The 131,457-nt window shown below is 41.4% G+C and overlaps 1 protein-coding gene and 2 long non-coding RNA genes across 3 annotated transcripts; 1 reads left to right on the top strand and 2 right to left on the bottom strand.

The window, feature by feature from the left end:
- Nucleotides 1-5,252: 5,252 nt before the first annotated feature.
- On the top strand, nt 5,253-27,093 carry LOC116039325. The gene is made up of 3 exons (XR_004102371.2): nt 5,253-5,263; nt 11,321-11,326; nt 26,968-27,093. It is a non-coding gene; the product is annotated as an uncharacterized LOC116039325 (long non-coding RNA).
- LOC116039324 lies at nt 21,228-29,019 on the bottom strand. The gene is made up of 3 exons (XR_004102370.2): nt 29,009-29,019; nt 27,821-27,823; nt 21,228-21,543 (listed from the first exon to the last, which is right to left on the bottom strand). It is a non-coding gene; the product is annotated as an uncharacterized LOC116039324 (long non-coding RNA).
- A 43,388-nt stretch (nt 29,020-72,407) lies between these two features.
- On the bottom strand, nt 72,408-130,687 carry wdr11 (WD repeat domain 11). Its single transcript, XM_031284114.2, has 29 exons — nt 130,452-130,687; nt 129,256-129,367; nt 127,771-127,924; nt 127,023-127,196; nt 125,831-126,032; nt 119,386-119,551; nt 115,978-116,080; nt 115,088-115,286; nt 113,844-113,944; nt 109,921-110,097; nt 100,176-100,260; nt 97,219-97,325; nt 92,373-92,448; nt 90,676-90,784; nt 89,674-89,795; nt 89,002-89,149; nt 87,405-87,511; nt 87,013-87,127; nt 85,550-85,721; nt 85,205-85,313; nt 82,779-82,841; nt 81,395-81,460; nt 79,710-79,899; nt 77,876-77,971; nt 76,655-76,820; nt 76,134-76,231; nt 75,602-75,747; nt 75,018-75,097; nt 72,408-72,725 (listed from the first exon to the last, which is right to left on the bottom strand). The coding sequence occupies exons 1-29, from the start codon at nt 130,535-130,537 to the stop codon at nt 72,523-72,525; spliced, it is 3,732 nt and encodes a 1,243-aa protein (XP_031139974.1). The 5' UTR covers nt 130,538-130,687; the 3' UTR covers nt 72,408-72,522.
- Between the last annotated feature and the right edge of the window lie 770 nt (nt 130,688-131,457).

Here is a 131,457-nt window from a genome sequence, read left to right as displayed (position 1 = left end):
TCTTGCCCTCCTCCGATAAACAGGACCCTCCACGCTCAGCCAAAGCCCTAAATGAGTTTTTCATTTGGAGGGGTTTTTGCTCCATGGTTTCCTAATGCCCTCAAGATTAACCCAGTGACCCTCAAATATTAGCTTTGACTGACTTTAGGGAGACGGGGCAGTAGCTGGAGGACACAAAGAGAACACCTTTTCTTAACTAGAGCATTAAACCCAATGTGACAGACGAATATCAGCTCAATAAATGTTTGACAGATTTGTCAGAGGATAGAAGGACATCTGGCAGTGTGACAGACCGAGATGAATTGCTAGGGTAGCATGACATTTTGTGGTAAAAGCAATTTTCTTTCTGCTCCTTCTGTTTCTTCCTGTCCTTCCTCGTCCTCCTCTGCGTCCTTCGTTCTATCCCTGTCCTCCCTCGCCTAGCCATCTGGTGGGGCCTGGTGTGTTTGCATAAGGCTTGGTCCTCTGGAATGTCAACATGAGGCTTTGTGTGAAGCCAGAGTAGCCCACATCAACTGGAGATAAGACCCCACCAACCCCAGGGGAAGAGGAGGGGTCAGGGCTGATGGGCGTAGTTAGTGGGTGACTTAAAGTTTAACAAAGCTGCCAAGTGACCGCTATACCCACGGCTTAATCCTTAATATAACTCTCTCCCCTCACCAAACATGTAATGAATTAGTGAGGCTGTTACAAGGATACCAAAATCTAATTTCTGGGTTTTTCATTTGTGCCTACCCAACCTCCCACCCCACATGTTAATCTTATTATTTTATTTCCTGCATTTCAAGCAGATATTTTCTTTTTTCCATTGACCAATGGGTCAGAGTATGCATCTGTCAAGGAAGCACTCCTCAACCTACCAGTTGCATTGAGAAGCAGATAATGAACGGTTCAGCGCTAGGTCAGTGCTCATGAGAGGGAGGGGTCTACTTGTGTTTGATTAAGGGCTTGCAAGGCACCGTGTCTGGTTTTGCATGGAAGGATAAACAAATCGAGTGTGCGTTTGTGTGCGGGACTGTTGTGCATGTGCGAGCGACGCTGTGTGTGGTTTGTTGCCCCGTGGGATCTTCTAAACATTCACTAATGGCGCAATTGTGTCTGAGCAATTGTAATTCACAGATTCCACTTGCAGTTAGTTTATATGCTGACTTTGCTATGTCTGAAGGTCTGAGGTAACAGCTCTTGGAGTGTAATCAGTGGAAAAAAGAAGAGCTGAAACTAAACTGTTTAGAGGAAGATAACAGGGTAGAATTGCCAGACATCAAGAACTAACATTTAAGCAGAGTTTAGATTACTTTTGTTTGTCGAAGCACAGAGACAGGGGAATAATGTGTCCCATTTAATTGTGTTTAGTCAGATTTAAGTAGGTTAAATATTGCACACTCAAACTAATGTTGATCTATGCATACATCATTTTTAAGTTGCAAAATTATGTTGCAATTTAAACTGGTGAGGTTTGTTACATTGGGCTAATGTTTTACAGCTCTGGGTGTGTTTTATAAATGAGCTTAGTCATTATGTTCCCTGCCCAGTTATGCCAATCACAACACTCACCCCATCGGTCAGCCCTATTCCCCCAAGTCTTGTCTTGCAGTGATGATGTCACTGGTGACATCAAAAGCCCTAAACCCTGACGCATGCTAATGATGTCCTGCCAAGGTGTCAAACATGGGTTTTCCAATGGCAAGATTTTTTTATTCTCTGTACAAACAAAATGCCTCATGTAATAAAGATTTATTTGGGCTTATGACTGAGCGTGGGATTGAGGCAAAGTTGTTTTTTATACGAAACTGAGCTTAAAAGAGAAATTTAGTTTTGTGTTTTCATGGAGACAGATTGAAAAAGAGGTTAACGTTAATGCAGCCGACGTCGTTAAACTCCCAAAACACAGGCTCTCACATTTCCTACAATGCAACTCAATAGCGTCTCTGCCTGGTAAACGCCAATGTCTTTAAATCCTCCACACTTTGTAACACAGGCTTTACATAAAAAATTGCAGTCTCCACAAGCCCTAAACAAGACACCCAGGTGATGTCACTTGAGTGCATTTCTCAGACTTTAGAAAGCTCCCTCGAAGCCACAGAACACATTATACAGCATAAATTAATTTTGACATGTTGAATTGGTGGAGTGTCCTTAAAAAATCTGTTAGTTGCAGTAGTGAAGTAAAAGTAAAGTAAGTAAATGTATTTATGCCTTAAAGATAGTGGTTTATTCTATGACACCATTTATATTCACATACAGTGGGCTTTATTTGATGATGAAAGTTATTTATTGATTGTGTTTTATCTGTTCTTCTCTCATGCTTCGCTGGCAGCTGTGTTTGCAGGGACACCTGTCCAAGCCAGAGTCACAGCAGAGAGTCTCTGCAGTTTATTTACAGTATAATGTTCTGTGGAGTTAAATGTGTCTGAAAAAAGTAGAACAAAATCAGAGGCCAAGTTTAGAGACAAACTGCACTTCTTCCCTCACACAAGTTCAAGTGAACTTGAAGTATATTACTGACAGGAGGACAGACAGGTGGCTGTTAGTTCGTTGTAGACAGTAAAGAGCCAGTTGCCTCCTCTGGCCTCCGTCAGGAGACAGACTGGATGGAGATATATGGCAATGTACATGCAGGACAGTTAACCACTCCGGCACTGTTACTGTCATGAGTAAACATAGGCCCAGGCAAATAAAAAACGCTTGTAAAAAAAAAAGGAGTGCCTATAAAATATGTTTAATTGAAATTGTGCAGGAGTGCAGTTTGTCAGAGCTATGGCTCCCAGCAGTCCACACAGATACACAGTGGTGCTGGAGCAGGAGGTGGAAGAGCAGGAAGTGGTAGAAGGCAGGTTAGGATTGATTGAAAAGGGAGGTTAGGATTGTTTTGGTCTCCAAAAGTGAAAGCAGAGGAGAGCATTGTCAAATGCATGATTCAGGGCCAAAACGGCTTCCTTAAGAGGCATTCATATTTTAATATTTAACTTCCAGTCATTCTGAATAAGATGGATAATTTCCTGGTTACATACCATAACGAGATGTTCTCCCAACATTTCTAGGTCTAAACAACGTTATATGCACTGAATAAAATTTCCCACCAGAGTTCAGGAGTGAAGTTTATGCATACTCAGCTGCAAATGTTGGCACCTACCTTTGTCAGGTGGACTGTTTTCAAAATCTAAGTGACAAATGATCACCATGACAATGCCATGGTGACAGACAAATCACCCCAAGACCCTCCTCCCTGTTTTTCACCTGCATCACTCTTTCCAGCTAACAAGAAGTCCACTGTTTCTCTGAATGCCAACACAGCTCATTTCCCTTCACCCCCCTCTACTCAATTTGTCAATTTCAAATATGCTTTCAAAGTTTTGTTGGTTCTTTCTCTGCCTATGTTTGCTTCTCCCTACTTTTCCCCACTCACTCTTTTTTTTCCTAGTCAATAACACACACCCCTCACCCCTCTCTGACTTGAATGGTTCAAGTGATTGTGTGCTGCTGAAAGTTTGGGGGCAGGTAAAGGGAAACTTTTCTCTCTCTTTATCATTCTGTACAGTAAGGAGGTCATTAAATAAAAGTGTGCAGTGAGTGACATGCCTCTATACCTGCCTGCCTGCAGAAACAACAAGAGCCAGCTCTGTCCTGCCTGGGCAAGAAGGGATAATTATAGCTCCTGACTTAATCACTTACCTCAAAGCCTTTTAGTTCTACAGCTTCTTGCCTCTTTGCCTCTCTTTCTCTTTTCAGGTTTGCCGCCACCTGCCAATAGTAAAGTATTGCAACATTATGGATTGTTAGGTTTTTCATTCAGAGACAATGAAGGGTGTGGGCAGAGTGTTGCGGTTGAGGTAGTTCATACATGCACACAGAGGGGCAAACAGTTCAGTGTGTGCTGCAGGCTTAAACTCAGACACACTGGGAATTTTGGGTTCACTTGCAGGTTAGCATCCATCTCCTCTAGGCTCGACACATTTGTCCATTTCTCACTTTTCCCAGGAATGAGTTTGTCTTCCTGAGTGAGTTAGAGCTGCTGCAGTTAGCCTCACTCTGTGTCCTCAATCAATAGGATGCTGATCAATAATACATTGCTGCTGTGCCTCTACCCCCTGTGCACACAAAACTTGTCTATGTTATGTATACAGGGTCTAGAATCTGTTTAAAGTCTGTCAGGTCTTCCCTGTCTGTCCCAGCTGGGAACATATGAATCTGTAGGTTGAACCTCAGCCCATTTCTGCTGTGAATACACTACCTCCCAGGCTCCATGATGTAGCTGGACCCTGGCTGATCAGTGAGAGGGGTGGGGGAGCAAAAGTGGAGAGAGGGCCCCTGAAAAGGTGCTTTGTGCTGGTTTAGAAGGGCCCGAGGCTTTAGCCTGTCAGAGGTTGTGGTTCTAGGCCAGCAGCCAGGCCTTCAGACCCTCTCGCTGGCAGGGACTGAACTACCATCTGGTGTGACGGGCCCTTCCTGAACTGCTCTGTGAGCCGCACAGAGCCAGGCTGGGCTGAGCTGATTCGGCTAGGCTGAGACACACCACAGAGGGCTGCAAAAATAAACCACTGGTGCTTCGCTGAAATTCCTTGGCTCCGGAGCCTTAACTCTGAAGATCATTCCCATGGGAGAGTAGCAGAGTGGCCTCACACTGAGCAGCAGAGTACAGGACAAACCTACTTTACTTGTAACCTCTTCTGGATACCTTTAAAACAAATCCATGAATGTGATCTGGCTTGTTGATGATTTTATGGGATGATTATGATGATGATAATGGCATTTGAATTGCACTCAGAAACATGCTCAGGTTGCATTTGGCTGCCCGTGCAGAATGTCTTGACAATTGATGAAAAGAAAGAAAGGAAAACAAGAATGAATGGTGCAAGATGAGTCATTATCATCAAAAGTGATTTATTATGTTTTTGGGGAGTCTGTGCCCTGGCTGTCATCAGCAGAGGCAAGTGGGAATGATCAGCGCACTATGTGGTGCTGCAAACACAATTAGGTAAAGAGGCAGAGACAGGCGAACTCCTGACTCACCCAGTTCTTTCATTGGGTTTGTTTACATTTCAGATCCAGACTTATATAGTGCAGGAGAAGTATGTCTGAAGACGGAGTGAAAAGTGTGTCAGAGTGAGTGGCCTGGCAGTTAGACTCATGTAGACTCAGATTTGGTCTGTGGAGTGCATATACTGTAGAGCTAAATGCTGCATTTCAGTCACACTGCTACACATGAGATGAAATCAAAGTTTTCCCCTTCAACTGGAAAGTGAGATAATTCATGGTACATTTAGTACGAGGGAGAAAAATGTGAACCATATTGTGTCGGGTGTGTTAGTGGGGCAAGTTTCTGTTCTTCCCCATCCCCCAATTCCTGCAACAGAATAAAATTCCTCTGCCTTTCTGGAGCTGGCCCAAGCCAAGCAAATTATGGACCAAAATCTTATTATATGAACCTCTGTCACGCAAAAAAACATCACTAAGCCCCATCTCTAGCTCTCCTTCTCCTGGAACAGGCCCTGTTTTATCCCATTCCTCCGAGCGAGGCGGTACGTTGAATCCTTGAGGCATCCCTAATCGAAAGGGAGAGAACACAAACAAAAGAGCAGTAACCCAGGGTCTGCAGAGACAGATGCAGAAGAAGAAGAAAAAGAGAATTTGATGCAACAACAAAAACAAGTCACATCGATAGGCAACCTGGACAATATAGCCCAATGATTGATCAATATATCAAAAAACTCATCATCTCCTCTCTGAGGCTTTGGAGTTGAGTCACAAACCTTGCAGCAATCACAGCTGGAACCATCATGGGGTCCAAAAAAATGTCCATTCTCATCCTTTGGAGCAGTGGTTCCCAACCTGGGGTCCGGGGACCCCTAAGGGGGGCGGCAAAGATCACAAGCGGCGCAAGTCTTTATCTGGTTTGAGGTTGAGGTAAAAAAAAAAAATATTTGCACGTTAAACAAATTATGATAATACACTAGAATATATAATGTATACAAAAGTCTGTATAAAAACTATATATTTTTGTTCTCGCTTAAACTTGTAGGCAGGCTACTTAGTAGGCCAAACCTCCGGGACCTCTTAACCTGTGACCCTTGCTGTCATCAGGTCAGCTGCTAGCTGCTATCATCCTCGTTTTTCCTGCCACCACGGCATCACTATTTTATGAACGAAACATGGCGGAGAAACGTAAAAGTGCTGATAACTCCTCTGTATCAAAAAAGAAAGTAAGGGACCTCACCTTCGGTTTCGGAGGGGGGGCTCAGGTTTTCTTAGACATAAGTAGGGGGGGCGCCAAGGAAAAAAGGTTGGGAACCACTGCTTTGGAGGGTCATACAAACCATTAATAAAGGACAATTACATTTCCTTTTATAACAACTTTGGCGTTGTTTTTGTAGTTATGGTTACTATAAATATGAACGATATTGTATTCTCTAAGTTAATTACTGAGCAAGAAACATGAGCAGTCAGACGATCAGATGGGTTTTAGATGAACCCTGTGGTTAGCCAAGTGTATTTGGAAGAGAAAATGAGGGTGAACAGAAAAATGAAACTCAAACTGTACATTGTAAATATCCATCACAGTTTGGAAGAATCTCTAATAACCGCCACAACTTGCAAGGTGAGGAATGAGATTCAGGAGCTGCTAGAACTGACCGTCCATACTAACAGTAGTTTTGCGATGCGGTTGAGGTACTCACCTGTGGTTTCACCTCCAAATAAAGTGGTTTACGAACCACATTTCAGCAATTACAATATTATCTGCACTTAGATACGAAAAATAAGACACAAGATGTAATAAACTGCAATAATCATTTAAAGGATACTCCTGTTCAACACCACGGTAATCTTCATACGACCACCACAGGCCCATATGCATTCAGATTTTGTCCCCCAGCTTTTACCTCCAAAGTTCAGCCTGGTGTGAACCACTCAAATGGCACTGTTGTTTACAGTAGCGTTAAGTGCGTGCCCCTCCAGGATTAGTCAGAGCCATAATCCCCTCTTCATTCCCACTGAGGCCCAGAGTATGTGTAAGTGGACATGGGTGATGGCAGACAAGGAACGGCTCACCAGCCCACCCATTCAAGCCAGCCACGCAGCTTCAAACACACTCACACACACACACAGAACAACACACATGTGAACACACAAATTCCGACGCATACACGCACGCACAAACGATGAGAGGACACAAGTGCAACAGAGAAAGAATGAGAGCAAATGAGAAAGGTTTTTGTCTTTTTTCCCAAGATATTCCCCCCTTCTTTCTCTGTTCTCCCTGCGTTTTTATGTCATCTCACCTTGTAAAAAGGCTTTATGGTCTTCCTAGGCCTCATGGCTATGAGTGTGGTGAGGTGGATTGTGGGAGCTTTTGAACTCCTCCAGGAACAGCACTTAGTGCGAGTGACAAGAGAGCATCTCCAGAGAGCTTTAGCTTGCAAACTGGGAAACTCTTTAATCAGACTTCCCCTCCTACTCCTGATCTTTTTTTACTTCTTTTTTCCCTTTCTACTAAGTCTTACAGAAAGTCAAAGAACTTTAGTGGCTGTTTAGCAAAAATTCAAAGTAGAGCTACTGGAGCATACAGTCCAGAAAGATACATTATGCACATAATATTTTGTATTTAACTGACATTAAATTTAATAATAAATACATTCATTTTTGACCTTTACCATCAACATCCAAATAAAACTGACCAATGACTTCCCAAAAATGCATGACTACCTTGAGGTTTTTGTCACAGCTGTACACTTGCCAAGCCAGACCAGAAGGAAGGAAACAGTCTTATCTGGTTTACACCATTAAATAGATTTCAGTGAATTCACCTGCGGCTCTCAATTGGTTTCTACTTGCCCTGCAGGTCACACAACACAGGACAGCATGTGCTGCTGCAGCCATTTATATGACGTGCAATATAATATAACTGTTAAAAGAAATCGACATATGGGACTAAATGGGAAATCCACATGACAGAAAGGAGAAAAAAAGAAAGGAGGGGCTTTGGTCGTATGTTAATCTAATCAGGCACCATTAGCACTGAGGTCTCATATCAGCAACTGTAACTTCTTCATACCCCCACCTTCATCTCCCCCCCTCTCACACTTTCTATCTTCCAGTCCCTGCGCAGGTCTGCCTGTATAATGTCCACACAAAGCCAATGTGGGGCCTCTCCGAGGTGTTCAACAGCTATGCTCTAAATCATGCAATTAGTGCTCAGCCGGGGATTTATACTTTCTGGCAACAGCACTCCTTTAGATTATATATGGCCATGGGGAGACGGCCCTATAACAGGAATGCAACAATAAAAACAATCTGAGAATCAGATTGATTCATATTACATCACATACAGTACATTGCTTAAATAATTAAGTATATATATATATATATAGTATAATGTACATTGTAGTTGCTAAATGAAACCCTTTTAGGTCCTATTTTAGTCATTTTTATGTTTAAACTTCAGTTGAAGGCTACCATGCATCTCTTTACTCGTCTTTCAAAAAGCTACAGGATAATCTTAAAATTGCAGGCAAGCTTAAAACAAGGCTGCTTTTTGAGTTCCTGAACGTTTTTTACGCAACAGCAGTAATATGGGAATATGTGCTTTAGTATACTGTACTTTATGTATAGTTCTGTGTTTTGTTTTTGACCCTCTCAGTTGAACCCAAAGATTTTCTTTTGTCTACCCCCTTCTCTGTGTCTCAGGCGTCAGTCTAACCAGTTTTATGTCTTTTCTCCGGATAAATAAACAAGCTAAAATGAACATAATGAACAGCAAGCAATGACACTGCCTTTCCCAACATGAGTGTCGTCACAAAAGCAAATAGTGTGTTGCTTGTCTTTGGACGGAAATCTTATTTTTTTCCCCTACCCCTTGTATTTGCCTTGGTGTGAGAAAGCACCGAAAACTTGCATGTGTACCAAAAGAGCTTACCACAAATTCCTGACAGTGTCCAGTTGTCAGCCGCTGCCTCGAGTCCAAAACCAAAAGCATGAAACATACTAGACCACAGAAAATGCAGCAAAGGAGTCCATTTCCTGAATGGCAAACACACAACACACATGATACTGCACACATATACACACTCCAATAACAACTAATAACTCCCTTTTTTGTCTGCACCAACACATACAGATATGTGAATTAATTCCCAGTGCAGAGCTGCAGAGGGAGAGACAGAGACCCTTTGTGAAGACAAAGATGGCTGTCATACGAACACATTTAGACCTAATTTAATCATCCTAATGATCCTCATCAATCACAGTTGAGGTAAATATGAGTTTGTGTTGGGAATGAATCACATCTGATAAATTGAATCCATTTAATTGGGCAGGCGTCCTGAAGATGAGCAATGAGCTAAAGACATTGCGCAGATTTGATTTCCCATTAGCCTGGTGAAGGGAAGAGGGGCAGTCACAAACCACGCCATCCACTGTGATTGATACGAAGTTTATTTATATGAGGGGTGATGGGCTGAAATGCTTTATCTGTTATGGAAAAAAAGGTAATCAATTGAGTTTGTTTTAAAAAATACGTTCATGATGGGAATCCTTTCATTTGAGTAGGTGCTAGTTAAAAGGTAAATATTCTCTGCTGAAATGAAAATCATTTGTGCTTAAGATATATGATGCTCTCTCTCCCCTCCTTTTCCATCACACCCTCTCTGTGTGTGTGTGCGTGTGTGTGTGTGTGTGTGTGTGTGTGTGTGTGTGTGTGCGTGTGTGTGTGTGTGTGTGTGTGTGTGTGCGTGTGCGTGTGTGCGCGCGTGCATGCGTGCGTGTGTGTGTATAGTTTCCTGTGTGGCATACTCTCCAAGTTGTGCTCTCGGAGAAAATTTACGATGGAGGATGTTTGGTCTTCCTCTGGCTCCAGGGCAGGAAAAGTTTTGAAATATGTGTAAGCAATAAAAGAGACCAGCATGTTGTGTTTAAACAACAGCAAATAGTAACATAGGCACACACCGTAATGCATACAGACACACAAACACACACACATGCATGCCTGTACGATTCTCAATGGTAAAACACAAAGTCGAGGACAAAGACTGATTGACTGATGAGGGAGAGAGTGGATACTGCACAGAAAGGTTAGAGAGAGAAAGAGGTATAGGGAGATTGAGTCTGTGTAATTCTTGGCGCTATTCACACCCTGTTACATTCCTTCCATGTAAGAATGCAGAGTATAACAGCCATTAACTGTAGAGGTTGTCTAACAACAGCCTAGCCCATTTACTATGGTATAATTTACTGCCTTGTTAATTATCTGGCTGCATTAAAATACACCATTCTGACCAATATTGGGACTGGTGTGCTTGAGTGTGGTTTTTGCAATGTCTGAAAGAGTTATTGTGCAAACTAGCTTGCTTTCCATTGGTCAGATACAAATTCCTCTTAAAGGCATCAGGTTGTGGGTTATTTAACTTGCCATCTGCCAGATTGAGGAATAGTTGGAGAAATAAACTAACATTGATAAGATATGACAAAATGGCATTGTTGTCACTGCGTGTGTGTATTTCAGTATAGACTGGTTTAATGTGGCCTGATATGTGAAAGTGTGAAAAGTATACGTGTGTGCAAACATTTATCACCCTGCTGCCCAAACGTTGACGAGGTAATGATTACACACTGGACACACTGTTTCTCCCAGTAATGAGCCAACTGGACGGGCTCCAGTGAAAATAGTATGAAGGACGAGATGGTAATCTATTTACCCATTTTCACATTCTTGAAGCGGTTAGGGCTCACCTCAGTGGGGGAAGCCATTAAGCACTTTCTGATGGAAAAAACATACTTTCAATTTACGAATTGCAGTTGTTGGGGTGCTGCTTTCTAGAAGCTATTGATCTAAAACCGCTGATTGTATTGAGGAATGCTGACTTGCACTAAAACAAAACATTTGTGGGTGAGTGATGTGAGCCCAGGAAAGCTGCTGAAATCCTTTAATGGGACTTTTGGAAACCTCTGTTCACCCCAACTCCCTCTCCCCACATGGCCGATATCTCCATACTGTGGCATACAGTAAAATTATGGCCTAATTAAGTCGGGGGGTGAGAGGAGGGGGTGCTGGTGGTTAGGTTTCAGGGTCTAACTGCTGCTCTTGGCACGATGCTATCTATTCAGGCTCAGGGGAGCACAGGGAACCAACATTTGGCCTTCACCCCCCACACTCTTAGAAGCTATGGGTGCAAACAGTTTGGTGCCAGTCCGGAACCAGTAATGGACCGAGTGTTGGCTAATGAGCCCCCTAACGCACAAAAGGGAGCATGTGGTGTGGGCCACATCCCCCTGCCTCTTCTGCAGAGCTCACTGAAGATCAGTCTGGGATCATTTTCACATGTTGCAGGAATTGGTGCTTGAAGTTGTCAAGACGCACAATCCCATTTTATTTATTTAACCAGTAATATTTGTTGCTACATTGTAATTTCTGCAGTATTTTGCACTGCACTAAATGAAGATTATCTATCAAACACTGGGCAAGTGATGTGACAACAGTTGCAAAATTGACATTTATTTATACAGTATAAAAATGTTGCACATAATTAGAAGAGAGAAATAATTTGCTTGCCAAATGCAAAGAAAAAAAATCCCCAATCCTCTGCTCCATCAGACCATCCACATGCGAATCGAAGGAGGGTCTGGCTACTCCACATAGCATTCCGGGATGGGAGAAAAATGTGCTCTGGTTTACTGGCATTTCTTTAAACCAATCACAATTGTCATGGGCGGTAAACTATTTTCCAGCAGCTCCGCAAAGAGCCACTGCAAAATAGTTGTGCGAGAGAAAACTCAGATTGGACAGATAGTCTAGCTAGCTGTCTCAATTTACCATGCAGAGATCTGAGGAGCAGTCAACAATAGTCCTCATAAATCCAGCGAATTTAAAATTCCAACACAAAGAAAGTGGAAGGAAACGGAAAATACATGCATCCGGCGGAATTTCCCGCGGCACTGGAGCAATCCCGGAAGTGGAACGTCAAGGATATAGACTAGGGCTGACATAGACCTAGTTATAAAGGGAGGTGGACGTCATTTTAGCGTGTGTGAGCCATTTGTTGTATCACTGACACCCACAACAAACCAATTGCTTCATCATCTCCCCTCTTCAATGGATGCTTTCCTCAACCCCAAACACATCAGTTCATTTCTGACACAGTCATGACAAATTACAAACCATTCCTGTGTTTGGAGTTTAGTGGGACGCCTTGGTGGGAGAGATGAGAGCCAAGCTGTTGTCAGAAACATACTGCACACACAACTAACAATGCAGTTCTGGGAACCACCATTGACCATATGGTGGCACTTAGTTGAACTCTTTAATTTCATATATGCCTGCTTAAGAAAGAAAGAAATATGTTTATGTTTATTCCACTAATGGAATTTGGATTTGTGCAATGGATAAATATTTACAGTCCAGATGAAAAGTCATTCATCAGGTTTATGATGGCTTTGTTGGATCAAAATAGTTGGTGGGATTTCTTAAACATGATAGTTTATGAAATGGAGTTTATCTAGAAGAAGTTGTCATTGTTTCAACATCTCTGTTTATTTTCAGGTGACATCACTTTGTCTTCATAGCTTTGGTGGGATGATCACCCAAAGTGCTGCCATGTAGCATAATGCTACACTACTGAACTCAGGACATGCATCACCGCAACTCAAATGAAATACCACATCTCATTTTATTTTCAGTTGAACCCGATCCACCAACAAGAGCACACCATCAAGTGGAGGTCTAGTGAACATGAAGCAGCAATATATGAGGTTAGTTTTAGGTTACCAAGTGGATGATTGTCCACTCAAATAACAGAGAGTTGATTTATTGAAAGGGTAAAAGGTGATCATGGTCCATTGCATCAGATAAGCACCTGGCTGGGTGGTTAGATGGATCCCATCTCAGGAGCTGAAGGTAAACAATGCAGTCCTAGAGTCACCTAAATGCACCTGAAAATGAAGGGACAATCAGAGCTTTTCAGAGCAGGCAGCGAGGTGAGTGGGCAGGTTTGTCAGGGTTGAGGAGGGCGGCCAAGGCAATAAAGGCTCTGTGATTAACATGAAAATAACTTAGTTGATGGATTTTGTGACAGTAATCAAGTCAATGTGTGTGTGTTCTGTGTATGTGCCGTAGTATTGAGAGGTTTGCATTACAAGGGAAAAGACAGACACTGTTTGGCGTTATCGTTGATCGTAGATGTGGTAATGGATAGAAGCTGGGTTACAGATTGAACTCCAGATAGAGAATGAGAGGGATGAAGGATGAGGAGTGTGGAAGAAAGACATCATCTTCACTACTCAGCGATGTAATGTTTCCCTCTCAAGCTATGATCTCACACACGTGAGCAGTATCACATGTTCAGAGCTGGCTGTTTCTGTGGCATATTGATATGTAGCTGCAGATAGAGACGAGCTAGAATAGTTGTACCAAACATCTGCTAAGCTGGACGCTGCTGAACAATAAAGCTCAGTGAAGTAAAAGAATGGAATCGATTAAACACATGAATGTGACTGAGCTGACAAGGCAAGTTGAGAGCGTGCGATACAATTAATTCAACATTTTTGGTTCATATTGTAAACTGAGATCAAGAGAAAGGGGGAGAAAAAAGGTCATTCCTCCATATGAAAGGCATACTAAAACGCTGTCTTTTGAGTATCAAATACTCACCACTTTTAAGCTTAAAAGGTGGCTCTAAAAGGTTTGCTGCTCTTGGGGATCCTAATAACCACATGGTTTGCAAGCTGGGGACCTGTGTTGCACGTCATTCCTCTTTCGTTTCTAGTCCCATCCGACAAAGAAAAAAAGTTTGGTTTGTTTATGCGATAGACAAGAGCTTAGTTAGCTTGGATTTACATTGCTAACATGATATAATGATAAAATGAGATGTGTTTTGATATATTTCACAGTCTTAGTTTAGCATGTTGCCTGCAAACTTTTGCTTATGTTTGCATGCCATTAGTTTTGCAGGTATTTGGTCACAAACCAAAGTATTGGACAAATTCAAATTTTGAGCTGATGATCTCAATGGAAACTCAATGGTGGCACGAGAGGAAAAGTCAGAGAATCACCAAAGTCAGTATGATTTATTCTCAGTTGATGCTAGAATGGATGGTCCATATGGACAACGAAGGCATGACCCACCTCTGATTGGTTGATCGGTTGGTTAGGTTTAGGCATGAGGAGTGAGATTGGTTAAGGTTTGGGTAAGAATATCAGGGTAAGCCAATCAGAAGCACAGAAGGGCGGGTCATGTCTTTGCCGTTCCTCCAGGCCATCCATTCTAGCATCAACCTTTATCCTCTGAGGATAAAAAAATATTGGTACAGAATTTCTAAAATGCTAAAATTTCATTTCACAACATATCGAAACAGCCAAGGAAACATTTCAAAATACTCCTAGTATGTTCCAGAAAATAATTGCTATCAATAAATCCTTAAATATAAATCAATAAATCCCTAATTATGCCACTTCAGTGGTGCAATGAGGAGGTCATAGCACAACTTAAAAGCAGTTGAGATCGTTTTACATTTATTTATATGATATACATGTGTACAAAGAAATCTATCCTATCTGTGTTTTTGCAATGTTTGCATTGGTATTCCTGTCTTTGTATATGGACCTGTAGTAAAGTGAAGTCTGTATAGTTTTTATAGTTATTCACCTACTCCACTTTTTGTGTTTTCGACTTACTTGCATTACTACACATGCTGTGAAATCACACACACGTCACACAGACACAGTATTTAAAGTCTGCAGCTAAAATGCTAACACCTACACTTTAGGCACTGCCACCCGTCTACTGTGTGAAACTATATAACTCTCCCTTGTCTTGTGCATGATACAAAAAATCATGCCTAGTTCCTCATGTGTTTGGATCGGCCAAGAGCTCTGTCACCAGTTTCACTGCAAGGTGTTGGCAGGGTGTTTGTGTGCACACCACCCTGGGCTGGCCAGAAGACAGTAGTGTGTGTCATGGTGTAAACTCACTTTGCATTCCTTTGTATTATGTCCTTTCAGGCCTAAGGCAAACATCTCTATGCTTAGTGACACACAAAAGCACAATAACACATCTCAAAGTGTCCCAGCTTGTGTTTTCAAGTGAACTTGAAATTGTGTGCCCTCGTGTGAGAATAAAAATCACAGAATCTAGGCTGTCGGCCATGTAGGAGTGGTCAGAGGAGGAGGAAGTTCTTGGGTAGATGAAGACGAAGAGGTCAAGCTGCCTGTGAACACGGAACCTTGATCTGTAATCTTGATAAAGGGGTGATGGCTGGATTGAGTTAAGTTAAACCAACAACGGCCTGATTGGAGGACAGCTTTATTTACTTCACTGCCTTCAGACGTTCCTGTAAAACCTGCATGTATTCCTTCCGTGCTGCTTCAATGAATGGCCTTTTACTTTCAGGACATGTTTTTGTTTTGTCTCCCAGAAGGCAGCCTCTCTGTGCCTCTTGTAGCTCTGACCAGATCCCTGATGTTTCCAGTTAACCCACAGTGGAAGTCTTTCATTTGAAAAACAGCAGTTTTGCTCCGGGAGCTCTGGTACACCAAGAAGAGAGCCTATCCACATGAAGGCTGATGCTGGCAAAAAAACTTTTACTGATCCCACAAAAACACATGCACTCTCTCATACATACTGTACGGGACTTGTGATTTACACTCTTCTGTTTAGTCAAGATGCTCCAAACCAGCTGCACTAATTGATAACAGTGTAGTTTATGAGTGCGGATCATCACTCATACTTCTGCAAGTGGTTTAGCAAATCTCAGCAGAGTTGTGTGCTTGAACACACAGGCCTGCGTGCGTTGTTTAATGCTATTGGGTTTTGTGTTATTTCATTTTTAGAATCCATAAATTTAAAGCTGATGGTGACTGAGGTCAGAGAGCCATTTTCCCAGCACTGTGCCAGTTCAAATTTACGAATATTTATACATCACCAAATCCTGTGACAGTTGTAGATATGTGGAAAATAGTTGATCCTGTTTCCTATCAGGATGCTGTTGCGTGAGATCAGAAAGCAGGTGATGTGAGTAGATTATAAAGCCAAGAAGGCAAACAAGAGAAAAACAGAGCTTAGAGAAGACAGCCAAGATGATTTGTTAAACTCTGTGGCTTTGCAGCACAGTGTGTTGCTACATGGTTGGTCTCAGCTGTGCTGCAGTGTCCTGGACTGCAGCGGTGGGTACCTTGGGTAGTCTTGTTAATACTAACTAGTACTAGTAACAAAGTTAGTCCTGAACATGCTAGGCAGACAGATGCCCAAGGTGCTTTAGCCAGGCTGTGGTTACATCCACACACTTCTGACACCAGACAGCCCTGTCTCCTAAAAATTATGTTTCCATAAAACTAAACTAAATTTCTCAATTATGTTTCGAGGGAAACGTATTAGGTCCCTGATTACGTTTGTTTTGTTTTTGACACATCACAAATACGTTTCTACTCAAAGTCCACATAGGAAGGAGGTCAGGGTAGATAGATGGGTCAAACAAAACACAGGACTTTCAGCCAGGAGACCGCTGTTTGTGTCCTGTGTAAAAGTCAAAGTTGACACTTACGTAACATACTTAACTTACGTAACACACTTAACCGTCATGTATGTAACATAGCCTAGGGTTAGGCTTTTTCCCTTTCATTTATTGTGTTATATATCTTTTTGTGCATGTTATAGATTTACAAAGTGAAAAAGCCCAAAGTCCACCCCAAAGGCACTTACCATCTTCCAGAGAAAACCCTGTTCACAAACTGCTCCAAACAGCTCTATTGTAGTCCAGCCTTTACTTCCGTGACAAACGTGCGTCACTTTGTAACACACGTTATAATGCTTGTCTAGCTGCTAGCGTGGCACAACCTCATACTCTGCAACTGACAAGCTAGCAGTGCTAACCTAGCTACTGCGTATGTGTGACTCCAAACAAAGATAGGAACAGAAGTGAGATGTCTCACTCTGTAGCTAAAACAGAGAGCTCAACACACAGGGTGAAAAGAGGAGCTGCAGCAATGTGCAGTACAACAAAGATATAGTGTTTTTTGAAAACTAAACAATGTAAACCTATTCTGGTACAACCTCTAAATACAATTATGAACCTGAAAAAGAGTATAATATGAGCACTTTAAGTAATGTATTTAACTTACCCATGCAACTCAAGTTACGTAACAAACATACTTATTTTAACCCAAACCATGATCTTTTTCTAACTAAGGAGTTTTGTTTTAATTCACAATGTTGACAACATTACTGTGACCGTTTCACAACGTGCGCTGGTATGAGGACATGTTGAAACAAACATAAACCAGGAGAAAATAAATTTTCCTTGAAACTTAATTGAGATCGTAATTTTTTAAGAGAAAAGGGTTGGACATCAGGATACAATGCACTGCATTAAACACCCTAATGCCAAGCGCTCTTGATGAAAGCATGTCGCTCTGTATGAGTCAAAGGTACCTGGCTGATGATAATAACAGACAAGAAGAGGTGAGGAATGGAGTGGGAGAAAAGTAGGGGGTAAAAGGGACAGAAAAAACATTTTTACTAGCTTGCACAGTAGATCACTCTCACCCAGGGGTGTAGTCAGGAAAGGATGGGCTGCTTTAACGACTTCTTGGCAGCTCTCTGTGAGAGGAGGGGAAGGATGGAAGATCAGATTTTCCTCTCACCTGAAACAGTTATAATCCAGCAAGAGTAGCCTACCTGCTCCTGTCGGCATCATAGGCACGAGTGGCAGGTCAACTAGAGTGATCACTGTGAGTCAGAGATTGGACGTTACTGAACCAGATTATTCAGATACAGAGACATATCAGACACTGATCATTCATGTAAGCAGGCTATGAAGATCAATTAGTTTAAACATCAAACTGGTTTGTAAATATTTTGTTGTTTTGATCATTTTTGCCACGGTTACGTTGTCAAGTGGTACTAAAAACTTTGCGTGTTGGTGCATTTATGAAAGCTCTGACATCTAAAATGATGTATGGGCAATGAATGCTGCATTCATGAGCAAGAAGATAAACCAGAACAACAAACAATGCAATGTACATTTAAAAGTGTGAGAACCTGTGCTTATGATCATACCTTAGATTGAAAAGGTTAGTGTTTGGCAGCCACTGTCAAGTGTTTATTGTCCGGGTGTCCTTGAATGCACCAACAAGTAGACTGCATTGCCAAGCGACAATTACACTCTATGACTTTGACAACACAAAGGAAAAAAAGATGTTTATTAGGTTGCAATAACCATCTAAAGCAAAAGTCTGCAAATGTATTCTCATGGATATAATGAACATAATAAATTGAAAGTAATAGCTAGAAAATGTCAGCAGTAATGTAAAGAACATTTTGTAGTTCATGGTTTAAGGTGTGTAAAACAAGCCATCATGGTCGAATGACTGTTTGAAAGTGCAGGTGTTGCATGTTTTTACTTTTTGTCTAACATCTGTCATGATGTGAACACTGAGATAAGCTGTCACTGAAAATACAGTTTAATACACTTTTACCCTGCTGAAAAAGTGCAGGGTATTACTTTCAAAATCATCTCATAACAGGTGTACTTGTTAAAGTTACAGGAACACTTACTTTAATGAAATTTTATTGCTTTTCCCTCTCACATTACCTCACAACTTTCATATTGTTTTTCAACAAGATGGCACATGATGGCTCACCTTCCCATCAGGAAGAGCAGCAGTAATAATAATACACTGCCACAAGACAGGAAATGTAGCAAGAAGCTGCATATTCCCTATTTTTAAATGTTGGAAAACTAATAAAAGGGGCAGCCTATGGCTTGGTTTTGAGCATGAGTCAAGACATTTTTGACACCTTCAGCTCAAAGATTACAGCGTTTCAAAACTAAAGGATTTATTTGCTTTTAGTTGCTTCTTCAGCCTCTGGGTAGAAAATAGGATTAAGCAAGGAGTCAGTGGGAAGTATTCAACTCCACACCTGCTCACTGCTGCTGGGGAGAAACTCTGTTACTCAACTCCTTGGAACAACCCTTAATACCCAAAAGACACACAGCACACTGAGGTGTTCCAACTTGTTGGAGGACAAACAGAAAAGATTACCGCTAAATAGTTGCTGCACACATCCACTGCAGGGTGGGATAATTACCCTGCCAGACTGCAACACTGCTAAAAAAAGAACAACTTGAATAAAGCTCCTCCAACTTGTGTATTTATTGTCTTGCCCTGCGGCGTGTGTGTCTTCCTGAGAGTGGAGCCCTGTCTCTCTGTGTATTTGGGACCTGCCAAAAAGTCCTAAAGCAGAGACAATCTGAAAAGCCTGCCAGGCTCGCCGGCACCCAGGCATTTTTAGAGCAGCCACTCATGGCATGAAGTCATCCTGCAAGACTACACATGCAGCCTCACCAGTACACTCACCAGACAAGGGAGAAGAGCAATACTTTCTCTTACCCACTGATTAAAAGTGCTCGAGGGGAAGAGGGAGACTTGGCAGGATTGGTGGGAGAACTATCATTGTATTGAATTGTCACTAAATTATTGTTTACTATGTTAAAGGTGCCCTGCCACACAAAAGCGTTTTTACTTGCATTTTTTGAAATATGTTAGGTCCATATGTGTTTGTGTTATGTCGTGATTGTGAAAATGAACTGTTAACCTCCTCTGTCAGCTCTAGCCACTGAAAAGAAATAAGCAGAGAAATCAGGCCAGTTAGAAAAGCTGGTCAGTCTGACGTGGTGTTGCCTGAGCTCATTACTATTCATGAGTTTGCCCAGTTGCGCTACGTAAAGGATGCTGACAGCCAGGCTCTCATTGGCTAGCTGTTAGCCAAATTAGTCAAGCAGCTTCGCTCGTTGAATATTAATGAGAACTGGCACAAGAGTCTTCCTGCAGGCTTTCTATACCACGCTAGAATGGCTTTTAACAAGGTAACCAAGGCATTTATTGCGTTGGAAAAAGTGGTTATGGTTGGTGATTTTAATATTCACGTTGATTACATTTCTTGCACCTTTGCTGTGGATTTTTTTTAATGTCACTGAGTCTTTTAATTGTATCCAACATGTGTCTGGTCATACTTTGGACCTTGTTTTTACACTTGGTCTTAATCTTGACTCTATTTGCTCTGAGGAGCTGCACGTTACTGACCATGACTGCATTTTATTCAGCCTGTCCTTTAATTTAGATTTACAGCCCAGTAAACGTATAAGCTGTTCTCGCATCTTAAATCGCTTCTCAGCTGAAAGGTTTTCTGCAGCTTTTCACCAAAGTACAGTGTTGTTTTCTAATGCTGACATTAATTGTCTGGTCCACTTCTTCAACACATATTGCTCATCAGTTTTGGATAAAGTGGCTCCAAGTAAAATGTGACTTGTTCCCTCTATCAACTCATCCCCATGGTTAAATGACTCCACTCGCTGTTTTCGATGTATATATGTCGGAGGGCTGAACGACACCAAGCTTCATGTTTACCGGATCCATCACAAAGACCTATTATCTGAATATAATAACATGGTTAAGGAGGCGAGGACATCTTACTTTTCTAACCTTATTTCTTCCAGCAAGCGTAACCCCAAAATCCTTTTTGACACCGTCAACAACATTGTCAATCCTGCCCCTCCCGAAGTGCTAGTGTTGCAACAGGGACGGACTGGGGCTAAAAAACAGCCCTGGACTTTCTCCCGAATAGGCCCATCATCCGGCCATTCGCCCCTAGCTGTGCGCGACAGACACTAGCCAGGATGTCCTGATGCTATGCCATAATACTGTAGCCTATCAGACAAGGTATTCACAGCTAGTAACATCTCAAAACCAATGATGATACTTGGGGTTGTTTTTATTAATGAAGCCTCAGCCTTCAAATAAAAACAAAAAATGTACAATGCCATTACATCTGCATTTAAAATAAAATACAAATAATGAAATGTCACTTGCTACAGAAACCCCCAAATTACACACTTATAATTATAAAACAGTACAGAGTATTACTGACAACACTTTCAGAGATAAAGTAGGCTACTTGCTGTACCTGAACATGGGGATTAGATTAAACTACTGAGAGTGTTAGTTACTATATACTATAACTTATAACTATATTTCAAATGTAATGTAAGCAAATTTAATGTTGGGGAAGTAAAAGTTTCTCTGTTTCTCTTTCACAAACAACCACCAGGTCTTTGCCAGTTCCACAATAGTAAAAACCAATATGAAAGACAAGAAAAAAAACTGCACTCTGATGGAAGACAGACAGAAAGTGCAAGCTAGGATTTTTTTTGGTTAAACTTTTGGATTAAATTTGGTGAATTATTTAGCCCCCTTCCCTATTTGTTAGCACGTTTAGAGTGGTACGCATGCCTGATGTTTTCCCGTTTAATTCAATACCATAGTCTTCATCCTAGCAGCAAAAGTGAGCTCACTACAACCTCTCATATACAACGAAGTGAAATCGCGGTCAACCCACGATTAATTTCTAATGTGTTTAATGTTTTAAATTAACCTAACAGAAATTATTAAACACGTTAAGTTTGACAGTACTAAATGGCACGATCATTTTCATAATGTTGATAGCTGACTATGCAATTCGCTAAGATAGGGATAAAGGCAGCCTATTATAATGTGTCCTGCTCCTGGCACTTACCAGTACCTCTTACTGATGTGAAATTAACTCTGCTGTCTGTCCCTTATCATGTCACTCTGTGAGCTTTTTGCATTTTGCTGCATCAGTCTCGAGAGACTTGGCCCTCTTTTCTTTGAAGTTTTCCCATCCACCTTTCTCCTTACGTTTTCTACTAGCCATTGTCACGTCTAATGACGTAGGCCTAATGACGTAGACCTACTCTTCTTCTTCAGTTTTTTTTTTTTACACGTAGCATATAAGTCATTGTATTAGCGCCCACTGCTGTTGGCTGTTAATATCACTTTATTAGACTTTTTTGTGCCGACTGTTCTGGACTTTTCCCGAACGCACAGATTGTCAGTCCGTCCCTGGTTTTCAAATAAGGACTGCAGTGACTTTCTATTTTTCTTTGAAAATAAGATGTCAGGAATAGCATCATCTCTTCTGCTACTGCATGTTCTGTTCATTCCGCTCGGCCATCAGTTTTTAATCGTTTTGCTCCTATTTCACTGCAAGAACTCAACTCACTGACTTGGTGAGAAGTATGAAATCTTCCTCGAGCCCGGTAGATGTTATACCAACTTCCTTATTTAAAAATGTCCTTGGGTCTGTGAGTACTTGTGTGCTCTCTATAATCAACTGCTCTCTGCAAACTGGTTGTGTCCCATTGTATTTTCAAAATGCAGTTGTTCAGCCACTATTAAAGAAAACCAATCTGGATCCATCAACTCCCGCAAACTATAGGCCTATCTCCAAGATGCCTTTTCATCATTGCTAGCAACAGACGGGGGGTGTCCTGAACAAACCTGTCATTTTTAAATAGTTTAGCCAGCAGTGTTTTTTTTGCTGCCTCCAGCTTCTTTTGAAACAAATTTTTTCTTCTGGCTGTGGCAACAGCCACATGCCAAGAGTCAAAAACAACACACCTTCGACGTTCTGTGTGTGTGTGACCAGCCACGCTCGCCTCAGGCATGAGACGGTACTAAATTTGCAATGGAAAATGGAGGATGGGTTGAGTCGAGCTGAGTAGAGTAGAGTCGAGCAGGTACCATGTAATGGAAAAAAGCCATTAGACAGTCCCTCCAGGATTTCGCGGCCTTTTTTTGAGATTGTTGCGGCCCAAAATGCCTGATTTCGCGGGAACTTTTGTAAAAAATTGCGATAAAAGTTGCGATGTCTTTGTATGTTTGTTGCAATGAAGTTGCGGGAGACAGTGAAAGTTGCAAAAAAGTTGCGATTTTATTTTTTGTATAGTTCTTTAAAAATAAAAAGGAAACTTGTTTTGGGGAGAATAAAACTACTCTGGGCTGAGATTTCCTAGTAACCTTACCAAAAAAGCTCAGGATGCTACAAATGTTGGTATAATATGAAAATGGCTGGTGGATTTAAGACAAAAAATAATAATTCATTGAATGAATCAAATTTGAACATATGTATCAGTGGCTTGTTGATCTTTACATTGTTAGTTAATTTCCTAACCTGGCCTGGGACACACATTCATACGGTTTGATAAAGTATTGACTTGAACTTATCATTAACTTACAATAATGAACGCAGCTGTCCTCAATTTGGGTCATCGTGTCGTCTCATCTCCTTTTTTTCCTGCATCCACCGTGTGTGTTGTTTGTGTGTGTGTGCAAGCGGTAGTCGCGGGGGGAATGGAGCAGCAGCCCCACCCACTGCAGAGAGCCGACAGCCAGGATTGAAACGGCAGCAACTTCAGCAACTTTTAAATCGTTACAGTCTACACTGATGTTAAAATGTATACAGGTTGGCAGGACGGTCTGAAATGTTTTGCACGGTCTTTCGCTGTACGTTTTGTTGGTAAATGTGAGATGTTCGAGTCACACACACGTCTCGTCTTCATATCACAAACAAGGAAATGATCAACCCGTTCTCACTCCCGCTTGGTCATTGGCTCTCAGAGTGCACGTGGGACTGCTGTGATTGGTTGAAGTCGCGGGAAACTTCAGGTTATTGGTCAAATTTGCGGAAAAGTTGCGGTGATTGGTCAAAATTGTGAGTCGCACCAAATTCGCGGTGATTGGTCGAATTCGTGTGACCGCGTTGGACCTTAGCGCAGCCTTCGATACTGTAGATCACGCCATCTTGCTTGAAAGGCATAAGCACTGGGTTGGTCTCTCTGGGAGCACCCTGAACTGGTTCTCCTCTTATCTTTCAGATTTTTTTTCAGTTTTTCTGTGTCACTTGGAGTCCCTTTCTTCAGCGGTACAGTCCAAACTCCGAAATCTTGGTGTTATATTTGATCATAATATGTTTCTTGACCAACATATCAAATCACTAACCCGCACGTTTCTCACCGACATCATTTTGTTCAACAAAGTTCAAAAATGGTCCCCAAACCTGTTTGAAAGTAACTTGTCTGTCTTTAACCATATAAGTTATTCTTTCCATTGTTAGGTAAGAAGACATTTCTCTAAGCCACCGACCAATACTAGGCCTATTCACATCCTTCCAAGCAAGAGAAATCAACCGTTTGGCTTGCAGTAAACACATATCTATAAGTACTTTTATCTCTTTTTTTAAGTTTGGATCAGATGGATACAATCCCAGGATAAATACTTTGGGGTGGAGAGGCAGCCTAACCGACACTATTTGAAATATAATTTGTGCTACCACCTTCCAGAAGTCTTTAATTTTATTACAGTCCCACAAACAATGAAGTGGAGTGATTGCACTTGTAGCATAGATCTGGGTTTACCCTATTAAACTTATGCAACTTCGCTGGCGTAACATATGTTCGCATTAGCCAATTATATTGTAATAACTTGAGCCTGGTATTCACGGTCTGTTTCTGAGCCTTACTACAAATATTACTCCAATCCTCCAATGTTATGTCCTCCTGAATGTCTTCCTTCCACGAGTTCAATTTATGCTCAGAAGATTCGGTTGAGTTAGATATTAGCATAGCATATAGAACTGAGATTCTACCCTTGCTGTTGCAATTGGTTGATAAAATATTTTCTAACACTGACAAAGGGGGTTCCGTAATTTTTTGATTGTGGGCAGCCATTATATAGCTCCTTATTTGTAAGTATTTAAAAAAGTGTTTTCTAGGAACATTGTGTTTTACCATGAGTTCTTCAAATGACATAATACTTTTATCCTTATACAAGTCGAGAATTTTCCTCAAACCTCTGCTGGCCCATAGTTGGAAACCCGGGTCAGCTCTCCCAGGAGCAAACTTCTGGTTTCCCCAAATAGGACTGAAGGCTGAGAGAGTTTTTGTTTCACCCAGAAATTTCCGCGCCTCATACCAGACATTTATTGTATTTAAAAGAAAAGGGTTCTTTGTTTGTTTTCTTAGTTTCTTGATATCAGCTGAATATAAATACAGATTAAGGGGTAACTTGGAAATTACAGAGGCCGTCTCAATCTCCATCCACGCAGGGATAGTGTCTAAGGAGAAATACATTGCAGTGCGAAGCTGAGCTGCCCAGTAGTACCACTGGATATTAGGCACATTGAGCCCCCTCCGTCATATGGCAAAAATAACAAAGACAAGCGGACCCTGGGGCGTCTGTTATTCCAGATAAAAGCAAAAAACATCTTTTTTAGTTTTGTAAAAAGAGATGGTGGTGGTGGGAATGTTCTGAAATAGATACAAAAGCTTTGGGAAAATATTCATTTTAAGGACGTTAATCCGTCCAATTAAAGATATAGGTAAGGATGACCATCTATCTAACGATTTAGTTATTGAGTCCACGATGGGGTCATAGTTATTTGAAACTATCTTATCGATCTCTGGCACAATGCAAATGCTGAGATATGTAAAACACTCAACACATTGAAAGAGGCGATCAGATCAGATCGTTTTTCCTCCTCCTTTAGCATCATGATTTGGAATTTTGCATTGTTTATTTTGTAACCCGAAAATATTCCATACTCTTTTATCAAATCTAGAAGTGCTGGTATCGAGCTTTGCAAATGTGTGAGAAACAATATTATATCATCGGCAAATAGAGCTATTCTATGGTCTAGTTGGTCTATTTTAATACCTGAAATTTCAGGGTGTGATCTTATAGCTATAGCTGGAGGCTCGATAGCGAGAATAAATAGGAGGGGAGAAAGAGGGCAACCCTGCCGAAAGCCTCTGTGGATGTCAAAGGGCTCAGATACCATATTATTAGTAAGAATCTCTGCAGAAGGATTTGTATATAGAATCTTAATCCATTTAAGTTTGCACCACACCCAAAGCGAGTTAGCACTTCAAAGAGGTAAGGCCACTCCACTCTGTCAAAGGCCTTCTCTGCATCCAAAGACAGGATTGCAGTGTCCGATGACCCTTTTCTAGAATGTAAAACATTAAGCACTCTCCTGACATTATGGAATCTCTGACGCCCCTGTATAAAGCCATTTTGATCTCCATCTACCAAGACCGGGAGAAGACCCTCCAACCTCCCAGCCAGTATTTTAGAAAGCACCTTAGTGTCGGAGTTCAGAAGCGAAATAGCACAATATGAATCACATTTAGTATGCAGCTTGCCAGGTTTTAGTAGCAGAGTAATGAGGGCACCTCTCAGGGTAGAGGGGAGATTACCATTTTCAAAAGACTCCAAAAACATCTCCAGGAGAGGAGCGCAAAGCTTATTTTTGAATTTCTTGTAAAAGTCACTTGGTAGCCCATCAGGACCGGGTGCCCTCCCCACCCTCATACTATCTATGGTGCTGGATATTTCCTCCACATTTAGCTTAGCATTAAGAGTACACCTAGATTCCTCTGACAACTTCGGGAATTCCAAGCTGTCTAAAAACCTAGCCTGGGTACCAGATTCAGGAGGAGAGTTTGATGAATATAACTTTTTATAGAAGGATTTAAAATTATTGTTAATCTCCCGAGGGTCTACTGTAATGTTTCCATCTTCATCTTCAATTTAATTAATTGCTCTCTCGGTTTGCTGTTTTTTAATTCGCCAAGCCAGGAGTTTCCCCGGTTTTTCTCCTTGGTCATAGTATGTTTGATGTAGTCTCATTAAGTTAGCTGCAGCCTTGCCAGCGGAGATGCTGCTGTATTGAGCCCTAAGTAACAGTAACTCCTTGTGCGCACCTGTGGAATTATTATGAGCTGTTTCTTTCTCCAGAGTTTTGATTTTAGTTTCGAGTAATTTAGTTTTTTGATTCGTGTTTTTTGATTTTGAGCTGGTGAAGTTTATTATTTGGCCTCTTATGAAAGCGCACGGCTCTTTTTTTTTCAGCAATGCGCGACAAAGCGGAAACGGGAGGGCTGAACGAGTTCGCCGACAACCGGATGCCAGGACTCTCAGAGTGACTGTCTTGTAAACTTACTAGGTTAAGAGGAGTTCTTTTATGGTGAAAGAAAGGCTTGATCCGACGAAGTAGATCATTGAATCAAATCGAAGCATTTAGTCTTTATTGGTATTGTATTTGTTTTTGCTTTTTTATTTGGGTGAAGCTATTTGCACCCCTGGTACAATTAGCAGTGTATGCTATTCGTACACTGGTGCAATTAGAAATTAATGCTATTCGTACCCTGCCGGTGCACACAGCAATGTGTTCTATTAATACCCCGTCTGGTACAAATATCAATGTATGCTATTCGTACCCTGGTGCAATTAGAAATTAATGCTATTCGTACCCCGCCGGTGCACACAGCAATGTGTTCTATTAATACCCCTTCTGGTACAAATATCAATGTATGCTATTTGCACCCCTGTGCATTTACAGTACCTTGGCATATATTTACACACAGTTATCCATATTACTCATGTATTACACCTTTTTGGAATATTATAGTATATATATATATATATATATATATATATATATATATATATATATATATATATATATATATATATATATATATATGTACGGGAAGATTGATGAATATTCATTAGGGAACTCATCACTGATTGGCTTGCCCTGACATTCTTACCCTAACCATAACCAATCCCACTCCTCTTGCCTAAACCTAACCAACCCAACCAGAGCAGGCAATGAGTAGCCATTCAGGGATGAGTCCCCTAATGAATATTCATGAGTCTTCCCCTACCACCCTGCAAAGAAAATGTTGCATGCGCGGGCCCTGACTTGCGCAATGGCATGCAAATTATCCAATCCAAAATGAAAAAAACAAGATCACCTTACCAGGGAACCAAACTTCAGACTCCCTGACCAAAGCTCAGTGTTCTAACCACTCACCTAGCAGTTCTTACAGAATGTTGTACAACTGTTTACCACTTGGTGTCTTCAAGCCTCGGTTGCTAGGCAACCATACTGTATACAAAAAATAGTTACTAACTAACAAACTAACGGTTGTATGCTTTCACTGAAGACAGAAAGCGCAACTGTAGTATCCATTTCCCGCTAGAAATTCAATTGTTATAAACTTTAGAGACAAAACTTTCCTAATACGCCAGCTTCTGCTGTCATGGAAGATGAACGTCCGCCATGACTTCGGTGCACGCGAGCAACGTGTTTTTGTTGTTACGTCACAGGGTGTGAATAGCTCAGCTGTGTGGCCGAGGCTATTTGTACCGGGGGTGCAAATAGACACTTCGTTTTAATTTTCTGTTTTGGATCCTACTGTATTTTATCAAAATCTATTGTGTGAAGCACTTTGTGACTCTGTCTGTAAAAGGTGCTATATCAAATAAATTATCATTATTATTATTATTTTTTTTTCCACAAAAAATGTTACAGAGTCCATGTTAGAACTTCAGACATTACCACAAAGTAATGAAATACGTGTGGCAGGGCACCTTTAAAGGTTCCCTTTTCCCTAATCAGGAAGACATATATTCTTAGCTAGTATTTTCAGCTTTATGTGCCCTGGTTCCATAAAAAATAGTTGCTATAAGCTGTACTTGATATTCAGTGCTTTAATATAGCAGCAAACAAATATTTGCAATGTAAAGATATAGTTCAGTAATGGCGTTCTGAGCAGAGAATCAAATTACAACACACACAGAGGGAGTGTGTTGTAATCAGAGTTTCTCTGTTCTTTGTTTTGATAGCCGGTCTGGCCGTGCATGCATGCTAGTGCATGTGGCAAGATTTTTAAATATTTCAAATATTGGTGAACAGTCTGAGAGAGCACTGTGGAGGCAATCCCAGACCGCTGTTTTCTTCAGTATTTCGAGTAAAGTCCCTTTAAATTTTTGGTAAATACGCTAATTTTCTTTTTTGCCAAGATGAGAAGAATAATACCACTCTGATGTCCTTTGCTTTGTCCGAAGTGAAAGGTCTCATATTGTAAAAAGTGAGATTTCCATGTCTTTATTGATTCTAAAGCAGGTTGAGGTGCTAATTATTATCAAAACGCTCAATCCACAGAGAAATGCACACAGCCAATTCTGACACTGTGCCTTTAAACGAGCCGTCAGGACTTCCGTATGGTTATGATGTCACGACTATATTATGTATAGTCATTCCTTGGCTGCAATGATGGTGCAAAGACTCAGAGGCAGACTTAGCTTTTTCGAGAGGGGGACTTAAAGAGACAGGTGCTAAAACGAATTGTTTCAGACAGAGGGTGAATACAAGTATATTCAGACAGACAGTATGAGAAAATGAATGTGTTTTAACATTAAACCAAGTTAACGTGCTTTTTTGAAATTTTGTAGGGGGTGCTATCGAGCCAATTTGCCACGCCCAAGCCCTAGAGCCCCATTTGATGTAAATATACACCAGTTATGATACATGTGCAAAGTTTCATAACTTTCTGAAATTGTATGCCACTCAAAAATGTGATTTATTTGGTGGAATAATAAGAATTCTATCAATTTCAATAGGGCCTTCGCCGACCGACAGTATGAAAAAATGAATGTTTTAACATTAAAACAGGTAAACATGTTCTAGTAGAAACCCATAATACAAGTAAGAACCTGAAAGTGAGCATGATACGGGACCTTTAACAAAATAAGCATATAATCACAATCTGCACACACTGTACCAATCCGTGCAAAAACCCAAGTGTCGTTTCTGTAAGCTAAGCTAAGCTAACCTGCTGCTGGATGTAGCTTCATATTTAGCTTCCCCAGTCCATCTGGCCCATCAATTTTGTTAAAGTAATCGGAGTACTCTATATATGCATTCCATACAATTATCCACTCTATCAGACCCCTGACATGGCCAAGTTTCACATATTTAGTTGCTTTTTAGATAGCAGATAATGGCATGTCACAGGAATACTATACTGTTCCTCACAAGCCAACCTGACAAGATATCAGACACACCACAGAATGTAATGCAATGCCACATAAAATATTACACTATGTCATAACTACCTGCGTGCTGCAAAGCTATTTATGTACCACTTCAAACTATGTTTTGTTTTCATCTCTCTTCACACACTTCCTATTATCTTGTAATAATCCGACAATACTTAAAAGCAATCTCATTCTACCAAAATGACAATGTCGAGTAAATTCAGGGTGTGACGCCAGTGTGTGTGACAGTGTGTTGATCAGTATAGAAGGTGACCCGGGGATAATCACCTTGGTGGGTCTGTTTGTGTCACATGGGGGCAACAGGCGTCTGCTTTATGGCTGGGTGATGACAGTTTTTCTAGACTATGGAGTCGCAGGGGAAAAACTCCACACAAAACACAAGGATACACACCCGCTCAGATACTGTATAAGCAGCACACACGCACCCACACTAACAAACAGTACACTCAAGGAAACTCATTTCACACTAATCTAGCACCCTGAAATTGTGAGATACTGTGACAAGGCAGAGGAGAAGAGGAAAAGAGGACAGAGAGTGAGCGATGAACAGAAAAAGACAGACACTTTGATTTTCACTGTCCTTAAATTAAAGAGGTCACGGCAAACACTAAAACATGCACAATGCACAACACAAACCGCACACTTGAACACACACCTCCGTTACATCCAACTGCAGCCCCTCACTGCAATAACAGAAGAAGAGAGAAACCCCAGCAGGGCCAGTCTGCAGACATAACAGTAACAGAATACCAATACCAATATACACCAGTGAAAGTCTGATTCTAACCCAAAGGCCCACACTAGTGGGTGTGTGGAGAATTTAGCCCATTTACCCTGCTGCAGATCATTTTTCAAGGCATGTGTTTTTAGGTTGATAACCTACTTTGCTTTTCATTCATTCCACGTAAATCAACATGCTATGTCAAATTATCTTAGCGGGATAGTTCTTTGCAAGCAACCATTAGTGGTGCATATCAGCAGCTAAAACTCCTGTCTCTGGCAAGGTATGTTTTTGGAAAATCTGAACCCAAAAACACAATAAATAAGCAAACATTGACAAGGCTCATTTATAATTTGAATGTTTTTTTTGCATTAACAAGGTTGCTGTTCCACAACTAGCATCCAGCAATGAGTAGACTTGAACAAACCAAAGGTGGGAACTCTTTAAACAGTCCCTGTTGACAACTGCATGACAATACCATAATAATGTAACTCTAAAAAGTAACTAATGCTCTAATGCAGGGGTCTTTAAACCAAGGACCCCTTAACTGAAAGAGAGACGGAACACGGACCCCCTATACATATATTGTATAAAATGAAGTTGCATACAATAAAGCCTTTATACATTTTTTGCATAGAATACTAAGTTAATAAAATAGCCTAGTAATTGTTGGCATGGTTTTATAAATCATGTTTTAATGTTAAACATGTGTGGCACAGTGAATCCTTAGGATATACAGTATCTGTGGATGGCTACCTTAGTGCCTACCTTACCTATAGACCAGTTAGCAGTGGCGATTTATATTTGCTAATAATATGTTGGATCCATGCTAAGACTTTTTTAATTTTGGAAAAAACTTTCAAAAATGAACAATAATTTGGAAGCCCCCCTGCCTTGACTCTGAGGCAGACTGTTAATATTAAAGGTGCTCTAAGCGATGTTGGGTGACGTTACTTCTTGTTGACGTTCAAAGTATTTTCAAACAAAACTAGGCTAGCTCACCCCTCCCTCCTCCTCATCCCGTTCCCTCTCCCTCCCTTCCGTGCTTCCGTGCACTAACCCCCTCAACCCCCACCACCAAATCCTTCTTGTCGGTTATTGGCTGGAATGCTGGAACACTGTTTGTTGCTTTGTGGTGCAGGTTGGCACAGATTGTTGTTGTTGGTGTTTGTGAAGCCTGGGCTGTCTACAGAGACTGCGTTTTTTTTAGTGTGTTGAGGGGACAGGCAGCTCGCGGATAGTGAGGAGATGTTTGCTGGATGTAACAAAAAATGTTGTAGCCTAAAAAACGCGTGACATCGCTTAGAGCACCTTTAATGGACCAAGCATCCGGTTCGGCAAAGTGCTGCAAAAAAGGCGACGTGCGGTTGCAAAAGGAGTTCGGTTTCTGTAGAAGTCTATGAGAAAGTGACCCACTTCTCACTTGATTTATTACCTCAGTAAACATTTTCATAAAGAGTTTATGGTCTCAATCGCTAGTTGTAAGTCTTCTGCAATACAGAATGATGTTAATTTTTTGAATTATGGTCTCATTGATTTTAAAATCGGCGATAAAGCAGGGGGTGTTTTAGGGCGTGGCTATGATGTGATTGCCAGTGAAAGTGTGTAACGTAACGTGGCTTCTCCCTCACTCCTCCCTCTCGTCTAAAATCATCACATCCGCAACCAGGATGGCTACGCCCGTAACGGCAAACTTGACGAGTCATAACTCACAGATCTCCACAAATCAATGGATAACGTCACACATGCACTGTCCATTAATATTAACAGTCTATAGTCTGAGGACCCCCTAGGGGTCTCAGACCCCCTGCTAAAGATCCCTGCTCTAATGTAATATAATTTAATTGTGATAATGCAACCAACTGCTGTGTAACAGTCCTAATATCAATGTAACTTTAAACGTGTGCAACAATTGCAACAAGCTGTAACAATAAGCATTTTCGGGCCAACAGAAAGTAGACAATGTGCAGACTAATACTGAGCAAAGTAAGGAGAGGTGACGTGGTTACATTAATCAAACACATGATCACCAGTCTCAGTTAATTTCCAACCCAACCCCACGTTTGAGTCCACTTGAGGCAGAAAAATGTCTTTTTCCCTGCACTGATCTTTTGGGTGGAGACAGCTAATAGAAAAGACAGAGACATAGAAGAAGGGAGATGGACAAATGGCATGTCTGGCATGTATAGTGTTTCTGTAGTGTGCTCCAGCCAACTCACTGATGAGAAATCTCTCTCTGCTCAGCCACAAAGGGAGCTTAAGTTACCCTGTGACTAATGCACTGTCCCTCTTGTTTCCTCCACCTTTTCCAACCTCCTTCACTTCCTCTCATCTCATCTATTTTCCTGCTGATTAAATCTTCTTTTTGCTTTTGGATCCTCACTTCCAATCTTCTATCTATGTCTTGTAGAGCTCTCTTACTTATCTCTGTCCACCTTCTGGCTGGAATCAGGTACACACCAAACTTTTACGTCATCGGCCACGACCCCACACTTACAGATGGAAATAAGCGGAGATTTGCACTTGGTTGGCAAATGGGCCACTGTGAGGTTCTCAGGAGTCACTGAGTGGGGTTCTCTGGAGTTCAAAGGTGAATGATATCTTGGCGCTGTGAGACAGAGTGATGAGGTGATTTGGAGTGCTGAAACAGACTCCAGGCAGAATCAAGTATCAGTCCAAATCCCTGCTTGTTCAGATCCATCAACTCCAGAGTGTCTGTGACGTTTAGAAATAGTAAATCTTACTGATGTTGTGCAATCTCTCTTTTTCCTCTCTCTTCAGTTTTGTCTGTCTCTTTGACACATACACACATGCATACACACATTTTTCTAAACATGTGAGGACCTTTGTCTTCATTCAGTTGCTAAAAACATAACAGCTATGCATTTTGTTTAATTGCAGGAGGAGTTTGATAAAGTCTAAGAACAAGCCCTTGAATGAAAGTCGTGAGTGGGCACCGTGATCTGTCACTGAATTTGTCTTTCTTTGTTTTGCGATGTTTTTGATACTTATTGGAGCACAGCAGTACTCCACTGCATGCAATTCGAATTGCCAATTGCAAAATGCATAGCCATTTGAATAAAGAGGCCAAAAAACATTCCATAATGGCACAATTTATTGTTAGAACCAATGGTAACTTTTCATCTATCCTTGTGGATGTTATTGTAATTCTACAATAAATGAAATCATAAACCTCAGCTAAAACGACATTTGTTGAAATATCCCCTTTCCGAAGCGGTAAAAGTTTAAACTGTTTCTCATAAGCACAGCAGCATGTGCACATATAGTACACAAACTTGCTTTTATTGAATTTAGACAGACACACAGATATCAGCAGCAATTTGATTCATTACACTGTCTTTTGGTTTTAATGCCAGTTCAGACTGCTAGTATATCAGTTCTGTTGGATGCTGTGTGCAGGACTTTAAAACAAATCCCCTCGTTTTCTTTAAACTGGTCCACATGGTGGGGTATCTGGACTGTAATACCCCTGAGCCCTCTCCTTCTATTGGTATGTCTTACCAGTTGGATCCACTTTCACACACTGGACCTTTTTCTTCAGCTATACATTAAAACATATTATGACACATGATATTAATTATACATTTTACATAAATGTGCACTCATAATCCCCCCCCCCCTTCCACATAATCTCTTACTACAGTACCTCTATCTATGTACAAACCTACTCCACTATCTCTGCCCACTGCACACACTTTGACTAAAATTGAAAAAATGTCACAGCAAGCAGTAAATCACAATATTTCAAAAACCTCTATTTTACAAGTGATTTTGAATGAGTGCCACAATTGTGTGTTCTTAAATCAATGTAAAATGCTGGAGAGAGATTTTATTCCAATACAAACCAACTTGTTTCAAGAGACCTACCTGCTTGAGAATAAAAAGCAACACCAAAGCAGCAGCAGCAGCAGCAGCTTGGGTGACAGTGTACAGTTTCCCCTGGACACAGCTGAATGCACTGCTTCCATCCACTGAAAGTGTGCTGCTAATGTCTCATAATTGCAAGCATGTGTGTGAATGTATTAAAGAATGGCAGCTCAAACACTATTTTATATGCAGGGTATTTGTGCAATCACGTTCAACTTGAGAATGTGTCTGACCAGGCAGGAAGCTCCACAGCTGAGGGGCCTAAACCAAGCCTCAGCCTTGGGTAATAGAGCAAGCTGTATGAACAACAGAGCTAACAGTCTGATGAAGTTAAAAGCTAACCAAATCAGTGTCATCTTCTAAGTCCCTCCTTGAAGGAATAATTGAACATTTTGAGAACTAATCTTATTTGCTTTCTTGTAGAAAATTAGATGATAAGATTGACACGCACCGCTCTCCTTTTTGTCCGTTTAATATGAAGCTACAGCCAGCAGCCACTTAGCTTAGCATGAAGAATGGAAGCGAGGGGAAATAGCCAGCATTGCATCTGCTTAATCTGTGGAAGAACCAAAGTGTGAAAATGTCAATTTATGGTTTTACAGGGGGAAAGCTAGAGGCTGTTTCCCCTTATTTCCATATGCTAAGCTAAGCTATCCATCTTCTGGCTGATGTTAATGGACAGCTTTGAGAGTGGTATTAATCTTATCATCTAATTCTCAGCAAGAAAGCGAATAAGCTTTCCAAAATGTTGACATGTTCTTCAGAGGCTCACGTTTATGGAGAGTTTTTCTTTTTTATTGGTTTGCTTTTTAATGGCAACCTTTGCTCTGGTTGCTCTTGTTATTATGTTTTTATTTGAATGCATCCTGATTACTGCTCTGTTATTCTGTTATTTGTTGTGAAGCACTGACTTTGTTTGGAAAAAAGTAAATGTATGAGTATCAGAATTTTGCTTCACTTTCTTTCTTCTAGTGTAGTAATCTGCCATACCATTTTTTTGTTCCAAGAGACAGCTTCCTGGCATATTTAGAAAAAAACAAAGAAATGGTAAAAATTTACATTTTCTCATTGAATTTTCAAAATGTTTCTTGTTTTAAGAGAAAAATGTCCTGACAGCCACATATGAGACATAATGTGTAGTAATATGATACAATAGAATAATAAAACAAAATAATAATAGTAAAATAGAACAATATAATATAAAGTATTATTGCCAGAATACATTCGATCATTGACTTAAAACATACTCAGACCCTCCACAGTGACACTTCTTTTATCCCTTTCATTTCTATACATCTCTGTTCCTGGATGCCAGAGTGAGCAGTAAATCCCAGCTGGCAGAGACTCTGACAGTTCAGCTCATGTGGATCTGTGGATAATTATGTGTGCCTGTACACGAGTAAGACGTCTCTGAGCTGTAAAGAACTGAGGTGAAACAGGCCAAAATAGGCATCCCGACCTAATAAAAGCCCCTTACAATTAATGTGTGGAGGGTACAAGTCTGCACTTCTTCCCTGGTCCTGATGTTAAACCAACAAAGGTGAGGGGAAGGCTAAGTGCTTGAACGGGCATGCCGACTGCCGGAGTCAAGAATAATTACTGCAAACGATGATGAAAAGCAGCACTTCTTGTATCGAATATATTCCACTGCCAGTGAGTGAAAAGGCCACATACCCATCTAATTGTTAAGAAACACAACGTCTGAGTGTGCATGTGTGTTTGTGCTTTCACATATAGGTGTTTGGTGTTGCGGCCGTTTGCAGAAACCAGTGGCGTAACTTGACAACGAGTCTCGAGGTGTGTGTAGTGTTGGGTTGCCTTGTTGTCTAGGGAAAGCGTCGTGTTTCAATCTTCTTCAGGAATCCGAGAGTTCAGCACGTGGACAGTCAGCCGGGAGGGAAAGCTTGCGATTGGCTTGGAGAGTGAAAAGCATCTCTGCAGCAGCAGCTTGGGTGACGGTGTACAGTTCTCCCTTGACACAGTTGAATGCACTGCTCATGCACTGAAAGTGTGCTGCTAATGTCTCATAATTGCTAGCATGTGTATGCATGTATTAAAGAATGGGGGTTTTCCAGTTATAGCAGCTTAAACACCCCTTTAGAGGGGATTGTGAAGTCACTCTCAGGTGTTTTGTGCTTGTGTTTATGAACACGTATCTATGCATCTGGGTCTATGTTTGTAACTGTAACCATCTCCGTGTGACTGGAGCAGGTTGAAGCTGCTGGGCCGGTCCTTAGGTGAGCCACCGAGGCAGTATGGGTAAAATGATCCACCTGAGAACTGCCCAGGGAATTGTGGGCCATTGTGCTGAGGAAAAAGGCAGAGCCCTCCAGCGTGTGTCTACTGAATAAGAGCCACTTGTGCCATTTTACACAACATACAATAACACCACCACAGAATGAACCAATCGAATCAACAAGCTATTCTTTTCCCTCTTTGCTGTGCCCTTGTGTACAAATACCTGCAATTATCACTTCCCAACCCTCCTTAACCGCACTATTAAACAATACCACGACAGCATATAAGCACCACATACCTTTGTTGGCCTTGAAAATCTATATTCTAGCTCAGTGTATATTTTGTGAAGCAATGTAAGTGATGCTTTTTAGACAAACTGTCTGTCTTGAAACACAAAGCAAAAGAGAAGATGCTGCAACCTCAGATTAGGGTGAAGAAGCTATTAGAGATGCAATTAAGTCGTTTTCTTCAATTTACCTCTTTACCATAGAGACTACTTTTAATTTGTCTCATTTTCAGCTTTGCAAACTTAATGACCTGTTGCTGTGGGTGGCCCTGTTCGGTCCTCACAATGGCTTTAATTAAACTAATGTTTACCCTCACAGAAATACAAAAGACAAGAATGTGAGAAACAGAGAATGAGAGATGCCTTGTGTGAGGTAGAGAATTTCTATATAGCTACAGCTGGTTCTTCTCATGGTGTCTCTTTGGGAAATAAGACTGAGAGAAGCAGGGAGGGTGGGAGGCTGTACAGCCATAGGCAAGCAGATTCTCTGCTATTGAATTTCACATGTAGCTATTTCACATTCATGCATACTCAGAAGTGATTTAGATGCATTTTTGGTCCGTCTTGTCGAGACACTTTCAGGTGTCAGGAGGAATGCCTGCTGCGGTGATTTACAATCGGCTTATAAATGACAGATAGGATCTATGATGGGCTTCGGTAAGAGTGGAGGGGCGTGGGGTCTGAGGGTAAGACCAGACAGATGTGGGCGGAGGTGGAGAAGGAGTCTTGGTAAAATACATCTTTGTTTGGGTGCCAAACACCCTATTGACGCCACCATCACACATCTCATGATGCTCTTGAGATCCTCTGTGCTCCTTTCTGCCTGCCTCTACAGCTACAGGGTAGAGTTAGTGGAGGGGACACGCCTTCTACATAGCTACACACTGACCTTTGTTTTCAGGCTCCTACCTGCGCAAAGTGCCTGTCGCTCACATAAACACACAGCAGAAAGGGTAAGATGGAGGGATAAAGAGGAGGGGGCGCCGTTAATACATGCTGTCAATCTCCCCTCTGACCTTTCCTGCACATTCCTCCCCTTCTTTGCTTATTAGTCGTGTATTAGCTTTTCGTTTTGTCTCTGCTCACCCCTGACAGGCTGTGTGTTGTCATACGGGCGTTGCAGACGGCCACATGAAACCATTTGAGAGGTGGGCACAAAGGTAGCTCTGTTTTTCCTGACGCGGGACAGCCGTGCAAGTTGAAGCGTCGGTTCAGACTGTGACAGCAGAAATGGGCTGAGAGCAGGATGTGTGTGTGTGTGTGTGTGTGTGTGTGCGTGTGTGTGTGTGTGTGTGTGTGTGTGTGTGTGTGTGTGTGTGTGTGTGTGTGTGTGTGTGTGTCTGTGTGAGTGAATGTAAATGCATGTGTGAAATAGTTCCCCCCCCCCTTTTGCCCTCCCCAGCCCAAACCCAAGCCAGCCAACACCTGAAGCTTATTAAACATAAATCTCCACAGCGCCATAGATGTAACTTGAAACCCATATTTACTTTTAGGGGGAGCTTCATAAATCTTTTTGCTTCTTTCCTTCCTCTCTCAACATTCCTTATATATCCCACAGAATGTTGTTTCAAAATTTAAAAAAATTGCCACTCTGCTGTTGACAGAGTATTTAAACTTTAGAAGCATGCTAAACAAACGGAGCACATTCAGAGAAATGGAAAAATGCCTAAATCATGATTCTGTCGTGAAATTGAATCTATATTCATTAAAAGTGGAAGGGAAATATGTCATGAGTGCTTTCATATGGAGAAAATATTGTTCATTTTGAAGGAATGTGTGAACTCTTCTTATCGTAGTGATGAAAGGGACCAGTGTTTTAAAGGGGAATTACACCAAAACTACCACATGTTGTTAATCTGCAGGAGATTTTCTTGGCTGTAGGTATCAACTGACAAAAAAGTATTGTCAAAAACAAAAAGGAATATTAACTTAAACCTTCAATAATTCATTTTTTTTGGCCCGGAATTTGTTTAAGTTAACATTACTTAGAAATATTGAGTTTTATGAAGGCATCATTGTTTAATTGCATCTTTGACTTGAACAGGCCTAAACACATTTAACCTGTCACACTTCTCTGATCATCACTGCAGCACTTTGCCAGCTTCTAATTGGCTAATTCACCCAGTTTGTCGGGCCATAATCAGTGCTTGTTCAATAGCGAAGAGAACAACCGCCATGTTTTCTTCACATCGGCAGTGGATAACTCGGCTGGACTAACCGAGTTATCTGCTCAGACAATGTGCCTCCTGTCTGGCCCAGTTTGAACTGAATCATGCTATGAGATGGGTGAGAGTGAACCAAAAAAGACCAAAGTAAGGTTTGAAACTCTGGGAAGCTGAGGGGAGCTGCAGATTCAGGTGATAATTCTCTGTAGGTTCATCATTATGAACAACCCCTAAGTGATGATAAAGCAAGGCAAGGTAATTTTTAAAGAATTATAAATTGGATAGAAATATAATTTTTTATTTTGTTTTATTAAATATTTTTTAAATTACTTTGAGAGACCCTGGTGGATAATCGTTAACTTATTAATCTTTCAATTTTTCTCTTCAACTTCTATTACCACAAGCATTTTATGAGCTGAACTTGTCGCAGATCACCTTGATTAAAAACAAGGTGTCTTATTGCTCTAGGAAATGCAAGAGTTTCTGTGTAGGGACATAAAATAATGGGTGAAAAATTTCAGTTCAAATGAATGTGCTCTAAATATTTTCTAAGGTTAGGGAAATGTTTATTTTTTTTTAGAAGTGTTACAGTAGCTATACAGTGCTGTAGGTCCTGTTGTTACCTACTCACATCTGCTCAGATATACAAGTGTGAAAGCAGTAAGATCGAAGTGAATATACTGTATGTATTTGTGGATGGAAGAAACATGGAGAGAGAAATGAAGACAGACCATGGCGCTATTAAGAAAACTGAATACCACTTTATAATATGTTTACCCATTCATAAGCTTTTCAGGCTTTCATGTTTCTGGGCCAATGGAGCATGCAAGTCTTTCTCTAGTCGAGTCAGTTGAGAGCATGCATGTTCGATACTTCCTCCTCCTGATCCTGCTGGCACCCACACAAATGGCATAAAAAATATTTAATGATATAGATTATTTCCAAATCTTATTGGAGTGAATGATACATTGTGCAAACACAAAGAGTCATTTTGGGGTGTTTGTGATGCTTAGGAAAATGTATTCTTTGTCTCACAGCCCTTTCTAATGATTGTGTATGGGAATGATTCTGTTTGGGCCAGTGTACATGTCCTGGGGCTTGAGACAGAAAAATAGACACAGTAATCACTTCTATGCACTACAGTAACATAATATGTCTACGGTGTAAACCCCTTTGGCAACATTATCATTTCACACCAATCAAGCATTTTTGCATTGAGTTGAAGTGAAAAAGGGGAACAGAAGTATGAAAGTAGTAGCAGGAAATACAGGAAGTGATGATTGGTGGGGGCCTGAAGGTGCATTTAGGTTACCTTTGAGATGAATATATCAGCAGGGAAAGGAAGAAAATCGATACCATGATTTTCAAGAACACCAAAGCATTATAATATAACATCTGGGTGCTATTCCCATCTTAGCAAGAGACACAGCGGCAGGTTCCAGACTGGGGGGGGACCCGGTTTGAATTTGTGGCTGCATCACAGGCCGCAATTGCCAGAGCCCTGGGCTTAGAGCCGCAGAGTTCATGACACGCTTTCCTCCCTGGAAAGAATGAGCGATCTCTGCCTACAATAAAAACCGGGCAGCAGTTTGATGTGTGTTATAATGTGTGTGTGTGTGTGTGTGTGTACATGAAAGTGTCAGTGGGCAGGATTGGCAGCGGCTGCAGAGAAAGGGAATGGCGTAAAAGGAGAGCGGAGTAGAGAAGAGTAGAGGTGTTATAAACCGGGGACGTGCACAAAGGGCCCTCTGTGCAGGGGTGGCCGGTGGGTCACACACACGCACGCACGCACACACGCACACGCACACGCACACGCACACGCACACACACACACACACACACACACACACACACACACACACACCTTCCTCACCCTGCCACCACTACCTCCCCCAGGGGAACCTTCCATTCTGAAGCTGCCCAGCGTGAGCGGGGTGAGCTCATATAAATAACACGACAAATAAGGAAAAAGTGAGTGCAGAAGAAAGAAAGATGGAGAGAGTGGAGGAAAGACATGAGAGGGAAAGAGGGGAAAAATGCAGCGACAGCAGCAGCCTGTTGAATAGGGATTTCTTCTCTCTAGCGTCAATGTCTCATTGTTTTTCACAGGAGGGGTGAGCGGGGAAAACCACTGGAATTGTGGAATGTATGAGCCTCATTCATTAGCCTACCCCTATTTTCTCCTGTTTAAAACATCCCCTGTAATAACAGTTGTGCTCACATCCATAAATACAACAGTGATTTCCTTTGGCAAGCGGAGCACTTATGACATCTACCCCCAACAGGGAAAAGAGACACTGAGACTGTGTATGTCTGTGCGAGAGAGAGATGTGTGTGTGTTTATAGACTCTGGCATGCATTTGTGTATTTGTGTGTCTGTGGAGCTCTGATGGTTTACACAAGAAACTGTACTCTTTACCCCCTGCAGAGCACAGACCATCTGACAAGCTGGTTGGCACTCCATGCTCCCTTAGCTGCTTCTTGCCAGAGCTGCTGCCCCACAGTGCTGCTTATAATGCTAATAAAAAAATCTGAAGAACTAAACAAAAAATTTTCAGGAGAACATTGTACTGAAAAAAAAGAAGAATCCAATGGAAAGAATAATTTGTAGCCATTTGCTTGTTTGTTGTTTTCTTCTTATTCTTGTGGAACGGGCAGTGTCAGAATCCCTATAGCTGTTTTTTAGTGGCTTTGTTGTTTAGAGCGGAGCCCCCTCCAAAAACCACACCAAAGTGAGATTCAAAATCCAAACATTATGGCTAATGTCACACACCAAAGAGGACAATTGTCCAGAAAGCGGTGATGGCCAACTACACAAACAAACAAAACACAGGATGAACCGCAACAGAGTGGGAGGCGGATGTCAAGTTAAAATGTCTTCTAACTCTGCCTGTCAGGACAAGCCGAGCTGGGCCTTTTACTCTGCCAGACAATTTTCCATATGGAGCTCCGGTAACCCATAAAGATTAACTATCTGATTATCTCATGAGAATCCAGACAGAATGCTTTGTGATGGGAAATACACATGAGAGGTGAGATTAATGGAGCATTATCCAAAGACTGCTACAATCCAAATAGTGCTCCATTTACGGGGCTCCTCTCGTTCCCCCCCGCCTCATTTTCCTCTCTTCCGATACAGTAGGCCTCTATTCAAAAGAGGCGGACATAAATATTTACAGTATTTTGATGCATGCATGTAAGGACAAGACTTTCACCCGCAAAACTCAAAAACACCCACCATTAGGGGATAATGTACTGAGTTGGCAGGACAGTAATCACTCTGGAAACTAACCCTGCTTTGTTGTGATGTGACAAGGGTGTGACCCAAAGGCAGGACACTGACACAGGGGTAGGTGAAGTTTAAGGAGGTTTAGTGAACTTCAAAAAGGAATTGTGTGTGAGTGGAGAGGAGAAGATGGCTGGCTGAGGCACAGGGCAGAGGGGCGATGATTAGTCTATATCCACGACGTTCCACTTCTGGGATTGCTCCGGTGCCGCAGGAAATTCTGCCGGATGCATGTCTTTTCGCCGATGTCCATTTCCTTCCGCTTTCTTTGTGTTGGAATTTTAAACTCCAATCAATTTATGAGGACTATGGTTAACTGCCCCTCAAATCTCTGCAGGGTAAATCCAGACAGCTAGCTGGACTATCTGTCCAATCTGAGTTTTCTCTCGCACGACTAAAACAACTTTGGAACGTACATACAGAGAGAGAAAGTGCGCACGCAGGCAGGCAGGCAGGCAGGCAGGCACGCACGCACGCACGCGCACACACACACACACACACACACACACACACACACACACACACACACACACACACACAAAGACAAAGACAGGCAGGGGAGCACAGAAGAAAAGTATGAAAGTATGAAAACTCAAGGGGAAAACACTGGAGCACTACCATGGCTATGACACCCATGTCTCCTTCTATCACTTTAACCTAAAATATGTGTATATCAATTGAATAAATTCATGTTCTTCACATCCCCCTTTGTTGTGATATGTATTTTTAGTGAAGGTTTTATTTTGTTCAGGAGTTAACATAGGCGCAGGTGTAAAGTCCTCGCTTTGCGAGAGTCTTACGGGTAAAAACATGTGTTTGCTTTGGTTTAATCAGTTATTTTTCTGGATGAATACACCGTAGACTTGCTGGGTATGTCTCTCTCCAGGGCTCCAAGAGGCGAATTGCTTCATTGAACTCTTAAATGAAGCTTGATCTTTGACCTTCTACCAAGATGTTGCCACACGTTCCCCCGCGGTGGATTCAGATTGTTCAAAGCAAAATCTGGTGGAGCATGTAGAACTAAGAGCCTTGGCTTGATAAAAGGGCTGACATGTTATGAAACAGAGTGGTAAGAGAAGATGTCTTACTCTCTGATGTCTCACTTGATATGTAGCGCCAAAAGTGTCAATTAAAACTCTTTGGCTATGAATCAATCCTACATCACATCACAGGGGTCCCTGGTGGCTACAGCTAGGACCCACAAAGGTTGACATGAGCAGAGGAGACAGAGGGTATGTAGTTTGCCTCTCGGGGAATGTTTCTCAGAGCTCCTGAATAGGCCAAAACACACTCAGCTGTGGTGGCTAAGCAGATGGCTGCCCGGGTCGATGATTGCTGTTATGCCTCCATCGATTTCCTGTTGCCAGCGTTGACAGGAAGTGATCTGGTGATGCAGCCCTAGGACAGAGGGGTTTCGGGTTTTGGGGCCTCAAACTGATTCTGACAATTCTGGGAGAAGGATGGAGGATAGTTCTGAAAATAAGAACTGAGACGGGGCAACACTGTGTTTAAACTGTGAAACCATTCACATAAACCAAGTTCAAAACCAAAGTTATATATATATATATATATAATATATAACCCCAAGTTACAGTAATTGGGAACACTGTGACATCGCTAGAACAAAGCCTTGAGCTAAAGTGGGAATGAGGGTAGTGCAAAGGGAGCGGTAATAAGATGCATATAGAATAATTTGCAATCTAGAGCATGTAGAGCTGAAGATGTCTGTCTTTATTCTATCTAATTCGGTGAGTACAATGTTATCTTTACTGATAGGAATGATGGTCAAACCTACAACATTAAGAAAAAGTATGAGGCTTAAACTTATTCGGTATTTTTGTGAATGTCAAAAAACCATCTGACTTCCCTACTCTGTCTGTTGCATTCAAACCAAAATCCTATTTGTTCCTTCTGAAGACCTAAATCTTAAAAAAAAGGTTTAATTATTTTGTAAAACAGTTTGTAAATAAGTAATTGTTCCCATTGTTGCGTCCCCCAGAGCAGCTCAGTGTCATGGCAGTTCGTGAAATGGTAACGTTCGAAAATCGTGACCTGTACACGAAATAAACGAGAAAATCGTGACCTGTACACGAAATAAACGAAAAAATTGTGACCTGTACACAAATTAATAAATCAAAATAATGTGACTATTTCGCGAACTGCCGTGAGACCGGGTTGGACTATTTTCAACTGTAAATTTGTTGCAACAGGACAATAAATGTGCGATTGATTTAAAATAAACTACATTCAACATATTAAGCAACAGTGTGACTTATTAAGGTGGTTTTAATAGTTTTTGAACAACAATGAAGTTCTATGGCACAGATAAATAAGGCTTTGGATACACAGACAATACTTTTTACATCAAGTAATTGTTGTTTTTGGTCTTTTTTATAGGATTCATTGACAATAACATAAATATAAAATATCACCAAACTTATCCTTAAATAATGTTTATGTCTTTCTGATTACTCTACTACTCTTACTCTACTACATCTATAGAAACCCGTCAATTGCACTGCTAAAGCAAAGAGAACTCTCTCTAAGCTAAGAAATCAAATCAAATCTCTCTGCAGACAAATATGTCTATGTGTCTGCAGATACATGTCATACTTAAGTCATAAGTCATTCCAATAAACCTGACTGGGCTGCTTAAAGAAGAAGCTCCTAATCAGGCTCTGTGTGCTAAAGCTCAGCCTCTCTCTCACACCTGGACCAGCTCCAGGGCCTGTGCTTTAAAGAGCTGTCAGTCAAAAGCTTAAGCTCCTGTGTGTTGGCTTGGGGCACCACTTAACCCGCCCTCCAACAACTGCACCTGACTGAGCTTGTGCTGGGACGTCACATCACCTCAGGGGGAAACAACACTGCACCAGCTCACCCTGTACCTGCTGGCATATGTGTGCCAGCCACAGTGTCAGAGAGAGAGACGGGAACATTGAGCTTGCTGTTTGTCATTCTTGATGATTTATGAGAGAATGAGTTGGATGTTAGAGTGGGAAAGTTCTTGGATATAGCAATGCCTCGCAGATATCTCCATGCACTCCCATTGCCCTCGTAGATCTTGGCAGTCCATGGTGAAGTAAGATACTGAAAGAAAATAAAATACAGAGCCTTACAGTGCTGGACCCAAGCCCCTCTCACACAGGCTGTACGCTGTGTGCGCTGCCAGAGCAAACATGGTGGCTGTTATTGTAGAGGACAATTACATATAGTTAAAAAGTATACTCCTCAGCCAGCGCTGGCCTGTTTTAAAACCCACTGTGAATAGAAGAACAAACACTGGGAGGAGCGCTCTCTCGCGCGCACACACACACACACACACACACACACACACACACACACACACACACACACACACACACACACACACACACACACACACACACACACACATTACACACCAAGTTAAAACATACGGCCACACATACACACGTGTATCCGTGCATTTAGCTTCAGCCAACCGTGAACTCCCAAGCATCCACTTTCACCCAGCCTGACTGTTCGTCTAGCGACCCCGCTGTCCGGAGTCCAAATGGCACAATTATCTGCAATTTATGCTCAGACAAAACGGATCACTTCCCGTGCAAATGAAATTCCCCCCATTAGGAAGAGCAACAAGGGGGAGGGGATAAGGTTAGTATTACTTTCTCTGGTATGGGACAAGAGAGGGCACAGTGCATGCCCAGAGCCACCCCATTCCCAGAAATGTAGCCATATGGATGCATCATGGATCTAGTGTTTGATTTTTAAATTCCTTAAAAAGAAAAGTAAAGGCAAATACCTCATGAGGATGAAAGTAGAGTTGGGTCATCGATGAGGCTCATTAAGAAAACCTTTAACTTGCTCTCCCTCTAGCCATTACACTCAAGCTAATATCTCAGTGAGAGACTTGAATGGCTTTCTCTTTATGAGTGATGATAAATTAAAAAGCTGTGGATATTCAATGCTATGCTTGGATCTGACTGCATTTTCATTAGATTCTCAGATATCCATTAATCATGTTAACGAGCCTGGAGACAGTGGTAAAAACAAGAGATCACTGAGACAATGTTTAGCAAATGTTGTTGCGGGTTATAAAGAGCTCTGGCTCCTCTCCAGCTCCGCTCTGACCAGGAAACAATAACAAGTGTATCTGGTTGACTCAGTCTGTTTCATGTTGACATTGCAAACTCTGCTAAGGGGATTGTTTCGAAAGACTACAATTGAATTTATTGGATTTCTTCCTAATGTGAATGCCTTGTTAAAGTGTTATTTATGATAGATAAAATAGTTACAGCTTAAAAAAAGATAATTTGTCACAGGGCATAGCTAAGTTGCTTAAGTCTCCCAAATGTGTAACTGAATTCAAAGACTCTTGATTTGCTCAATCTGTGCTTGTTGGGACACGTAGGCTTTCAGTATATTCCTGGATGTATGAAAATGTACACAAACATGCAGAGAGAAACACACCTAATAGGAAAATTCCATCCTTGGACTCTCTTGAAGCACCGTAAGTAATCCATCTTTTGCTCAGCGCAATTTAGGACATGTTGCAATTTACTTTTCAAGTGTTCCCACTTCTTCACCCCTGCCTCATCTACAGTGCCTCTGCTGCTGGTTGTTATTTCCAACATTTCCAAGAATGACAAACTTTGTATGTTTCTGTATAGTTTGAATTTTTAAGTGTAGGCGGTTTTCATTCATTTTACTTCTGATTTTGGTCTCCATATATGGCCCTTTAGCTGCTAAATGCTCCGATATGTTCATTAGCCAGTCACTAACTTTGTATGTCTGCCGTGTGGTAGACAGGTAGCATACAGTAGGTTTTTAGAACTTTTTCAGTTGGAAATGACACACACACACACACACACACACACACACACACACACACACACACACACACACACACTTTAAAGTTGTGGGCCAGAAAACCAAAACAATGAGCTGAAAGACTCAAAAACTCTCAGTAGACCCGAGGGGAACTCAGAGTCAGGTGATTATTTCTTTGTCGGTTTGTCACTACAAGTGACCACTTTTAAATTCGTAGTCATTGGATCCATTGTTATTAAAAAATATATTGATTATAGCTGTTTTAAAGTCCCCTAAAGTTGTAGCTGATTTTTACCTGCATGACATGTTGTCTGTGTTCGGTGCGTCACCATCAAAATAAGAACTACATGGCATCAATCAAACATTCAACATACCATGTAGTTTTTTGTGTAATAGTTTTAGGATGGATTTCTATTTTGTAATGCAACACCAGTGTGAACAAGGAACACACCTGTTTACCTCAAATAATAATATAAATGCACATATGCATGTGTATGCCATCAACAGTTAACAGACCTGAAAGGGCACAATCATGCATACACACATACACTTGGTTCCCAAGGTCACCTGTGTATGACAGATTAAGAGTATAAATGGCTGCTGTGTGTAGCTCTAATGACTGATCTGTCATCAGTTTTCATTAAGTGCCCAGGGTTTACCAAGGTGAGACCGCTCTGTCTGTACAGTCTGGATGGAGACGCCGAGCTGTGGACTGTGGACGAGAACAGAGAAAGTTGGAAAGGCAGAGTGAGTGACCTGAACTTCCAGTAAAATACTGGAGCAGCAAAGAAACTGGTGTTGCTAGTTTGGCATGTGCATACAGAGCCGGTGACTCGGGTCGCTGGCCCTGTGTCCTCAAAGGCAAATTCCAGCAAAGTCATCATTTGGAAGAAACATAAAACGCTTCATGAATTCCAGAGTAGTCTACAAGATGTGTGGCTTGGGCAATCATATCAGCAAAACATGATCGCAGATACGAACCAAGGTTGTGCATACCAAAGAAAAAAATGAAGAACACATTTCTTTTTTTCCCAAATGAGCCGCTTATTAATTAGAAACTGGCTTGCTGCCTGTGGGACATCAGCAGGGATGGTGCAAAGCCAGAGCCAGGATCCAGGACAGGAACCAGAGCCTCCAGCGTGTCACCTCAGACAGAACACACAGCAACACGAGAAGAGCTTTCTCTAAAGCCCAGGAACACTGTTGACAGTGTTTAGACAACTGCTTAAGTCTCTATTTCCCGCTATAACTCACCCTGCCTCCTCTTTCCTCCATCCTGCACCTCTAGGAACACGGAAGGAAGATGCTCAGATGAGTGTCAGAGACAGAGAAGAAGCAGTAAACACGGAAAATAGATGCATACATAGATTTGATTCTGTCATTCATTTTAAAAATAAATAAATATAAATATAATTTCAACTGACTGAGAGGAATGTTTCCTATCACTTCCTGTGCTTTTAAAAGATGCAATAAGTCAAGGACATCTACAGATTATCTCTCTGAACAGAGGCAGAGATTTGTTTTTCTCCCAGCAGTGCAAGATAACATTAGTTTCGGTGAGATTAACGGAGATTTGAGGAGAGCCATTTCCTTTTTAATTAAACATTAATATCACGGGCAAATATTCAACATAAATGATTGATCTGGTTTATCAACAGTTAAACAAACAGCACAGATAGCTATCTGGAGCAGAGACTATCCTAAAATGCCCTTTCATAACTGCACGTATAAATAGCTTTGAATCAAATCCCTGAAAGAGACAAAAAAAAAGAAGGAAAAACAACCAGAGAGTTAACATACTCCCAGTTCCAAGAATAGGCTGTACCACAAGGTCCGGGATTGGATTTTGTGATAAGCCAGCCATATGAGCTGCATTCTCTATCTGCTCTGACCCGGCTGCATGTGAGCCGCAATAACAAAGGCACTCAGCAGTGGGCCCCAGGGTCCGTTTACTCAGTGGTGTAATGTTTGTGCTCTCATGGCCCTCGCAGCAGCCCAGCGCGCCCTTATCAGGGGCCCCGGCCTAGCTCGCCATGGCCCTCTGGAAGGCTGCGGCTAAACCGCACTGTGTATTTTACCACTGCAAACAAGCCTCGCACAAAGGAGAGAAAAAAGCAAGCAAAGGGTGAGGAGGTAAAGAGAAGGGTGAAAAAAACAGAGGGATCTGATGCCTGGGGTCTTGGTTGCTTTCCATAAAGGGGCCTCCATCCCTGCTCCTCTGGAGGGAGAGAGGAGAGGAGGGTGGAGGGTAGGAGTGCATTCCTCTCTCCTCATGCCCTGGAGGGGTGTCGGCTTTGGCTGCAGAACGGGTAATGGGAATGAAGACAGGCCTAAGCCCCTGCAGACACGCAGGCCTCGGCTGGCTAATGCTCTGTTGGCCTAACAGCGAGCAGGACAGGAGGGGTCCCTGGGTCCATCACTTTCTCCCAGACCAAAGCTATGACCGACCAGAAGGCCTCTCTGGTCTATCTCTCTCATTATGCACTGCATCAAATGCACTGTACAAAGCCAATCTTGATTGTGTGAATACAAGTGCTGTAAGAAAAGCAAGAAAACAACAAGGGGAAAGAGTTTACACAAAAAAATGTCCTGCTGCGAACTCAGCTGAACTCATTTCAGTTGTTTGGTGAGTCACATTGCCAGTCCAGCCAGGGGAGAAAAGGGCTGTTCTATATTTTCCATCCTCATTGCTGCTTTTTGGGCTTTTCTCCTTGACTGGCACGTAGACAGGCAGCAGGCTGGCATGGCCATTGTAATTTCCAGCTCTGTCCTTTCTCAAAATGCCTCAGAAAATAGTGCTTAATGTCACTTATAGGCCAATTCAGTATAATTGGAAATATAACATCTATAAATACCTTCCAACCATAACAGAAAGAAGAAAAAATAACAAATAGTAAAATAATAATAAAATAGTCCCGGTAGACATGGGGAGAAATCAATCATTTTGAAGTGGCGATGATGGCACTTTAAAAAAGACTTTCAGATCCAAAACGAAATCAAAATTTCCTCTGTAGAATTAGCTTCAGCTATGCGATGCCAGGGATTGATGCGGAAATCTTCCCAAAACCCACCAAAAAACCTGTTCCAGCTTAGTAGAAACCATCCCACACTGTGACCAAAAGAGGCCTTCCTTTTATTAAACAGCCAACCCACAGCTCTCTTTCTGGTTTTCCCTCAAATCCAACAGCGAAATAGGATGCAGGCCTGCAGACTGTTTGGAATTGCACCCATAAAGAGGACAGACGGAGAGATGGAGCGCTCTCTTGGTCCCCGAAAGTAGAGGAATGTTTAGCATATTCCTAAGAAGATTAGGGGTCTCCTTGGTATAGCACACAGCTTTCCCTCGATGTGTCAAAGGACCCGTGTAGATCAAAGCCACCTCGGACTTCCTCGTCATTAGCCATGGCTTATCCCCAAATGCTTTCACCCTCTGATACTGACCCTCCTCATTATCCCAGCACACCCATCACTTCTGCTGGCTTTGGAAACAGAGTGCAGGGCTCTGGCACAGGATGTGATCCCCCTCTTAAAGACCCCCTTCCTCTCTTATTGAAAAAGTTACACTCACTCTGTCAAATTCAGATGTAAACAGCCCAGGCACAGAGGGCATATGTGTCAGTATCTGAGGGAACTGACACGTAGACGCAACTATTTGAGTGTTTTACAGTTACGTTTGTGTGCTGTTTCCACACATTTTATGAGCAATATCTATTTTCTTGAAATCAATAATTAATACATAGCATAAAAATGACTGATACCAAACTGACTTTTGGAAAAGATGTTATGTGCATAACCAAACCAAAGCGTAAAAGAGAAACTATTGAAGAATCGTTTGTTTTGATATTAAATGCTTATTTCCTATTTCTCTTCCTCTGTTTACAATACTAAATGTGAATTTGTTAACATTCCTCCATTGGTCCTTTGCCGTCTGGAAGCCATTAATGTCAGGGGTTTGCTTGCCAAGAAGGTTATAGGCATATTTATACACTTGTGGCTCCTAATCAAAACAAAGACTGGCCATCAGAGCCAAACATTTACAGTATATATTGTTTGTGAAATAAAATATACTTGCTTCAGAGGCTATGCGGGTAGAAGGGATTTGTAATTAGTATTCGGAGCAGTCACAGGAAAGAAGAAAGTACCATTCAATAGCTGTCACTTTGTGATCCATTAAAAAAAATGAAGCATTAGTACTGTACATTGCACTGCACTCGGTTCAACCCGCCAAACATCCGTCTTACCAGCCCCCTATCACTAAAGTCAATACCGCTCGATTAGGTGTGAAGGAAACAGGTTAAGAGTCTCTTTGTTCCAAAGTTTATGAATACATTCCTCCATACTGTAGATTATCCAGCTATAACATGGGAACAAGTCTGTCACACAGAGATGGATTTTCTCCTCAAAGTATAAAAGCATATAGTGTAAAGCAATCCAAGCATTCAGTGTGTTTGCTCAGGGTGTGTGAGGCCCGTCGTGGCGGAGCTTGCTCTGGGTTGCTGGGAAGGCCATCTGAGCGGTAGAGAGCTTGCACACCTGTTCTCTGTTTGGTCAACATCGCAATCGTAGCCCGGTCACACAGCACAATGCTATCGCTGCCGATCTGGCGAGCAATCCAGCGCTTATCTCTTATTGGCTCTGATTGCAGCCATTCAGGCCAATTAGGAGCTCTCCCTCCTGTTCAGTGAGTTCCTGCCCTCCAGCAGCGTGGCCCCGCTGCACGGCTGCTGCAGTTCCTGGAGCGGGCCAAGAATTAAGATGTAAGCCAACATCACAGGACGTCAATTCCCACATATGGATGTGTTTGTAGAAAAGAAAAAGAAGGTGGAGCAGCTGCTGTCGTGACAGTGCAAACCTTGTCACAGCAATTAAGTAAAACTGTTTTCACAAAAATAAAGTTCCTGCTGAGTGGTTTGCACTTTTTCATGAATGGTTGGTTTCAATTCACTGTAAGGCCCAGAGGCATAATAAAAAGGATTCTGGATCTTGTTTGGACTGAACTTGCAACCTTTCAGTCATAAAATTGTCCAGCAGGCAACCCTGTCTCGACAACATTGTACTGTCTGTGAAATGTGTGTTGAGCCCACACAGCACCAGTCACACGATTAAATTAAGCGCTCCCATTGCCCTGGTAAGGATCAGTCCTGCTAAATGAGACTGTGCCAGTAAGATTGAAAGAAGGCAGGGTGCTGGACTCTACAAGAGCTGCGAGGTGTCAAAGCTTTCCCCACCAAAGCCCTCCAGTGTGGATGAAGAAAGCAGAATCTGGCACCCTCCGATCACACTGCTGCCCACTTCTCAGGAACCAGAAAGAAAAGAGGAGAGAGAGGACTTTGAACACACCTCAAAATACACACACACACACACACACACACACACGCGCACACACACACACACACACACACACACACACACACACACACACACACACACACACACACACACACACACACACAGACACACACACTTGCTATTTCCCTTGGGTGGACTCACCGGTGTACGTCACCAGCCTGGCCACTTTTGATCATTGCCGTGGTGACGATTCACAGCCCAGCCATTAACACTGCGGGAGCACTGGAAATCTTGACACAAACCTGGCAACATGTGCATATTGCCCACGCACATATCCCGCCTGAAAATCCCAAATTAGATGTAGAAAATTAAATCATGCCTGAGAACTGAGACTGTGCCAGTGTGTGACGCCGGCAACATGCCTGCTCACTGTGTGTGTGTGTGTGTGTGTGTGTGTGTGTGTGTGTGTGTGCGTGTGTGCGTGTGTGCGTGCGTGCGTGCGTGCGTGCGTGCGTGCGTGCGTGCGTGCGTGCGTGCGTGTGTGTAGGTGAGAATGTGTAAATCAGACCAATATCTGAAAATGTGATCTGAAAAATGATTATTTTTTGTCAAATAGTGTAAAATAATTATAATGCTCTTTTATGCGGCTATAATGTTCTTAAAAGAAAATGGAAAAATAAGATTGCTTTTATGTATCAGACTGTACCCAGCAATAACCTGCAATAAAAATATTCTTTACAATGTTTTTACTTCTTTGACACCACTGTACTCTGCTGACACGTCCAGTACACTAGTTGGCTAAACATAACATAAATATTCACCAATAAAACGATAAAAAAAAGAAAAGAAAAATCAATATAACAGATGTTGTGTTATAGGACAGACGAGATAAAGTGTCAGTAAGTAGAGCAGTGGCCATACACAGGATGGAGCCGTATAGCACCACATATATCACAGAGGTGTAGAGGAAGAGGATGAAGATTCATCTCACTTCTCGATCCTCACCTCTGGCTGGCAGAGCTGTGCAGCATCATTTCTTGACAGCTCAGAGTGCTAACGGAGGGCTCTGGAAAAAACAAGACGCTAGCCAGAGACAGAGGACACTGGATATGAAGAGGGGATTTAAAGAGAAAGGAGACAGACATGATGATCTCTATCTAACTCCTAATAATGACTGTGTGTGCAAAGGGTATGAGTATTTGAAAACATGCACAGCAGAACAAATGGTTGAGCTCAATGGGCAGAAAAATCCCTATTATTGCCTAAAACAGTACTTTTCCTTGGCATGATTCTTCCTAATATGTAGCGATTAGCCTAGCTTAGCATAAAGACAGGAAGCACTGTCTACTTTTTTACCAACAACAACAGGTTGACCTGTTGTTATTGGTAAAAGCAGCGCACCTGCTTGTAATACAGCACAAATTCCCACTGGGACTTGCGATTGTGTCATTAACAGGTCATTAAATACAGAGACTTATGACTTTGTTGGACCTCTGTATGACATTTTGTAATCATCATTGATCATCATCAACAACAGATAGCACAAGCAACAAAGACAAATATACAGTTTGTTAGCTGCTACAGATGCCTCATGAGTGTGACCTGGATGCCATTTCCACAACAAATCCTCCAAAACCATACCATACCAACGATATCTGTCAGGGCAGGACAGTCTCCAATTCAAAGTAAATCTAAGGTGGTTTAAAAAAACAAAAAAGCAATAGTGCCAAACATTTCTTTTTTTTTTTTTTTTACCTATGACTATAGTTTCACTTCGTTTATTTTTATTTTTAGGGTATTTTCAGTGTTTGAGATTTAAACAAGAATGCTAAAACATTGAGTGTTCAAACTGTTTTGACTGACAGGGTTCTATATAGGTCAATTACAGCCACGATACTGAACCTTTCACGGAAACACTCAAATGACAGGGAAGAAAAGTCTGAATCAATGAGATACATATGACTAATAGAGTGCTATGATCTGTAGAGTCATATATCTACTCCTCTATTCGTGGAAATGATTCTTGGATTGCCTTGAGAGGCAGCCAAACCATGCCGCACTCACTGAAAATCAAACATGCAAGACACGGGACATATGAAAGTCTTTATGGGACCCTTGAGTGTGCCTCATTCTTTGCTTCGCTCACCCATTCCTTTTTGTTCTCCCTGTCTTGTCATCCTCAGGGCTGTGTAAGCTCTGTGGTTTTGGCAAGCCGGTGCAGAGATCCCAGTAGTTCCTGTTGTGGGGAGAGCAACTATTACAACCCCACGCTGCTACAGTTCACAGAACAATTATCATAATTATCATTTCACCAAATAGAGCCATGATATCCAGTGATGCGGCTGCCGTGGGTATTGAATGTCAGCTTGATATGCCGTATATGTTTCTATTTTGCAGTCTGTCTTTAATTTTGTGTCTTTCGTGTATTCAGTCGTGGGAAGTAGTGACACGACCGAATACTGTGTGTCATTGGATGTGGCCACTGTGAGAAATGTATGAACCAACCACTTTCTAACGTGATTGAAAAAAAAACAATTATGAAAAACATAATACAGACAATTAGTGCATTTTGAGCTGTCAAATTCCAATTCTTTTTATCCTTCCCTTTCCCTCTACACATCTGGCAGTACACAGGCTGACCAAAGCCAGTCCATGCAAAGAGAAAAATAAAGAACAGGAGAGTAAAGCGAAGAAAGCAGAAAGAGATGAGGCGTCTGCTAGTCTCCCCTGCTAAGGAAGGACAGGGGAAAATAAAGTCAATAATAGTTTACATTCAGCCAAGACAATGCTTGCATCCGTTCTCCATCTCCATCTCCATCCAGCTTCTCTTTTCTCTTAGCCAAAGTGACTGATGGAAACGACCACGACTTAACCGATATGTGGAGCGGTGAGCATTAGAACCAGCATGTCTGCCGCCAGGGGGGAAAGGTTACATCTGAGCATAGGGATGGGAAACCACTACAGCCAAAAGATGGGGCATAACAGAAAGACCAATGCAGGGTGGTTATGGATTCCCGGGCAAAATGAAACGAGAAGCAGTGGTTAGAGAGAGAAAATGGGATGAGGTTGTAAGTAGAGTTTTTATACTGTGTACCTTCATATTTCCTCTATGATTTGTGGCCTGCAATCTGAGCCCAATGACACTTAATTCCTGTTCACTTTTCATGGGATTTCTCTATGATGATTAGTTGAAAACAAGTGATGCAGTCTGAGGCAAAGGGGTACAACACAGGAGCTTTGTATGGAGTCAAATTAAGCCCAGTGGAATGTAAACATAAAAAACATCATATAGTATATTACAAATCTGTAAAAATGATATCTGAACCTTAAACATCAACCCAAAACTATATTAAGCAGGAAACTGCAGTCATGTAATCAGTTATCCTCCCACTATCGCATAAAATAACTGATTTCCATTCTCTGATCTTGTGCCTGCTTTTACGTGTCTTTTTACAAATCTTTTCTCGCTGCTGAGCTTTTTGATGAGGTGCCCATAGACCACCTAGCTAGTGATTGACATTTGATAGACCCATCTCAATTAGTGATGGCCGAAAATGAAAAAACTAATTTTAGTGTCCAGTATGTACCAGATCAGCCTGGCAAATGTACTGAGTGTTCATTAATACCCACTCATGCTGCGCACACACTCACTGTTATCGTAGGGTAAGTCTACTGCTCAAGCTGCCTGCTACAATGGTGCAGTCACTCAAAACATAGAAAGCGGGACCAGCAATGTATGAGCGGGAATCATTGTGTCGAACAAGGATGTCAATGAGTGACTGGAGTTGAGACAGCCTGGCAGCTTCTCGCTGAACGAGATCAAATGAACCGCTCTCTTGAATCGATGCAGTAAAATCACATTTCCGTAACACTGTATTGAGCTCACATAGCCTACCTACATACTAGTGGGAAGCTGAATCAATGCATTAAAATGACTTCATGTGTTCATCATGCTGTCTTTTGTCATGGTTTAGATTTGTTTATATATAAATATACACTTTTTACATTTAAAGTTGTGTGAGCTTAATGTGTCACCATAGCCGTTTCACACCACTTTAGAAAAATAAAAAGTGCAGAAGAATACCACAGTCAAGGAAGATTTATACAGAGAAGCACACACACACACACACACACACACGTTATTTAACATTAACCCAAATCTAACGTGACGTTCATTCTAAACTCTTCCACTCACTCACACTACATTTAACAGCGCACTCTTGCATACTTGTGGCAGCTGTAAGTCCCAGTGAAGCCACATTTCCTTCATTAAAAAATATTTCGCTTGCACACAGTTCTGGGTTCAGCCTGTTTCAATAAGACCCCAACAGACTCAACCTGGCTCGTTTATCACCATTAAGGAAGTGCAAGGAGCACGGGACAGGTGCTGAAACCGGCTTGCAGAAAATTCCCTGTATTTTGACACAAAACACCATCACTATTAGTATGTTGCACAGTGACTGAAGTATTTACGCCGCTTTGAGAAATTAATAATGAAGTGCACAGCATCACCATGGAGCAGGAGGATCTCTTAGCCTGTTTCAGACCTTTAAACTGTACAAAATTACCAGTGGAAAATATTTGAATATCATCTTAAAGTGGCCTAAATAACTCTACTATAATTATGTTGCTAAATCCCACACATCTAATACTCTAAACATTATGAATTATGTGTAAACATTGTTTGACTAAGATCTTTACTTGATTAAGCATTGTTTACCGATCTCTTCCCTCAAATCTTTCAAAAACGACTGGCAACCTGGTCTCCATTTAACCACTTAATTTAACTACATAATGGTTCCTCAATGCCTTAATGACCGCAGATACGTTTCTCAGTTGCTCCCCAAGAAAACAAACCTCTTACTGACATATGTTGCCAGGCGTCAAACATAAATCCAACTGCAGAACAATCGGCTCTGGCTTTATTATTTAGAGGTGTGGTGCAGTTTGAGGAGCAGTCTGAAACATCTAATGGGAAGAGCTCATGTCACGACTTGTGTCTTGTCTCGATTCTCATTTCTCAAGCTTGGAAAAGTAATTTCACTGTGTGTTCTGTTTTCCTTTGGCTGAGTAGACCTGTTGAAAAGTTAAACTTGCTTTAATATGCTTGGCAGACAGTGTGTGAATGTGCATGTGTGGATATATGTATGTGCATGTCAGTGTATTGTGTGTGCATGTGTGTGTGAAGCAGTGCCTCGGGGTTACATCATGGGCTGAATGTGAGGAATCCGCCCCCGCTGTCTCGGTAGATCTGCACCCAGCGCCCTTCTTTATGGCAAAGCTCACCTAGCCCAGGTGTGCTTTCCATCCCAGGGGCCATCAGTGAACGTGAAGCTGCAGGCCTGCTGGGGTCGCCCAGCCAGCCAGTCCTGCTTTATAGCTCATCTCATGGGCCTCTCTCCTCCTCCTGTCCAAGCAGCCATGTAATGAAGCCCTAATGAGCCTGTCACTCCAACTGTCACTTATTCTGACCTGAGAGACACAGAAACAGAAGGGGGGAAACCAGGGGAGAGAGGGGAGACAGGTTGGCAGGAAATATTAATAAAGTGAAGACAAGAAATTAACAATGTAGAGCAAGCCAAATTAGTTAAAGATGACATTTGCAAAATGATTATTACAAATGAATCACTTTACAGAAATACCAGAACACATTCACACACTTGTTGCATTGGAAGGCGATTGTCCATTCCAGTCTCTATCTGTAGTGGCCCAAACTGTTTACTTGCAACTTTTTCCAAGATAAACAACAAGTCCAAATGCATTTTTAGGTCATGCATTTGAACCAACTTAAATTATAGAAAGAAAGTAGAGACAATATATATCAAGACTTCAGTACACATGAACAATGGTGGAGGAGGTACTCTGTTTGTTTTTTTACATTAAGTAAAAGTACCAATGCCACAACTGATTCAATTTTCCTCCTTTACAAGTTAAAGTCCTGTATTTAAAATCCCACTTACTCAAAGGTAGCACGTCTGTCTGTCTGTCTGTCTGTCTGTCTGTCTGTCTGTCTGTCTGTCTATATCTCTATAAGTATCAAAAGTAAAAGTACTCATTCTGCTGACAAATGGACCCTGTGACTGACATTTAATCATATATGACGTTATTAGATTGTTAATACTGATGCATCAAGGAATGAGAAGCATTTCGTTGTTGTGGTCAAGAAGTAGCTACTTTTACAGTAAGTACTTTATAGTTGGTCTAGTGGTTCCCAGCCTGTGGGTCAGCCCCGCTCCAAAGGGTCACAACATAAATCTGAGTGGTCATGGGATAAAAGAAGAAAAAACGAATTCCTGGACACAAATGTGAATATATATTTTTTGGAATATTCTTTAATTTTGCTTTTTTATGTGAAATATTGGACAGTTTGACCTATTTGAGCCTCAAACAGTTCTTTACTCTAAATGAAACCATCTGAGAAGTTTAGAGGGAAGATCACTCTGGTGGACCTACGGACAACTCATCATAGGCATCTAAAATGTGTCATTGACCCTAACCACGCTGCCTTTTTTGTAAAGGGTTACAAGACAAAATGTTGCGAACCATTGGTTTAATCTTTAACAAATACCTCTGAATTAAAAAAAAAAAAAAAAAGTAGTTCTACAATTGTCAAATAAATGTCGTGGAGTAAAAAGTACAATATGCCCCCATGAACTGAAGTGGAGTGAAAGTATAAAGTAGCACGAAGTAGAAATAATCAAGTCAAGTAAAAGTACCTTAAGATTGTACATAGGTAATTGAGTAAAACTGCTTAGATACATTCCACCAAAGCAAATGAAGATACAGTAAGTTCTGTGGCTTGTATGAGCTACATCTCTACCACTGTGTGGAGCCAGTGAGCCATTTCCCCTGCAGCAATGAGAGCAAATGTTACAGAGAATGGTAGGGAAGGGAAGGACTGAGGAAGAAAGAGAGTATGGGGGAACAGTGTACAGTTGTCTGGCAAAGCCAGAGATTGCCTGATTAAAAACATGTGCTCACCCCCGATTCAAGAGCTATGACAGACAGACCGCAGCAGATACACAGACATGAACAAAGAAGTAAAGACCTCCACAGTCATGCTATAGATGCACACGCTTGCTGAAACACATATGGCAATGATATAGGTGATGGTGGGGGACATTCACTCAAATGTACTACCATAATGTTACACACAAACAAACAATTAACAAGGTATGAAACACAGCTACGTGTTTTAAGTGACTGTAAAAAGTCCCACACTGAGAAGTTAAGACCTTCATTGTTTTCCTCTTACACACTGATTACACAGGTTTTCAGAGAGGAGCATGTCCTCCTGTTTGGAAGGTTAGTTAATGATAACAAACACACTTGAGAATCACTCTTGAGAGAAGAGAGGAGTTAAGAAGACGAAAGGTGGCTGTGTGTCCACGTGAGAGCATCACTGGGCCATGACGCGAAGAAGTGAAGCGAGCCAGGAGAAAGCAAACAGGAGCAGAGAACAGAAGGGCGGCTCAGGACCCAGAAAGAGCAGTAAAGTTCAAACCCAAAGAGAAAATATACACTGCACAGGCCTTTAAATAAAATAATAATATGTCTAAAAACACAAGAGTTGGGCAGCGAACTCAGCTCCAAAATGACAACATGCAGAGGCTCTTTTGTTCTCCAAGTGGTTGGCTGGGACGCCAAGGCTTTGAAGCTGACAACTGGTGAATAAAGACTCAAGAAACAAATTTGAAAAAAAAAAAATCATGACCATAATAAAATAAATTTATATATTTTTCTTTATTTAGACTTTGCGTGCATTTTCTGTTTCATTGTGATCTTTCACCATGCTCTTGGTGTGGCCTGGCTTCAGAATATTAAATATGTATTCAGTCCTTGGAACACATCATTCATCTTTTCTCACTGGTGTAGGTTTCAAAAACACACATGCTGACTAGTTTACCTCTAACAAAACATTTTCAGGAGAGGTTTTGGGGGGTGGTATATGGGTGTAAAAAATACATCAATCTTTGTATGTCAGCGCTGCTTTGGCACAATGGGGATTTCAAATGGTGCGAAGCAATAGCCATCAGCAAAAAGCAAGAGCTGTGTTCATATAGGAGATGTTGGTTGGTCTGCACCCAGAAGAAGTGGTCACGTCTGGGGCTGCCATGTTTGTCTGGTTCCCCTTCTTATCTTTTGTTTATCTAGCTCTCAGAACCCGCCTGCCAGCAGTCACGGAGACCATTACTCGTCCCCCATCACAATGTATTTATGTTAACTTTGATTAATAGTCCCTACATTTACAATGAGATACACACATTGATTGAGAAGTGGAAAAAGGGTGTTTCACTTGAAAAGGAGCTTAATCTACTCCTCTTGTGACATTTCAGTCGTGCACTGCATGAACACGAGAGGAGGCCAAGGAGTGCAGCCTGCCTGCTACATCTGCAAATAAGCCCAACCAGCTTTGTAGTGTATAGATCTTAAAACTACTATATTTAAACCCTCAACGTCTCTTTTCATTTGTCAAAATTTACATGGAAACAGATTAGACATGCATTTCTGAGAGCGGATTTCCAAGATGAGGGAGGATGTTCTTTTTTTTTCCAAAACCTTATATTTTTTCCAGAGCAAAATACTGTGGGTCTCTGGTTGTTTTGAGCACACAGTAAAATTTAAATGTTTCTCAGAAATTAAAATGATGGATTAAGACAAATATTTTCTCTCTGTAATAAAATATCTATTTATGGTTCTTTTTTTCCTTTTTCTTGTCCCGTAAAGGCTTAAAAACAAACCAGACCGACATCTGTAAAAAATGATTTTATTGGCATCTTAAGCAAAGTGTGAAATCACAACAGTCCATTTCCAACAGAAGCCTTGCTCAATCCCTTATGTAAACCCAACGTTCCTACAATTATGTTGCCCGGTGATGGATGGGCTTACCTGTTCCCGCATGAATTGTGCTGAGAACAGCATTTGCCTCTAAACAATGTGCTACTTTTATCTAGCTTTGGGGTTGCTTAAATATTTTACCAATGCACGGCGTTACTGTGGCTTTGAACAAGTAGCAACCTAGAAGTACAGTAAAATGAATTGCCAGGTAAAGCTCTTACTGTAGAGCATACCATGCTGCAGCATGCCAGTTGATGCACACTGTTGCATGCATTAGATAATTCTCAGTTATCGTTTCTGCTGCTGCAGAGTCAGAGCAGCAGTGGTTGTGTGTTTGTAATGCTGGGACTGTATGGTCAGTGCAGCTGCACACATCCCCCCCATGACTGCTTCACATTATGGTATTCCCTCATTCCCCATTGTGAAATTTGTTATCTATCATGTGACTGCCTTGGTTCCATTAAAGCTCACACCTCCCTCCATCCTTCCTCCGTTCCCTTCCTCTCTACTACCTCCTCTGACTGGGCCGATGCAGCGTGGTGACAGATGGTGTTTCTCCCCACGTTTACAGATCTGGACTGATGTTTATTTGTGCAGCAGCGTGCTCAGCGGGCATCTGGCATTTCCCTGTTTGCGCTCACATATATAAGAGTAGCTGCATGTGTGTTACCCAGGCATCCATCCCTGTGTTTGCACTGTATGTCATATCTATCAACAGTGAGTGAAAAGCTGATTGACATTAACACGACATCAGCATATAGCCCAGCCTTATCTGTGGAGCTCAGTGGAGTCATACAGTAGGTATGTAGTAATGCACATTTAGCATAACCCAAATGTGCACAAACCTATCGGCCTCTGTGGGCCTGATAACAAGTTGGCGCCACAGCAAAACTGATATCACTTGACAGGGTGAATGATTGTGAGACACAGAAAGAGTCTGTCAAACATATTACCAAACAGATAACTCTCAGCTAGACCGCCATCATTCACTCTCTTTATCAATCGACCCCACCCACTGTTGCCCTCCTTTTGCTGCCCTTGCTCTCCATCTCCCTCCTCCTCCATCTCTGAGCTGGGCCTCACTCTGCTGGGCCACAGCTCTATCCAGAGACTACACTGCTCTGTTCCCAGTGTCAGGGTGATGGAGAGGGGTTATCAACCCAAACACCTCCCTTTTCCCCCCTTCCTCCAGAGAAAAGGCGTGCAAGAATTGGCTGGAGGGATTGAGCTGTTACCCTGGTTTGAATAAAATGGAGCTGTTACCTGATGGTGAACGGGCTGTTTCGCTGTGAACGCGGCTGTCAAAGTGTTTGACTGAGACGGGGTGTGAACATTGATATCAGTCCAGTGAATACTGTGCAAGAGGCGCTTTTATAGTGACGTATTGTGCTTGTTTTAACAGTAGCTTTAAAGCACACCCATCTGATGACAGTTAGATCTCTCACACTCGCAGTGACAAATGTTGAGATTATAGCATTTCAAGATAAAATACTGTTTTCGCACAGATTCTAAGGCAAGACTCTTCCCGGAGCATAAAAGAAGACAAATAGCAAGACAAATGTTGCGACCTCAGAGAAAAAGTGAAATACTGCATCAATAACCTTTCACAATGACAGCATATACTTTTCTGTTGAGAAAAAGATGGAAAGAACAATGTGTCAGTGTTTCTAAACCTGACAATTTACTTCTTTTTTTGTCAGATTGCTCAACACATAGGGGGTCAGGGCTCTATCCAAGAACAACCACCTCTTCGTTATTTAAATTTACAAATACACATACGCACGCACACACACACACACACACACACACACAGATCGCCCAGCTGTGAAAAGAAGCCAAAATACACTTAACTAATCTGCTTGATCTAGCAATTTATTGACGATGAAAATTTCAAAGAGGTTGAAACTTGAGCCACATGCGTCTCCTAAACCATGGCCAATGCAATTTCCACTGGCAGGCAGGGGGTGGTGGGTGTTATGGTGGGAATGGCCTGACCAGTGGATGGAGCTTTATTGGTTGCATTCGCCTCAGCATAAAACTAATTCACCCTCGATGACAACCCACAGCGAAGGGGCGAAAGACGAGATGCATTCTTTTTACCCCCTCCCTCAACTACCTACTTTATTAGCTGGCCTTTCTCTGACAGAGCTATTCATTCTCTGCCCTGCACTACCCTTTTCTCTCAGACACACACTACGCACATGCCCTCTTTCCTCCTCTCTCTCACACACACACACACACACACACACACACACACACACACACACACACACACACACACACACACACACACACACACACACACTAACCCAAACATGTTATATTACCGGCTGGGAATTTATATCGCTTTCAGAATGAAAAAGCAACTACGCCGCAGTCTGGGCAGCAGGGCTCCATCGCTTATGTGCACAGGCTGCCCTTTATCGCTGCAGTAGTGAGGCCCCTCATATACACTGGGCTCAGAATAGACGCAAAGCTGTGACACACACAGGGAATTACAAAAGGGCAGTTAAGTCAAAAAAGGCAAAAAAAAAGCTCTCTGTATGCCCCCCCTGTCTGTTAATAAATGAACAGACAGGGGGAATGAGGATTCCGAGTATGAAGACAGCAGGATATTTGTCTTGGTTAAATCATTTATTTATCCTGTCTGGAGCCATAACTTATCACAGATCAAAGCTAAACAGCCTGTCATTAGTTAGCTCTACCTCTTGATAGGACCATAACTCTTCGTGGAAGCCTGAAGAATAAAAATAAAGAGATAGCATGGCTAGTAGAAGCCACGTTAAGAATTTCACTTTCAGTAACATCTTGTCTGACACGCAGTCCTACCATCTCTCCCAGGGTTGCTCTGAAAGCCAAGAATGTGATCCTTCTCAGATCTCCCAGGGCTCCAATGATCTCCACATTGTACAGAGGTTAGGTACCCGCGCGTCCAGCTGGGCTTTACTAGCAGTCCTTCCTCCAGCAGCTCTGTAGGACTATCAAGTTACCCTGATTTTGGGTCAGTGAAGCCCTCCTGGTTCCACTTAGAGCCCTGTTTCATTATTTCAGATTTATCACTGCCATGTTTGCCAGTTGCCATGTTTTCCCTCCATACATCCCAAAGTGTAATTCATAGCATCTAATAATGCACAATCCAAGACATTTTAAGGGACTGCAAGTTGGAGTTGTTCCCAGGCTGGAGGGATTAGAGGCTCTCTAGGGGCTGCTGGGTAGAGCAGTTAACTGTTGCACAAGGGGGAGAGAAGCCAGTCCCAGTGGAGTGAACATCACTGGATATTTACAGAGTCATTGCATGGCCTAAGCATCCGGCCTGACAGCCACCACGCTCTCCTCCCAGCATGGCATCGTGCAAGGCAGACCCAGAAGTCCCAGAGGATGGCACAATGGCAAAGTCGTGTCATGGATCATTTACAGATCTTTTTTTGAAAGCTGTCATGCTAATTCTCCCTATTGTTTACCTTACCGAGGCAGAACATCATCATTGTTTCATCTGCTGTTGATTTTCAAGCAATGACCTATTGATAAATGTGAAGAATAGAAACTCACAAGACTGTCATGAAAAATCCAAACTGCTTGGGACACAGATAAATATCAGTGACAGAGGGAAAAAATGAGCTATTTCACCACTCACTACATCAATGTAACAGTTGGACTTTGCATCTAATCCCTCAGGGGCCTCTAGGGGCCATTTAACTGTTGTGTTCTTGTGCCGGAAGCTCTCTGGGGTGGGGGGGTGGGGGGGGTGGGGGGGGTGGGGGGGGGGTGGGGGGGGGGACAGGAGACTTGGAACTGGGATGGAGCAAGAAGGGCAAAAGAAAAAGCTGGGATTCATCCCCCATAATAGAATTACCGTGGCGAACAAAGCAGGCATTAGTGCGCCCACGGTGGCATTTGGAGAAGATCCATCTCTCTTTCCTCTGAGGGCCAGCCCTCGCCGCTTAAAGAAAAAGAAAATCTAGCCTTTCTCCCCCCCACCCACTTTCATGAGCCTTGCCAGATTGCAACAAGGGGCAATCTTGCACTTGCACGCACTTTCACACACACACACACACACACACACACACACACACACACACACACACACACACACACAGCATTTGTCTTGCACTTGTGTGTGTGTAATGTGCGACTGCATGTGCACACTCACGGCTGGCCGGTGCCTCAGCATTCGGAAGGCAGCTTGACCTGCCCCATCAGAAGGGATTACATCTACATAACTCCAACAGAACACTGTCAGCGCCCTACCCCTCCCTCATCCAGCCTTCCTTCCACTTCTTCTGTCATCCTGCTATTCTCCCCACTCTGTCTCCTCGTCACTTTAACCTTTCAATCCTTCCCTCTTGCCTCTCTTCTTTCTCCCTGTCTATTACACTTCTGTCTAGTCTGATGTAATACATTTCCAGTGTGCCAGCATTTCTCCCAGCTGTGTTGCATCAAATATATCACTCAAAGAGATCAAGAGACTCCCTCTTGTCAGTGTCAGGTGACCTCCAAATATTTATCACAAGTGTTAGCTTGGCACATCTGAGAGGAGGTTTCCCTGCACTGCATGAGCAGTGGCTATAAGGAATAAATGCTACACTGATTCCCAGATTAGGAAACAGGCAGCAATGCTGGTGTCAGATTGTCTCGGTGATAGAGGGAACATGGCGCCGTCACGCACAAACACAGTGAGCTGTTATGAAATGGACCTGCGACTTCTGGTTGGCTCTCTCACTGCATGACCCACTAACACACACCTCAGCCAACGAGAAACATGCAGCAGACGCACTGAAATGTGACTCTTTTCAGTGGGATGCAGACAGCGATTCTGCGGCCTGGTTCTTGTCCTGGGGGGAAAAAAGAAATCACATGTTGAACTGATTGAATTATTGAGGTGAATAAACAGTTTACTGAAATGCATGCAGTTTTTAATAATAGGGATGATGCTTTTAAGTAGTGTGCCACTAAACAGCGGAATAGATAACAAGTAGTTGGAATAGGATCATTAAGTAGATACATGTTTTCATCTTAATGAGTTGCATCTACAGAACAAGTCATTCTTATTAATATTCTACATACAGTAGGCTACATCTGTAAACTTAAATTAGGAGTTGGACTTGAATGGGAAGATACTCACACACATCTGTTCGCCAGACCTCTACCGCCCCCTACTGGAATCTTATTAAAGATATCAGTCCATTACCAATACCAGGTAGTGTACACTTTGTACTAATGTTGACAGTGCAATACTTTGACCATTAGTGTACAAAACATGAATGAACTGTTCCATTTTTTTCACTGACAAACGTTAATGCAACTATAAGTTTAAAATAATGCATTGGCAATTTCAAATTTCATTTAAATTAGCTGTTAAATGTGTTTTTCCATGGGTTAACTTCTTCATTTCTTTGAGTCTTGTGCTGTCACTGAAATTGTGACACCTGTGTCCAAATTTATCTCCCAGCAGCTGTAAACAACCCTCCATTTCTGTGGTTTGTTGCATTGTGGGACATCAGTGTCCATTAATGTCACACTCCTTCCTTCCTTTAGTCTGAACATACTTTATACTCAAGACATTGTAAGAATTTGTAGAATACAATTGGGACCCAGTGCTTGTATCACCTGAACAAAGCGTATAGCTTTGCACCCCATACTGTAGCTTTGACTATTCTGTGATTGATTGTCATCTCAACTTAACAGTGCAGCGGATGTTTTCCCTTGAAAACCACCGGAGAAAGACTGAGTCTGGACCCGGTTCTCTCTTGGCAGCGCAGCACGTGCTTATCCCCAGGAGTGAGGGGCTGCACGGGCCGCAGCAAAACAGCCCACCGCTGCTGAGCCTCCAGCGTCCCCCACGGCCCCGCTCTCACACACAGGCCCAATGTGTCCGGTCGGACTACACAGAGAGGAAACGCACGTACTCCGCTTGAGTAGAAACAAAAACACTCAGCTCCGTGAGAGACCCAAACACAGCAGGATGGTCTCTCTGCGCTCACAGGAAAGAGGCCAGGGCAGTTAAACTGAGATCACTCTGTACGCTCAGACAACCGAGCACATATTCATGGATACACAGGCACATATACAGCTTCAGATAAACACGCATACATGCACATATACACAACCAACAATACAGGAAATAGGTCGGCTGCAGCACAGGTATCCTTTACATCCTTTACTGGCTCCCACTGTCCGCCGATGAAAGGGAATACCCCTCGTCTATGCAGCCCTGGGCCCGGCTGGCCGAGCGTACAGCGGCTTATAAGAGGCCATTTCCTTAATAAAAATCCCTGCCTTCCCCTGTGCTAATCTCCCAAAGGACAGCGGCAATTAGCCCGGGGAAGCCTCACTGTAGTAGGGGCATCTGTGGCATCTCTATTACCTCGTGGCCTGCCATTGAACACATAAAACACACACACACATTGGGATCAACCAGAGGTATAGTGTGGATTTCTGGGTCCCTTTGAGTCCCCTCGTGTCTGCATGTAATAGACCTGGCTTAACTTTTTCTCCTCCCTAAAAGCCTACTGTAGTTAAGTATTTAGTGTTTATTAGTGTTCATTAGGCTTCTTCTTTCTTCATCTCTCGCCACCTTATTGTTGCTATTAATTAACATCACAGTGATTAATAGGATCTTTCTGCAGCGTCTATTTACACATACAAAGACACCAGAGGGTCTGGATGTGGTTTAAGCTTTGTCAACAATAGTTGGGGAAGAGATCTTTCAGCAGTGTCTTTATGGCTTGTTGACATAGCAGTGATGATTTCCTATTATACGTGGCATTAATATCATCAGATAAACCTTCGGCTCCCATTTTGGAAATGTCCCCCAGTGCAATAGGTCTGTCAATCTAAAAAAAAAAAAAAAGTCTGCACATGCCACTGTCTGTGCAAGTCTTAAACTTTAAGCAAATCATTTGTCTTCTTTCTCACTAACGTAACCCTGATCATTCTGTGAGGATTAGTAGTGTAGAATCATGTTAAAGCCTGTGCAGGAGCTGCAGACCACACTGCAGTAATTGACAGAGGCAGCCCCACGCTTCTGACACAATGCACTCATTGATTCCTCTTCGCTTTTGTAAATAACATCCTTGGCCGCAACATGCACGCGTGGAAGCCACAAAAGAGCTGTTTTAGAGATAGCAGGAGCTTTTTAAAAGATTATCCTGTCCGCAAGTCATTACCGGGGGCTCGATAAGAGTTTGTCATCGTGTGGTAATGTTCCATGGATCCTGTTGTTCCCCTATGCTGCCCCCCCACCATCCCCACTTCACTCTCTCTTGCTCATGCTTCTCTCAAATGGCAGCAGTGTGGTGTTGTGGCGAGGTGAGGCCATGGTCTGCTGAACACTGTGACATTCATCTAAATGGAATCAGATAAAGCTGAGAGGCCTGAATACTTTCCACATAAACATCACCTGGAGCCCCCAGCAGGGGCCCCCTGGCGGCACTGCCTGGCCAACCAGAGTCTGCAAACATCAGGAACAGGGAGATCAACCAATGGCAGAGGCTGAAAGGAGGGAGGAAAATAATTTCTAACCAATCTGAGGAGCGGCTGGCTGCGGATATCAGATGAGATCAGGCCTGCGGGTTCCTTCCACGCCAGGCGATACCCCCAGATGTGGGCGAGAGGAGGTGATGTGGGGGTGAGAGGGATTGTGTGAGAGAAACATATGACCTTTACACGTGTAGATCAGGTTCCCTATGGAGCAGACTGGGAGTAAGAAAGTGTTGATAACAGAGAAAACAAGGTGAGAAAACATGGTGAGCCACAACTACAGTGATATGGAAAAGATACTCTGGATATAAGCGTGAGAAACATCAAACAGGATGCAGGTCAACACAAACGAAAGCATGTTAATGAAATGCTATTCTACCCATTTTTCAAAACAGGTCAAAAGGACAAGAGTGAAACAGCAATCAACATACCTCGACAAATAATTATCCTCATAAATGCAGCAGCGACCCAACCCAAAAATATTTCCACTACCTGGGGTGTGAGCTTCCTAAAGAATGCTCCAAAATGTCTGGGGGAGGGTGTTGAGAAAACAATAGAAGATGGGATAATTACAGAGAAAATGAGTAATGAACTCAGTGGTAACCCTCAGAGAGGAGGAGGAAAACAAAGTGGAAAACACACAAACGCAGAAGAAGACACGATGGGTTTTCAGTAAGAAGTGCAAGCAGGCATGGACCTGCCCATCCTGGATAAAGCTATCTGTCAGCACCAGGGGAGAACATGCTCATGGGAACTGGATGACCTGCTGTACTTCACTGTCTATACCTCCACAGACTGTGCAGTGTTTGGCTCTGCCTCTGCTTGCTGCACATGAAGGCCTGGTTCGATGGCTGCTTATACAGATGATTGAGAATGTGTAGCAGCGAGACGACCGTATACGATTGATTTGGAGCCGGCTGTTAGTTCTTGACCGTATGCAGCGTGAAACAGGGAAGGCCAGGCATTTCCATCTGTTAAATGAACAGCAGTGCTCCTCACAGCTCTGGATCCAAACACTTAATCGTGTGTTTCTGATACTACTTTATATCTTTATTTAGGAGTAAGGGGGTGGGGGTTGGGGTAGGGCTACAGCAAAGCAGCAGATGGAAACAAAGCTTCCAGGAAATCAGTGGAGGTGGGGTCCAGAAAGAACATGAGCTGGCATAGACTCTGCCTGGTTTCTTTAGGTGGAAGAAAAGCAAGGACAGATAGAAAAAAGAGGGACAAAGTACATATAATGTGAAGAAGGGGAGTGACAAGTGAGGATGGCTGGATGGGAGTTGTTATCAGAGCCATTTGGCTATCTGGGTGGTTGCCTAAAGAATAAGCAGTGGGGCAGAATAGAAATCCTGTAGTGCGGCCCCGCATACTGATGACCTGGCTGTAACGGCTGGATTGGCTCTCCGGCAGTTATTCATTAAGCCATTAAAGGAACACAATCAACTCATTTGTGTGGCCTTCTGTTTCAGACTGTTTTTTCTTCCCTTTGTGCTCTGCTTTCTTGCAGGAGAGAGAGAAGAAACAGAATACACGTCAATGAATAAATCTGAGGCAAAGTAAAGAGTGAGAACGGTTGGACCTGGGCGGCGAGCCGAAGCCAGCTGTTGGCTCTCCTTCTGAGCAGAAAAGAAGTCATTGCTGGCGGAAGAGACTCATGCAAGAACCAATTCACTTTTAAGAAAGTTTGATAAATGAACGAATGTTCAAATTCAATCTACCTGGGTTGAAATGAAAGCAGGCTAATTGCAAAGAGCACTTGGATAATAACAGTTTTTTGTTCTCACAAAGTGACTGCCATTAAACACAAGAGCCACAGCCACTTTGCCTCCTGTTGAGGGGTGAGAGCGCCCTCTTGTGTCAACATCTTTAGAGAGGAAACGGCACACTGAAAACATAACGTTGATTTTATTGCCATCAATATATACATATATCTTATTTTTTCTCTTGTAATATTTATATAGCATAAAGCATTAGGATCACTGTACAAACAATGAACACAGAACAATGAAAAAAGGCTTACAGTTTCTTTTGTTCATCTAAGTACAAAGAAAAGCAGCAAGTTTTAATCACACTAGTGCCTAATCATAAGAGGCAGTGCAATACATGTTGCTTCCACAACACTGCATGACATGATTGGAGGAAGATACACAGCACCAGGTAAACTACAGCTGATTATCTGCTGGGTTGTGGGACTCTATGAGATCCTACAGTATGTTGGTGGAGCTATGTGAAATGGATCTACAGGAACATGTAGTCCCCCACTGAAATAGGCCTGGGTTGCCATAGCGACACTGCCTGGGGTTAACTGTAACACAAGAGAAACAGCACTGACGTGTTTATGAAACACAATAACACACTTAAAAAGGTCCTGTGGATGGAATTACGGTCTCGATTCAGGACCACTAAACACGTTACAAGGTAATTAAACACACAATCACTAAAGTCTTTGTATTGTCATGCAGATGATTTTGATGATCAGTAGATAGTTCACTATGACAACATGAGGCAAAAGCAGAGCAGGGGAGATGTGGCAGCAAGTCTAAACCGTTTGCTAAACTGTGTGTGTCAGGCTTTGTGATCGTGATGGGCAACAGTGGGAGCAGCACAGATTATTGTTTGTGTGTAAGTGATCCTTCAGAGTTACAACACATTTTGACAGCTCTTCTTGTAATACGCACACACCAGAGAACAACCTCATCATACAAACTTCAAAGAATATAGAGAGAAAAATATCCTCTCCAAGTCTTACTAAAAGTAGAAAATTAAAAATTCCATTTGGATGGAATGGATTACCCAGCGTCTATTCAACTGGACTCTACACAAGCTAATTAAATGGTATCACTCAGGTGGCAGCAGTCAGATTCCTCTCCCCTCTGTGCTCTGGGAGATGAGATAATATACTAATACGTGTCTAATAAGCGCAGAGTGACCTGGCTAATTTTACTGCCATCCAACAGTTACAGCTGTAGAGGCTGGTGCAGCAGCAGGCTTTGGTGAGTCAATTACACAGCACCACCTGCTGTGTATATACAACGGCCAGTCTGTTATGTGTCTGTCTAGAGCAATATTGTGTCTCTGTTACAAGGAGGGTAAAAAAAGAATCAAAGTTATCATTCAAATGATGCAGTGTTTTTGGTTAAATCAAGAGTGCAACAAAAATAATGTTGGAATTCAGTTAGTAGACATGGATTAATAGTGTGTGTGTGTGTGGGGGGGGGGGGGATGGGGGGGGGACACGACATTATTTTGGGATAAATCCATTCTGCCACATTTAATCTCAGCAGCAAAAAGGCTAATTAAACCCGTAGAGCTACAATACTTTGAAGTTATTATTACAGGCACACAAAATAAAGCTTAACAAGCAACCATTAAAGAAATCTAATGAGTTAAATTCATTAATCAACAAAAACACAGACTTTTATCAACTATGCCAACTTCACTTGTTGGGGGGGAATCAGGACAAGTGTGTTTTCTTTTGGGGATGTTACATGCATACACATATGTGCACAAACACACACTGGTCATACCAAACATTAAGAAATGTCAAACTCGCTACAGACACAGACTTCAGTGACGGACTGGCAACTTCACATGGAGGAATCTCCTCATATCTCCTCTCTTCTCAGGATGTGGAGATGATGATCATGATTCCCCTGTGATGCCGACACAGTTAATACACGATGGTCACGTTATTGAAGTTAGAATGAATGGCCGTCCCTTGATTTGTACCAAAGAGTGTGTCATTTGTTCTCTTCCAAACTTCCCGTCTTTCCGGGGTCACTCGGTGCTATCCTGGCTCAGCTCGACTCCCTCTTCGCCAGGAATGGCTTCTGGCACGCTTCCCTCTCCCTGGAACAGCTCCTCCATCAGCTGCTGCCCAGCGCTGCCGGCCCGTGATGCCCACAGAGCAGCGCCCTCCCGCAGGCCCAGTGAGCGCAGCATCCGTGCATACTCCAAAAATACAGATTTGATAAGTTTATGTGCAAACGCAGGTCAAGGAGAACTGATAACATTTTATGGGACAAAAAAACCCACCGTGAGCCAATGAAAGCTGTCATCACTCATATATAATACTCACATATTAAGTCATGACTTGAAACTACCACACTAGATTATCACATCCTCAAAATTAAATTAAAAAGTGTAACACATAGCCACTATAGAAAGTGGTAACCAGTGTTGATCCAATGAAGCTGATTAGAGGCGCATTATAACATATTTAACATCAAAATGTCCACATAAAAACACCTAGATAACTGAGTTTGAAAATATAATGAATGCAGGTGCTTCCATACAGAATTAAAGGGATCACTGAATGGTTTAGGGACAAACATAATATGGATTAGATATGGTGACATTTGCAGTCACCAGTTCTTAGATACTCTAAACCCTATTTCCCTGTCTGTTCAATATCAGCAGTACCATACATTTAGATGCAATACAAGTTTTGGCAGTTGTCTATTTTTCTGTGCTTGGCATTGAGTGGCATTTTCTTGGCTCCAAATGGAGCTGTGTGCAGCGAGCTAAGAGGAGGTGCTAAATACTGGCTAACTATTAGATAAAATACAAACTACAGCCTCCAAAATGTATATAACATTGAACATTCAACACCTCTCTAAAACAGCTTTGACATAAAAAGATTATCACCTTTATGAAGGGAGGATTTGTTGCATGGCTGTGGACTGCATTAGTTAGTTTTAGCTCGGGCAACTGAATGTATCCAGCCTCTTATCCACATTGCACTGAACCTTGTTTTCCCTACTGTCAATAACAGATTAGTTGGGACACACACACTAGCACTTGTGCCTAGGGAGTGCAGTGTCTGGGCCCAGTTTATGTTTGTATTATAAATAAATCTGTCACTCACCGCCATTTCTAAAAAAGCACAAAAGCGGATATTAAAGGTATAATATGTTTCTTTTGTCGGTTGGTGTTTGTAAACACAGCATTCAAAGCCGGCCCCTCCTCTCCGGCTCAAAGAGCCAGAGAGAGTAAAAAAAGAAACGGTGGTCGAGCGAGCTAGAGTGTGAATGAAGAGAGTGAGCAGCGATACGAGAACAACGCCGTGAATCAGAGGAATAAAAAAAGTTATTTTTGATTGTTTTACTGCGGCTGTGTTTCAAAGCACAAATAAACACATCCAGACCTCTGTGGGAAGGGGACACATTGACCGGATGTTGCGTGAATGCAGAGCTTTGTCCTGTCGCTGCGCGCGTGTGTGTGTGTGTGTTGGTTCAACAGACACACCGACTGACAGAACAGAGCAGAGGTCACCTCTGGGTGCCTTCTGCGTCGGTATCAGACACAGAGGGGCGTGACAAAATGGCAGTATTGAGAATGAGAACGGGCTGTACGTGCGTTATTGGCTAGGGGTTACACACCCGCGTGAGGGGCCCAAAGGCTCTTTGCTGACAGCCATAAATGACCAGCACTCAGCAAAATAAGAAGAACAGAGAAAACACAGGGAGAGGGCAGGGTTTCTGCAGATCCAGACACCACCACGCACATGTGATGATTGAGAGGGATTACTTTTGTCTTAGTCTATACATAGTTTTTTTTAGGAAAATCCTACATATTATACCTTTAAGTCATATGCTCACTAACTCTGAAAATGAGATATTTTTAGCTCTTGGAAGACAGCTTGGCCCTGTGCAGGCTCAATCTGCTCCTGGTCTGGACTTCATCAATCATAATTCACTCATTGACAAATGAGCAAACCAAAAGGGGATGTCTTCATTTCAGTGTACGCACAGTAATTACACATTTCTAGATGAAATATTGTTTTAGGGTGAGTTTTTTTCTTCTTCTGTTAATTGCTACATGTGGCGATACACACAAGGAAAAAATGAATATATAATTAAAACACATTTTCTACAAGTTCTTTACATTATAAATGTTGCGTATATAAAAAGGACTGGCTGGTAAAGCTGATGTATCCAGTAGCCATAAAGTTAACTCCTCACCCTGTTGAGTTAACAAGCTCATCTCAATTGTGTCATGTGACAATATGCTCTATCCTTTACATGCATAAAATATGTTTTTAAAGTCTAGGTTCTAAAAGTTTAACTCTTATGAGTCTGGGGCATAACTGAGCTCTGTGATCAAAGTGTCATAGGATGTGCTTCGTGGAGCATTTAAATTGTCCTTCATTGTGAAAAAGCTCTCTGCAATCGAGTGCACGTCTGTAGCAGAGATGGATAGAGTAACCAGGGGAGCCAACTCTGATTATAAATGATGTTAGAGTGCAGTAATGGGTTTTCAAAAAAGGATATTGGAAGAGTCATTGGCCTCCATCACCCCGTACTTCAGACAGGCTTCAATGAAGAGGGCGGCGCGATCAAAGTGCCTCATACTGCCCAGGAGAGAGAAGGGAAAGAAAAAGGCAGAAGGAGGTGAGAGCTATTGTCAGAAACCAGCATCACCCCTGCCTCGATGCCGTGATCCTAAAGCATACAACAACCCTGTCGTCCTGATGCTGCTCTAATTCTCTGCGAGAGCTTTTACTGCTAGAACACGAGCTGTCAGGGAGAAGAACAAGTAGTCCAACAGAAAATTGATGCTGAGGTAAAAGATACAGGGTCATACCATACCATACTCTGTATACCACACAGCATACACAAAAGAGAGGAAGGTCAGGCAGAAAAAAAATACAGCGTAAATACATTTTATAAAAGGGAATATTAAAGAGTTCAAAGTAAAAGGGAATCTTGATTGTGAAATTAGTTATTTGCATGTATGTATTGTAAGACAGGACTTTTCAAGACCTCAGTCTTAGACAATGCCAAATTCGCAATTTTTTTTTTGAATGTCTGAATATATACAGTAGGCTCATAACAGCATCAATCATGGCACTTACCTTTGTAGCATCTCTCCTACTTTGTAAAAGCATCCCAGGGAAAGCAGCACCATGATGGCTTTGGACTTCTGGTTGACCTGCGGGGAGCAGAGGTGCTCCGCCCAGCGCTTCAGCACATCTGAGCTCTCCGCCGGGTTCAGACGCACCTGGAAACACACACACACACACACACACACACACACACACACACACACACACACACACACACACACACACACACACACACACACACACACACACACACACACACACACACACAACATGCAGGCACTTGGCTGTGTTTCCCACATAATAACACTCATAAGAAATACTTATTAAAATATAGTTGCAAGGAAGAAAAAATGATAAGTGCATTACACACTGCATATATGTTTAAGTGCATTTTTATAATATTCTTACAATTACCAGTAGAACATATATAAACAGTATGTACACACTTAACACCAACCCACCACCCACATGCCCACACACTATCCAAACATTACACAGTATCTGATGTTTCCTGCTGACGGATGCCGCCATGCTGCGTTACCTTAGCCAGCCAGGCGGCCCGGTTCCACTCCCCGTAGGTCTGCAAGTAGCGGCAAGCATCCGCTGCCTTGTCAATCAAACACAGCAGCTGTACTCCCTCTGACAGAAAGCAAAAGGGGAGAATTTGTACACGAATGAGAGTTGGAGAGATGATGACTTTTCGCTACCAAGGTGGCAAACTCTGCCTGGACATTTCTTTACAAACTGCAAATCTGCTGGCAGAAACCACACTCATTATGCAATACGTGGATCGAGGCCAATCCAAAATGTTAATCTATAAAGAATTTTTTCATTTAGAAATTTTTTTTTCAGGTGGATTAATAGCTTTTTAAAACCTTTATAAAATCTATATTTGTATGGTGTCTGGTTCATTTAAAAGGCCTAAAGAATAGATGAATTATTTAAAGATTTTTTTAAGACCCTTTCAAGGCTGCATACACCCACACAGAGAATGCTGCTGATACTCCTTAAAATAAGAGTGGAGAAGGTTGTTCACTGCTTTCAGACATACAGTAACACTACCTGCTAGCTTGCCGTTGGCAATCATGTTAGTGGCCACTAGTTTGATGGTGGACTGTGAGGGGCCTGAAGAGGTGATGGTGGTCACTAGGCAGGCCTTGAGTGAATCACAGTAGTAGCTGGTGTTGTCTGCGCTCGTCTCCAACAGTAACTGCACCGCTCGGTCCGTCTGAGAGCGACAACAAAGAGATGAGGATGTAATGACTGAGGTAGCGAAGAGAAACAAGGCATCAGCAGCTCAGACAGGTAACCAGTGTGTGAGCTGAACAAGACGAGAGTAACAAGGGGATATTATGTTTATTATCGTGCTTTTCATCTGGTGTAGATGAAGGCTTCAGCTGATGCACGGGTCAGCACAAGCTGGCCTCTCCCTGTCTGCCTATTGGAGGACTGCAGCTCTAACACACAGCCTGCTGATTGCATCCTGTGATTAAAGGAAGAGTGGTGACACTGAGAGGGAAGGGAGGTTGCAATCCCCCACAGGCTGAGATGCCAGGGAGGACAGTGGCAGCACTTATTGTCCATCTTGCTTCATTAGACTCCACAGCACCGATATGATCTATTTACTATTATGGCAATATGTATACCCAGTTATGGAGTGTGTGTGTGTGTGTGTGTGTGAGGGAGAGAGAGACATGACTATAATATATAGTATATAGTCTAAAACTGGGACACGTGAGCAGGAACTCTTATCTAATGTTATTCTCATTTGATATTGATATGAATGTAGTCTCATTTTGCCAGACCATCCTCCACACCACTGCGGAGGAGGGTCTGGCGAGTCCACACAGCATTCTGGGATGTGAGAAAAACGTGCTCTGGTTTATTGGCATTTCTTTAAACCAAACACAATCGTCATGGGCATCGCCAAGGTGCCGCTGCAAAATAGCCTCGGGGAAGGAACTTGTTTTGGTGGAACATGTGTACGTTCAAAAGCTGTTTTAGTCGTGCGACAGAAAACTCAGATTGGACAGATAGTCTAGCTAGCTGTCTGGATTCACCCTGCAGAGATCTGAGGGGCAGTTAACCATAGTCGTCAGAAATCCACTGGAGTTTAACATTTCCAACACAAAGAAAGCCCAAGGTACCGGACATCTGGCCGAAAAGAGTGAAATCCGGTGGAATTTCCAGCGGCAATGGAGTAGGATATAGACTAATATGAATGCAACATGTATGTATCTGTAGCTAGCCACCCTACAAGATATGATTGTGTGCAATACGTACCTGACCCAGCAGGAGCAGCTGGTCAGCACATTTCTTTGTGTGGTCATAACTGGAGCGCTTCACCTCCTGCAGGTGAACTCGATCCAACTGGAACTTCTGTTGAGCCACAAAGTAAAGGTTGAGCCACAAGTTACATTTTTTTTTTTTTACATACTGCTTCCAAAGATCCATGGTCAAACTGTGTACATGTGTGTGGGTGAGAGGCAGTAATGGATGGATTATTGGACATTAGTAAGTAGAGTAATGATGAGCAAAAGAGATATGGAGGACAATTATAGAAATACAGATCGCAGAGATGGAGAGTGTAATTATAAAGTCTTTAAAATATTCAGGAGTTTTCACAGCGTTTCTGGTGCCACCGCCTACCACACTCACTATTGGTGCCTTTTTTCTCTCATTATTTCATTACATGCTCCCTGATGGGAGACCAGATTTATTTTTTGGAGTGAGCAAATGATAGGCATGAAAATGAAAACAGCAATAGATACAGTATATTCTAAGTATGAGTTTTAAATGAGATTTTGAGGGGTGGGTTACACAATAAGAGGAAAGATAACAGCATAGAAGAAAATTTGTTGCGTGTCTGTGTGTGTATCTATATCCGACAGAGTAGCTTTACTTTTGCTGCACTTTATTATGATGAATCCTTCTGTGAGTCACAGCCGTGGGCTTGGATATTAGTAATTACAGTCAGACTGCTACCACTGATGCTGTTTTATGACTACAGGATTCAAATGTAGCTGCAGACTGTCAGGGTAGCACTTTGAAAGTCTTAACTATGTGATCACTGCGTGTCCCCTCATTAACTGGGAGTAGAACTTTCACAACAACATAGTACATAATCCATTAAAACATTTTTTCAATAGGACATCTACTTAAGGAAATTAGAAGGCCATCTACATTCTGCTACTTCTATCCTTAATGCTAGCTAAAAGATACTTGACATTTTTCTTAACTGGCTAATTGTCTTTCATCAGAAAAGCTACACCTTTCCTCTCCTCTGCTTCCTTGGGTATATTGATGTAGCCTTGTGGTGGAAAAAAACCTACCAAAGAACTCTCTTTACTTGCACCGTGTGCCAACTTTTTAAGTGCTACCAACAGTTTTTTCTGCAACCTGGACATAAAAAACATGCTTGGGTTCATTACAACTTCAAAAACAAAAGAATTCACCTTTCACAAAAAACATTTGCATTCACTATGGCAACATAAAAGGTGGATGTCTATTTTCAAATGGGCTGTGGCTGCCATGTTGACCAGGAGAGTGATGTGGGGAGACACAGCAGAGGAGGACCAATTAATGGGCATCTTCTGAAGCAACTTTTTCTAACACCCTTGAGGCGACAATTTAAGTTGGAAAAAAAACAGGAGATTCAAGGTATTGTTTATAAGAGCCATCAGCAAGACGCATTGATCCAATTGAGCTTTTAATTGAGCGTGTCCCGGCGTGGGCTAGAATCATTGGAGGAAATGTTGGGGGAATTAAATGTAGTGAGGGCTAAGTGAAAAATAGGTTTGACCTCAAAGGCTTAAAGATGTCAGATGCTTCCCTTAAAGGCTTAGTGAGACAACAGAGGAAACACAATGTCATTGATAATAGATGTACTGTGTGACCAGGGCGATGTTGTTGACACTGTGGATGACAAGGGACAGCCTTGTGTGGGTTTGTTTGAGCGTGGTCTTGAATTGAGGATAGTAATTGTCTCTGCATGACCCCCACGGGAATTTTGAAATGCTGACTTCAGGGCATTTGTCTCCATTGTCTTGGTGTATTAAAGACAGAAAAGGCAACACAAATAAGCAAACACTTTATCTTCGTTTGTTGTTTCACTAACCTGGAAGTAAGAGCTCTCACACAGAACGTCGTGGCAGATGTCCAGGTGGTTCGGAGGCGACGTCTGGGTTCCTTCACTTTTGGCCTGACCCTCTGCAGTGGACACACCTAGCTGACGAGCCTGGGCAAACGACTGGAGGTAGTGGGACGCCACTGTCCAGAAGTGAAGGTCCGACTCATCCCCGAACAACCTGCGATTTACCACAACAACGCATCAGCTGGGCCCAGAGTGGATACTGTTCTTTTTGGAGAAGTTAGTCAAGTTCTGCAGTCTGAACCTGGTTCTTCTAGTAGTTTTCTCACTAATGACCATAGTTCCTGTATCTTCCCGCCCACGCCTCGCTCTTTCAGCTCCCCTCCACCCCCTCTACATCCTTCTGTCTTTTCTTCCCTTTACTTCCCTCAGCCTCCTTAAAACATATCTGCACAGGCCCACAGTTGTTGCTAGGTTACCTTGCCACATTAACAATGGCATGAAAACTTGGCAAATGTGCCGGATGGAGAGACATCATGAGCCCTCGTGGTGAGCACTGTCATAGTATTCGGCGTACCAAAAGGGTCTTCCTAGGTAAATCATTGCTTTAATAACAGGAAACAAAAGAGGGGGAGATATTGCATTTCCACTCAGACTGGCTGTTAGATTTGGCAGATGCTCGAGGGAAATGAGAACTGGAGCAGAGATGAGATCAGAGATGCTGACACCAGCTCTCAAGTCGTGTTTTTTGGTGGAAATATAGAATCACAGCTTGTACAGTTACAGCAAAAATGTATCCTGTTATTTAGGCAGATCATTTGACAGTTTTAAAAAACGAATGCCTCGTAATATTGCATCATCTTGTTTATCTTTCCCAATTACATTACATATTCTGAATGAAGTAAAACGTAAAATAAATAAATAAGTAAATGTTACAATTTTATACTGATATTCCAAAAATAACAGGTATAAAAACTTAAATGATGATATTGAAGTATACCATTATGTACAGATTTCTGCAGGGTTATCACTTCTGATCCATTTAATTATGTCTTGCTCGGTTTAATTATATCCCAGTCAATCAGTAGTAGCTTGATGACAAACCCAGTTCCGCTTAAGATCATTACAAATAGAACCACTCTGCTGTCTAAACTTAACATTCATACAAACAGTCAGGAAGACATTAGCAGAAGCAAAGACATGGAGTCAAAGACTAGTTTAACAAGTGTTTTGTGCTTACAGTTACATTATTATGATAGAGGAAAAAGGTGTTTGCATCCTGAAAGAGTGTCATCCCACTTCCAGGATAGCAGCTGTTTGTCTGCTATTTATTACTTTACTGCTTATAGAAACTATACATCTGTTCAAACTCAGTGACTCAGTACTTCATGAGTCTTTGACCTAGGTGCACTGTCTGAATGTTAACAACATAATTAGGGTCCAAAATTCACTTTTTTGTCCACCAGCCAAATGGCTAGTGAATGTTCAAATTTGACCAGCCACTCAATAGATTACCATTGTTTTTTGGCTGGTGAGTGAAGCAAATCTACCAGCCACTTTAATATTTTACCAGCATTTGGCTAGTAGATGGTGCTAATTTTGGACCCTGAACATAATCAGGCTGGGGTACCAGTAAACCCCCATGTACACAGAGTACAATCAGTGCAGACAACCAACAGCAGTAACTCTGAGAATGCTGAGTTGTAACTCACCGTGAGACCAGGAGGCAGCGCTGCAGCAGGCTGAGCTCCGGGTCCTGCAGCACACTCTTCATATCGCTGGGGAGCCAATCAGAGACAGACAATCAGAACACAGCGAGAGCCAATTACACTTCTCAAACACAACAGGCCCAGCACGGCTGTTACAGGAGATTCCTCTTATCGGTCATCCCACAGACGACATGCTCTTTGGGCCTGCTGTTTAAACACAAAGGACCCTGGGCCTCATACACACAGAGACATACACGTCTTATTGTTGCCATTTGCGTCATGGCACTAATATAAATATTTTATTTTGAGCTACAGTGTATAAAAATCATCAGTGGAGGGAAGTTCAGTTGTTAGCTTTGGTTCAATAGTGCTGTCATATCCTGATCACTATATATATCTTGGCTTGACACTGGACGAGAAGCTGTCAGTGTTCTAGCTCAGTCAGAGGGTAGAGCACTGGGATCGGAACATACTTATATTATACAACTCTATAATTTGTGTGTGTGTCCTGTGTCTGACTATGCTTCTGGTGTTTGGGGTTTTAGTGAACATACAAGTTTTAACACTGTGCCTTATGGAGCTATTCAATCTTTTTTGGGAATCCATAAATTTACTTCACTTTTGACCATTAGTGGAGATATGGGATGGGAATCTCCAACCATAAAACGTTGCATTTGACATAAACGTCAAATGCAAATCAGAGACTCACTAAAAGGATATTTAATTGGGACATTTCCCAAGCAAAATGTTTCTCATGTATAAAGAACATTGGTCTGTTGATATATAGTATAAACAAAAATGATGAACGTATTGTCTCAAAGAGAATAGCTACAGTGTGGAAATTTATGTGAAGTATAATTTTAACAAAAGACAAAGATCCCTTTGTGTGCAATAACGCTCAGTAACATTACCGTTAGCACTAGAGAGCGGCAGGTGAGGACAGACTTTGTTTGTTGTGCGAGCTAGCTGAAATTGAGGTTCATTTTTTGTTTAACTTTCCTGTCTATGAGGACATAAGGGATGTACTTTTTTAAGTTAAATGACATTCAGTTATGTTGATTACTTTTGAGTGAATAACTATGAAAAACTTGAGCTGTGCTTCAGGAAAGGAACCTTTTTTTATTAGCTAAGCTTGGGAGAGAAGGCAGAATGTTTAGTTTAAGACCGAGCTGTAAAATAACTTTACTTTTGTAATGAAATGAAATGTTTGACCACTGCAACTGTACTTTTGCTGTCTTGTAAACCCATGAGGGTTAGGCACTTTGTGTGCGTGACATGGAAAATAAAGAAAATCAATATAAAAAAACAAAATCATCAATCAATGTAACCATCACCATTAAAAAGTGTAATAACTGTTAATCACAAAACAGAAGGTGTAATAACTCACTTAGACAAGGAGTTGAGCTGCTCCTGGATCAGGCCTTTTATCTCGTCTTTCTCATTGTAGTCTCTGAAACAGAGGGATCAAACTCAGTCAAGTGTCTCCTCTCACATCTCCCTAAAATAAAACCTGACCTGATATTACATGGGAAGCCAAGAAACCTGCTTGTTAAGAAAAGTCCATCTATGGTGTCGTGCAATAACAGATGATTTGATTCTAACATTTATGCTGAGGTCAGGTAGCACCCTGCGAGTGCTGCTAATATAGCTGCCTCTTATGATCAGGCAACTGTGTGTGTTTAATGACAGAAAGCAATGTTGCACTGAGGGCTCAGTTAAATGGGGCATAATTACATCAGGCTATAGTAAAACAGAGATGTAGCCGTCTGAAAAAACTAAAATAAAACTCCTCTCTAAGGGCAGCCTTTATTGGCTCCCATGTGACAAAGATTAGTGGCTTACTCTGGTGAATTGGTTAATTTTTTTTATAAAGGTAATAAACTAAATGCTTGGCTGGTTGGCAGATGGTGTGATGGTATAGGAGAATACAGTCTTTCAAATCATGTAACTTACAAATAAGTTTCTATTTCATATATTACTTAACACAATTACCTGAGACCTTTAGTCCTGCTCACAACTAATGTAAGCAATGACAACAAAACTGTCGGCGCGTCCACATGATACAGGCACCCTCCCCCCCTCCCCCACACAGTTGCTAGTAGCCAAGGAGGACACGGAGGATAAAAAAAACATAATGGACTCTTCAGAAGAGGTAATTATCTTCACTCGATTCTGAGTCGAGAAGAGAAATCTCAATCATTCCCAATCTTGCAGAGATGGAGAGCGTAGGTATATGTAAGGAGATAACATAGGCACAGGCTAATTATTGCTAACTAAAATGCTAGTTAACATTATTTATTAAACTTAAACAGCTAATGTAAGTCCAAACTGCCTGTGACTTCTCCTGCCTGTGCGGTAATTTGTCTACTATGTGACAGTAAGTCGCGTGGTTATGACACAATCGTTAGCCTATTTTTACAAAAACGTCTGCTACGGAGCCATAACATGAGATACAAGGTAATGGAGCCTTTTATACATTGACGTGTTTCTTTAGAAATAAACAATGGACAAACAGAGTCTTTAAACACTTCAGATGTAAAGTTATTCACTGTCAAAGTGGCGCCAAAATGAATGGCAGTCAATGGGACGCTAACGGCGGGTGATGGCTTGATAGCAACAAAATGGCTCCATAGGAGCTATGCTTCGTGGACGATCGCTTACCCCCTTGGGTTAGGCAGCCGAGAGAGAGAAAGAGGAAGTGATTTGTTGCTGTTGTTGCTATTTTCGGGATTCTGATTGGCTAACGTGGGCTCGAGCTTCTCGTTACACTGCCACCTACAGGTTTGGCATACACAGGTACATGTAAACAAACACTTTTCTGAAAACTGACAGCTGTGCACAATGATATTTTTTTAAACGGAGAGGTTGAAATGTCCGTTTATGAAAATAGCCGGCCACGTGTAAACGTAGCATTAGAAATACAGAGAGAGTTGTGTGGAGCTGATAGTCTTGATTAGCTTTGTAGCAACTCATTTGGCAATGGCTTTTCATGTAACGGATGTCATTAATATAAAAAAAATACGTGCTAAAGCTTTAAATAAGGATGGTACTATCATGTTTTGACCAAGATCCCATTTCAAGTGATTCATCTTTGTAGTGAAACTGAGACTAATCAGCATGAAAATAGGTCTACATTAAAATCTTTAATAATTGGCAGCTAAAAACCTCTTTATATACCAATCGTCATGCTCATTTTATTGTGTGAATGACATACTGTATGTGGTGAGAGGAGGTTAGTCTGTAGTTTGTTGTTGCATACTCGAATGCAGTTTAACCCAAAGCTGCTGTGTCCAATCACTGACACATGATTTGTGGATATCAATAAATGACACTAGTGGCCCCTATGAATGTGCTGCTCTGCGTACTTGCTCGCAACAGCTTTGCTATTTATTTTTCAGCTGGTGTACGCAACTACAATTCACTACAATAAACTGAGGATCAGAATTGGATCAGACTTTACGTAGCTTTTTACAAATAATAAAAAATGCATTGGTCAGCACTGATATTGATTTTGAAGACTGGCTCAGGGCATCTTGAGCAGTAAAAAAAAGTTTGCTTACGCAGTGCTGTTTATAAAAGATTTTAATTGGGTCATGACTTGAATTTCGACTCCAGTCCTTTCAGCGTGGTGTTGCATATTCTCCACGTTTTTTTTCTCGGAGTTCTTGGGCTCATCTCACAGTCTGAAGACATGCAGGTCAGGTGAAGTTGAAAAAACCTAGAAATTGACTCTAGTAACACTCGTGACATGATAAGAGGGGATGATTTTAGAGTGGACACATTCATGGTGACTTACTCAGAGTTGAGACTTACACTTGGGTGATGTCCATGGTGAAGGTTCCTGACCAGGGCTGCAGCAGGAGGAAAGCCTTGAGAGTGAGGGCCGCTCGGGGCACCAGCAGGTAAGGACACCACACTGGATCTGAACATATTCCCCACAGATCAGATAGAACACAATATTAGGCCATGGCTGTTAATGCCACCACGAGTAGTATTACATCAGCTGCCATTATGTACTGCAATGTGTAATTGGATAGATATTTAAAAAGCATGTCATTTCTTAAGCATTGGGCCTTGATCCAATCAATTTCCCTCCTTAAACCTCTACGTGCAATTTGTCTTTCATTCCATTCACACTCTCTCGTTCCCCTGGCTCACCAGTCAGGTCTTGTTCATCCATGCGGTAGCTGGCGGACTTCATTGCCATTTCCAGCACTCGGACACAGCCGTCGTCAGAGGCCAGCACAACCTTGTCTGACGTGCACCAGTCGATGTCTAGGATGCGGTAGTTCACGTTGCGCCCGATCCGCATGCTGCTCACCATTTGGACCTGCAAGAGGAGAAGGGCCAAGGTAGTTTATCTCAAACTGGCACCTAAAAGCTTCTTTTAAAGCATCTGCAACAACTCAGGGGAGATGGTGGGAAACCTAGCTATTTCTCTGCAAAATTCAAAGGGAGAAAGACACAATACGAGATGATTTTTGTATCAACAAAAGCCTGTTGGATCGAAAAAAACAGAGGATGGATGCAGTTGTAAACTAATTTATGTGGCGTATAGCATGACAGAATGGAAGACTCAGTGGACAAACAGGCTTTTCGGAAGGTGTTCTACAAAACCCCTCTCTCTCTGGCTTTTCCCAGGGCTATATGGGAGTCAGTGTAACCCAGCTGTCAGCAGAGCACTGAAGCATTTCAGAGATATCTCCTGCTCTTCATCTCCTCCCTCATTCTCTCCTGCTCCTCCCTCTTTTTCCAACCCTGTAGCTGTTGCTCGTTTCCCTCTGCAGCATGATCCATCTGTTGTCTGGCTTTTATGACTGGGGACTGAAAACTGTGTCTTATCTTAGCTCCCCTCATGAAAACCCATCCCTCCACCCAGACAATAGAGCTCCAGTGGGACCCTCTCCCTCCACCTCACGCTGCCTAACGCACCAAAGCACCTATCGGTGTCCACATCAATCTGCTTTTCAATTTTTAACTCATTGCTGCTGGGTAAGCTAACAAATATTGTGGCTTGGATACAGATACACAAAATAAGTCCAGTCAGTGACATTAGATCAAATGATAAAGGGGAGTGCAAGACAAGGTGAAATGAAGACTGTGCAGAGAGAGGACTTTCTGGATGATGATGTTGATGACTTCGGTAAACAAAGTTAAAGTGGAAGCGAGGATGCATGTCGCTTACAGTAATCAGGATCATCCATCCTGCTATGGTTGAGCTTATACATGTCAGTGACAGCTTTTAGGGCTTGCTTATGTGTGCAGCGCACTGTAATGATTCTTTATTACAACAGGACAATTACAGCGGATATACTATTACCACAGCGTTAGTTTGAGAGAGGACATTAGTTAAATATACCCACCACAATATTGTAGTGCTTCAGTGACTACAGTGCTATGCAAACCCATTCATTCTGCCACAGTAAATCTGTTAAAATGTAAACCACTGCCATGAACTTGCAGAGTGCTGCAGATTTTGTATTTTCATACAAGTTTATGAAGTGCAGTCAGGTGATGCATGCTGGGAGTTTATAATGTGTTACAGTATAACGAACCAATCAATTTTGTCACAATGGCATGTCACCGGCAACTGCCAAAGGCTGGTGTGTGTAGAGCCTCACCTCTTTGGTGTCCCAGACCTCGGCTCCATCTGTGTACATGACCAGCAGCTTTTGGTTGCCCTTCCCCGGGGCGAAGCGGATCTTCTTCACCCAGCCACGATGTGTTGGTATTCCCCTGAAAGCATCAGCAGCATTGCTTAGTGTTTTTTTCCTTCCTAGCCAACACACATTTCTTTCCCGTTGGTTTAAAAAAAAAAAGTAAGAACAATTAGAATATACAATGCATGAACATTCTTAGCAGGTTTATTTTTTGTATCAAAATGAAAGGAAAATATAAAAACAAAGCACAGATAAATGCCTTGGAGAATTGTAGGTAGTAATGTAATGTACTGTAGGCACAGTGTAGTAAGTGGCTTAAAACTTGCATAAAATGTTAAGAGTTTAGCTTTTACCGGGACAAACGAGCTTTGAGGTCCCAGAAGTTGAGATTGCCGTCAACGTCCCCGAGCACCAGGGTGTCGCCTTTCCAGGCAATGCAGGCGATGCTGCCCATACTGCCCTGCAACACAGGAGGAACGCACACAGTCAGTGAGAGGAGCGAAAGGAAAAATAAGGAAGGACAGCTACACATTTGACCCCTGCTCAAAGATTTTCCCAATTCATTCTTGCACTGAAAACCGCTAGTTAAGTAAACCTAAACATGTAATGACCACTTTTAACAGCAGGGCTTGATTTAAGCATCGTCACTGTGTGGATTATTTCTATTATTTACAGACGCAAAATTATAGAGTAAAAATGTTACAATCTATTAGCTTACTTTGTTTTTATCCTTCAAGTACAGAGATAACCTGTGTCAATCTTTAAACATCATCACAAGTCCATGATCATCCTCCACATAATTAGAGGATAGACATAAAAACAATGATGTTATGATGTTAACATGTCTCCTCTTTAATACGGCCGACCAACGGGTCGTTAAAAAGTGCAAGCCCAACAGCATAAAAAACGCCTTTTCCCTCTACTATAAAAACATCCTACTCTGTGGGCGAGTGGTAAACATGCACAACATCTGAGTTTAAGTGAGGCTGTGCCACAAGACAGTGTGCTGATGTGAAGCTCACCTTCAGTGTGTATGCAGTGCAAGATAGGACTAAAACTTTTTAGGAGAGTTTCCGTCAGTTTCCTGACAGAGATATGAAGATCTTCTACCATCCTGAAAGGACTGTAAAACCTTTGGGGTATGCAAGTCTTTGAGCAATGAATCCGTAGCAGTCACACAAATAAGGCTTTAAAAATCCCCAGGTAAACCTCCAGCGTCTGCCTGTGTGGTGTGAATAGATGCAGTGAGCGGGTAAAACACAGGCTGTCTAACAATCTCATCTGCTGCTCAGTAATCAACTTGAGAATTTGATATACTATGGTGGCTTTCCTTTAGAAATACTGTATGGAGTAAAAATGAATGCAATCTCGAATGAAAAGAAATGGGGAAGTGTTCGTGATGACAAGGTATGAAATTGTGCTGTGTTTATTGACAAAAGATGTTGGCAATCAACAACAAACAACAGAAGGGGCTATCTACTCGATAGCATGATTCAGCTTGACAGCATTACAAGTCACAACTAGATAATGAGTCTATGAAAGATCCTGAAGACAAAGTCTAAAAGACTAAAAGACTTCTAAAAGACTTCTCAAACAATAGCTTTTCTGGGGAAAATAGATGCTTGGGCAACCAAACACATTTCTTTAATCAACAACCAAAGGGCTCTTTGTTAGTGGTGACACATCGACTTGTAAAGTCATCAAAACCTCCTGCCGCTATGATATTACCGCTGCATCCTGTAGTCATCCAGGTGAAAAGAAATCCTGTGATCAGTAATAGTTTGTTCCTGTTTACCAGCGGGGCCATTTTGCTCGTGCAAAACATTATGGGGCAAACTGTCACACACATTCAATTGTTCTCAAGCAAAAAAAAAAGGGTTTAATCTGGCAAAAACATAAAGCTGTAAAAGCTGTAGCACATTAGGTTGAACACTTTTTGTCTGGACTCACATCAGGTGGAATTCGTGCGCCGTCTTTGACTGTGTTGCCCTCTACGGTGATGTGGTAGACCTGCCCGTCAGTGTCGGTGAATACAAAATGCTCCCTGGCTGAGATGGCCTGGCTGGTCTCTGACTTGCTCTCCGCATCCTGTAGGAGACTGTAGTGGAGAAATATGTCAGGTTTTTGCACTCTTTCAGTGGGATGTATTTTGGCTGGACATGGATGTCTTGGCATTCTGCAGCTGACATTGGCAAGGCATTACCACGATCTTCTAGGCCAGGAAGATTGAAAGATGTAGAGAAGCTCAAGTAATTTGAAAAAGTATAAATGATGATTTAATTAAAAAATAAATACATCCACATATGAGTCAGCTTCACTTGAACATTATGTGATGTGATAAAGAACTAGTTTCTGTGGATGGAGAGTAGTACTAGATTTGTTGACTTTTGCAATCAGATAATCAATCAATTAAACATGATAAGGGGTGAATAAAGAGCTTTTAAATTGGAATGATTAACTGCTTAATTAAAAAACATTCCAATTGTTAGTGGCACACATTTCTGTCTGCCACAGTGTCTTCTGATTTAAATTCCTCACATAGCAGCTTTAACTCTGCCTTTAGCCTTTCAATCTTGACAGAAGGCTCCCAAGAACACATTTCTGAAGCTTTATAACGCTGACCTGATGACTGAGGATTCAACGCTAGTCTGCTCGGCGTCTGACACCGTCTGCCGAGCTATGGCCTCCCTCGCTGCCATCTGCTTCTTCTTCAGACTCTTCAGGTTGTGGGACGGGGACCACTCCTGTTGATACACACAAACACATAGGGCTGCAGTTACTGCAACAAACCCAGACAAAGACCCAGACACAAACACATTTGCTGGCATAACAGCAAACCATTACAGTGCAAAAAGCACATACAGAGACAAGGAAGAGGATTTGCACGTACGGTAGATGCTCACATACATGAAAGTGGTACTGTCTAACTGCTGTAGCACTGTGGCTGCAGTCTGTTTGACATAAAAATTGTAATCAATATGGAAATTAGACAGCAATATGGGGCTGGGGGAGGCCAGCATGTATTATTAAGGTTACTGGCGTTTTTTATTTGCGCTATGGAAGATTTTACAGCCCCACTGTAAAGTTTGTCCAGCATAACTCTTCTTTTATGAGCATCTCTCTGGCCTAATCAAGCCACCGTTCTTTGCTGAGCTTGGGGAAAATTTTCAGACTAATCTTTTAAATGGCCCACACAAACACAAGAAGAGAAAGGAGTCAAACAGCATAGGAGACTATCAACATAGGGAAGAGTCAACAATAGGTGTTCCTACAGCACCAACTGTGTGTTTTGTGACAGTAAATATTTAAACTGGAGATGTTCAGATATGCAGCTGTGAATTTAATTGAGCATGAAAATAAAGATGTTGTATATTTATGTATGCATGTATGTTTCTATGTATGTATGTATGTGCGTTATGTTGTATTTATAAAAAAAATTGAGCATACCTTAACATGTCATTACTGTTATATTTTAGTTTCTACAGTAATTGTGGTTTTTTCCTTGTGTTTCAGGAGCATCTCAGAAGTAATTGTTGTGGGTTTTTTTCCTTGTGTTTGACGAGCATCTCAGAATTAAGGATCGGTAAAGGCCGTGTTTTTATTAGTGTATAGATTTGTTAGTACCAATGCAGTAACAGTGGGGAAGTTCTTCGCCATCTCCCGGAGAAGCGTCCCCGTCCTGGTGTCCCACAGCTCCAGGGGTTTGTCTCTGAACACCACAACCAGGTACTGTCTGAGGATGGACATCACATACACACACATTCAATCGCAAAACATACACTGCTCACCCGTGACCCCACTATAAGATTTCTTGTGGTGGTTGTTTTCAAAAAGGGTCTCACAGTCTGGTTGATGTGTGACTTGGACTTGATCTTAACATGGAATGCTGAGTCTGCCACCTAATTAGCAATAGGGCTGCACAATTAATTGCAATTTTATCGAAACCGCAATAGGGCAGTGGTGGCCTAAAGGTTAGAGACGCAAGCTTATGACCGGGCAGTCATAGGTTCAATCCCCAGACCGACAGGATAAAATCTGGGTGGGAAAAGTAAAAGAGCAGCGCTTGTCCCTCCCTCATTACCACCACTGAGGTGCCCTTGAGCAAGACCCTTAACCTCCAACCGCTCCAGTGGAGCTGCTCAGTGGCCAGCAGATCAGACTGCGGTTGTACCGGGCAGCTTCCGTGTGTGTATGTGTGTAACTGTGTGAATGTAATCAGGGAGTTCCTGCAAAGAGAGGCTGCCTCTCAGTGAACCTTCCCTGAATAAATAAAAAAGGTTAATATGGACTAATGAAATATCCAAATCACAGGGGGGCACAACATTTTTTTATTTTGATATTTTTCAATTAAAATGAGAGGAATGATACAAAATTATCATTCTCTCCAATATCATTAATCATATCGCAATCACAATATCAGTCAAAATAATATTTTCCTCATATCGTGCAGCCTTAATTAGCAACGTGTCAGAATAGCAGTAATAAAATTGACATCATGAATTCAAGTTTATATGTTTCAGAAAGTGTGTTTTGTTTTTTATATTGTGCAATGAAGTTTTAGATTGATGAATGCTCTCAAGCAAGTACTCAAAGAAGCTAAATGCAACAAGGATGAGTTTTCAAAACCGCCCCCGCTTTGTGTTTAACTCTTAAACCATACTGTAGGATCACAGCTGCTTACAGCAAGAAATAAATGAGCAGCGGGAACAAGCATTTTCTTGCAAATATGAATTAAATATTCAGACTAGTGATCTCAAATCTGACCAAGTAACAAGCTCCCCCTTCTTAAAAAGCTACCATGCAGTTTGCTCAAGAGCAAACATCCTAACCTTCAGCTGCTGTAGAGGAGAAACTGCAACGCTAGGCAGCTCCTCAGTGAGCCACAGTGTATGAAAGTATGTTACCCTCTCTCTCCCTGTCACTACTGGACAACCCCTCCGGCCTATGTTTTTTTTCTGAATATGGCAGTAAAAAAGATGCAGCAATGATGAATGCTTGAATGAAAAATGTACGATCCAAAACACTGCACAACATGAATTCCTGCAGACCTGTGTTCAAATTTAAGTCTGGTTATCACAACACCTCGATAAAAGGCAAGTGAGAGCAATCCACCCTTAAAAATAAGGAATTATACAGTATGTTCAGAGACAGAAGGAGATAGAAAGACAGACATGTGAGATAGTGTGTGGGTGTAAATTGTTTATATGTAAATGTACAGTTTGTGTTTAAGTGCGTGTGTGTGTCTCTCAGGTAAAAGCATTAAAAACTGTGATGTTGTTGGTATTTGGTTTTGTTGGTTGTGGGGAGAGCAGGCGACTCACTTGAGATGAGACACTTTAATCATCTCAATGGGTGGCTCATCGTTTCCTCGCTCGCCTCTGAATGCAAAGCATCTGCCTGGAAAACACAACAAACAGAGAGAGAGAGAGAGAAAGTGAGCGTGTGAGGGAGAGGAGGAGATGATGGAAGGCACAAGACACTGGTATCTCTACTTACACCTGTGAAGAGACTGATTGATCTCATTTCACTTTAGTGCTGGTTGCGTCCTGGTTTCAATGTCGCTGGAGCAGGAAGAGCCAACTGCCACCTGCTCTTATCCCTGCTAGTCATTTGCAAACTTTCCACCCAAGGGCAGACATTATGCAGAGCATCAAGGTGCCCCTTTAATGAAACAGCAATACCCTTCAGGTGTATCCTATCACATTTGGGGAAGTGCTGGTGTGGTGGTTTGGGATGGGGGGGGGAACGACCTCCAACAGTTTTGTTAAGACGGCAGTTGGTGTGTGTACCAGAGGGGATGAAATAGCTAAGCATATGGTGTTGAGAAAACTTAGGAGACCTGTGGTGCACTAGAGACTATACAGCCCTTCTTCATCATTTCCTCTTTTGTTTCAACAGAGTGTCAATTATCTCACTCTCCAAATCATCAGGCTCCTATCACGTGTCAAATGTGCCTTCACAAAAACACACACGACGTCCTGAATACAGCAATAAACACGCAAATGGGGTCACATTTTCTTCATCTGCAGTATGCAAAGGGACGAGGGTGTGCGTTTTCACGAACCGCCAGAACTCCCTGCTCTTCCACTACTGTGGATGATTACTGGAAAGACATCTCAAAGTGCTGAGCTGCAGAGGTGTGGACTCGAGTCATGTGACTTGGACTCGAGTCAGACTCGAGTCATGAATTTGATGACTTCAGACTCGACTCAACAAAATGTACAAAGACTTGCAACTCGACTTGGACTTTAACATCAATGACTCGTGACTTCACTTGGACTTTTGACTCGAGAAGACTTGCTACTTCCCATGAAAACTGGGGAAGAAAATGTTCACACGGCCGCGCCGCTCTCAGTTTATCTGCATCTGTGAAAAAAATGTGCACCACCTGTATGCATGCAGAGAGCACGCGCGCTGCCTGCACGACATCCAATCACTGTAGTCCCACGTTGTTTTGATTCGACAGCATCTAAGCAGGCACATTGCAAGACAGCCAATGAAGCACAAGCAACAACGCGCCAGTTGGCAAAATGATACCGAAGATAGTTTCGTTTGGTTATAACAATTACGAGGTAGTCGACAAAAAAAGAGTTGCAATTTGCAAAACATGCGGGTCGAAGATTACAGACGGAGCTGCCACAACGTCCAACTTTGTTCGACACCTGAAGTTGCACAAAGAAAGGTAAGTTTTGAATGAATGCTAAGCACCTTATCGGATGTATGTACCGTAACATACTAGCTGCTGCATATTTACTGTCTCAACGACACAGTAAACGCACGTCTCCCTTGCTGGTTCATGCTTACAAAAATAGGGATTTTTGAACCCTGATTATATGAGGTACATGAGTGTAGCACACTCAGATGGAAAACCTCGCCAACATCATGTCAACGTCCGTTTTAAAGTAACGTTACCATAACACAGTCACAGTAGATCCACCATTAGCCTTCCCTTTTCATATCAGGGGTTGTATTCGCTATAACTACCGCCTCGCTATACATTATCCCGCTTATTACATGACTACCTATCAAATAAATCATTACTTTGACACAAAATATTGATTTAAAAAGGAGTTTATTGATTTAAAAGCGATTGTATTGCTTCCGCTAAACCGAACTGCGTCCATAGCAACGCTCTGTTTTTCATGGCAACGGTCTGTTATCAAGAAATAACAGACCGCATTCTACATTGGAATTCAACCAAGCCATGTAATAAAATAAAATAATAACGATTACAGTAGTAATGTTCAGAGATGCAATAGATTATTATAGTGCAGTTCTTAACTAATGGGAATATTGTTTAGCTTATTTTTGGTTTAATTTGGTTTACTTTAGTTATTTAATTTATTCAATTATTTTGTTTTGCTATACTTTTCATGCCAACTTGCCATGGCCCCCCTAGCACCCCCTCGCAGCACCCAGGGGTCCCCGTCCCCACTTTGAAAACCACTGCTATAAAGCATATGACTTCAGTTTCTTGAGAGAAAGGGCTTTCTTATGACTTTTGAAGCAGTGAAAATATTCTTAATATTGCATACACTGAAACTGAAATGACTTGAAATGACTCGAAACGAAAATGGTAGGACTTTGGACTCGACTTGAGACTTGTTGGCTTTGACTTGTGACTCGACTCGGGACTTGCCTCATCTTTGACTCGACTTGACTCGGGACTCGAGGGCAAAGACTTGAGACTTACTTGTGACTTGCATAACAATGACTTTGTCCCACCTCTGCTGAGCTGATAACACCATGATCCGGCCATGATCATGCATGTATAAATAATGTAATTATAATACATGATTATTATCTGTACACATCCAACATATTTATACTGTGTGTGAGGCAGTGAAAACTGAGTTCACTACCACATCTCCAACACCAACTTCCCCCGGTTATTGCAGCGAACAGAAAATCTTTTTATAGATTAAGAATATATCCTTTTTAAAGCAGCTGCTATCATTTGCTGCAGGGACCAGGTATCGCCATATTTGAGAAAGATGAGCGAGGAAGATGATTTTCCATCCTAGAGTCTCAAATCTTATCAGAAAATGCTCCAGCTGTAAAGGGCCCAAGGTGTCCGTCTTAGTGGATTAGTTTTACAGGTGAAGTACGGAATCTCTTTTGTACAGTTTTGAGTACTTGTTTATGCAAAACAATATGCTCACTTTCGCTAAATAAATAACAATAACGAACATAAGCTCAAGTAACAGTAACAAAATTGAGCAAATGTGCCTGGAGTCAACAAAGCTGGACCAGGCTGTCCAGGTGCAGTAGTAATTTAAATGCTGCATGGTATACTTGTCATTGTAACATCTAACATTAATACAATGGGCCCTTTTTTAACGATCTAAGCGCATGGCGCAGGTGCGTTTAGGGCGTGTCCAAATCCACTTTTGCTAGTTTGACGGCGAAGAAAAGGGTCAGTGCGCCGGGCGCATGGTTGAAAAGGGTTGTACTTAGTGTCTTCATTTATTCATAGGTGTGTTTTGGGTGTAACATGCAATAAACCAATCAGTGTCATCTCCCATTCCCTTTGAAAGCCAGGCGCGTTTGGACCTTGGCGCATTGCTATTATGATATTATTATATGATATTATTATTGCACCGTAATATTGTTATTTGTAATCTTTTGCATGTTTGTGTGCTGCTGCGCTTCCCTGTGTGTGTGTAACAAGCATAGTGTGCGCGCGCTGTGCATGAGCCTAGGCGCATTTTACTAATTTGCTGTTAAAATAACAATGAAATGCTGCGCTATTGACCTTAGTCCAGGTTTGTGTTGGTCAATGGCGCGATCACTTCCCGCTGCCTCAAGATAGCAATACGCCAAGAATGCACCTGAACACACCTCCCTGTGAGACCAGCACGCCCATGGGCACAAAGATGGGCGCAGGTGCATTTGCTATTTAAACGATGTAGGCGCTGGATGGGAAATTGACAACTGCGTTGGTCTTAAACTAGCAAAGACACTTGCGTCGGGCTTTGAGCTGCGCCGGGTGCAAGATAGGGCCCATTGTATGTAACATACTGTGAGAACATATCTGCAACTCAAGTTAGTAGACTGACAAACTATACTGCACAAGTGATTTAAAAAAAAAAAAATCTTTTCTCTCTACATGTAGAATGAGTTGTAACCTGTAAATAAGATATCTTGAGAGTTATTGAAAGGTGTATTTTTCAGTTTTGATGGAGCTTAGCGAGCTATTTCCCCTTGCGTTCCTTGTCATCTTGGTGCTATGCTAGGCTAAACACGTCCCAGACCTATTGTATCTCTGTCCTGAACGTGCACAGATTAAATTGATATTGATCTTTTCCATCTAGCTCTTAGTAAGACAGCAAAGCGTATTGCTGTGAAGAGGCAAACACACAGAAGTGTGTGTGCATCAGGGATGTGAGACATGACACTGAGATCCCCACAGTCTGTGTGCACTACCAGCAATCAAGGACACCTTGGAGGATCTTAGTCACTTCAACTTATTTGAAGTATGTGTGTGTTGGAAAAGTGTGTGAGCCTGTAACCAAAGCTAATGTCGTGGGCTGGTAACTTTGACGACTCTGGTGCTTTAGAGAGACTCATTAAAGAAGTGACTTACCCTCGCCCTTTGTTTTTAATGAATCAGGGATAAAGGCTCTGTGACCCAACCATTATAGTGCCCATATTATTTAGTGTGCCCAAGCTAATTTCTAGAGCCAAAAGTGTGAAAATTATAAAAGTGCACATCAATTATTTGTATCCAAGATTGCATATTAATTATCATATATATAAACTAATTTATCAATACTTCACCCTTAAGTTACTTTTCCAGTTCTGCTGGTGCAGTGCAGTGATTCTATAGACCTGCCGCGCTGCAGGAACCCATGATAGGATCTCATTTTCAGAGCTAGGCATCCCTTAGAAGTCCCTAATCCCTAACACTGTTTAGTTTGGACCTAATTTGGAGGAGTGTGTAAGTATCCCCTAAAGGAGAACAAGAAGAGTCTCTTAGAGAACCACATAGACACAGAAAGACAATAAAAAGAGAGTCTCAGAGTGAGAGACTGAAGTGTCTATTTTCTTTGTTGAGGCTGCAGAAACCTCGAGAACAAAATAAAAGTGTGAGTTGGAAGCCTTAGGTACAGGTGATAATGTGTGTGTGTGTGTGTGTGTGTGTGTGTGTGTGTGTACGCCTCTTACCAGTAGGCAGGTTGACATGCTGCAGTTCATTTCGCACCAGGCCCATGTTGTTGGGAGCAGAAGTGGCAAAAGATAGGAAACTGGTAAGACTCACCCATTCAATCCCCCTGCAGAAAACAAACACACACACACACACAAACACACAGGCTTTTATTTAAATGAATAATATTGCTGTCTAATAGTTGCAGTGTAGCTGTCAAATATTCCTCCACTACATCCAAGCAAGCAGTGAGGTAAATGACACACCTAAAACGTCTACAAAATCCACTGTGAAGGTGTAAGAAATGTAGAGCAAATCAAGCCAGCTAGTGGGAGATATGAATATATTTGAGAAGTGGGCCAGCTAAAGGAGCACCAACTCTACGGTAATGAGATGGTAAATAGCCACATGATTAATTAGTCGATTTCCCCACTAAATGTAAATGAGATGCTAGGGAGCAGGGCGTCGTTTGGCATGGCTGTGCTAGAGCAAGGGCTGCTGGGCTCCTGGAGCTACAGAAATTTCAAGAAATTGATGCTTGTGTTGCATAGCTCATTAAAGTTCGTTGGAGTTTTGCATTTGTGGATACAAACTTCTCTCATTAAGGAGAGCCTGGCTTTGCTTGAACGGATGGTGTTTGCTCCCAATCAATCTCTTAACAGCACTAATTGATTCAATCTCGTGCTTAATTAATCCTGGTAAAATAGTTTTGCTGCTCATTAGAGAATACTAACTAATGAAGCTCGGCCTGCTCTTTGTTGATGTTTGGCTGTTGCATTGTGGGTCACTCAAAGGGCGGTGCAGCGTTCTGATTTTGCCGCTTTTTGGTGTGGCCCGACTATAATTAACTAATACATTGTGCAGAAGCACAGCAGGACAAAAGGGTTTAATGTATAACAAAACCACACTGAAACAAAGCTTGATTTATATCGAGCACATTGCTACAATTGAGCTGTTGTCCTAATTAGAATGAAAAGCCTGTTAGTTGATTTTAATTTTGAATGCTAAATCAGCTTAATATGTGATGTTAAGTAAGTGCTACTGTATGAGTAATGTGTAACCAATTATACAGCTCTGAAACCAAATGAATCGATAATTGTAGAAGACAAAAAACAAATTAAATAAACTAGTGTCTTTTTAATTCATTTTTGAGCACATATATAGACATATGAGACTGCATACCATAGGGCTGGGCGATATGGAGAAAATCAAATATCACAATATTCTTGACCAAATACCTCAATGTCGATATTGTGACGATATTGTAGGGTTGACAATTGGTGCTTTAACAAAATGTTACTTACACGCTGGGATTTTTGATAAATAATCAGAAATGACTGGTAGAGTGGGTAGAGGCATATAATAGAACAACTAGAACAGTCTGGTAAGTTCAGAAAATGGCATCACTACTGTAATGCAGCCTTTAAAACCAGAAAAAGAACACTTATGCCATATCACGATATCCAAAATCTAAGACAATATCTAGTCTCATATCACGATATCAATATAATATTGATATGTTGCTCAGCCCATGGCATACCATGTACTTTGATGCATGACTGACGGGTTAATTCATTAGCTACGGAAATTATGAATTGGCCAGAGGTGAAAGGAACATTATGGGAGAAGCCTGAACATTTGGCTCGATTTCCACCATTAAAAAAAGTAATTTATTCCAAGTGAGTGGAAAATGATATTTATATGCAGCATGCGCTTCACCCAGAAATCAACAGACCTTTCTCCCCGCAGACATTCTGACTCATCACAGCAGGAAAAGGGTTAAGGTGTAACTAATTACATTTATGATGGTGCTGTTCTGCTTAGGTGTTCCAGTGAGCCAGCATTCACAATACCAGAGGCCTACATTAATGTTATTAGACAAGTCAAAATGTCTACTGTGAGAAAGTTGTATAGAGTTAATATGAACTGAGATTGTTAAACAAGTTCTAAAAGTTCTGTTACGCTCAGTAACAAGTCCTTTTTTCTATTTGTTACAGTTAACTGGAACACTTCTTTTCGTCCCTTACTGTGTCTAAGTGTTACATCAGCAGCTTTGGGTAGATATGCAACATTATATTAGATATTGCACTAATTTAACGCACCATCTCCTTCTCTCTACCCAAAATAAACACAAACGCGCACATATACAGAGTAAAACATAGGTATTTAATGCCATTTATTGGGTTGTTGTGATTAATTGATTTGCACGGTATGCAAAGCTGGCCCCATTTTTTCAAGTGCATTCACACACACTTCAGGAAACAAACTGACCATTCAGTTACTTGTTGGGATAAACATATCAAGGCAGCTCTGCAGTATTTTTGTCAGCTCCTTTGAGACTGTGTAGTTTTTAAAAAGAAATACGCTCTGGCTTGATAACATAGTCTGTGGTGCCAGGATCTTTCTGTTATCCTTCACCACTGTAAATCATAGGTAACTATATTGTCACTTAGCAACATGAAGCATTATTACATGTGGCCTTCATGAGTTGATTTGCATATAATAGCAATGTTACTACCATCTTGAAGTCTGCACTAAAATCATGATTGTGATATTTTTAACTTTAGTTACTTTGTACAGTATGCATACCATGTAAAAATCTAGAGCATATACACTATATATTTAACCACTATCTCTATGTCTGGATTCTTTCCATTTTGCTCGTGGTTGTCGTCTTAATTTCTTCGAGTCAGGACGACCATACACAGCCGAGGTTCAGATGAAACCCCCATTAAGCAAGCTAAGAAACACAATAGCTGAAAAGGCACTCAAATTATGTATTTGCCAATTGCCTCTGCAAATTCTAATGAGCAATCAACACAAAATCAATCCACCTCGAGCTGACTGACTGGCCACTGGGGTTCATTTTACTGATATTTCATCTGATGTGCATAGTCTCGTTCACCAATGGGAACGAAACCACTGACCCTGGAAATGTTCTGTTTGTACATTTAATCCACAGAAACAAGAATCTTACCTGACTTCACAAGAGTGGACACTGAGATCTTTGTGGAGAAGACCACTGGTCAGGTTATAGACCAGTACAGACCCATTACTGGTGCCTGAGAAGAAGAAACAGAGACAAAGAGCGGTGCATGAGAAATGTGAGACAGACACAGAAAGATGAGAGGTCACAAGGCATAACATTACTTATCGTAGTAGCATCTACCCTCCGGCAGGATCAGAGAGACAATATCAGTGTGCGTCAGTGTGACACCCCTGTGTGTTCCCTGTCACTGCAGTACAGTAGGTGTGGATTGACGCGGCACATTAAACCCTGTGTCACTCAGCTCATAGCCTGGGAACATTGCACTGTTTCATCTGCTGCTGGGGAAATAGCACAACAGTTCCATCCCTCCCCAAACTGCACCTGATTAGATACTGCAGGTGGCATTTTACCCTCTGATCACAAACTCTGAGGAGCTTTGACTAAGTGACATTGTTTCCACATTTCTTCATACTGTAACAGAGAAAATCACACCAAATTCTACTTAAAAGTTCTTTTTGATGTTTACCAATCAGGTAAAAGTGTCTAACTATACCTATATACCAAGTTAATATGAACTCAAAATCTACTTAAATCTACTATTATCACCTTAAAAATATATCAAGGGTTAAAGGACTTATGTGTCAACAGGATTTGGAAAAACTTGTCCATGCTTTTATCTTCAGTAGACTTGACTACTGTATCGGTGTCTTTACAGGTCTCCCTAAAAAATCTATTAGACAGCTCCAGCTGATTCAAAACGCCGCTGCTCAAGTCCTCACTAAGACCAATAAAGTGGATCACATCACTCCAGTTCTGAAGTCTTTACACTGGCTTCCTGTGCCTCAAAGAATTGATTTCAAAGTACTTCTGCTGGTTTATAAATCACTAAACGGTTTAGGGCCAAAATACATTTCGGATCTGCTTGTAAACTATGAACCACCCAGACCTCTCAGATCATCTGGGACAGGTCTGCTTGCTGTCCCCAGAATCAGAACCAAAAAGGGGGAAGCAACGTTCAGATTTTATGCTCCACATATCTGGAACAAACTTCCAGATAACTGTAGGTCCGCAACAACTCTCAGCTCTTTTAAATCAAGGCTGAAGACCTATCTTTTTGACGTTGCGTTTTTTTAATTCATTGTACTGCACTGTGAAATGTATTCCTGTATTCTATGTGTTTTTAATTTTGTTTTCATTTCTAACTGCGTTTTAATGTTTTATGTAAAGCACTTTGAATTGCACTGTTGCTGAAATGTGCTATATAAATAAAATTGCCTTGCCTGGCCTTAAAACTTCTTTAGCATGAATGTAGATGTAGGGAAAGTTCTCAGTGACGGCCTGGTTCAAATTCAGAGTTGAAACAAATTAATCTTGTGCTTTGCTCAAGAGTATCCTGGTAGTGATGATTTTGAGTACATTTGCATCTTCTGCGGATTTAAACAAGTGATGTTACATTTTCGCTCTGGGCTTTAAGAGTGCATTTTGCTTTTTACAGCTAATTATTTAATGTTTATTTGTACTATGAGTATTGTGCACTGATTTGTATTGGCGATTATATATATTTTAACAGCTTTTTCATGGTTTTATAGAATGCAATGGGCTAATTTTACATTAGTGGGGAAATCAAGTAGTTGTAACACGCACAAAACAATTGAGGTTATAACCTAGGCAAGGAAGCTGAAAGACGCAGCAATTAAAATAATTACTCAATTCTGGAGCATTGGGAAAAAACAAACAACTGCAGCAGAAGTGAAAGCAAATTAAAAGTTCATACTCATGATGCTTGGAAAGTGTGTGTGGGGGGTGGGGTGGGGGTGTGTGTTATTTTTTATGTTTGTGGGGAACATCGGCATGGTGTGCAGGAGCACATTTACTTGTATAATTATCCTGAGTGTGATGGAGCTTGGCTGATGTGCCCAGTCCCTCTGCAAAGGACTGCTCAGTCTGCACTGGGCTTCAGCGAGACGACTACATGCTAACACAACATCTGGAGGTGGTGATAGGCAGTGCCGCATAGGCATTTGGGTGTGCGTGTGTCTTGCCGTCCTGCTCCCTGTGCAGCTGATAGATGGAATGTACAGCAGTGTGGGACTGTAGGATGTTTCAGCAGGGAGTCAGGCAAACAGGAAGTGAGAGGATGGAGTTAAACATGCATACTCCTGTCACTGATATGCCTCAGAGCCAACGTTTGTTTACTTTAATCAAGATGATCAAAAAGTTGCTGCCCCTCCATATGGTTTGGGGAGAAATGAAAATTGTTGAAAACACTTGACTCTGGGACAAATACTTTAAATATGACAGCAAATAAAAAATGGCCTCTTTACTCACAACATAGGACGTAAGAATCAAAATCCAAATTCAGGTGTCTTTAGACAGACCACTCAAAAAGATGCAATCTACATTTTTTTGCTCAAATGTGAATTAGATTTGGGTTTTTACACATCAGTGTGAACAGCACATATCACATGGAACGTGATCTTTTAACTTACACTGAACAGACCAGAACAGCTCATGTTTGCCAATGTGTTTACCATATTACTATTTTCTTTTTTTTGGTATTTGGAAAAAGAAGTAGTGCTGTCAAACAATTAAAATATTTAATCGCGATTAATCGCATTATGTCATAGTTAACTCGCAATTAATCGCACATTTTTAACTATCCTAAATGTCCCTAGATTTCTTTTTGTCCAATTATTTTTTCTCATTTTAATGCTCTTATCAACATGGAAAAGTGGATCGGCTTGCTTTGTGCAAATGCGCTTCTGTCTGAAGTCATCCATTGTCGCCTGGCTTTGACGAGGGGGCAGAGAATTGGCATCAGCTGTGTGCTTGGCCATCAAGTGGTATTTCAGACTGGACGTGCTGCGATGATAGCTCAGTTCACAACGACAAAACACACAGATCACTTTGGTCTTGTCAATGGAACCATTTGGCAACTTTTTAAAAGTAAACTTTCCATTCAGAATCTTATTGGCATCCATTTCGGCGTCTCACGCTCGCCATCCACTCAAAACGTAACGCCTACTACTCTTTGGTCGGCTCGCAAGCCCAAACAAGTGTGTGCGGTGTGCCTGTTGTTTTGTTTCCGGTCTAGCTAGATCCGGTGTGGTGTTGTAGTTTCTCTAACATTACTAGTTGTTGCAACAGCATGTGAAAAAAACTACAAAGTTTGCTATGCCAAAAAGAACGTTAATCTCACGCTAAAAAAATTTACGCCGTTAAAATGGGTTTGCGTTAACGCCGGTAATAACGCACTAAAAATAAGTGAGACATTTTTTGCCCAATGGTAGCTTATTTGCTGTACCAATGACCACATTTTAGAAAATGGGGAAGTTTGGGGTCCCCTGCTGGAGCTGCTGCCCCCGCGACCCGACCCCGGATAAGCGGACGAAGATGGATGGATGGTGATCTTTTCAATTCTGATTTGGGCAACTTCTATAAGTGGTCCTAAATCAGATACAGGTCTGAATTCTTACGTCACTCTGGATCGACATTTGTCACAATTCTGCGCTGGCAGGAGTCCCTCACTTCACAATCCCACCGCTCCTGGCTCCGATTTCACATCCACACACACCTCCATACAGAAGTAGCAGCTCCACAAAAAAAAATAATTAAAAATGTGGCTCTGTTTCTCATCATCCTCGTTATCATCTGCTCATGAATTCACTGGCTTCCACTGCACATCAACTTACAAATGAAACTGTAAAGTCTGACTTCAGTAGCTTCCATGTAGGGCTGCTCGATTATGGAAAATAAACATAATCACGATTATTTCGGTCAATATTGAAATCACGATAATTTAACACGATTACTCACTGACTTCTGGAAAGATGTTGCAATTATTGAACTTAAAAAACAGTGGAAAAAGTTAAATAAATCAACAGTAAAAAAACACAAATGTGAAATTTGCCTTAATACTTTTCCTATTTAAACTTTATTTTTTCATTCAGAACACAAGAGAAAATAAGAGTTTACTTGCAAAACGTAATGAGCTAAATATTTGTTTTTCTCGATGATTCTGTTTTTGTGATCATTGGGAGCCGAAATCATAATCACGATTAAATTTCGATTAATTGCACAGCTCTACCTCCATACGACCACATGCTTCGTGTGATATCTTTGTTATTGTTCTTTTGCGCATGCGGTTCAGTTCAGGACTCTGAGCAGTTCACACTGGAATCTGATATGGGCCACATTTAAAAATGATATGAACAGCCAAACAAAGAAATTGGATCTGAGCAATAAGGCCGGCTACACACTGGATGCGTGGCGTGAGCGTGTCAGCTGTGTGGCGTGTTCGTTTTTATTTCAGCTCCCATGTTAACAGGTTAGAGCTTGCACACTGCCTGTGTGACACGCACGTCTCAGGCGCGGCCGAAAACGCGTTAATGCTAGAAATAGGACCGACGCCTATTTTTCACACGACACGCAAGCGTGTTGGAAGCGTTTCCAGGCAAAATAGAATGATGTTTATATGTCATTTTGACACAAATACATTTCATAAATGACATTTTGATGTTTGAAAGTCACTAGCTTTTGACATAAATGCAGATATAAATGTAATTTAAAAAAATAATAATAAATAATTATCGATTTTCAAATATTGCACCTGTCAATACAGAATTGTACAGAATACAATATTGACGGCCTATTTTGCCGTCAATAGTGCCGATGTTTAACATGAAGTATACTACTAATTGAGTGCAGTTTATCAGTGGGAAACATACATGTGTACAGACAAGGCTAGCAGCAGCAGCGTCAGACACGTTTCTGGTGTGCAGACATAGAAAACGCCACGCAGCAGCCACGCAACTGACACGCAACAGAAACGCCACGCTCACGCCACGCAGGCAGTGTGTAGCCGGCGTAAGTCCAAAATGAGCACTAAAGCTTGCACGTGAACCTAGCTTAAGTATGGTATTGTGGATGCTGCTCAGTGTTCGGCAGTTGTTCATTTGTAACAGTGCTGTACCGGTTTGCACTATTTCTTGGCCCGTCACTAAGGACTCTGGAGTTTCTGCTGGTTGTTTGGCAAAGTCACGGTAATGACAACATGGAAGGAAGTCACTGCTCTAAGCCAAGAAATGTATCAGTGAGCATACTGTATAGGTGCTGGTAGGGGAATTTTGTGACCTTTGGACAGAGACAGGCTTGCCGTTTCCCTCTGTTTCTAGCTTCCAGGCTAAGCTAAGCTAAGCTAACAGGCTGCTGGCTCTAGCTTCATATTTACCATATTTACAGACATGAGAGTGGTTTCGATCTTCTCATCTAACTCTTGGCAAGAAAGCGAGTAAGTATATTTGCAAAAATGTCAAACTAGTTTGGCCGATGTTAACAACACAGCAAATATGCTTAAAACTGGGTCACGGCTAACCTTCTACACTATAGTAAAATTCAATATCTGCTTCATCATAAGGAGCAAATGATTTGATCCTTGTCCTGATGATAGGAATCTTTGTCTTGTCTTGTCTAAATCTAAAAGTTCCAACACCAAGCACAGCTGATGACAGAGCTGGACTATCCTCAATTGAACTTTAAAAAAAAAAAAAAAAAAAAAAAGGTGTGTGGTGGCAGAGTATAATGTGTACTCTAAACTGGAGGCTTTGAATAGACTCTTTTGTGGACTGCAAATGAAACTCATATTCCCTTTGACAGACCACTGGAGCTTAGAATGAGAATCAGTCCATATCAGAATTGTGCTGCTTTTTGAGGTGCATGCCTCAGTAGCTGCCTTCATATCAGTACATCAGTGTTTATTTCTCACATTTGACCAATGTATATATTTCTTTATGTTGATACATTATTCTACTCTTAATGCAACTTCATTTTGCAGATCCAAACAATGCAGCAAAGAACAGCTGCCGGGCAAGCATGGATTGATTAATTAGGCACGCCACCCTCAGACGATTAAGAATGGATGTCGTTTTTTTCCAGTGTGTACATGTCACTGAAGAGGAAGGATCTCTTGATGGAGCTGTCGGGTCTCACAAAGATTACAGCTTTTTAGACAGGAGACCAGACAGCATTGCTTCTGGGTAGCTGGTTTGGCTGCACAGCTTCTGTTACCTTGTCTCTGGGGGCAAGGAGCACGGAAGACTGACAGAGGAGCAAAGTGAGAGACAGAAATAGAGATAACAGAGACGGGAAACCATGCCTTCTGTCTAAGTAACTGGCAATTTTCCCTATTGCTTTTCACACCATCAGCAGTGGGAAGGTGTAAAAACTTGGTTTCCTTGGCTGTTCCTCCGACTGGTGTCACATTACTTTGACTCAATGAGTCCCCTCTTTTAACTCAACTACACATTAGGGAGAACCCTGATGCAGACAGGAACAGAGGCCAAGCACTCATCCATGGATCGCTCTGGATTTAGTGATCAGGTGTATTGTCTGGCTCTTGGTAAACAAGAGAGGTGACAGATGCCAACGCCTGCCAGAACACCTGTCACAGTACCAACCTCGGCATCATTACTGAGGTGACAACTGCAATAGTAAACCAGGAATGTATTTAATTTTAAAGCATGACAGTGAGACCAAGTACCAGATATAAAGACTCCAAATGTGGCCATTTTAATGCTATTGTAAGTTCTACCTTGTTGCAATAGTATATGGATTATTCCTAACTGTGCTAATACAAGAGATTGGCTAGAAATGAAAACTACTAGTCTCAAGATAGCATATAATTAAACATATTCAAGCTTTTGAATCGCCTGGACATCCCCTCCACCTTTCAGCAGAGATGTGCCCTCCATCTAAATCCCCAATGTAATTATCCAGTGGCCCAGACTTACTATTCACAAGCCGGCACACAGGAAGTGGAACAAAAGGCACATTTCAATAATGCAGCTAAAGAATGTTTAACTACTTGACTCTGCAAGCTGACTATGTTGTCCTGACAAATGATGTGCATAGAAAACTCAATTGTCCTGTTCTAGTTTTAGATTCAGAACGCCACTGGGAACCAGCTGTGCCAAGTCAACCCCACACCATCTGTGGCGTGATGAGCCCCTACTGCACCCACTCCAGAATTCATACAGTGATTGGAAATGGCAGGTCTCTGACTGAAAAGCATTTTTTAAATGTCTGCTATTGACAGAATGGTGGTTGTTGTTTTTCAGGTAGTGATGGCCCTTCACTGTAAACAAAACCAACCTGAGACAAACCTATAAATATCAAATGGAGAACAGCAGTGGTCATTCCTTTAGGCCTTTTAGAACTGTTTGTCATTAAGTGGATGGATGAGTAAAGCAGAAACATTCTTTCTAAACACATAATACATGTTAGAAAAGGCTTGTTGAAAACTAAAAAAGACTATAGACTGTGTAGTAATAATTTGTGGAGTTAGACCGTTGAACTGTTTTTCACCATTTCTGTGTCCAGGATTTTTTGTGCTGCTAGCGTCTCAGAGCAGAGAATACTGCTTATTTTTGCACGATTTTGAAAAGCAATTGTATCTACTTGGTGATTTTTTTAATTATTCAAATTTGGCTTCACATTTTCTTCTGGTGTCACAGATTTAGAACACATTTATTCATGCTTTACCAGGACTTTAAGAGATCTCTGTGTCCAACCATTGTGGACCTGATGCACATATCAAAGTGACAAAAAGACCCAGTGCAAATGGTTGTAAGATGTGTAGGTTGAAGGTGTTATTATCCATCTGCTTGTCACTGGGTCTGTGGGAGGCAATGCATCTTTGAGGTATGATTAAGGTATGTCGGCTATGCCAGGGGGCTGGATGTAGCCTATTTTTCAGCCTAATAACTAAACTGAAGGTTTGCTGCATTGGGCAGAGAACAGCAGTTTGCCTGGCCCTTAAATGGAATTTGGTGCACAGGCAGAAGTGTGTGTACACAGACACACACACACACACACACACACACACACACACACACACACACACACACACACATAAAGCGAAAGACAGACACATTACATACATAATTCTGCTCTTAATTTCCCATTCAAATTGAGACTCTCTCTCATCTAGCAGCTGTCTTTGGGAAGTAATAATGGAAGCTGATATTTCAGATTAACTCGATGCCTTTTGGGTAATTTGCTGAGACCGCACAGTCAGATTCGATGGACTGCTTATTACATATTTTCTGTCTCAAAGAATCAAATTCACAGCAATACATTTGTATATTCAGACGTACTGGTGTGTGCCTTTCAATTGAGAAATCACATCATTTTTAAACTCAAAGATGAAAATTTGCAATGTGTCAAGAGTCTTCAATAAAAGTGTCAGCAAGTTTAAGAACACTCTGCAACTCCAAAAATGCAATTTAAATATCTTACATTTTTGGGAATTCGAAGAGCATAATAAAAGACGACATGTAAAGCCAAAATTTTATTAAAACCTACGTTTTACGCACATAATAATGAGAATTGCTGACCTGGAGATTCTGAAAATAGTATTAGTATAGTATTAGTAATAGTATTTACTTACTTTAGGCAGAGCATATGAATGAATATATTTGATAATTGTGCTGCTGTTCTGAGGTAAAGGCCTGCTTGACTTAATGCGTGCCTTTATATCAGTAGCTGTTCATTTCTTGTTTCGTGATGAACCAATGTTTAAGGTCATGCTCTGCTGCTATTCATTTCCAGTGAGTGCTTATTATGTCTTATTTTTCACACCCAAACGGATGCGCGAGATAAAGCTGTTTTCACACATACAGGCAATTTGCTTCTCGTTCCTCTGGCTACATTGTAAGTGTAATGTATGCGGAGTGGACGTTCCAACACTACGCTTCCACTATAATCAATGAATCTGGCTACACCGGGCACGAGAGCGGCGCAGAGTGGTGCATATGCTCGGCGGAGATCCGCTCTACAATCCTAAAAATCTTCTATTAATATTTTTTACGCGAGGTGTGTGCCCTTTCACACAGAAATGGATCATAAAGTGTCATTATTTCTTTTCAATTAAACTACCGATATACAGGAAACGACTTAATGACTGTGAATCAGCGTATTGGCAGTTTCATTTTGAGAGTTTCTGTATTTTATTTCTTGTTTCCCTCATCTGAGTCCTCTGATAACAGCTGACAGTAAATTGACGTTTTCACACTGCTGTGCCAGCTCCAAAAAACTGAAGAACAACAATCCCAAAAGCATTGGAGATTGGGGAACCACCCCACTCAACAACTTTTTGGGGGAGAGTCACCACCCCCCCTGGAAAAAATCCCAGTACACACACACACACACACTCAAAACCAGGTCTGGTCCCCCCACTCCATTACAGAGTAATATCTAACATTTTGAAAGGAGGATACCGTGCATAACGAGTACGTACTACTTAGGTACTTACTTACTATATCAGGACTTCTCAAAGTCCGGGCCAAGGTCAGCATCCAGACTGAAAGGCAAGTTAATCCAGACCCAGCCCATACTAATGAACACATTAGTGACGTTGAATATACAGTAGTGGTGTAACGGACCATAGTTGATCCGTGGTACGTACGGTCTAAATTTAAAGTCCAGGCTTTGAGATAATGATACTGAGCTCCTTGCCATTATTTATCTTTCAGAATACTCCACAGTACTTTGATCACACCTCTTTTACACAGACCAGAACTACAGTTAGTACAGTTACTTACACTTAAGTGGCAAAGATTTTTTGTTTTGGAATATAACCCCCAACCCTGCCAGGGATAGTACCTTGCTCTTCAGTGAGATTTGTGAGATGTGAGTTGTGTGCGTGCATGTGTGTCAGGGGTGCATTATTACCCACCTACAGCCAGCAGGGGTTGGTAGTGGTTGATGTTTTTGGTGGTAAGAGGTGGACACATGCGAAGGGCAAATGGTGGCAGCGGCAGACCAGACAGGAGGCCAGTCAGCAGGAACTTTAACTGGATATCTTGCTGGTTGGATGATGGAGGAGGAGCCTCACCAGCCATCAAGGTCTGACCTGGAGATAAAACCACAACATTTGCTACTAAATTAATGGAACAATTTAATAATCCTAAACACAGTCAATCTACCATGCTTAGCATTGCTACAACAACATGTGAGAAGTGTCCCATTAAATGCCCCCCTTGCTTTTAATTTTTCCTGCATCTTAACCCAGGGCATGGAATCTGCAATAAATCAATATTTATTTATTTAACTATTTCTTCAATTCTTTATGTACAAAAGTTCATATGCAATAAATCAACATTAGAACTATGGTTGGACGTCGGTTTACAAAATAACAGAGACAATTTATGAGATAAAAGCTCCAATTAGGAAAGTCCTATTAATATTGTATATCTGTTGATATACACATATTTAGTCAAGCTGATCCAATTTAGATAAGTCTAGAAGCAAAAAAATATGGCCTGCATTACAACGATACTTAAATGGTTCCCTATAATGTTTCATACGGTGTTCTATAGTATTTTGTATAATCTATAATAATAATATCTGTGTCAGAGTAGTTTGGCTCTGTAAATGGTTGGGGAGGAAGGTTGGGACAGGATTTAGACAGCTACTCCAAAGCAACCATCCATATGGATATCTCATTAAAACTGCTGCCAGCAGTTTATTTGTCTGTGACAGTATGTGGTTCACTTGCTTGCAAAAATGTGCATTAGGAATAGTTTACACCATCTCAACCGAGCACAATCAGATGTTTTTGAGAGCTGGCATACCTGGAGCACTATGTGTTACAATAAACAAAGATGCCAGAAGAAAAAAAAAAAAAATCAAACACAAGCAAATAAAGCAAAACGTAAGACACAAACTAACAAACAGCATCCCAAAGTAGCTCCTGCTACAACCACGGCTGAGGCTGCATATACACGAGACAGACACTGTGTCCTGATTTTGTACAGGTGTGAGTCATCCTACGTCGAGTGGCACAGTGTCATTTGTACCCTGACGAAGGCATTAGTCGGGACATGTTGGAACAAACCTAATCTTTTGTAGCTCGGAGAGAAGTGCGCGGTTATAAGAATTCTAGACATCTATTTGTAACAGAGCTCATTAGCACTCTTATGAATAAAACTCTGAGCTTGGCTTTACCAATCTAATCCTAAACTGTTCTTTGGCTGAAGTGGAAAAGCTAACACAATTTGACTGCAGCTGGAGGTAGCAGAAAACAACTAATATTCTTTGCTTCATTAAAGGCACTTGGGCAGTTTTAACGATCTGAAGGACTTAGTGGTGAGTTGAGACAATTAAGCCACAGATCCACGGTTTTACACAGTAGTATCTATATGCTCCCTCTACTTGAATGTCTAATAACGGGCAGTCCTAAAATGTAACACCAGTTTTTACCATAAATATAAGCTCTGTGCTCTTTAATATTGTCAAAGACATAAGCCTCACTCTATTATTTTTTTTTACTGAGGAATGGATTAGATGGCCATGCTTTTCACAATCAGAAAGTTAATGACTACATTGTATACGTTCTAGATGGGCAAACATCTCCTTTTGTGTATTTGCTGCAGAGCTATAGGGTACCTTCAGGGGTGCAAACGCCGTTTTAAGTTATAATCAGTACGGGTTGAAAAATTAATTTGCTTTTCATTTCTTGCACCATAATAGCCTTCTTCACATTGGAAATGCAGTCTCTGTCTCTCTAAATGAGCATCAGATGAGGTCAATTACAAAAAAAAACAATACATCAATAAAAAACAAAGCATACATGCATACAGCAGATTTACCATGTGCAGCCAATATGCAATAAAGACAAATATGGTTTTCTAGGTGGCAGCTCTTGCCTATAGCGATGATCAGTCTTCCGCTATCCGTCTAATGCCCTTCTTGTGTCAGCCAATCAGCATCAGATTTTAACAACAAGCTTGTTTTCACAAAGGTTTAGCAGGCCAGTGACATTCAATCATAAACTCCCTCATTACAGTTTTAGTCAGCAACTGTCAGACAGAGCTATTCCTTCAGGCAATAGCTAGCTCCAATCACTCTGTGTGTGTGTGTGTGTGTGTGTGTGTGTGTGTGTGTGTGTGTGTGTGTGTCTGCGTGCATGAGTTTGGGAGAGACAGGAAAATCCTCCCCCTTATGCCAGCATAACCACTACTGCTCCATCCCCCAGGGCCCTCCACTCACTGGCACTTTGACCATCACTGAATACAACTGACAAACACACACCAAAACAAAAAAGAACTAACGAAAAGAAAGGCTTGCGTCTCATTACTATTTTATACCCACATTCATCTTTTCAAATCAGCTCTGTTCTACATCAACAGTGAGGAGAGAGAGAGAGAGGGTAAGACTAGAGAGAGAGAGAGATGGAAACACATCCTAAAAAGGATGAGATGGTAAAGAGACAAAAGCGAGGAAGGGCCAAGCACTCACGGGACTCTCTGTGCAGAGCTGCTTAGGCTGGGGAATAACAATGGCCTGTGTAGTGCACAGAGGAGAAAGCAACAGTCCCACATAAAAGCAGAAAGGGAAGAGGTGGCCTGAGGCCACACAACTAACTGAGCTACAATAAATAATAAAAAAAATAAAAATAACAGGGCCTGATGCACACAAACACTCACACATACAGTTGTGGTCAAAAGTTTCCATACACTTGTAGAGAACATGTACTGTATGTCATGGCAGTCAAATCATTTCTACAACCCTTGTATTTCTGTGATGGAATCAAATACATTCATGCATTTGGGGTATTTTATAAATTTATCATGGGTCTTCTGAAAACGTTACAAATCTGCTGGGTCAATATACATACAGCAAAGCTAACAATTGGTTACATGGCCCTTGGCCATTTTCATCTCAATTAATTTTGGTAGCCCTCCACAAGCTTCTGGTTAAATCTTTGACCACTCCTCTTGACAGCGTCGATGCAGTTCAACTAAATTTGTTGGCTTTCTGACACAGACTTGTTTTTGCAGCACAATCCACATTCCATAGGGTTTAAGTGTGAACTTTGGGAAGGCCATTCTAAAACCTGAATTTTAGCCTGATTTAGACATTCCTTTACCACTTGTGTTTGGTGTGTTTAGGGTCATTGTCCTGTTGGAACACCCACCTGTGATCAAGACCAAACATTCTGGCTGATGATTTTAGGTTTTTCTAAAGAATTTGCAATTAAGCAATCCTCCTCCTTCATTATTCCATTTACTTTCTGTAAAGCATCAGTTTCACTGGCAGCAAAACAGACCCTGAGCTTAATACTACCATCACCATACTTGACAGTAGATGGTGTTCTTGGGGTAAAAGGTCTCGCCTTCTCTGCTCCGAATATATTTCTGGTCATTGTGGCGAAATAGCTAAATTTCGGTTTCATCTGACCACAGAACCTTCCTCCAAATAAACATTTATTTGTCCATGGAAACAGCAGCAATTCTCATTTGAGCCTTAAGGTGCCGCTTCTGGACTAAGGGCTTACTAAAAGACTGTAAAAAGAATGAGTCAGAGTGAGGCCAAAGCTACCATGGAGTGGCTCGCAAAGAACGGGGTGTCCAAGTCAAAGCCCTCACCGAAATCCCATAGAAAATCTGTGGAATGACTTCAATGTTGCTGTCAGTCAAGTCTCCTTTTAATGTATGAAATTAACACAACGTATTTAAACTTTGAAGAGGGGTGTATTCATTTTCTACCCACTATATGTGACATTTTTCTTTGGAAACACCAAACTTAGTAGCATTGTAGTCCCCAACATGTCTGTTTCTTGCTAGATGGTGTTGATAGTAATGTGTGCAGTCGTACCTATCATGCTGTTGAGAGAGAGATCCTGAATCCTTTTCTGGTTTGGACCCAGTGGAGATCCACAAAATGATAAGGGGGTGTAGAGCGGAGAAAGGCCCGAACTGACACAGATGGGGAGAGAGATGATTAATTAAATACATTTTGAAAGCACGGCTAACATCTGTTATTGAAACCAAGTGAATGTAGAGTGATACATGAATATTGCTTCTGTGAATAATGGATGTGATGCGCCTTTTAATAAATTACTGAAACAGAGGGAGACAGCATCATTCGTAGAGGATGACAGGTCTACTGATTTCTTGAATTGATTAGATGTTGCTAGAAAAAAAAAGAAGCTATGATTCCTAGAAAATGTATTTTCATGACTGCTGCAAATGGTTATGGAGCTTATACACTGAGCAGGTACAGCAGAGTGAAATGTTCCACTCTAAATAACTCTTTTTAATGTATTTCTACATGCTCGGCACACCGTGCTACCACCACGACACAGAGAGGATGTAGCGAGAATTATATTTCATGTCAGTATATCAAACCTGGGCCAAACAAACTTTATAGGATTTGTTTGGGAACACGCGAATGTTAAAACAATCGCAAGAAAGCATCTGATGATCAATTTAGTATAGTGCAAAAGACATTTTCCATCATTTCAATAGTCCTGAAATAGATAGCCCACCTGTCTGAATCTTCACAGCAAATCAATTCAAACAAGACTATTATAAGATAATTATCACAAAGCGGCATAAAGCTTGAAGCATGCCATTCCTCTTTAATTCAGTGCTGCAGATTTCTTTTGTTTTCCAAAAATAAATTCTGGTTTGGACACAGGAAGCCAACTTAAGAGAGAAATACAAAACGGTCTACTTGACAGCAGCAAGGGAGTGCTCTGTCAAAGGGAAGCAGGGCTCATCAACGATAGCTAAACTCTGTGCACTCCCTACCCGCGGCAGTCACTGAAGACTAAATTTAGGTCAGAGGATTATGTCATTTAAAGTCAGTTTAAGACACTTTACAAAGTATTCAAACTTTAACCATTACCCCTCCCTGCTATTTCAGCCACCTGCCCAGGGACTGCAGATGTTATTTTTACTAATTCTGGCATATTTATATGGTGTTTTTTATACAACAATGTTCATAAATATGCATGGTTCCTATCAAATATACCAATAAAATTAAATAAATAAAAAAGTAATGCAGCTTTGCAGAATTATGTGTGTGTGTGTGTGTGTGTCTGTGTGTGTGTATACCTTGGATTGCCGACAGCCTTGCTGGCTTGGGCTTTGAGCTCCCACAGCATGGCTCTGCCGTCGCTGACCATAAGCGCAGCGCTGTTTTCGTTGACGGGGCAGATAACCATGCGATATGGCCGCACTGTCTTGGTGACTCGGATGGCATCGCACTGAGAACGCAGGTCGTACATGAGCTCGTAGACATTCTGCTCGGGGTCTGAGGGAGAGGAGGAGGGATGGAGAAAGAAACAAGAGAAATGGAAGGAGATAAGGGTGTTCAAAAGGTAGGGAGAGACCGTATGAGAGGGTGGGGGAGTGGGAAAGAAACAACAATTGTGGGAGATAAAAACAAATGGCATGGAATCAGAGCAAATTGGTGAACACATGAATGGAAGGTCGACAGAAATAAGAATGAGAAAATGTGGAAGAAGACATTAAGTAGCGTTAACAATGAAAGGAATGGAAGCAGAAAGAAGAAAGGAAGTAGATAAGAGCGGGAGAAAGTGTGATTGAGAGACCGGCAAAGACCATTTTTGAGTAAGTGTGAGAGGAAAGTAGAGAGATATGAGGAATGATTTAAGGAGATAAGAAAAGGAGACAGAAGAAAGAAAAATGAGCAGCATGGAAGAGATAGCAAGGAGAGTAAGTGAGGGGGAGAGAGAGAGAGACAGAGAGACAGAGAGAGAGAGAGAGAGAGAGATATTCAGCGACAGTGGACTCCCATTGGCTTATAACACCAAACCAAAGATCAATGAGACTGCACACTTGAGCATAGAGAAAGGCTAGAGGCTCTGACTGCAGTGCAGTTTGGGGGACATCACAGGAGTGAGAGTGGTTTGTGAGTGAGTGTAGTACAGCTAGCATGTGCTGTATGTGTGTGTGCATGTCTCTGTGAAGGTGTTTCATACCTGCTGCTTCCTCTGGAGTGGTAGTGGTGCGACAAACTCGGAGGGTGATACACCCGTTCTCGTGGAGACAGTAGAGAGCGTCCCGCTGAGCGCAGGGAATCACCTAAACACCGAGAGCAGTCAGGGAGACGGGTGATGATGTGTGTGTTCATGACAAAGTTTGCCAACTGTCTTCTGAAGACTTCGTGTTGAATAGGTGGTACTTAACACAGCGTCAATGTGTAGGTGTGTCATTTTGTAATTTAGTACAAATGCACACACACAGAAAAAGCTAAGCTGAATCAAGCCATAGGCCCTTATGTCAGTCTGAAAAAGACCAAAGTAGTTCAATTCTATTTGTTACTCGTCACAGAGAGAGATACAATTAAGGCTGCAATTAACAAGTTTTCATTATTATATATACTAGTGCAGTGCTTGTTCAAAACATGCCTGTTTAGAACTTTAAGTAAACATTTGAATGCATGACTTTTGCGGTATTAGTTTTACTTCAGAAAAAAGCTTTTTGAGTAAGCCTAATTCTCCGTCCACTGACATAGGGAAGAAAGGGTGAAAAGTAAAGAAAGACAGTGTTTGCCTGGGCCCTGAAATCACCAAATCCACCCCCCTTAAAGGCATTTTAATAACATAACCACCGTGGTTTTAAAAAGGTATTAGGCGTCAGTAATGGTATTATAAAATTACACAATTTGAGTTGCAGTGGCACAATGGCAGAGTGGCGCTGTTTCTGTAGGCTATCCATTAAAACGTTGATGCATCCAGCAGGAAAAGTGAACTGCTGTTTATGCTTATAAAAGGTACAGTCGTGAAAAAATTAGGACACCCATGCTAAAGTTGACTAAAAAGAGGAATAAAAAAAATCATCTTTAGGAAATTGATCTTAATGCCTTAATTAAAAAAAAAGAGGAAAAATTCAATCTTTAAGGACACCAATTTTCTTTGTGAATGAATAATGTATCGTAAATAAATAAATGTGGTACTTTCCATCTCTCAATGCAAATCAAACCAGCTACTAGGCTAACTGAAATAAAACCATGCCAATCTCTAGTTATGGTGAAGGGTATGTGATGATGTGGGGCTATTTTAATTCCAAAGGCCAAGGGAACTTTATCATGATGCATAGTATCCTGGATCCATCAAATAACTGGCCTTTAAAAATAAACATCTGCCTGCCTCTATGGGAATTTAACATAGGGGTGTACTTACTTATGCCCCCTGTATTTTAAGGAAGAACATTTATTTATTTACGATACATTATTCATTCACAAAGAACATTGGTGTCCTTAAAGTTTGGATTTTTCCTAATTTTTTTAATTAAGGCAATAAGATCAATATCCTAAAGATGATTTTTGTATTCCTCTTTTTAGTCAACTTTAGCATGGGTGTCCTAATTTGTTCACATGACTGTATGTTGAACAATAGTACAAAGTGATAGTAGTACAAAGAGATTCAATTTACAATAAGAAATTGACACATTTTCAAACTGGAGAAGTTGGAACTGGGGAATGATTTTGCTTGAAAAGTTTTTAATCCATTGTCAAAAAAGCTGTCAATTAATTTTCTGTTAATCAACTAATCGCTTAAGTGTTTTAGCTCTGGGTAGAATAAAAACAATATTAAGTCACCGAAGCACACGTGATAATGAATGTATTCAGGCTCAATGCACTCTCAATGGATGAAACAACCAAAAGGCATCCATTTTGAGATGCTTGTACAAGATCGATTGTACTAAGCAACATCCTTAAGGTGAAAAAACCTTACTGTTATCTAGTTGTTGTTTTTTTTTACATTTTGCATCTACGGTTATGTTATCCTAGTCTTTTGTATATTTAAACTCTTTGTAGCTACACTCTTCCAACTTTGTTTTGCAACTGCTGCACAGCAATTTCCCTTGGAATAAATCAAGTTTTATCTTATGTTTTCTTATATTTTCCAATTTTAAACAGAGGAACAGATTTTGGAGCATCTTCTTTGTTGTTATTTTTCAACTAATCATTTTAAACCCAGACCCCCCACCCCACTGACAGCATTATATGTACAGCTACTGAACATGTACCCGATAAATGGGCAACGCTGTGTACATTGTGTTTGTGCTTAGTCTGACAGCGTGTAGTATAGATGTGTCTATATTGCCTTGGCTCTTGAAGATTCTACACTCCGGCCTAGACATTTGCTGAAGCTGTCTCATCGGTCATGCAAATTGGCTGTGTGACAAGCACTTTATAATACTTAGAGAAGGGAGGCATTGGCCGGACAGAGCCTGGGCAGCTGAGTAATACCCCCTCTACTCCTGCTCGGTGATTTTACTTACTCCTCGACTACAAAGGCTTGTTCTCCACCTTTGTACTGTTTAACCATTGATACATTTATTAAAACAAGATCACTGACAACCCAAAATAAGTATGATTTATGGCAGTACCGGTACAATAAAATATAGCACAGAACACAATTTCATGCGCACAGAAGACTGGGCGGACTGTAGTGATAAACTAGGGAACAGTAAGTTGGTCCATGCATACAGGCATATAATTCAAGGTTATATATTTCAAAGGGCATATTATGGCTCAAATAGAGTAGAACCTCCACTGGGAAAACCATGAGATCAACTCAGTGAAATGACCAGCTCACCACAATGGTCATTTTTTCACAGACAGACAAAGAGTTGGGAGTGAAAGCAGAGTGAACGGAGTGAAGAGACATATTCTGTTCCATTACTGGCTCCGCAGCCGTGACAAATCCTCTATCTAATACCCCCACAGCATTCATCAATTTCCAATTAGAAATCCAGACTACAAAAGAAAGGAATTGAAACCTAAAGGTCAGCGGGGCTGCTGAATGTGACGAAAAGAAAGGAACGAGGAGTCAGACAAAATGTAGGCTGGTGAGATTTTTTTGCTGTAGCTAAAGAGTGCACGGCGCTGCTGTGCAGTCGTCAGACCTTGATGAGGTGAGCATTCAGAGGGAGGAAGAAAAGTAGAGAACTTTATCATTCACGTCAGGGGGAATTGGCTTCCTGGAAGAATCATCCATATAAAAAAAAGGTAGAGCCCTTCGAGTAATGCAATAAAAGTAGAAACTGTGCACCAGGTTCATTTGAGGGGAGGGAAAGATGGTGATGTAGGAATCGTGTTAGAGGGAGACAGCACAGCCATTCTTCATTTATCTCACACAGACCAACTAAGATGTCAGTGCAAACATTTTGCAGTTGATGTCTTTGCATGTAACTTCCAAAAGCACAGCAGGAATGTCTCCCCAACGACTACCAACCTATTTGAAAAAGGGCTGAGAGACACCTTCTTTCCACCAAAAACTAGGTCAACCCTTTTTAGGCCTACGATTTCCACAATCTTTGATTCCATCAAGCTTTGCCGAGATCCTCATCGCACACATTTTGCTGTACATGCAACTCACCTGAATGAAGGGCACCCCGGAACGCTCGATGGCCACCACACCCACCGTCTGGCTGAGCTCCAGGTCCAGGATGAGGATCTCTCTGGGATAAAGCAGCAGCATGTGGTTCCTCTTGGATGGCAGGTAGGACAGCTGCAGACAGTCGTTCAACGTCACCGCCTCCGCACTACATCGCCACAAAGCAGAGGGAGGACAGGAATGCACACAAAGGAGAAAAAAGAAATACGTTTGGTGTCAGGTTATTTTAACTGGAAAAACTTGGCATGTACTCGTAATATGGTCAAATAACAGCCTAAAGCACATCTATCTATTTATTGATAGATTAATTAATTTATTCCTACATTTGGCCACTGTTTTGCATACTTGTTTTAATCTCAATATACTGCACACAGGACATGTTTGAAGAGGCAAAACGTATATTTCAATGACTAGAAATGAAGGTCTAGATAACAGGATGAATTCAGAGTCTTATTCAGCAGACACATGATACAGTATAGTCTCGCATTGCCAGACCTTACTCTGCTTTAATAACACATGCATATGAAATATGTAAATACATCAATGTGATAAAGGATGAGAAAGTTTGAAAACAAGTTTTAAAAAAACTCTAATTTCTAAGATCAACTTGATCTTTATTCATGTTTTCCCATACAGACGGCTGAATAAATAAGTTATTACTGTTGTGGCCTCTGTGAGTCAGGCAAATGAGGGAGAACTTAAAAGTGAATTTGATCTAATGATGAGAGGCTGATGAATTAAGCAGGTGTTGGCAGCGTCAGACAAAAACCCCTTCCATTAGTTTGAGTGTCCTAAAAAAATGTGAAACTAAGTCTGTTGGCTGAAACTTCTTTCATGCATATGAAAATGTATTACAAACACTGTTATCCATGGAGGCAGCCAGGTTTGATCTCTCCACACGACAACAAAGCAGTCACAAATACTTAGCAGTTCAATCAGCAAGGAACAGAGAGCGGATTTTCACAGGATTTATGAGCAGGTCCATGGCAATAACTCATTCCTACAGCTTCATTCCTCTAGGTCACCATGAGATCAAATAAAGGCGAGACAAACTTTATAACACAATGGAGATCATTATCATCTTGGGGAAAGCACAACAGATAAAATTGACTCAATAGGGGGACCTTTAGGAGTTGCTGAGCTAAATCACACTGTTAACCAGCTTACTGAAGTCAGGCGAGGCAGCGATAGGGGCTGAAATGGCTGAGCCACCAAAGGCAGAACATCAGAAAGAAACAGTGAAAGAGACGTCTGTGTCACAGATGCGAAAAAACATTGCTTCAAAGAGAAGGAGGAAAAACAGAAAAAGAGGAGAAAAAGTCCTGTAACCCCAAACCCTCGCAAAATATTTGGCTGTACAATTACCAAAACATCACACACTCCTCACATCTCTCTTTGCTGTGATTAAGGCATGACGTTTGCAGCAGTGTGTGGATTACCTACATTATATTGCTATGTGCACACATAAGTGTGAGTTGTGAGAGTTGTGCAAGGAGGCAACCTTAGAGGACTGAGGCTCCGAAAGAACTCCCCGCCTTCCATTGTTTAATCATGTTGAATAAACCTAATGACCCAGAGGACATTCAAATCAAATACAGTGTTAATACATTATGTAGTCACTTCAGCTTGAGCATCTGATGTCTAGACAATACAGAATAAACTCACACAACATGATACTGGCAGGCAGTGGTGCATAAATCGTAACTTTGGCTTGGATTTGTACACGGGCACCACATGTGTCCATCATTTTTATAACTGAGGCTGATAACTGAAGAAAAGATTAAACTAGCCTTCTAAACTCTCATAAATGTCAAAAACAGACAAAAAAACCTTCTCAAACACAACAACTCCCTCAGCAACCCAGGACAAGCCCTGATTAGTCATAACACCTAAACAGGATATTCTGTTTTATGATTCTCAGTTATTGATGTATGATCCAAACTTTTTTACAGATGGGAGTTACATTTTCTTTTCTTTTCTATACTTTGCAAATAAAGAAAGACTTCACTTTTCCAAATTCACAGTATTAACGTGTTTTTCAGTATGTACAAAATACAATTATCACAGAAACTTGTTTTATATAGATCATATTGACATCGGTAAATATCGGCCATAACAGCAATGTTAATATTGGTTATCGGTATCGTCCATAAATATCCTATCTGTGCATCCAGAGCAACCAGAACCTCCGAGCTAGCAAGCTAATGTTACACACTGAAAATTTGGATCGTGCAAAAAGGCAAGCCTGCTTGGTTTGTTCAGGGAATGATTGTAAAGATTTACAGAGAATATGTTTACGGCATTTACTCTCTAAGTGGAACGTTTTGGAACCTACTGGGGATTTGCTATGGATAAAAAACACACGGCGATACACTGGTAAGAGCAAATTACGTTTAACCATGTATCCAGCTAATTTAAATAGCTCACGTTACTGTATTGTGCAGTTAATTTGATTTAATATTGTATGTGGCGTTTTCTTTAGCTGGGTGCAAATGTTCCAGAGACAGCATCTTTGCAACCGGAGCTTAGCGCCACCCAAGACGATTGTGATTGGTTTAAAGAAATGAAAACAACCTGGAGGTTTTTTTTCTCCTATCTCAGAACGTATGTGTGGAGGAGCCATACCTTACTCCACAGCACCGTGGAGATAGGTCTGGCAAGCGAGGCTAGTGCATACCTAGTATTTATATATTACCTCTAGAGCCCGACCGATATTATCGGCCGATATTAGGCATTTTCCAAACTATCGTGTTTTTTTTTAAATATTCATTCATCACAATCATTTATAATGACAAATGACAAGTGATTCTGACAATTGAATATTAAAAAAATAAAATAAAAACAGATGAAACACCCTTCAACTAGAGCTTAGATCGGCCCAAAAAATCAAGCCCGAACCTACCCGAGCCCGAGCACGTTGTGTCCGAGCCCGGCCCGGCCCGAAACATTAACTGTAATTATGAGCCCGAGCCCGATTTAAACCCGACAATTTTTTAATACGTGGGCCGTTATAACTGACGTTCTCAACTACAATTCAGAGTTGTTTGAACTGCAGAAATCTGTTTAGAATAATACAACAAGGACTAAGCATGTAAACTGCGCTGTTTGTTTAGAATGGAACGGATCGCAAGTGGATCCGAGTGAAGAAACGTAAAAAAAAAAAAAGAAACAATGATGAACAACATATTGTTGTCACTGCCCACGACTTGTTTAAACTGCTTCCATACCTCCGACTTTCCTCCACACTTGCTCAAAGTTAACTCTCCTGTTTTTCTTTTTTTCTTTACATCTTCAAGCTCCCGGTGTGATGCGTGCGAGAGGAGGAGACCCCGCGCATGACACGTGCTGCATTTTGTAACTGCAGCCTAACTTTTGTACACATTTGTTACTTTTATATAGCCTATATATATATATATTTATAATATTTCTGATTATGGCATAGCTATCTCCCCACCCAAATAGGATAATAAGGTAATGGATAAAAAAAATTAAAAAAAAATTGCTTGATCAAGGGTCCGGCCCAGGCGCGGTCCGGCCCAGGCCCGGCCCGGCCCGAGGATGTGGCGGAAAATAACGGCCCGAGCCCGACCCGAGGTCCGGTCGGGCTCGGGTCGGGCTCGGGCTTGGGCCGAGAATCTAAACTCTACCTTCAACCATGTTCTGAGTGTTGGCGTTGCATAGTTTGTCCCCCAGAGGGCGCTCTACAACGTCCCTGTTGGCAACACTCTTTTGATTTTTTGTTGTTATTGTCTTTTTGTTCAAAGGACTTTAAGTTTCATATCTTAAGTTTGTATTTTTATACATTTTATTTATCAGAACTTTAATATATTTTGATGTTCCTCTGTTCTGTTGTGACAATAAAACAAACTATTATTTTTAAACTGCATTATCATTAGGGTTGGGTACCTACGCAAACGGTAGTATTTGGACCGGATTAGAACGAAAATTTCGGTTCCTCATTTCGGTTCCGACTGAAATATTTTCCCTCTGTCGCTTTTTCTTTCTCCCTTTTCTGCTGAGTGGCGCACGTGCCCGCTCGCGGTGTGAAGCGCGTGTCCGCACTATTCTTCAACATGCACTCTACTATCACTGCTGATAGACGGCTTTTTGTACACGCTCCGAAACAGACGTAAAAATATCACACTTTCTCTGTAGTCTACCGTTAGCTAGCTATCGTAAATGTAGGCTGCTTTTAAAATGCCATATTTTCCCTCTGGGCTCACCAAAACGGACGTAAAAGCATATTAAGCATTCACTGACTGTACGTGATCACTAGTAAACATGTTACACTTGCTCTGCTAGTCTATCGTTCAGGACAAGACCCTGTAGCCTGGTGGTGGGGGAAGCGGGACAGCCTCCCCAAATTGTCTGCCCTTTCAAACTCATACCTGTGTGTACAGGCCTCTTGGACACCATCTGAGAGAGTTTTCTCCTGTGCAGGACATGCCATAAGTCAGGAGAGGTGTCTTATCTTGCCAGAGAAGGCAAATATGGTCATTTTTCTGCAAAAGAACTGCTAAAGTTTGAAGCTGGTTGGCATACCAACTCAACAACATTTACAGTGTAACTGTTATTTGTTAAATTATTGTAGTTATGTGTTAGGTGACTTAGGTTTACTTATTATATATTTCAGTACTTTAAAACGTTAATATATTGTTAAATTTAAATCATTTTCAATAAAAATAAAAAAACTCCATAAAAGAGCCTTTCTTTGATGTCATTTTTCAGTTTTTCAACAATCGGTTAGGAATCGGAATCGTTTTAAAAGTACCGGTTCGGCATCAGAATCGTAAAAATCCAAACGATACCCAACCCTAATTATCATATTATTTTAGTACTAAAAATAACTACAACTAACTACAAATAACTAATGTTAGGGAAATCTGTTTATGTTTTGTTACGCATTTCTGGATTTTTTTTTTTTAAATATATATCGGCCGATATATCGGCTTATTGGATTTTTAAATCATCAAATATTTGTATCGGTATCGGCCTTAAAAATCCTTTATCGGTCGGGCTCTAATTACCTCAACCTGCTTTATAATGAAAAAAGACATGGACATCTCACTTTTTACAATATATAAAATGTATATTATATTTCTGCTGAAAAATAAATAAATGAGTGTGTCCATGTGTGTTTGTGTATGGACAACAGGCATGCTTGTCTAGAAAGCTGATGTCTATTATTGTGATAAAGGGACCAAATCCGTGCTGGCTAACAACTAGATTAATGGATGCCTGATGAGACACTAACGTGCATGATATAGTACTGTATTCAACATGTTTCTGATAACAGTCCGGGAGAGCAGAGTCTTGTTTAAATCCCCCATCTATCAACCACAGGCAGACAGAGCCAGAGAGGAGAGATACTGTAACACTGATAAACACCAAACACTGACCCACAGACAAAAGGTAAATACAGCATTGCTGGTAAATACAGCATTTTCCAGAGCAACGCGTGAAAGGTGAAGGAAGAATGTGTCACATGAATACACAAAGACTGAAACTGACACGACAAGAGAGAGAATAAAGAAAAGTAAGATTAATGGAGTGTTTGTAAAGGCCTGGGTGCTGCTGCTATAAATAAGCATGTTCGACAGTCGCAACCGCTCAGGCAGGAAGCTGCCAGCACATCAAAAAGCCTTTTGTCCCTGATCGGCCACAACTAAAACAAACAAAAGTATTTACTTACACGATTCACAAAGTTTGTCACTTAATGGTATAAAAATGAGGTAAGTCACTACTTCTTGTGAGTTGGGGTATTAAAAGGATATGGAGTCACAATTGCCTTGATTTATCACCAGACCTACACTTAATTGATATGACCTCAAAAAAGCTTAAATTTAAACTTGGTCAAATTATTCTCAAATCATGACGGTTGATAGTTGGAAAAAGAAAAAAAAGATCAGGCACAAAATGGAAACATGATCCAAAATCCATTATTATTCTCCCGTGTCGGAGCCTGTTATCTCATCCTCTTACAGGAACATCATTTCAGATAGATCCCTCTATCAACAGACACACTGTCACAATTCACTTTCAACATGTCAGTTAACTTGCTGAAAAGGGGAGAGGAGCAACACAAGTCACAGAAAGCGAAAAGAACTGTATCATTTGGCATTTCAACAAACCAAGATGCAGACTGGCTGACTCAACCTGTTGAGAGCTTTTTCCAAAAAATGGCACGGTATTGGGCTACCTTTTTATTTTGTATTTCACTATCTATCGGAAGTAAACTTTGGTTATTCAAATAAGAGCAGCAGAGGACGTGACATAATTAACTCATGCTGACAGGGGAAGAATCACTACAGGTCAAAGACGCATACATACACTTTGTAGCTGAAGATGTCCTAAGCCTGGCAGAGCCTGACAGATTTTAAAAATGCTTTTAAATATGCAATCAATTTATTAAAACATTACAACTTACGTGGGCTTTTCATTGGTGATGAGCACTTTGACCTTGTTGAGGGCCTTCTTGGCGCCAGTAGGGACCGGGGCAGCGGCGGGAGCAGGCTTGGTGTGGGCGGGGCTTGCATGGGGGCTGGCGATGTAGACCTTTTTGCCAGCGCTGCCAGGTGGTTTGGAGTGGGAAAAGTCTGTGATAAAGACTATTCCTTCACTGGTCAACACTGCCAAGAAAGATTTAAAAAAAAAAAAATGCTTGTCACAGCTCTCAGTATTGTGCTTTGCATCGTCACATGAACAAATATCAATTTCCATTTATCTCTGCTTTATTCAAAACAACTGATGTTACCAATAGTCAAGTTTATTTCATCCATAAAAATGGAAATGACAGTGCTTATACCTGCCTTAATGCCTATATAAAATACATACCAGGGCATACATACAATACAATAAATACAATATACAATACAATGCAGAAATACAGTACAGAAATTATAAAGATGTACATTTAAAGTGCTTGTTGTGCTGTCTAATAGTCTGAGGTATAAAAGAGAGAGCATACCGCTTAGTTAGTGTCACAGGAGGCCTTAGCCTTCCACTATGTTCCATAACCCTGTCAGTCAAATTACCATGAAGAGGGTGACCCAGGTCCCTTGTTATTTTCTGTGTCATTTTTGCCTGACGGTCGTCATATACTTGGTCCACTGTATTTAACTGTCCCACCATTTTTCCAGCCCTTTTAGTCACTCTATCAATCCTGGCCTTCTCGGTTATCCCAGCATTCCCACCCCAACCCACCACACAGTAACTCCAAACACTACATATCACTGACATAAAAAACATTCTCCCCACATCAGTATTCACCTTAAAAGGACTGCAACTTCCTCATACAGTATACACGTGGACTTCATTTTTTCATCAATAAGTCACCATGATGTGACCATGTTAGCCTATCATTAAAAACAATGCCCAAATACTTCACATCACTCTTTCTATTATTATCTACCAACGGTTTGCATAACTGAATGCAATGCATCTTTCTAGAGGTGGCGCAGTCTCTCTGATATGTGTGAGCTCGATGAATCATAAATATAAGACCTCCAGCTAAAATATAAAGACATGACGTGTATATGTGGGCTAGAAAATGAAAAAGTGAACCAGTGAATAAACTAAATCTGAGTCAGATTGTTTTGGACAGTGAGTTGTTCACCTACATGCCATGTTGGAGGGGTCAAAGGGGTCAAAAGAAAAGGAGAGGATGTTCTCAGCATAGCTCTTCTTCCACAGCTTGGTGCCTGTGTCTCCGTTCCACAGAACGATGTAGTTGGGAGGGTGGATGGCTAACAGCAGATCACGAGACGCATCCTGATTCCATAACCACTCCATGTCTGGTAGAGAAAGAGGCACAGTGAGACAGAGAGGAGAATGTGGGAATGACGAGCATGGAGGCGTAGTAAGAGAAAAGACAGAGAATGATGGCAAGAGCATCTTAATGAAAACAAATGTCTCCTTGGCAGTGCTGCCAGTAGGGCTGCCACCTCTTAGTCGATTAGTCGACTAATCGGTCGTTTTGGTCTTAGTCGACTAAGATTTCTTTAGTTGATGAGTCATTTTTTATGCTTATTCATGCTTAATTACTCATTTCCAAGAAACTTATGAGCACATTTCTGGTAAACACAAGATTTAAAGTGGTGCTTTTGCAGAATTAATTGTGGAGAAACTCAGTTTTACAGATGGTTCATTAACTACATTTATATTGTGCTTTTCTAGTCTTAACCACCTCTCAAAGAGCACAGCTCTGTCGATTACATCAACTAATCGATTAATCGACAAAATCATATAAGTGTTAGTCGACTAAGAATTTCTTTAGTCGAGGACAGCCCTAGCTGCCAGGGTAATATCCACTTCCTGCACAGAAGTGATGGACAAAGAATCAATCCAAGTTTCTATAAGATCTCTTACCCTGAATAGGTTTGGAGTGCTCCTGGATCTCACAATGGACAGTGCCGCTGACCACATCCCACACTATGATCTTCCCTGAGGCATCTCCAGAAGCCAGCCGCAGACAGTAGGGAGAGCTCACGTTGTGGTAGTAGTTTTCCCTGGACCATTTCACCTACCAAACACAAAACATGTACATGAGTGTCTGGAAGTCCCTATGGAAACATTGCGGGGCTTCCACATTTTGCCATCTGAAATAGACGATGATGAATTTGCCTACACAACGGATACAACAATCTTCTCCTTAACCGTAGATCTACCTAGAAGAGGTATTGTTCTGTATTAGTGCGTTTGACAGTCCATATAATTTAGGGCAGACAGATACAGAAAACTGAAGAAAAAAATGCAGACCCTATAGAAAACACACGAGATTGAAATGCAGCCAATGCAGGCTCTATACTTAAAAAGACAAATGACTGTATGAACAAGTTGGTGTTTAAATAATTGATTATGTCTGTGTATTTGTTCCTGAATAGACATGCTCTTTAATTTGGCTACTTCTTTTTTTTAATTCAGCAAGCTTTTTTGTGTCGGGCTGGGTGGTGAGGAATAACCCGTGGTGCTTTACAAGATTAAAGTGTTCTTTGGAGTGAGGAATGAGAGTCTCGGATTGAGCCCAGACACTGATAATCACCGTAGAATTTATTGCCCATTATTTACCCTTCTATAAAACACACACACACACACACACACACACACACACGCACAAAAGGACGATCCATCAACACAGGAGCAACCTTTATCAGTGTTGCTTTACACAGTGAAGCCGAGCTGGATGTGTCTGCCAGAGAGTGACGAAAACAACTGAACTCAAGGGTACACAATGCTAACATTAATACTGGTATTAACAGCAGGTATGTATTGTATTGTTTGTATTTGAAAGGGAAAGCACACATTCTGCAAGAAGCTGGCCTATATGTAAAAGACATACAGGATGACATACAGTGCAATGGAGATATATAAAGATATATAAAGCTTACAAAACATACTTCACTTACATTTATGCTGACTTTAAGTGCAACAGGTAAGATGCATGTTTCTGTTTTCAAGAATCAGGTATTCAATGAACAGTTTGGGAAAGACGGAAATAGTAGTCAATGATATTAGTCAATATCATTTCAATTGATTAATTGTTCCAACCATTTAAAATTTTTTTTGCTGTTTCCACGTTCTCAAATTGGTAGATTTGCTTTTCTTGTTTCTTTGAGAGTCAATCAAATTCCTTTGGGCTTTTGATGGTTAGACATCACTTGGGCTGTGGGGAATTGTGATGGGCATTTTTCACAAGTTGTTGACATTTAGTAGACTAAATGGTTAATATTTTAATTCAGAAAAAAAACCAAAAGCATAATCGAAAATGAAAACAATCGTTAGCGATAGTCACAGCCCTACTATGAAGATACAAACAATTTAACAGATGGAAGAAAGTTTACGGAGGAAACTCACCTTGACCACATTAGCTTTGTGCCTCTCCAACACCTGGATAGTCTGAGACGTCTTTGGATCGATGATGAGAATACTGGAGTGACATCCCTGAGCTATCAGCCCCTGCCATCCCCTACAGCCAGAGAGAGTCACAGATAAAGAGGAAAGTGAATTATGAAGCAGGTGTGAGGGAGCTGAACGTTCTTTCCACTATAGAATAAAAAGAGATGGTTTGTTAGTCACGTGGGACATTGAGCCAAGTGCACGAGACCACTCAATGTCTACTTGTATCGTCACCTTTCAGTGTGCATCAGGGTTATTATCCTATTATAGTCAAATTAAATCGAAACATTTAAAATAAAGACTGATTGAAATAATTGAAACTATTATAACCTTGGTGTATGCACACAACATCTGTATATGTGGATGCTGGACCGCATCCAGGCTGCACAAAAAATCACAACTCAATTCCATATCAAATTTTGACACTTTTACATAAACTGTAAACCTGTTTTTGCACACAAAGACTTTCAATTAATGAGTCCCTCAGTGCATCAGCAGATTCAACTCACATCTGAAAAAAAGTGTGTGACTGTAAACCAAAACAGGAGAATAATAACAGGAAAAATGAAAGAGCAGCTGCAGGTGAAGACTACACCATTTACAACAAAAATAATGACTTATTTACAATATGATTCACATGTTGTCTACCTGCCTGAGGTAAATAAGATCCAAACGATTTACACTGAAAGTGTTTTTGTTTTTTTTAAAGATAACCAATGCAGTGAGAATTCTTAGCATTGCAAAATGAACATATTAATCATTGCCAGCTTCATGTGGACTATGTGGAATTAAACTTGGTGCAAAGGTAATATTTCTGGACGTTGCAGGCAATGCAATAAATTAAAGGAAGTAACACTGCAGTCACGGTCTGTGTTGGATTACCATGGGAAGATAAGAAATGCATCAGGCCCAGCAAACTGTCACATCACATCACATCACATGACACAAGACACACTAACGTTACATATCTCTGTTTGTTGAGAGAAACAGCTTCACTGTCAGCATCATACATAACTGCCATTTTTCAGGCAGCAACGAAAGGGAACAATATAATGAAACACATACAACGTAATTAGCAGTTTTTTCGAGCGTATTGAACAAATGAACCAGCTACAATATGATGCTAACGGAAGAGATGCAGTAACGTTACTCACCAATCTACAGCGGTTTTATTCTGCAAATTAAGAGTGCCAGTCAACGTCCGAGCCGCGAGTTTGATGTTGACAGTGTATGGAATCATTATTGTTGGTCAGTATTTATGCTACATTAACATTTGTTGACCAAAAGCTGCTACAACTTCTTAGCTTCTGTCCTTCGGCTCTGTTGAGAATCCTAACAGGAAGCAAAACAGTGTTTCTAAATGAAAACGCCGTGTGGGAACAAATCCCAGTGTTACAGGGTTCCACGAATGGCGCCTCACATCTGTCAGTGCGGAACCAAAATGTTATTTTAATTAATAAATTCTTTCAAAATGTCAAATGTTTTTATTGAGAAAAATGTAATTGTTATTGTCGCATTCTATATTGATGTGTACTTAATTTTTTTATTTATTTTTTTACATCCAATAGTGTCATAACAGTCAAGCCACTGTAAAAGTGAAAAATGAGAATTTCGATATTTTTTCTGTGCTTGATTTGTGAATATAGATTTTTGTAAGGGTTAAGATGGTACATATCTAGTAAGAACTGGGAAATGTTATTGTTTCATCTTTAACCAATGTTTGATTTAAAGCCACCAATTAAATCCAAAATATAACTACATAAAATATGCCAAATACTCTGCTTGTTTTTCAAATATTGTACAAGCCATTTAATTCTAAAAGTACAGTTTGATGTCTTTAAATCTAGGACCTCAAAAACCCATTTATAGGTGGACTGCACTGCAGCGCGAAAGTCTGTCACTGAGTCGCTGAGTGAGTGAGTGAGTGATGAAGTTACACCATTGGTCAGAGTGTGTGATGACGTGGGTGATGGTGTTTCTCCATTGGCCTAACCCTAACCCTAACCCAGGGCTGAGCTCCTCCAACTACACCCGTTACTGTAAGTGCAATAAAAACTTTGCGAGTAAAACATCAATACTTTATTGTACACCTGTTCAACAAGCATAAACATGTAAATATGCGGAAAAGTGATATTGCATTCTGTTCTGTCCGCAGTCTGT

The sequence above is a fragment of the Sander lucioperca genome, chromosome 15 (genome assembly GCF_008315115.2).
Source record: "Sander lucioperca isolate FBNREF2018 chromosome 15, SLUC_FBN_1.2, whole genome shotgun sequence".
Taxonomy (NCBI): Eukaryota; Metazoa; Chordata; class Actinopteri; order Perciformes; family Percidae; genus Sander; species Sander lucioperca.
This window is presented reverse-complemented; position numbering and strand designations above follow the sequence as displayed.

What these genes read in the sequence shown, in the direction of transcription:
- wdr11 (XM_031284114.2), bottom strand. Translation starts at nt 130,537, where the DNA reads ATGATTCCATACACTGTCAACATCAAACTCGCGGCTCGGACGTTGACT. An exon ending in GCACTCCAAACCTATTCAGG is followed by an intron (nt 127,197 to 127,770) that starts GTAAGAGATCTT and finishes TTTCTCTACCAG; the next exon opens with ACATGGAGTGGTTATGGAAT. An exon ending in GGATGAACAAGACCTGACTG is followed by an intron (nt 85,314 to 85,549) that starts GTGAGCCAGGGG and finishes GAATATGTTCAG; the next exon opens with ATCCAGTGTGGTGTCCTTAC.